This window comes from Lucilia sericata, unplaced genomic scaffold (genome assembly GCF_015586225.1).
Source record: "Lucilia sericata isolate MDLA Ls3-8-SP2 unplaced genomic scaffold, ASM1558622v1 Contig000058F_arrow, whole genome shotgun sequence".
Lineage (NCBI taxonomy): Eukaryota > Metazoa > Arthropoda > Insecta > Diptera > Calliphoridae > Lucilia > Lucilia sericata.
Window position 1 is genome coordinate 204,218 of NW_023994094.1, and position 135,783 is coordinate 340,000.

The window sequence follows — 135,783 nt, forward strand, 5'->3', positions numbered from 1 at the left end:
TCTGTAAATTTATATATATTTGTGTTTTTGTTGTTGTTATTCTTTGTTATAGTCAGTTAGTTGGCTAAAGTGATTTTTCAGTTTTTAGTGCCCTCGTACTTCAAAACAAAGTATTCACAATTTTCGTATATTTTGGAGTAAAATGGGATATTTTTTTGATGAAGAATTTCCGCGAGAGTCAACTTGGTTAGTTTTGATAAATTTTTATAGCCATCATCCTTTGTAACACTAGAAAACATTATTCGTAGACTCCGTTAATTCCAGTTTTTTTGAGAATATGAGTCACTTTATTCTAACCGAAAACCTTCCATCTAATGTGGGTTTAGTTGAAAAGGAATATGAAAAACTTCATCGGATCCGAAGAAATATGTAACCCTAGACCGATATCGGCATTTTTGTGCGCTCCGTTAAATGGAAATGCTGGAGAAGAAACTTATCCTTAGAATTTTCCAGTCAGTGTTCTGAGAGTTATGATATCTGAAATAACTTCGCAACCAAGATTTTTAAATCTAATTTGAACGAAGGCCTGACAATGACAGAGAACAAGTTCCACACTCATCTGAATTTGTTAGTCCGTTTTGTATAGTGGTGTCCATAATCTTATATGCCCATTCATACTAACCTCGGACTTACCCATAGGATTAATAGTCGAATGGAAGAATTATCTTGCCAATGATTGGCTAACGTCAGATTTACTTATGGGATCTTTAGGACCCACCGTTCCAAATAATCGCATGGGATTCTCTTGCAAATGATTTGCGCCGAAATATTTTGGATTACCCGACTGGAAGAGTGGAGGAACAAAGTCAAATATGATTTAACCTAATCAGCCAATATCAGCTTTCGGCTTCCGGAAACATATTACTTCTGTTGCCACTATGTTCTATCCAAACATTTCGTTATGGTGCGAACTTCCACCTGGAAGCTAGTGTTGTGATAAGTTAGACAACAGCTTCTGGATTTTCAATGTAGATTCCCAAAACTATTCCCTTGTAAACATTATTGGAGTACATGATCTGTTTAGTAGTCCTATGTAATGCAAGAATGAATCATGTTTATTTATTTCAGAACAATATGGTCCATAGCCTGCATAACGTACGGCGATGTCTCGGGTTATATACTCCCATAATGATAGCATCGAAGTGGTTTTGGGATTACTCAAATGTAATGCATGATTAGATTACCTGGTACCTAGGACATAGCAAAGCACTCTTTACACGGGTGTACTTAGTAATCTAAATTATTGCAGGGTATGATCATCTATCTGGAAAGAGTGTTTCATAATTTCCGACAATTTCCGCAACAGGTATTCGATCAGTTCCCACCGTTATTGGCTTTCAGGATTCAGGCCAAGACTCTGAATTCTTATCTACCTAGTCTTGGTGAATATTAAACGAACACGCGATCGATCCTTGGGTGAAATTCAAAATGTTCAGAAGAACTTTCGTTTCCTCGTGTATTCTCGTATCTTAATTTTATCTATGCTCTAAGTATACATTGATTTACGATTATAGTCCTTTTAATCATTTAAATCGATAATGTGCCCATTCGTATTGATATGATATCGAGATCTTAACAACTGAATTTGTATCTATTATTTACTATTTTGATATTACTAACACGTGGTCTAAGTGACCAGAGACAATCGCATCGATTACAGTCTCAATTTCATAAAGTTGAACTTTCAAAGCCATTTTTCTTGAAACTACTTTTTTTTACAAACAGCCGATATTTCGACAGTGTCGCATTATCCCTGGACACCTTAAAATGGAAATTGGAATATTTGTTAGGTTTGCAAAAAGATACACTCTTTTCCGTGACAGAATCGTTCTTAACTTTGGCGTATTCCCTTAATAATGTATTCTGTATTGCGGTCCTTCGATCAGGCACAGGGCTCTCAAATTCTGTGGAATTTCGAAAATCGTCTTCTAGAAATTATGTTTTTTCCTTATATTGGAGCTATTTGTAACCCATGGACTTTATGTTACTATTCTGGACATTGTTAAGCTCATTGGGGTCTTAATGTCTATGTACACTTTGATACTTTTTTAGCTGTCTTAATGTCCATGACACTGCTCATTTAAACGCGTCTCCGATAAAAGTCACATTCAAAAACATCCATGGACTATGATCTAAAACTTAAGCTGTTGGCAATACTATTTGGCCCCAACGAATAATGTTGTTGTATTCGTTAGTGTTTGAGTACAACAATCAATTTGTGTGTTTTTTTGACTTGTACATCATCCACAAATACACAGTTACATACACATTCATACATACATAGGTACGTATGTATATAAAAACAGAGGGAGACAAATATGTACAGTATATAAATGAATTTGTAAGTATATTTGCTAGTATATACTCTCTACCCCCTCTACCCAAAACTGTTACTACTCACAACAACAACAACAAAATAATAAATACAAGTAGAAAGTAGTTGTATAGAGTAGATAAAATAGAAGAAAAAAAACTAGAAAGAGATGAAAAAAAGCACTAGATATTGAAGTGTAGTTATAGTATTTGTATTAAAATTGCTAATAATCCGATAGTGGAGTGTTTGGATCCCTCTTCATACCCCATTGTGCAAATAAAGAAAATAACATTTTCATTTTGTGTATTTTGCGTATTTGGATTTTCTCAAAATGACACAATTGTAAAACGGATATGAAACAATGTAAACAAATTACAAACACACATACTTATAGGATTTACATACATACATATGTATGTATATAGTACGAGTGTATGTTTTATTGCAAATAAGAGAGTGGGTGTATAGAAATATGTACATATTATATATTTATTTGTTTAAATGTATGAATCCATGTAAATATGTATACAAGTAAACAACACAAATACACACAAGTACTTTTGGAATGCCAACATTAAATAAAGTTTGTATAATTTACAGCAACATTTTAATAATAATAAACAAAATTCTTGTGATCTTTTACGTAGTGAAGCAAACGAATGTTTAAAATAAATTCAATGATTCCATTGAATAAAAAATAAAACTGAAAAGAAATGAAAAGCTGTAACATTTAAAGTATTTGCTGTCACTGAATGAATGCATGAATACATAAGTTACCCAAAAATATGTTTTTATAAGTTAAGTTTAGAAATGTTAGATGTAAATATTGTTCTATTAGATTTTCTGCTTTGAAAATTTCTATATAATTTCTGTGAAATGAAATCCTTGACGAGTAGCATTGGGGATAATTTGGGATAATTTTAGCAGAGTTCTAAAAGTTTTGTAAGGCATATAGAAATGGGTTAAATATGTACCGATATTCGGACCGATCCTCACACGTTTTATCAAATAAATAAGTAAGAGCACGCATTGCGAGTACTGGAGCTATCTAATCTCTGATCAAAGCTACGCATCTTTGCGCAACTTGCGAAATGCTTTAGAAATATTGTTAACGTTTAAAACCACGCAGATGAAATGGCCTGTGTTGATTTGGCAACAGTACCTAGAGAAGTAAAGTAAGCCAAAGACGCTGTACTGTTCGAAAGTATTCCTAGATGCAGACCTTACTTTCGGCATAAAGATCCAATATGTAAGAGAAAACGTCTGCTACCTTCAGGTGGACATAAATTAGCGAAGTCTTACCTTTCAAACCGTCTGCGAGACTCCAGCTATGGATCATGTTGTTTTCAATAAAATAAACATGATCCATGCCTACATTATAAAGGACTTCTTAATGGATCATGTACTTCGGCAATTTTTACAGGGGAGTAGTTTTGGGATGTTCCTTCCCTGCATAAATTCAGACTACTCGTCACACGCGTGTAAAGAGTACTCCTTAAAAGACTAGGACTGGTCCAAAACTAATCCAAAAATATATTGTGTGGAAAATAATACTCCATTTAACATTGTAATGCCCAAAGTGTGAACCACGTAATATGTCCATACATTGAATCAGAATCAGAGTAGTCGCAAAACTACTCCCTTGCTAAAATTATGGGAGTACATTACTCGCAACAAGATCCCATATAATACAGGCTATGGACCATGATGTTTTCAATAAAATAAACATGATCCATATCTACATTACAGAGGACTTCTTAACGGATCATGTATTAGAATAATTTTTGTAGGGGAGCAGTTTTGGGATTACCTAATTACCTTGGTTCCGAAATATTTAAGCAAAACATAATTTTCTATGGGGGCTAAGAACCGATACGTCTAAAATTTGTAGAATGGATGTATTTTAACATAAAATTTCATTGCGGTACCGGTGGCTCATTGTTTAAAAAGCCAAAATTCGGCATGATCATCATGACTTGTAACTTAATTGTGCCCATATAGGTATTTATGGGGCCTAGTTCCTGATTCAAAAGCAGAGACGGTCATTCCAAGTCGATTCGTATACTCTAAGAGCGAGTTTCATACTACTCAGTTAAACTAGGCTTAACTTGCTGTTAGATTAAACTCGGAACAAATTTATATCTTAGGTTTAATTGGCCTATAACATTACCAATATTTTTGTGCGTTACAAACATCAGCACAAACCCAACATAGCCTAAAGTGGTGTAGGGTATAACTAATTATAATATAATGTTAAAAACTGAAGAAATTTTGAATCTATTCGATTTAAAATTTGAGCCAGAGATTTTCCCTTCCAGTTAATGACCGGTTATTAACATTAATAGAAACAAATATGTATATAAGATTTTAGAATATATGTATATGTATGTAGTTATATTCGTATGTACATATTTATTATTTCTAAACAATTTACACAAAACAAGGAAATGATATAAATGGGCACAAGGTAGACTTATTCAAAATAAAAATGAAAGTTTTCCTCATCACGTATGTATATTATGACGTATTTAAAATTTTAACAAAAGCAAAAAAAACTGTAAAAATTTATGCAATGGAAATAATAAAACACAAACTAAGAAAATATTTCTAAATCCATCTACATACAGCTAGACAAACGAATGTTTTATCTAACTATAGTTTAAGTAGTATAGGGTTTTAAGATTTCCGGAACATTTTCAAAAAATTTATTTTAATCTTCTCAGTTTCCTGGACGTAATTTCTAAGAATTTTCCCATCAGTGTTAGTCAGGAATATGTTATTTCCGGATTAACATCACTTCCAAGATACTTGGATCTAACTTCGACCAATGCCTGACAGTGGCAAAGAAAGTGCTCCAGAATTTCACAGATCTCTCCACATGCTCTACATTCGTCTGAAACGGCGCCGGCCAATTTTGTATAGATGTGCTCGTAATCCTGTGTGTCCTTATAGGATTCTCTCGCCCATCTTTTTAATTCAGTTTTTGTTGCGTCGAAAGGTTTGCTCTTCGCTCTTTCTTTAATGTTGGAGAAAGATTCTAAATGCGGTTACACGAGAACTCAAGTAATATGATCTGTCAAAATTTTGTGTAGAAGAATACGGATGGGATCGTGTAAACGATATGGATGCAAAATTTAACAGTCTCTCTTGATTTTTTGAAATGATTCAAAAAACAAGCAAGTCGCATTAGATCAGGGATGTATTTTTATATAAACACATAAAAAAAGTGAAACAGCTGTTTTCATCTTACTTTGTTATTGTTTTTAGGGTTCTATAAATCTTCTTTGAATAATCGAACAATCGACTTTTTGTCGAAAAAAGTCAAATAAAGTCGAAAAGTCGTAAAAAGTCGAAAAGTCGGAAAAAGTCGAAAAGTCGGAAAAAGTCGAAAACTCGAAAATAGTAGAAAAAAGTTAAAAATAGTCGAAAATTTTAAAAAAGTGGAAAAAAGTCAAAAACTCTAAAATAGTCGGAAAAACTCGAAAAAGGTCAAAAAATAGTCGAAAAAAGTCGAAAAAGTAAAAAAAAATCGAAAAGTCGGAAAAAGTCGAAAGAAGTCGGAAAAAGTCGAAAAGTCGACTATTTATAAAATACTTAAAGTCAAAAAGTCTAAAGCCGACTTTTATTTAAATGAAAAAAGTCGAAAAATCGACTTTTCATAAAATGCAAAAAGTCGAAAAATCTACTTTTAACTAAATGAAAAAGTCGACTTTTCGTTTCAACTATAGAACCCTAATTGTTTTATACCAATCGTGTTAACACAAAAAATATAAATCATACGACCAGTGTGCACTCATAAGGTGAAGTCTCTAAATGGTGTACTTTGACAGTTGTGTCTACCTCAAATAAAAAAAATGAGTGATCAGCTGTTGACTTCACCTTATGAGTACAGCCTACACTAGGGTTCTATAAATCGACTTTCGAATAATCGAACAATCGACTTTTTGTCGAAAAAAGTCGAAGTCGACTATTTTGTTCCAAAAAAGTCGATAACTCGACTATCGTCTATGAAAAAAGTCGAAAAGTCGACTTTGTAAATAAAAGTCGAAAAGTCGGAAAGTCGAAAAAAGTCGAAAAGTCGAAAAAAGTCGAAAAGTCGAAAAAAGTCGATAAGTCGAAAAAAGTCGAAAAGTCGGAAAAAGTCGAAAAGTCGACCATTTATAAAATACCAAAAGTCGAAAAGTCTAAAAGTCGACTTTTAAATAAATGAAAAAGGTCGAAAAGTCGAAAAATCGACTTTTAAATAAATGAAAAAGGTCGAAAAGTCGAAAAATCGACTTTTCATAAAATGGAAAAAGTCGAAAGGTCGAAAAGTCGACTTTTAACTAAATGCAAAAAGTCGAAAAGTCGACTTTTCGTTTCAACTATAGAACCCTAGCCTACACACGACTTTTATTTTCTTTTTTGTCATACGGATGGAATATCATTTTACTTTTTCATTAGACTTTACGTATGTAAAGTGTGATCGTGTAAAGGATCCATTAGCGGTAACTGACTGAACTTTAGAACTACGACACCATCTATCGGAAAAAAAAAACTTTACACTTCACACGAACCCATAGTTTTGCCCTATTAAGTGCAGTAATTTTTGAGTTTATCGATTATGAACGAAATATTACTCTTTGATTAAGTTTTTTTTTTATATCTTTTCGGAAACCCTTATATGTTTATTACCCACCAACATATGTAATATGTGTTATTTTCTCTAAACATTGGAACATGTTTTTAAAATAGTATTCTTACAAAAATCTAATGATTTGAAGGCACTTTTAAGGTTTCCTATTGAGGTATATTGACATGGGTCTCTTATTTCTTTCTTTTTTTTTTTTTTTTTTTGTACATTGAGTTTTTTGCTCGTTTTTTAAAGCATTTTTAACGAATACGTCTCGTCAATTGTAAAAACCAAAATAAATAAATAACAATTTAAGCAAAAGGTACAATTTAACCTTAATGGTGGGGGAACCATTTGGTTAGTTCTTAAACGCTGAAATTTACCCAATTATTTGGACAAACAAAGTTCGCCTTCTGTAGCCTATAGTTTAAGAAAATTTTGATTTCGTAAGTTAATTAAAAACGTTTGTTGTTCGTCTCAGTCTCTGCTATTTTAACAAACATTTTCCCATTATAGAATTGTTTTTTTTTTTTTTTTTGTTCTTTTAGAAAACAATAATCAATAGACTGACCACCACCACGGGAAACTAGAATAAAAGAAAATGCTCACTAAGTCAGTTAGTTAGTCAATGATTGCATATCACTAATTTTAATTTCAGTTTCGAATAGTACTTGACTGCGGTCGCTCGAAATCGGTTAAAGTTTTTCGCAAACATTCTTCTCTCTTAAATGTATTTTAATTACCAACCAACTAAATAAACTTAATTAATTCCTATTAAATATTAAAATACAAAAAAAAATTATACAAACTTTTTGTTAATATAGTTTTTATATTTAATGCCTTAAAAATTCCCATATAATTTAATTAAAAATGGTGCAAATTAATGCGTCTAGTGGTGAGTTTGAATGTGAATTTTTCTAATTACGAAACGGCTGTCAAAGTATTTTGTGTGTTTTAAAAAAGTGCTTATGTAATTATTTCATAATTTAACAATTACTTAATCAAAACTGTATTTAAATGGATTAAAATTTTCATCAAAAATCAACTGTTAATGTAGGTATACAGATTTCCATGTTGGTTACCTTGTAAAGTTCATGAATATTTGCTAAAAACCTTGTATTCATTTAAAGGTGAAAAAGTGTTATAATATAATCATTGTATTTCAAAAAAACAACCCACAAATATACTCGTAAATAGCTTAAATCTTATTTAAGCAATTACATGTGGTATTAAACATATTTGTTTCGCCATGTTTTTTTTACGTTTAAACGATTTTTAACAACAATTTCCTTCCTCAAACTTTTACCTTCAATTTTTCAAATCAAAGCTTTTTACGTCGTTCAAAATGTTAAGCTATTCGTCATAGTAGTCTCAACACTAGGAGATATTTTCAGATTAAATTTTTTACGATTTTGGCTTGCGATTGGATGGGGTGCCATCCGACTTCACAGATTTTTAATTTTTGGGAAGCGCTCGGCCTAGGGTCTATTACGTACTAAGAAAAATCGATAAAAATAGATCCAAACTTTTGAAATTTTGAAGGATAAAAAAACTATCAAAAGACAAAGGCAATTCTCAAAAATTGTAGTAAAACAAGTAAGAAATTATAGTCGGGCGAGGCCGACCATATAATACCCTACACCTTTGACAAAAATATAATGTGATTTAGTTGCCATAATAAAGCATTTAAGTTGAATTGTACCTTGCCTTAGATATACATACTTAAGTTGAATAAAATTGTGGACATTTAAGTGAAATTTTGATGGAGGCTTTTCATAGGGGCTAGGGTCATATGAGAACCTAATGTTATGGAATACGTGAGGGTCATCAAATCTTGTATACAACTTGGTTTTTGCAGCTTTTGTCGAGATCTGAGTATATTAAACATAATTATGAACTTAAAAGTCCTATTCGGCAGGTTCAGTTGTATGGGGGCTAGGTGAAATAATGAACCGATGTAAACCATTTTCAACAGGCTTCGTCTACGGTACCATAAAAGATCATGTGCCAAATTTCATTGAATTATCTCCAAAATTGCGACCTGTAGTTTGGTTACGAGGTTTAAAAGCCCCATTCGGGGGTTCAGTTGTATGGGGGCTAGGTGAAATAATGCACCGATGTTAACCATTTTCAATAGGCTTCGTCTACGGTACCATAAAAGATCATGTGCCAAATTTTATTGAATTATCTCCAAAATTGTGACCTGTAGTTTGATTACAAGGTTTAAAAGCCCCATTCGGGGGTTCAGTTGTATGGGGGCTAGGTGATATAATGGACCGATCTTAACCATTTTCAATAGGCTTCGTCCCTGGGACAATAGAAGATCATGTGCCAAATTTCATTAAATTATCTTCAAAATTGCGACCTGTAGTTCGATTACAAGGTTTACATGGACGGACGGACATAGCTAAATCGACTCAGAAAATGATTCTGAGCCGATTAGTATACTTTAAGGTGGGTATAGGACCAATATTATTGTGCGTTACAAACATCAGCACAAACCCAATATACCCTCCCCACTAAAGTGGTGTAGGGTAGAAATACCAAAAAAAGATTTTTTGTACAATTTCTACATTTCTCTCGGAGCTGAGACAATAGTGTTTCTCGTAACCCAAAAATTTTGATAAAAAATAGTTGAAATTCGGAAGAACACAGGAGCGATAAAATTTTTCTAACAAAGTTTTCTCCGTAAATATTTGTTTCAGAAACATTTTTAATAAAATAAAGAGTCAAATTTTTAATTTTAATAAAAAATAGTTGAAATTCGGACTAACACAGGAGCAACATAATGTTTATACCAAAGTTTTACCGTAAATATTCCTTTCAGAAATTTTTTTAATAAAAAAGTTTCAAAACACCTTTTCGCCAAAAAAACGCAACAATCTACCTTTTTTATTGTTAAATTGAACATCGTTTATTTTAGAATCCATAAATCTGAAATTTTATATATATACATACATATATGTATATTATTTGTAATTTCGTTTAAAGATCTCTAAACTATCTATCTTTTGCCATACATATTACCAGTCTACAAAACTTGCCATCCATTATACATCAAACAATATAGGAAAAATCATGATATATTCAGAATTTTGAAAAGAAAATATCGCGAAAGTATGTCTGTCTAGAATGGCGTACAATTTGGATCCTGGAATTATCGATATTACTCATCAAATTAACTGAAGAGCACCTTATTTGAGAGGTAGGGTGAATTATTGACCGTTTTTCATATAAATTTTCATAAAATTTTTTAGACCGATCATCGCTGTACTCGCATTTTTATGCCAGTAATTAGCATTAAAGTAATTTTCTGAAGGAAGGCTTATATAAACGGGTAGGGTGAGTTATTGACACTTTCCGCATGAAATTCGGTAGGAAGATTTAAGTTCCTTTAAAAGTTTCTTATATCAAATTTCATAACGATCGTTAAAGTAATTTTCTGAAGGGGACCCTATATGCGGGTAGGGTCAATTATGGACCGCTTTACTCGTATTTTTAAGCCAGTAAGGGCTTTAAAGTAATTTTCTGAAAGCGAGCTTGTATGGGGGTCAATCATTTACTGATTCTCATAAAAGTCAGTAGAGAGGTTTTGGCTAGTGTGGCCAATTATGGACAGATCCACATAAAATTTGGTTAAGAGATTTTAGTTCACAAGGAACTTACTTGAGGGGACCTTATATGGGGGAAGGGTCAATTATGGACCGACCCATATAAAATTTGGTAGAGACGTTTTGTCTTGTAAGAGACTTACTTATGTCGAATTTTATCGCTATACTCGTATTTTGAAGCCAGTAATGAGCGTTAAAATCATTTTCTGAAGGGGACCTTATATGGAGGATAGGGTCAATTATGGACCGACCCATATAAAATTTGGTAGAGAGATTTTGGCTCGTATTTTTAAGCCAGTAATGAGCGTTAAAGTGATTTTCTGAAGGCGGCCTCATATGGGGAGTAGGGTCAACTATGGAACAATCCACATAAAACTTCGTAGATTGATTTTGGCTAGCATGAAACTTACTTATGTCGAATTTCGAACCTACTCGTATTTTCAAAACAGATATGACCATTGAAGCTGTTTTTTTGGGGATCCACTTGTATGGGGGTTATCCGAAAATATGAACCGATATTGCCCATTTTCAGTTCCAAACAAACCTTACCCATAGAGAATATTTGTTGTGTTGACAACACAACGTTGTCAACGTTGCAACAATTCGTTGTCGCAATATAAATTTTATACTCATCCGTTGACTAAAAGTTAACAAACGTGGTAAGCTCACTGTTGACAATGGATTGTGAGCTTTCATCGATACCAAATGCCGCTTAGATAAGATATTCTAAAGTTAATATTGTCATTCTTATTTTCTTTAAACATCCTCTGATAATTGAACAGGCCTCTATCGGGCCTGTTGTGGGTTTCTTAATCAGTGGGAATCGAACCTACTACCTGCGGTCTACCAGACTAGAACACTAACCACTAACCAATTTTCAAAGCTTTGAAATTAACGTAATAAAAACATTTGCTTAATTAGTTTTATAGGGTTACCATACCGCATATAGCAATATTGCCACCTTGATAATATAATTGTAAAAAAGCAAAGCTGGAAACATTTAGGTTTAAAAATCAACAGAAATTGATGAAATTTTAAAATAAAAATGTTGTAAAACTAATTGTAACGAAAAGTAATTTGTGTGTAGATCATATAAGAGACCTAGTAGTCGTTTAAACATATTAAAAGAGTAGATTTCATATAAAATTTTAAATATTAAGGGTATTCATGAAACACGTGTGCAAACTTGCACATTTGCACAAATGGCTATCTGCATTATTTAGAAGAAAACAATTAGTTTAAAATGATCAGTTCAAATATGCGATCAAATGTATCAGTGTTGTGGAAGTAAAATCCCACACAATTTGTGACAAATTTAATGTAAAATTGAAAATGCACAGATTGCACAGTTTGCGAGGCTTTTGAACGTTTATATGAAAACCCCTATTGTTTTATTATCTTCTTTTTGAATATGGGCCCACCAAACATCTACGGGCCTATATATAAAATATGTTAATCGTATGATTCTAAAATGATCACAAAGTTGGAAATAAAACATGTTTGTATTTTGTATGTTAAAAATCAAATCAAAATTCGGTAAACATTTTATCTTTCGAATTGAATTTAATAATATTTTGGAAACCTTTAATAAACCTGTATTTAATGAAAATTATTAAAAAAATTTTCAAAATTTTAATTATAAAAACAAAGTATTTTCTTTTTGGTTAGTTCCATAATAACATAAAAATTTGGCAGTCGTTTCCAAAAACTACAAGTTTTAACAATTACTTTTAATAAATAACTTTTAAATTCAATAAAATTTAGGTCAGGTACAATCCGTAACTTTAGATAAAACAGGAAAGAAATCCTTTGGTCTAAGTATAGTACGAGGAGAGGTAAGTAAAATATCACAACATTAGGAGCAAGATTTCCAAATTTCCTTAAGGGAAGACGGTTTTGAATATTTCAAAGTTTCAATACTAAAGTATAATATCTGCCGGTCCACACTAGGAAACTTTTTTTGGGAAACTTTTAATTTTGCGTGAGAGAGAAAGAGAAAGAATATCTTTCATCTCTCTCGCGGTACGGAGTTTCTTGTACTCGGAAACTTGTTTTGTTTTGTTATTCTTCTCATTCGTACAACAACAAATCAATGCAATTAATACGTAGTTTCTGAAACAAAAGTTTCTATGTGTGGACCAGGTCTATCTTCCCTTAGGGAGAACTGTAAAACCCAAGCTAAATTGAATATAATAAACTTTATTTTTGTATAAAAACAGACCAAAGATGGAACAAACTCAAAAGGCATATTTATTAAGGGCATAGTACCCGATAGTCCGGGTCATTTATGTGGAAAAATTAAGGTGGGTGATCGTTTGCTAACACTAAATGGCAAAGATGTACGCGATGCCACAGAACCGGAAGTAATTAATTTGATTAAACAGGCGGGCAATCGAATTGATTTAGAAATACAAAGCTATGGAGGGGTAAATTTGAAGAAATTAAAACTATTTTATTTAAGTTATTAAATCATATCTTTTAAAGGAACAACACAACAAAGATGGTAATGAAATTAAGGAAAATGGTTTTTCACAAAATCGCAATATGTTTAATCAGGGTAAAGACATGTTTAAAAACTTAATTGAACTTCTTTAAAAGACTTGAAACTTTTATAGCTTCCATTAAACAAGCCCCCATGAAACAAACGCCCTTGAAACCACAACAATCTATTAAACAGGCTCCTGGAAGGCCGCCCAATGTTAATGCCATGCTGAAAAATTCAAACATAACTTCTAATCTCAGCAGTAAAATGGATATGGGCGATGATGATGACGAAGATACACGCGATATGACCGGTCGCATAAGAACTGCAGCTGGTATTGAGGTAAGAGAACAACTTTAACTGTAATTAATATAAGGGAACTGAAATATCAAATTTTCTCTAGATTGATCGTGCTTCCGCCGGTAACTGTAAATTAAACAAAATGGAAAAAGATCGAGATAAAGAAACCGAAGATGAGTTTGGCTATACCAAAGGTAAATGTTTTTACTTATAATGGATTAAAGATAAACTCTATAGGAAGTAACTCTGCTATTTTTGGAGTTTAATCTTTAAAGTGATGTAAATACTTTTATTACTACAAATATTTATCTTTTAGCTAAAATCAATAAGCGATACAATACCATGAGGGACTTGCGTAAATTGGAAATTACTCGACCCACAAATACCGCCTTGGGCTTGGCCTTGGCAGGTCATAGTGATCGTCAAAAGATGGGTTGTTTTGTGGCCGGTGTTAATGCGAATGGACCTTTAGCCAATGTAGATATAAAACCGGGCGATGAGATTTTAGAAGTGAACGGTACTGTTTTGAAAAATCGTTGCCATTTAAACGCTTCGGTAATATTTAAAAATATCGATGGCGAGCGTTTGGTTCTGATAACATCTCGCCGAAAACCAGGCGATGAGGGCATGAGTGTAAAAACGATTAAGAAATTCCCACCAGAAATTGATGATGTAAGTTCGAATTGCTTGAAATAGTTATTTTATCTAAAAAATACTTATTTCCTAGACCAAATTCCTATTCGAGCAATTCCCCAAAGCCAGATCAGTGCAGGTGAAAAAGGAAGGTTTTCTGGGTATAATGATAATCTATGGTAAACATGTGGAGGTGGGCAATGGAATTTTCATATCAGATTTGCGCGAGGATTCAAATGCTATGATAGTAAGTTAAATGTTGACCCTAATAGCAAGTTATCCGTTATCATATATTCATATTTTTCAAAGGCGGGTTTAAAAGTCGGCGACATGCTGCTGGCCGTTAACAAAGATGTCTGTTTGGAATCCAACTATGACGAGGTAAGATCGTACTTCTGCTTTATTTACCAATAGACAATTTCTTACATTTTATTTCGGTTTTTGTCTATAGGCTGTGGCGTTGTTGAAACGTTGCGAGGGCATAGTTAATTTGGTCGTTTTAACCTTAAAATCTGATGAGCAACTTAAGAAAGAGAAAGAAGAGGAGGAAAAGAAAAAGAAGAAGGAAGAGGAAGCCACCAAAGAACCAGAAAAACCCGCTGATCCAGCAACGGTACAAGTCGAACCGGGTCGTAAATTTGTCCTAGAGATAAAAACTGACAAGAAACCTTTGGGTGTAATTGTAGTGGGTGGCAAAAACAATTATGTCAAGGTAGGCTAAATTGTATTACTATTGTATTTATTCCTTTAAAACTAAGTATTACTCCTTAGACGGGCTGTGTTATAACCCACATTTATCCGGAGGGCATGATTGCTGCCGATAATCGTTTGAAAATTTACGATCATATAATTCAAGTAAATGGCAAAGAACTCCAATGTGAAGCTATGACCACTTTGAAAGTTCATCAATTGTTCTATACACTGTATGAGAAAATTGTCACTATACAAGTATTCCGCGCCGATCCACCGGAAGTGGAGACATTTAAGGTGGAGTTTACTAAGAAAGCTGGCAAGGATTTGGGTCTTTCGTTGGCACCCAATGAAAAAGGTTGCACAATTTCAGAAATTGTAAGTTAATATTCTTATTTGAATTATATACAACCCGAACTGACGTATTAGTGATCGAACAAAAACCATTTTTTTTAATCGAAATACCAATTTCTAAACGAGAGTATTATAGAAAATTTCCTTTTTAGACTTCTGCTGGTTATGCTGATATCGATAATAAACTACAGCGCGGTGACATTATAACTAAATTCAATGGTGACTCATTGGAGGGAACAACCTTTGAAGTTTGCTATGCCTTATTTAGAGGAGCCACTGGTAAAATATCTCTGGAAATAACTAGACCCAAGCCCACTGTACGTACAGAACCACCAAAATAAATCCACCAAGATTAGAGGGAAACCTTAAGCGGGAAATTGCGATAAAATTTGCTATTGTTTTAAAATTTAATTTTTAAGCTATTTTCAAAAGAAATCCTCCAGCTAAAAATAAAACGTTCGGTAAATTGTTTTAAACTAAATAATTGATTAAATAAAGAAAATAAAAAAAATTAACAGATTATTTTTTGTGGTCACTTTCTTTTGTTTATTTTGTTTTTGTAAAATAAAAAAATTTAAGCAATAGAACTGGCGTTGGAGGCAATACGGGGCCACAAGTCAGCGCATTCCTTGGCGACGGGACCAGTAATGGCGGAACCTTTCATTTCACCCTTATTATTTACTATCACCCCCGCATTGTCCTCAAAGTATATAAACACGCCATCCCTCCTTCTGAAAGGTTTTCTCTGGCGAATAACCACAGCGGGCATTACCTGTAATAAACGACAAAAAAAGAGAAGAAAACAAAATAAGTATAAAGAAATGTAAATCAAAAGAATATAAAAGAAAACGCTAACACAAGATAATGTTTTACACATGATTTATTTTGGACAACAGAGTTTTAGCAACAAATATAATGATGTTAAGAGGAGATTGTACAATATTGTGTGGTTGTTATAGAAATAGTTTATTTTTATGGAATTTAACAGTCGATTGATTTTCACTTGCAATTTCTTAAGACTCAAATTAATTGAAAATGGAAGGTAATAAATTTAGGTAGTAATTACCATGGATCGTAAGAATATTAGTCTTGTTCATCATGCCCGAAATTTTGTTTATAGAAAACCAATTTTCTTTCATTTCTACCCAAATTGATAATGTCAGATAGTAATTGTACTAGTCCGCTTAGGATCACTGTCCGATTCCATATTACAATGTTAATATGTCCATAAAATTTCGACATTTTAATCCATTGAAATATTACAAATTAGTTCAATATCGATTTGCCTTAATATCCTAAAGGCCAAAATGTTAAAAACAACATGAGTGAACTATTTCTGATTTCTAGAAAAGAAATTATCCAATTTAAAAATCCATAGTTGGTTTAACTCCTCATAGGGATCCTATTCCTTATGCTCATAAATCTCACATACCTATCGATATTTTTTGATCAAAATCGATACATAAAATTCACAATAGAATAAATTATTCAAAATCTTTTAGGATTGGTTTATAAGTTTACACTTTCACATTATATCTTCCGAAATTTAATTTCAGACACAAATATACTATTTCAAAAGTTAAAGTTGTATTGAATCGGGTCATAATGACTAAAATCTATTTAAATTCCTATATCGTTATCTACTATAGGGTACCATAAAGCCGGACAAGTTTAACAAACTTTCTTGTTTTTAGTTGATAAGAATTTTTACTTCAATAGAACTAACATAAACTAACGTTTACATAGATCGGTATAATCAATTTTGAACCCTGCATTAAATTGAAGGCCGGCTTTAATTAGGAAGTTCACTTCAAGTCAAACGCCGGCCCGGCTAAAAAAACATGAACGGGTAGAGAAGAATACTAAGGCCGGACAATGTCAAACACTGACTTTAGTTAGTAACTAGGAATATTAGATCTTTATACTGTGATAAAAGATAAATGCAAACATTAAATAACCAAACGTTATAGGACTTCAATTTAGGTATTAAGTGCAGACGCCAAACCAAAGATATAAAACAATATTTGCGATAAAGTATTTCACTCTTTTAGGCTACAAAACTGTACCAAATCATAACAATTGGCTAATAAAGCCACTTAATACCCAAAAACACTGATCACATTTTCTTTTGTATATTCCTACAACAACAACTAACACACTATGTATAAACCACACCATCTATTGTTGCTCCTCTTAACATCACTTCAACTTTCAATACACTTACCTTCTTTCTCAATTCTGGTTTACCCTTCTTAACGGTGGCAACAAACATATCACCAACACCAGCAGCTGGCAAACGGTTCAAACGACCACGGATACCATGGACAGCGATGACAAACAAGTTCTTGGCACCTGGATTTGCAAAAAGAAAACACAAAATTTCAATAACACTTTCATTGATAATCAAACTCAAAATTTGGCATATTCCAAACACAAAACTCACCTGTGTTGTCAGCACAGTTCATGACAGCGCCAACAGGCAAACCAAGGGAGATGCGGAATTTTCCTCCCGCGGTACCACCACGTCCTATTTTTCACATGTTAAAGAAAAAAAACACAAAAATAATTCATTTAGTTTATTGTCCATAATATTTAACACGTTTTCTTTTTAGTAATTAATAACTTTAATTTACACATTTTTTCGATTTTAAAAGATTAAATTAGAAAAAATTTTCACCTCTCTTAGACATATTACGGCTGGTTCACAATCAAAAGGAAGTCAAAAGAAAGAAAAAAGAGAAAAACAATTGACAAGTACAATTTGCGGCCAACTTCGGGTGGGTGTTGCCAACCATTTTGCCTATTTATGCAAGGTTGTATTTGAAGTGTAGTATGTCAGTATTGTTTAAGTAGAGTTGTATTTTAGGAATATTTTATTACTGTAATTTTATCTTTATAATAGTTGTGTTTTGTTGCTAACGTTCAAAGGCAATTTCATATAAATTTAAAATTTATAAACGTTAGGAGTTAACGTGTAAAATTATACAAGTTAATTTTAACGTCGATAAAAGTGCTACCAATTCAAAAATAAAAATACAAATATTAATGTGTTTATGTCAAACAATAAAAAAATATTTTAAAATAAAATTTAAATCAAAAAAAATATCAAATAAAAAAACCTTTTTTAAGAAAATGTAAATAATTTCAAGATTTAGCAGATTTCTTCTGTGGAGTGATGCCAAGTCAGGTAATGTTCGTTTTGTTGCTAACTTTAAGCGTTAACACTCATTGATAGCAACAAAACACAACTATTAATTAAATAAACAATTATATTATATATATATTTGTTTTATTTATTATTAAATTTATTTTTTTCATTTTATTTAAATTTAAATATATAAGAATACGGAAGTTATACCCATATTAATTTTTTTGTCGAATAAATAGGAAGGTTGGATGGTGAGGGCCCACCATACAACAAAATAAATGCATGCAAAATGGGGAGGTGTGTAACTAATGGCGTGGATGATGTTAAAACATCCCAACTGAAATAAGATGAAAATATCCAGAATTTTTTAAATTTTTGGTGTAATGAAAAAAGTATGTAAGTGGAGAATTAAAAAATCGTAGAGTATAAAAATTTGTGACCACACATTATTCAGTTATGTAATATTGAAATCTACCATCCTAATATGTAATAAAAGTACACTGTAATTTTTAACTTAAAATACTCTGAATACAAAAATAATTAAACTCCCATATTATTACAGTGGTTTTCGGTTTAAAGAAATATAGGTATAATGTCAAGTTATTAAAAATAGTGTTTATATCTATATTTGACAATATTTCACCTATATGTCTAAAAAATTACTGAAAAAGTAGATCGTTTTATCCGAGGAATCGATTATTAACTTTTGTTCGTTATAACAGATGTTTTTATATGCAAATAGTTACCAAAATATCGGGACTTATATTGTTCGTAATAACTGAGAAGTCGTTATAAGCGAGTTTGACTGTATATTCTCTTTGACAAACTGTAAATTGACTTGGGTACGTTATGGAATTGAATTTATGAACCCCACACCATGGCGCATCCAATAAGGTGAATTCATTTCAACAGCTGATTATTTTAAAATAAAATGAAGTAAAATGTATTTTTATCCGTATTGCAAAAAAGAGATGGCTCTCAAGTGCTGGTACCTTGTTAAGTATATCATGTCCCTGATCTAATGCGACTTGCCTGTTTTTTGAATCATTTCAAATAATGAAGAGAGCCATCTCAATATGTGATGGTTTCATTACATATTGCGTTCAGACAATCCTATCCGTACTTTTCTACACACAATTTTAACAGATCATATTACTTGTGTTCTCGTGTAAAGGGGACTTTAAACTACATATAAAAACAATTCTCTCTCAAAACCGACGTTGGCAAAGTTCACATATAAGAAATATCATGAATTCACACCAATATGAAATAACTTTACCCTATAATCGATATGCCTTCCATATATATACTTTTTTGGATTATCATAAAAATAGCAAGGTAAAGTAGTAAATAACATTATTTCAACAGCTGTTACATAGTTTATTTATGTCAAAAACCTTATAAAAAATGTTTTCTTTTAATTTAAAAACTGTGCCACTAAGTTCTCCTTTTATATATTCTTAAAGTGAGAAACTGTAAAATGTCATGGGTACGTTATGGAATTGAAACATGTGTGAAGAATTTACACAAACAAATACCGCGAAATATCAATTGTAGTTGCCAATAAGAAAACAAAAAAAGAGTTTAATGAAAATTTGTTTTATCTTTTGTTCAATTGTGCGTTTTAATAAATTTTATTATTTATTTAGTGTTAACGAATAAAACTATGTAATAAAATGGAAAAATCTGCATTAAATGAAGTAAAAGCCATACTCAAGTCTCTAGTACTTTCAAGTCCTGAGAAGATTACCATTGAAAAGTTGAACCGTGATTATCGTGATGTCGAAGGACAATTTATACCGTTTCGCCGGCTAGGATATGGCAATTTGGAAGAATTTCTACGTTCCATACCAGATACATTAAGGGTGAGTATTAACTATTGTTTAAAGAAAATTTTAAATATAATTAAACAAATAAAACAGGTGTTTGGTAGTGGTCCCACAGCTATGGTGTGTTTTGTGGCCAATGAAAAATCCGATCATATACATGATATGATAATGAAACAAAAAAAACCTAAATCAAAGGGCGCAAGAACAAGAGCTAGAAATGCTACACGCCCCCGAAGCAATCCGCCCCAAAGAAGTAACAGATTTACGGGCAATATTAAACAACCGGCTAGACGTGTAGGACAACAATTATCACCCTTTCAAAGTGTTAATCGCAATCATTTTACTAAGACCGTTCAAGTGAGAGATATACCCCAATTGGTGAAAAAAGCTAATTATGTACCACCAGTTTTAGCCGATCAAATGTTGTACGCTTTACCACAACCAAGTGGTATAGTTTTGAATACACAACAGAATATAAACTTACAATATGGCATATTTAAAGCCATAGACGACCAGGCCCGAAAGTATGAAGAACAGGTCAGACAGTTAAATAGTTTGTTGAAAAAACAATGCAGTGTAACAGCACCGCCGCCAAAAACTCTTTCTACCGCGCCGCCACCACCTCTTTCCCGACAACAAACAAGAACTGTTAAATTTTCTTCCGATATTAATTCCTTCGACCAAAAAGTACCAGAAACTAAAAAAGAATCTCTTGAAAAAACGCCAATCGTTAATAAACATGAATGTATTGATTTAAATCCTCCTAAAGATGTTAAACAAATGCCTATTAAATTATCGGAAGAAGTAGAAAATCTACTCGACATGCCTAAACTTTACAAACCTACTAATCCCATAAAGGAGTCAAGCTCAGTGCATGATAGCAGTGAAGAATTACAAAAAGCAGAAATGCCTCCGCTTAATAAGCCGGAAGTAACTACAGAAATTAAAGAGAATAAGAGATTTTTTGATGATAGTGCTGATAAAGTTGAAGATCCAGATGAAGCTGTACCCTCATTTGCTGCTGTAAGTTTACATTTCGAGGGTGAATGGTTGACAACAGACAGTAAATGGTGTCAGACCTTCACCTTCGTTTCGAGTTTAGATCTTAATAATTCATAATAATTTTTTTATTTGTAGAAAAACAATGTCTTCCGTTTAGATTTTCCTGAACACACTGTGCCTTATGGCCTTAAAATTGCACCTTATAAACTTTCTGATGATGTTACCGTTGGATCGTGTATAAAAATCTTTATATCAGAGGTTCGAATTCATTTTTTACTATAATTATTTAGCTTTTTATATTTTTACGTTTTTTTTTCTAGATACACAATCCATTTAAATTTTGGTTTCATATTCATAAAGACAATCATGAATTGGATCAGCTGATGTATCAAATTGAGTAAGCATGTTTTTTTATTTAATATTTTGTTTTCTTAAAATTATTACCATTTCATTTGTTTCTTTGTATTTATAGACGTTATTATTCCCCACTGGAGGCTGAGGACCTGCGAATTCCTATGATGTGTTTAACACCGGGACAAGTATGTGCTGCTTGTTATAATGGTTTATGGCATCGTGCTGAAATTGTAGCTCCTCCTGTTAATACTACCATTAAAGTAAGAATTTTCATACAATGTGCTTTTTAAATTTGTTTTATACTTTTACGTTTTCATAGGTTTCCTTCATGGATTATGGTACGGTAACGGAAGTAGGAATAGAAAATATAAAATTTTTAGCCTCTTATTTTGCTCAATTACCAGCTCAAGCGCTGAGAGGTTGTCTGTCTCATATTAAACCACGTGCTCTTCACTGGAGTCATGAGGCAACAACATATTTTCTAACATTAGTGGCTGAAATGATGTTGTATGCAAAAATTGTTGAAATCGATAGAGAGGTAAGTTCTATAATCTGAGAAACTAGAACTGAACTAGAACTGAACTAGAACTGAACTAGAACTGAACTAGAACTGAACTAGAATTGAACTAGAACTGAACTAGAACTGAACTAGACTTGGAAGATTTATTTTTAACTCTGATTCCTTTATATAAACATTTGTATCCTTCACTTTAGCAAAATATTTTATATATGGTATTATGCAACACCAATGGCGAGGATGTGGTGCAAATTAATAAATCATTAGTGGAAAAACGTTATGCCCTATATAATGAGGATTGGAAAGCCCAAAAAATTAGTCAAGTAAGTTAATTCAAATCAAAAAAAGGAATAATAATAAAGATTTGTTAACAATTGACCCGTTTTTACAGAATAATGGAAAACGTATACATCATCCACGAGAAGATTTTCCTACGTGAGCTTTAGTTTTCATTTATCGTTATAAAAGTAGTAATTGTCCTTGCATTTCTTATATGATTTTTTATTTAATATATTTAATTTATTTCATTATTTCTGTTTATTTCTTTTTATTGCCCCATTGTAGATTTTCCATGATAGAATCAGGTGAATATCCTAGTTTCATCGAACTGGTTAATTTACAGCAACGCGGTATCGATTATGAATCAATCTATGATCTTATTATCTATAATCAATCGACTATTTTAAATAAACACGAAAATGCTCCTGAACGTATAAGGAATTTACCATATTTCCTAACGACTTCAAATCCCTTCCGTTCTGATATTTTATTGGAATTATATACCACAACATCGACTGCTTTATAATGCGTATTGGACGAGAAAATGTATGGGGTATGTTTAAAGACTTTTATTATTATTATTATATTAGTATTTTATTCATTTAAAGTGCTGAAGTTTAAAATGGGACTATGTAATGATATTTCTTGTATTTAAGTTGAACTGTTTTTCTTTTATTTTTGTTATATTAACGATCTTTTGTGTTAAAGATCTAAGAAGTATTAACTTTTTTGTTGTTTATTACTGAAAATTTAAGTGTTTATCTTTTTTTTACTATATAAATGGACGTATGAAAAAAAATTTAACAAAAATATTTTTGCATTTTTTTAAGGGGTTTCGATACACCTCACTGAAGTTGGTTTTACTCCGTGTTCTAATAGGGCCCTTAAAAGTGTGGTTATTCTCTTTTAGCTAAAACTTTGTTCTAAAAGGTCCCTTAAAAGTATGGTTATTCTCTTGTACTTAAAACAGTAGAATCAGAACGTTTAGATAGATAGATAGATAGATAGATAGATAGATAGATAGATAGATAGATAGATAGATAGATAGATAGATAGATATATAGATAGATAGATAGATAGATAGATAGATAGATAGATAGATAGATAGATAGATAGATAGATAGATAGATAGATAGATAGATAGATAGATAGATAGATAGATAGATAGATAGATAGATAGATAGATAGATAGATAGATAGATAGATAGATAGATAGATAGATAGATAGATAGATAGATAGATAGATAGATAGATAGATAGATAGATAGATAGATAGATAGATAGATAGATAGATAGATAGATAGATAGATAGATAGATAGATAGATAGATAGATAGATAGATAGATAGATAGATAGATAGATAGATAAATAGATAAATAGATAAATATATAGATAGATAGATAGATAGATAGATAGATAGATAGATAGATAGATAGATAGATAGATAGATAGATAGATAGATAGATAGATAGATAGATAGATAGATAGATAGATAGATAGATAGATAGATAGATAATAGATATATAGATATATAGATGTATAGATATATAGATGGACTGACGGATAAATGGATGGATGGATAGATGGTTACATGGATGAATGGATATATGGTTAGATGGATACATGAATAGATGGTTAGATAGATAGATGGTTGGATGGATTGATGAATAGATGGTTAGATGGATGAATGGATAGATGATTAGATGGATACATGAATGGATGGATAGATGGATTGATGAATAGCTGGTTAGATGGATTGGTGGATAGATAGATTACGAACAATTTCGTAGTTAAAAGTTACATTTTGAAAAAAATTGGCTCTCCTTTATAATATTTACATGTTCTCTTTTGATCAACAGTTTAACTGATCTATAACTTATCTTTGTTTCAAAATCAATCTATAAAACTTTCTTCTCGTGCCGATCAATATAATATGCAGATTTTAAAAAGGAAATTAAAACCTGATCTATTATACACCAAAATAAAAATACTTTGATAGTTTTATTTTTTTTATTTTATAAGGCAAACGCTGTCCTTCTGGTTTTTTTTTTTATTAGTTTACGTGTAATAAAATACAAGATATTCTTTACATTTGTTTGGTTTTTTGGTTGTTGTTATTTGTTGTTTTTGTTGCTTACAATTCGAACAAATACAACTTGCAGTTTGTTTTTATATATATATTTTTTATTACTTGTTTCAATTTTTTTTTCTTCATTTTTGTTTTATTTGTAATAAAAAGAGTTTTTGCTTAGCTAAAAAAACTAATTTAAATTAATGATTATACATAATCATAATAAAAAATAAACAAATACATATTTTAAATATAATAATAATAATATTATTAAATAATTAATATAGTGATATTAATTAATGATTTAACTAATAATCATAAAAGTTTCTTTTACAATGGTCGGTACAGAGAATATATAAGTGAGTAGTTGAAACAAAAATAAGAGAAATTTAAAAGCAAAATTAATTAATTATAAAATTATACTACAATTATTTAGCTAAAGTTTAACAATAAATACAAACTACAACTAAAGGTAAATAAAAATAAAAAGAAAAAATAATAATTTTTAACAAAAAGAAAAGTATTCTACTATATTGTATAAAGATAATGAAAGTTTGACACCAAATAATTTTTGTTTCTAACACTAGAGAAGTGTATTGTTTTGTTTTCAATATCTTGTGTAAGTTAGTTGGTTGTTAAGTTTTCATTATCTTTACACTTTTTTTTAATTAATGTTTAATGTAGTTATGTATAAAAAGTTATATTAAATATTTTTAAAAATATAAATAGTTTTTAAAGTTAATTATAAGGTAAAATACACAGTTGTTATGAAAATTTTATAATTTTTTTTTTTTTTTTTAAATTTATGCAAAATTTAACATTTGAAATTAGTTTTCTTAATGAGAATTTTGTTAGAATAGTTAGTTTTGAAAAATTTCAAAAGATAAGTTCGTTTTTTATTAAGTATTTTCAAAAATTTTGGAAAAATATTGTATATGTCCCACTATTTCAAGGAGTTCTTTCCTGGGGGCTCATTGACCGATTAGGGTCATTCATAATAGTTTCAATTTGAAGCCTTTAAGTTTCTTTTGGCAATATTCTCTACTTCTTTTCAAAACAACTGTATATTTTTTACCCTATAATTATGGAAATATATCTTTTAAATTATATAAAAAAATTGTACACCAGATGAAATTCTTATTTTGTTTTAACTATAATATAGTTTTAATTTATTTATCTTTTGTTGTAAGTTTTATTATTATTATTTGTATTAATTTTATTTTAATACAATTTTCTTAATAATTGTGTGATTTTTTTCCTAAGTTTTTTTTTTAATTTTTTTAAATAACATTTTTTAAGTTGCCGCTTTTTTTCTACAATGTGTACTAAAAACAAATGTGTCATGCTTTTTTTTGTAATGTATAATTTTTTTTGTATTATTTTTTTATTGGTATTTTTATTTGCAGTTTATAACAATGATTAGTTTTTATATAATAATTTTTTCTATAATCATAATATTGTTTTTTTAACATTTTGTTTTTTGTTTAGTTTGTTATATTGGTTAATGATTTTAATATTATTTTTTAATTTATTTACTTCACTAAATGTTTTTTTGTTTAGGTATTTATGTAGTTTTGTTTTATTTAGTTTTTCTTTTTTTATTATTTAGTATGTAGTGTATATGTTCATTTAATGAAAATACATTTTTAATTCTTTGTTTTTTTTTTGTAGGAAATTTTTGTTTTTTTGTAAAATGTTTTAATAGGAGGGCTAGTTGTTTTTGTTTTAAATATATTTATTATTAAATTGTTTGTTTTATTTATGGTTAGGGTTTGTTTAGAAGGAGCAGGTTTAGGAGTATTAGGTTATATGAGAATGGCAGACAGAGGGATAGAGATAGAGAGAGTGAGAGTTAGACAGAGTTTTGTAATGTTTTTATCTGTAGGAAGGCTTAACTAATGCTTTTTTGTTTGTTTTTGTTATTTAATATTTAATCATTGACTATTTATTCTAATATTCTACTATTCCTATTGCAAAAATTATGTTTGGTTTTACTACTTTAATAATAATAATAATAATTTATAAAGTCAACTTAAAACATCAGGTGGTTTCAGTTTAATGTTTAAATGAAATTAAGGAAAAATAATCTACAAAACAATAAGTTATTTAATTTATTTTATTTTGTTTTTAGATCATAACTACATTAGTTATAATTTTGTTTAGGGGAAATTAAGATTTTTATTACGATTTTGAAGTAATAAATTCGTATTTTTTTTGTAATTTTTGGATACTGGGAGAGTTCAATTTAAATATAAAAGTCCTTGGAACATGGTCTATACAAAGCTCAATTTAAAAGCAGATAATCTGAAAATTTTTTTAGTGAAAAATCGGATTATTATTCGAAACGTACTGATTTATTAACTAGTCTATGAATAGTCTTTAAAATATTCGATTGACTAGTCTTTGGATTATTCTATTGACTAGTTTTTACTTGAAACGGACTGGTCGATTAACTAGTCTATGAGTAGTCTTCAAACTATTCTATTTACTAGTTTTTAGAATATTCTATTGACTAGTCCATGGACTGGTCTATTGAATGGTCTAAGGACTATTCTATAGACTGGTCTATTAACTGGTCCACGATCTAGTATATGAACTATTATATAAACTGGTCTACTTGACTGTTTTTTCGGCTTGACTGTTGACCAGTTTATAAACTGGTCTACTGACTCGTCTACGGACTGTTCTAGGGCCTAGTTATAGACTAGTCTATGGACTATGCTATTGACTACTTTATTAACTAGTTTCTGTACTAGTCTATGAACTGGTCTACTGACTAGTTTATAAACTGATCTAATGACAAGTCTAAGTACTGGACTATAGACTATTCTATTGCTTACTCTATGGACTAGTCTATTAACTAGTCCTCGGATTAGTCAATGAACTAGTCTACTGAATAGTCTATGGATTGGTCTAATACTAGTCTATGGACTGGTATATAGTCTATGAACTATTCTATTAATAGGTATGTTAACTAGTCCGCGGACTAGTCTATGTGTAGTATTTAAACTATTCTATTGACTTGTCTATGGACTGGTCTATTGTATAGTCAAAGGACTACTCTATTAACTGGTCCACCGTCTAGTTTATGAACTATTATATAAACTGGTAAACTGGTTATAAACTGGCTAGTCTGGGAATGTACTATATCCTAGTCTGTGGACTGTTCTTTCGACTAGTCTTTTAACTAGTTTATAAACTGGTCTACTATTTATTCAGTAGGCTACTATGGACTGGCTTGTTGACTAGTCTATGGACTATTCTATGGACCGGTCTAATGACTTGTCTATGGAATAGTCTACTGACTAGTCTGTGGACTGTTCTATGAACTATTCTATTGACTGGTCTATTAACTTATCCCTGGACTAGTCTATGAACTGATCTACTGACTAGCCTATGGACTGGTCTATTGACTAATCTATAAACTTAGTCTATGAACTATTCTATTGATTGGTATATTAGTTAGTTCACAGACTAGTCTAGATAGTCTATGTGTAGTATTTAAACTATTCTATTGACTTGTCTATGGACTGGTCTCTTGAATGCTATGTACTAGTTTATTGATTAGTCTATGGACTATTCTATGGACTGGTCTAATGACTTGTCTATGGAATAGTCTAAGGACTAGTCTATTGATTGGTATATTAACTAGTCCGCGGACTAATCTATTGACTAATCCGTAGACTGGTCTATAGTCTATGAACTATTCTATTGATTGGTATATTAGCTAGTCCGCGGACTAATCTATTGACTAATCCGTAGACTGGTCTATTTCATAGCCTATTGACTAGTCTATAATCTGAAACTAAAGTATAAACAAGTTTCGCTTCAAATAACCATTGAATTACTTTTAAGTTTTGTCGCGAAAATATTTTTATATTTAAATTGAAAAACTGAAAAATTGATTAAAATTTAAAAAAATTAAATAAATTCTAATTCCCTTAAGCAAAATAGCCACTAATGTAGTTTAATTTTAATTGAGTTTTACTTTTTTGGGTTTTTCATAATATTCATTAACTCTCATTTTGTTTTAAGTTTCTTTTAGGGTTTTTTTGTTTCTTTCTTTTTTTAGTTTAAATCATTTTCATTATATTTTCTTGAATAATTTTGTTGTTGTTCGTTTTAATTATGGGGTTTTTATTATTATTTTGTTTTAATTAATGTCGTTTTTTCTTATACTTAAGTCATCACAGTTTGCGGAGCTGAAAAAATTTGTTATTATTTTTATTTTTATTTGTTTTGTTTAAATTATTGAGGACTTTTATGTTTTGTTTCTTTTTTTTAAATTATTATTAATTGCAGTTTATCTCCTTGTATGTAAGTAATGTATTGTTGATGTATGTAATAGGTTTGGTTGTAATTTTGTTGTTATTGTTTGTTGTAATTGAGTTAATATGACCCAGCAAAAAAAGACGTGCAAAAAAAGTAGTAAATGCATGGGTTGAACTGATAATGAACTGGTTCATATTTAGGGGAAACATGCATGATTTTAACATAAGCGTGTCATTGGCATGCATGGGTTCGTATTTGCAAAAATAGTTCGTCATTTAAATGAGTTCTTATAACCAATGAATATTCGATGATTCTCAAGCGAATTTTCATTGGTGCACTATATTTATTTAAAAATGCATTAATGGTATTTCGATTTAATTATCAATATTCAAATAATTTTTTTGAGTGATATTGACAAAAATAGAATAAGATAAAACATAACTAACTGATTTTGATTGGATTTAAATTCATGCAGAGGAAAAATACCCATTGTGTTTTAAAATCCGTTAAGCAGTCTTGGTTTTTTCCTTCTCTTATTAATGGACTTAATATTACTAATTTTAACAAAAATCTAAAAAAAATTGATGTCATTTTTAATCTTTATTGTATGAAATGCACGTTTTCGTTAAATCTCCTAAGAGAATACCAAATTACAGTAAAATATTACAATTCCTATAGTGGAGTTACATGAGTGAATTTGGGTGCATTTTTCATGCCTTCACTGATGACAAATTTATTAGAATTTAGGCATGTATTTAAAACGCATTAAATAGAATACTTACTAAAGAAATCATGAAAATATCCCTTCTTCTTTAACAACTTCAAAATTTTTTTGCTGGGGAGTATAATAATAGTGTAAAAACTTAAACATTTCTTCTTTTTTTCTTCTTGTTAATTAAATTCTCTATTAGTTTTATTGTTTAATTAATTCGTTAATAGTTTTGTCGGTCTGTCTATCGTTTTATTTATTTTTTTGATTGTGTTTAATTTAGTTTAGTTTAACTGTTGTTGTTGTAATTTTAAATGATATTTTAACTTAAAATGGACTTTAAAGCAACCGCTAGAATAATTTGGTGTTAAAGCATGATATATATTATATATAGTATTTTTGTTTTAATATATTTTTTTTTTTGAGGAAAAACTTAATAGAAAAATATCTTAGAACTTTAAACAATTGACAGTTAAATGTTAAGAAATTCTTATAGAGTAAAGTTATTATAGTAAAAGTAAATATAAATGATTAAAAGGAACTGTCATATGTTAATCTATTTCAAAGTATTTTTCCATTAAGTTTTAAGTATTTTCTTTAGGTAATTTTTTTTTATAAAAAGGCTGCTTGAAATAGCAATATATGAGGCTTGAATATAAATAACAATTTACTGCGTTTTACTAATGCTTCTGCTGCTGCGGCTGATGATAACTATGTTGTAGTTTTTCTTCTTTTACTTCTTGTTGCTGTAGTTGTTGTTATTGATGATAAAGATTGATGTTGTTGTTGTTACTAATTCACAGTGTTGCTCTTCTAACACCACAAACACTAAATGCCAACAAATGCTTATGATAATAGTGCAATTGTAGTGTCGGTGTCGATGCCGTTGATAATAATTTTTCTCAGTGTCATGGAGTATTGCCCTCAAATAATGCACGAAATTCACCACTTCTAGGACGGGGTAAACCTTCACGTATTGTTTGTATGGGCTCTGCTATACTTGACATCGAACCATGTAATAGATTTTCTTTGGGATCAATCTCACTGCTGTTGAAATTTCAATTAAAATTAAATTTTATATGAAACTTCTCAAACAGTTTTTCTTAAACACTTACTCATCTTTACATTCCTCCGCTTCAGCGGCTAAAGCATTGACTACCGCTGTTATTGTATTTGATTCTGGATTGCTTAATTGTTCATCTTTTTGTTGCATTATATTCGGATTCTTGCCAATCTTATTAAGACGTTCGGCGGCTACAGTTTCCATTGTTTTTCTCATTAGAGGATATTGGTCCAGCACACAATTGAAATGATCGACACTTAGGGAAAATAGATTACAATACGTTTCAGCTCTTACACTGGCCACACGTCTGGCATTTGTTAGCAAACAAATTTCACCGAAATATGAACCATCCGATAAAGATGTTGCCACCTAAAGTTTGAAATGTGACATAAGAGTTAGTTGCCGGGTATTAGTAGTCTATAGGCTAATATGTGAACTATAAACTAGTCTTTTTTTAGTTTATAGATTAGTATAGTGATTAGTCTATTGACTGTTTCATTGGCTAGACTAAGCGCTATTCTATGGAGTAATCTTTGGACTAATCTATGATCTAATCAAGTCTATGAAATGATCTACTGACAAGCCTATGAACTAATTTAATGACTAGTCTATGTTCAGCTATATTATCTATATTATCGACCAGTCTTTGCACTAGTCTATTGATTAATCTTTGGACTAGTCTATTGACTAGATTTGGAGTAGGCCATTGACTAGTTTTTAAACTAGTCTATTGACTAGACTTTGGACTAGTCTTTAAACTGGTATATTGACAAGTCTTTGGATTAGTCTTTAAACTAGATTATTGACTAGTCCTTGAAGTAGTATTTATTTATTGACTGATATTTATTGGCTAGTCTATCGACTAGTCTGTCGACTAAATTGTTGATTAGTCTATCGACTAGTATGTTGCTAATCCATCGATTAGTATTTTAGACTTGTCAAGGGACTAGTCGATATTTCAGTCTGTTGACTAGCCTATTATCGACTAGTCAGTTGACTAGTCTGTCTAGTCTATCGACAAGTCTATTGACTAGTCTATCGACTAGTCAGTTGAATAGTATATCGACTAGTTTTTTGATTAGTCTATCGGCTAGTTAATTGATTAGTCCATCTACTAGTCTGTTGACTAGTCTATCGATTAGTAAGTATTTTAGACTTGTCAAGGAACTAGTCGATATTCCAGTCTGTTGACTAGTGTACTATCGACTAGTCAGTTGGCTAGTCTATCGACTAATCTGATGACTAGTCTATCGACAAGTCCATCAACTAGTATATCGACAAATCTTTGGGCTAGTCTATTGGCTAGTCTTTGTACTAATCTATTGACTAGACTTTGGACTAGTCTATTGACTAGTTTATCAACTAGTCTATTGATAAGTCTATCGATTAGTCTGTTGACTAGTATATCGACTAGCCTATAGTATAATCTAATGACTTGTCTTCGACTAGTTTATTAACTGGTCTATCTATTACTCTGTTGACTAGTCTATTGACTTGCCTATTGACTAGTCTATCAACTAGTCTATTGACCAGTCTATTAACTAATCTGTTTTCTAGTATATAAACTAGTTTACTGAAGAGTTTTTTGACTGGCCTGGTTTATTGATTAGACTAAGTGTGATCTATAGATTAGACTACTGTTTAGACTCAGAACTAATTTGTGGACTAGTTCATGGATTATTTTAGCAACCAGTCGATTCAAAAGTTTATAATATAGAAAAGTACTTAATATGTCATAGGGATACTTTTCGATGACAAAAGTTGTTCGATTTTCCGTTTAAAACATATATAAATTACCTCTCCATTGGCCATAACAATATCGACCACACCTTCTTGTATAAAATACATTTTGGTACCAATAGTACCTTCTTTTATAATAATATCACCTAGAATTGAAATTAAAACAATTAATTAAATAACAATTAAAAAATTAAAGCTGTGACGAAACTAACCTGGTTGAAATACTTCGTATTTAAGTTTTGTAACAACATCAGAAACGAAATTGGAGTCAGCATTTGCAAAAAAAGGCACTGACGCAACGAGAGATCTGTAAATAGTTAGCAAATTAATGCAAATTCAATTCAAATGTTTGATTTTTAACAATACTTACCTACAATTATAATTGATAACATCCTCTCTTAATTTTTCGCTCAATTCTCCTAATATACATTCTTCATCGAAGAATTTACCTTGATAACGATGCTCGAAATATTCGGTTATACGTTGACGCATATCGCGCGGTAATTTACGATACGCCATATACTCTTCAACCTGTTTGACCTTTTCGCGATATTGACGCCTACTCGAATCTAAACTTTGAATTAAATTTGTAGCATGACCCAGGAACAAAGCATAACATGTAGCACCCGATATCATGGATAACATTGTCAACCACATATCGGTTAAGGATTGGGGCGGAAATCTTGAATAGAAATTTTTGAATTATTATTTCAAAAGAAAACAATTAAATGCAATATAAAAACCCACCTGCCATAACCTATGCATAGCATATGTGACATTGCTTTAAATAAAGCCCATGAATATTGTTCCAGCCAATATGACTCCTAATTTTTAGTTTGGCAATTTTTTTTTGTTTTTTTTTTTATAATTTAAGAAAAATATACATTTTTGGTTTTTTTGCTTGTTTAAATTAGTTGAGTTTATTTGTGAAAAACCTACCTGCAATTCATTGATTGATACCCATGAGTTTGAGGGAAAACCTTGTAACATTGGCACTAAAAACTGTAAACAACCACTCCAATGACCAATTAGCAACATCATACATATCAGATTGAAAATTCTCATAAACACCGATGCCATATTTAGAAACTGAAAACATATTGTTTTGGGTTTTTTATATTTTTTATCTTTTGCATTAAATTACACCAATCACCATTTGAGAAATTTTGTGGAAAATTACATACAAAAAAATATATATATATATAACATACACAAATAATTTGATTTCGGTTTGTAGGCCAGGGAATAGTTAGGAAATAAGTACTAATTCCAAAGAACTTAAAATTTGGATTTTCAATAAATAAACTATGTATTAAGTTTTAAAGCAGATACATTTTAATCTAACTTACAAAAGAGCAGCATTGCTGACAATGTCAGCCTGACATTATACACCCTTCAACAATTCACGTTATTATTTAAAAGCCTACTTTTAGGCCTTCATAATAAATTAAAAATCTTGCATATTTTTAAAGTTAACATTTATATTATAATTTTTTTTTACTTTTCCCTGGCCCCAACATCAAATTAAGCGTTTCGTGTGTGAGTGTGTCAGGAAAAAACCACAAAAAATTTTAACATAAAATTTTGTAATAAAAAAAATTAAGAACACTACACAAAGAAATTGTTTTTCGTAAAGAACAAAACAAATTCGTTAACGAACGAAATAAAAAAATTTAACATAATTGTTTTAAACAAAAATAAATAAATAAACAAACATTAACAAAACAACAACAATAAAATAAAGTAAAAGGACACAAACAAATTGATTAAATGCAGCACATTTTTATTTAAAAGGTTTTAAATAAGGGATAACAATTACAACAATTTGTCCTATTTGTGGGGCTTTGGGGTTTCTAAACTATTTTTTGAAGATTCTTATATTCATCAGGGGCTATATTCAGTCTATTTCTACCAAGTCCAGATTACTTTAAAACTTTGTAGGAGTCTTTTTAAACACTGCGTTTGTTACAAATAGTCCAGTTAAGTCCAGATATTAAAAATAAACAATTTTTTCTTTAAAAAAATTTAAAATTTTATTGGTTCTAGCAATAATTCTAAAAACCATGTAACATTCCTTTTACAGGGCAATTCTGGAACCAGTTCTTTTATCAATGGCTCTTCTTTATAGTTATCAGTTTCATATCTGATTCTGTAGAAGCGTTATACTTTCACCCTTTCTTCTACAACATAATTTCTGATCAAAATTGTCACCATCGGAAATGGTTTTTTATTAAAAAGTTCTACAGAACGGTTGTGAAACAAGTTTCAGGTTCTGTGGAAGGCATTTCTTCTACATATCTTTTCTTAAACTACCTCAGTTTCATATTTGATTCTGTGGAAGTCTTACACTTTCACCATTTCTTCTACAGCCTCACATTCAACAATGATTTCTGATCGAAATTATCACCTTCAGAACTGGGGTTTGGTTAAAAAGTCTTCTACAGTACGGTTGTGAAACCAGTTTTTCATCAATGGTTTTTGTATTTGTTACCTTTATATCAGGTTCTGGAACCAGCTTTTTCATCAATAGATTTTATCTGGTTCTGTGGAAGGCATTTCATCAACAGATCTTTTCTTAAACTACCTCAGTTACATATCTGATTCTTTCCTCTACAGATTCCGATTCAACAATGATTTCTGATCAAAATTGTCATCTTCAGAACTGGTTTTTGGTTAAAAAGTCTTCTACAGTACCGTTGTGAAACCAGTTTTTTTATCAATGGTTTTTGTATTTGTTACTTTAATATCAGGTTCTGGAACCAGCTTTTTCATTAATAAATTTTATCTGGTTTTGTGGAAGGCATTTCTTCTACAGATCTTTTCTTACACTACCTTTTTCATTAATGATTTTTGTTCGAAATTGTGACCTTGGCAACTTCTTTTTCATAGTGTTGATATCTCTTTCACCAAAGGATTCATTCTGCTATGATTTTTGTTCGATATAATCTCCTTCTAACCCGATCCGTTGGAAATGTACTTCTAGAGGACAATTCTGGAACCAGTTCTTTCATCAATGACTTTTGTTTGATATTGCTTACTTCGGAAGTGGTTATATGGAAGATTTCTTCTACAGAACAGTTGTTTGTTAACAATTATCGATCCAAATAGTTACCTTCGCAACTTGTTCTTGGGAAAGTTGTTCTATAAAACTGCTTTGGAACCATTATTTCAGTCAATGAGTTTTTTTAACAATCACCTTTTAAACTGTTTTTTTTTTTGGATGCGTTTGGAGTCGACATGTTGTTCTATAGAAAGGGTTTTTATCAAGGATTCTTTTAAAAATCGTCAGCTTTGGACTGGTTTTTTTTTTGGAAGGTTTATAAAGTAGACTTTCCTTTTACAGCTGTGTTCACAATTGTCCTCTTTATTGTCAGTTTTGGAACTAGTTTTTTGCCTTTATAAACTTGAAATTCCTTCTACAGAATACTTCTATCGTTTTGGAACTGGTTCTTTAGAATCGTTATAGAGTCAACAGAATGGTTCCAAAGTTGTTTTATAGATCTGTTATTTCACAAATGATTTTAGTTTTTAATGCTTATTATCGGAAGGTGTTTTATGGATCCGCTATAGAAACTGTTCTTTTATCAATGATTTTTGTGAAAATTGGTCATATTCAGAACTGAATAACCTTCAGAAAGAACTTAGAATTCTTTGGCAGGTTTATAGAGTCGATAAGTTCCATGGAATAGTTCAGGTACGAGTTTTTTCATTAATGCTATTTGATTGAAATTTCACACTCTTTAGAAAAGAATCAGAATACTTTAATTGGTTTATAGAGTATAGTTCTTGAACGAGTTTTTTTTTATTAATAATGTTTGGTGGCAATTGCCACTATCGCAACTACGTAGTTCTATGGACAATTTAGAGAACAAGTTTAGAGCTAATTAGTTGTTTTTTTTTATTGCTTTAAACCAAGGTTGTTAAAGAATCCAATCGATTTCAGAATTTCAGATTTGAAAACATTAAAAAACATGCTCTAATTTAATGAAATTCAATATTAATTGTTTTTATTCGATCTAGAATCATTATCTCTGACAACCCAGAATTTTTCGAAATCGGATATTAAAACTTGTTTCAGAACTGGTGTATGACTCTATTGTAGAACCATTATATAACTATGTACAGGCAAAAAACTGGTTCCTACAAAACTCTTTAGTATAACAATAATGTTTTAGAAAAGTAGTTATAGAAGTAATGGCAACGTCACTAGTCACATACTAAAATTATATTAAAAATTGTCCAAATGCTATACGGTTACGTTTCCATAAAAGAAAAAACGGAATCGTAAGAAAATGAAGAAGCATTCCATTTCGTTTTAATGCATAACGATTGCATTAAGCTACGTTTTTAAATAGTTATTTTAGTGTCGGTGTGTCGAAATGAAATGCAGAATAGGGCTGCTATCGCTAACGCTTATATTGTGTTCACATTCGAAATGGTGCATGTTGTGTTATGTATAAAATAATCCCTTTAAAACCATAGATAACATTTTAACAAATTATAATGTGCTGCATTTAATATATAATAAAAACAAAGCAAACAATTAATTGCATGTTGACCAATCCATAACAAAAATAAACAAAAGATTGTTTTTTTTATTAAAAACAATAAAGTAAAACTGATTTTAAACTATTACAGCTGCTGCTATACATTTAAAAATTGATTTGTTTCATAAAATTATTTGTTTCAATAATTTTTTTTTTTTTAAATTTGTAAAAGTTTTAGTAAAAAAAACACAACTAATTTTAAAATTTATATTTTAAATACACCTAAGTTATTAACTCAAGCGTTTTTAGTAGATTTTTTTTATTTATTTAAAGGGAACAATTAAAATTTAATACAAAATAATTTTGGTTTTTATTTAGTTTTTTTGCATTAAAATAAAGTTTCAAGATCTAAGCAAACTGTTAGAGTTTGTAAGATCTTTGTGCTTTTTTTAAAAGAATACACTGCGACAAATAATATGAAATAAGAAGAAGATGACAACATACATTCATACATTTTAAATACATACATACAGTTTTAATAACATTTCAAAAAGAAACATAATAAATTAAATAAAAATATAGTCTTTTTTTTTGGAAATTAGTTTTAAAATAAAAGTAAGAAAAGTAGTAAACTTAAGAAATTCAAGAGAAATACCACTACAATAAAAACTACTTTTTTTAAAATTAAAATCAACTACTCGTACCATCACTACTGCTATAGAAAACATTACAATTTGGTTTTATTTTAAGGTCCTTTTTATAGCTAAATAAGGACCTTTTTTTCTAAATTGTATACTAAATATTGCTAAAGAGAGTTTATTAGTTATTAATTACTATTTAATTAATTCATCGATTCTGCACAATCTAGTTGTTATTAGTAGTAAGTAATTGTTTTTTTTAATATATTTTTTTTTAATCAAAGTGATATTTCTTAAGGAGAGTTGTGTTTACGTTGGGTTTATTTTTAACTCTTCAAATTGCAACAACATTACACAGGGTTTCAATTTAACAGATTTGAAATACAACAATTTCTATATCACAAAAAATAACGGTGCTATGCTTTATTAGTCATAAACCCGCGCTTGAAAAGTGTTATATTTTTAGCAAAGCTAATATATTTACAAAGTTTTTTTTTGTTAAAATTTAATAAATTACGCTTAAATAATATAAAAATTGCTATAGTCACCATCATTAATATATAATTTATAAAATTTATAAAATTTCTTTAATTTTTTTTTTTTAAATTTTTTCTTTTCAAATCTTGTCTTTTGCTCGATTATTTTGTATTAATTTGAATTTGTTCCAGGGAGGGGGTGCAAAAACCAAAATCATAAAAAAGCCATTTTTTATTTATTACACAAAAAAAAAAGAAATTATTAGGAAATTACCACAAGTATAAAACTAAATAATTTATTAACTTTAATTTTAAAATAAAATATCAACAAAGTTTCTGAAATTTTTGTTAATATTTTGTTTTTACCATAAATCTAAAAATAATATAATTTTGTCTTGTTTTCGTTCTGCTGCTACTTATTAAGATTACATACTGTTTTCTATATTATTTTTTTTTTTTTGTACAAAACAAAAACTCATAATGTTTTTAAATAAAAAAAAAATATTAACATTTTTATAACTGCTTTTGTAAAACTCTAATAGCCTTTATAACTGTTTTATAAAGTATTTAATTTAATTTAAATAAATCCTGCTTTAACTACAAAATTTTCTTATATTCTAGAACTATTTTATATCGAAATTCTTAGTATTTTCTTTCTATTCTATTCTATTCTAGTTTAGCTTTAAGCTTTTTGTTTAAAAGCAATAGAAATATAAAATATCAAACACTAAGACCTAGTTTTGCAGCATTAATAGGGTCTTAAGTTATTAGCTGCTACTGGTTTAGTTTGAAGATTTCTGTTCGAGTATGTCATTTTTTGAACCAATTCTATAGATTATGGAAACTTATTAAAAGAACTGCAACTGGTACTGCAGAAGCGTTGTAAAGTCCACATACATTCTATAGAACGGTTTTGTAATCAGTTCTTCCATTATTATATCCTACACCATTATAGTGGGAAGGGTATTATGCATTTGTGCTGATGTTTATAACACCCAAAAATATTGCATCTATATCAACTTTTAAGTAAACCAATCGGCTTTTATATATGTAAGTCTAAATGACTGACCCATATAAAGTTTCTTTCAGAAAATGCTTTATTACTAAAATTGCACCCTGAAATGGATGTCTGACATTCTTATTTATTTTTATTTGAACTTATACACCTTTCGAATTGATTCTTTGAAAACATTATAAAGTTGTTCCTTAGAATGGTTCGGGAAATATTTTTTTAAAACCGGCATTATAGAGTCGTTTCACGGATCAGTACTGTAATAAGTTTTTTCATCAAAAATGCTTTTTTTTCGTTCTGTGAGGGATCTTGAAGAAGTTTTTTCTGGTTTTATGATTCGTTCCAAAGAAGGTTCTAAAACTAAATTTTTCATAAATGGTTTTAGTTGGAAGTTATGAGCTTCGGAACTACATCTATAGAATTGTTATGGGAGAGTTTCTTCAGTGATTTATGTTCCAAATTTTCATCTTTGGAACAGGTGTTATAGAGTTATAGTTATAGTCGTCCCAAAAAACGGTTCTAAAAACAATTGTTTTATCAAAAACTTTTGTTTGAAATCATTAGATTAAGAACTGATTTTGTGAAGTCATCTGGTACCTATGAATCATCTATAAAATGGTGCTGGAAGTATCATTTAATATTGTTCAGTTCTTGTTCAAAACTGTTACCATTAATTTTATAAGCTTCGGAACTGATTCGGCAAAGACCACGTTCCATGTTTTAGTTAAATAATATAGTTATTTTTTTAGAAGTAGTCTATAAACGAGTCTGTGAACTAGACTGTGGACAAGTCTGTTGACCACTCTATGAACTAGTCTATGGACTAGACTATGAACTAGTCAATAAACTAGTTTATAGACTAAGAACTAGCCTATGAATTAGTCTGTGGTCCAGTCTATGGACTGGTCTATGGACTAGTCTATGAACTAGTCAATGAACTAGTTTATAGACTATGAATTAGTCTATGAATTAGACTGTCTAGTCTATGGACTGGTCTATTGACTAGTCTATGAACTAGTCAATGAACTAGCCAATAGACTAGAACTAGTCTATGAACTAGTCAATGAACTAGACAATGAACTAGTCTATGGACTAGTCAATGAACTAGTCAATAAACTAGTCTGTGGACTAGTCTATGAAATAGTCTATGGACTAGTCTATGAAATAGTCTATAATGTAGTCTACGGGCTAGTCAATCAACTAGTCTATGGAATAGTATATAGACTAGTCTATGAATTAGCCAATGAATTAGTCAATGAACTAGTCAATGAACTGGTCTATGAACTAGTCAATGAACTGATCTATGAACTAATCAATAAACTAGTCTATGAACTAGTCTATGAACTGGTCTATAAACTAGTCTATGGACTAGTCTATGGACTAGTCTATGGACTAGTCTATGAACTAGTCTATGGACTAGTCTATGGACTAGTCTATGGACTAGTCTATGGACTAGTCTATGGACTAGTCTATGGACTAGTCTATGGACTAGTCTATGGACTAGTCTATGAACTAGTCTATGGACTAGTCTATGAACTAGTCTATGGACTAGTCTATGGACTAGTCTATGGACTAGTCTATGGACTAGTCTATGGACTAGTCTATGGACTAGTCTATGAACTAGTCTATGGACTAGTCTATGAACTAGTCTATGGACTAGTCTATGGACTAGTCTATGAACTAGTCTATGGACTAGTCTATGAACTAGTCTATGAACTAGTCTATGGACTAGTCTATGAACTACTCTATGGACTAGTCTATGAACTAGTCTATGGACTAGTCTATGAACTAGTTTATGGACTAATCTATGAACTAGTCTATGAACTAGTCTATGAACTAGTTTATGAACTAGTCGATGAACTATTCTATGAACTAGTCGATGAACTAGTCTATGAACTAATATATGATCTAGTCTATGAACTAGTTTATGAACTTTTTCACGATATCATTGCCCTATGTCAAATGTTTAATTTGTCTTAATTTTGGGTATTTTGGGAAAAATTAAGGGTAATTTTTGTCGAAAGTCAAAATTTTTAATTAAAGTCGTTATATAAGGGATAAAGCGATTTTATTAGCACTATATAATAGCGGTGTTCATGAAATCTTACAATTTTCCATTTTACGATGGGGTTATTAGGTGACGATTATATAATATAGACTGCTTATATAATGATTCTTTAAAAATTACTTTTAAATAGAAAAGTAGTTTTATTTACTATTTGTAAAAACAAAGAAATTTACATTTAAAATTTTCCAAAATTTCCTCGTTATTTAAATAGAAGACCCATTATGACCTATGCCAAACCACAATAACTTGCTATAGAGCATTTAATGAAAATGTGGACTGACCTACTTATGCTTACACTATAATAATAATAAAATCTAATTTTTTAAAGCTAAAAGCACTTGAAAAATTTCATGAATTACCACTAATGAAAAAAACGTATGACCTTAACTTCTTTGTAAAACTAAAATTATTAATTTTGTTTTTGTAAATATTAAATTTTCCAAACTATTATTAAAAACTTCTTAAATAAAATTAATGCATGCTATATACAAATAAAAGTTGTAAATTTTTTTGTTGTTGTTGGTAAATTTAAATATACATTATTTGTTGTAAAGAAAAAAAAAAAAACAATTTTCCAAAATTAAAAACTAATGGAAAATCATTATTAATTTTAATCTTTGTTAATCTCAAAAATTGACAACCATTTGTTTTATTCTTACCATAATAAAGTTTGGATTTCATTTGTGTTGCAAAATATGCGAATTATGTGACGCGTTCAGAATGTCATTGAACTTACCGAGTGGAACTAGGAAAAACAATAAAATGGAAAATCAAATGATTCAATGAAAATTAACCATCATTATTTTGTGTTAAAATATCTTTTTATATATTTTTTTTTAAATATCAAAAAATATATATTATTGATCTTATTAGATGTTGGATGTAAAAGAAAACAGATCAAACACGCAAAATAAAATACACAAACATTTATTTACTATATTTATTTCTATCTACTTTGAACTTTGAAAGATTGTTTTTTGTTAGTTGTTTTTTTTTTTTTTTTGGTTTCATTAAAACATTTTAATTATTTAAAAAAACACTTTTTTTATTAAATATTACAAAATTTCTCATTCAGACACAGACAACATCGCAGCTGTTGAGCAATAATACCTACCTATACCTATCTCTTTCCCTAAGTATTTTCTGATATGTTATATCTTCTTGAAAGTTTGCTAATCTTTTAAATCTTGTAGCAGTTTTTAAATAAAATATTTATTACACTCATTATCGTAAAAATAGGTTTACTCAATTAATTACCGAAATAGGTTTAAATGTATATATAGAGCAATGTTTTATCTGAAGTAGGTATCTTTATTGGGTCCCGAACACTAAAAACTTGATAAAACAATCTAATTTTTAGAACAACATAATTACGTCAAATTGAATCAGGGGAATTGAGGTCAATTATAGACCATTCATATCCTAAAATGGAACTTTAAAAGATATTCCGAAAAAGGTTAATATGGACCGAACTCTTCCTCTAAAGAAACCTGATAAGGTGATGTTTACAAAACTTAGAAGAGGACTTAAGTTAAAGTTATTTTCTGGAATAGAATTTTATGGGCCACTAGAGTCAGATATTTATTGAACTACTATTATTTTTTATTAAACAAAAGGGCGTTTGTAAGCTGAAGTAATGAAAGTCTGCACGAGGGTCGATTGAATAGCATTAAATTAGATTTTTCATTAAAAATTTGATTTTCACTTAAAATAAGATCTTTCGGTGAAAATTTTGATTTTCACTAAAATTTTGGTTTTTTATCAAAAAAAAAAAAAAAAAAAAATTTTCATTAAAAATTCGACTTTCACCAAAAATTAGATTTTTCACCAATAATTCGCTTTTTCACCAAAAATTCGACTTTTCACCAAAAACTCGATTTTTCATTAAAAATTCGAATTTTCACCAAAAAATCGATTTTTCACTAAAAATTCCAATTTTCATCAAAAGCTCGATTTTCCACTTTTTCACTAAAATTCGAATTTTCACTAAAAATTCGATTTTCCATTAAAATTTAGATTTTTTACAAAAAAAAAATCCATTTCTTAATAAAAATTTAATTTTTACTTAAAATTCGACTCGAGATTCTAGATTCATTTTCGAGAAAATAGTTAATGGATTTGAATGGAAAATCTACTAAGTAGTTATTAGAAATATAGGGAAGGCTTGACCCTTTGGCAAAACTTATGTCAACTTAAAATTTGTAAGCTACCAACTCTCAAGTAGATTCGTAAGCACTCCGTTTTAGTATGGATCCAAATAATACACCACGGTGGGATATAATGCATTTGCCAAGGAATATATTCCTCTTAACAGCTAGGGGCAGTGGATTCGCATTCGTTAAAGGGGAGCCCAAGTACAATACTTACATATATCTGACTAACACTCAATGTCTAGTTCTTACTCACAACAACATCGATACGTCCAGACTATTTCTGATTATACTTAAGTTGTCTAGTAATTTTCTCACTGAATAAAGATAATATTAATTTGATCCCTGATCAATAGCTGATCTATATAAATTCTGGGGTCATATTCGTTCAGTGAGTTAATCATACATCTCTCATTTCATTCATGACTTAGACTCTCGAGCAAAGTCCGTTTGTTGTGTACTGCAGTCGAATGGTTGATTCAACACTTCAGGGCAATAAGTCTTCGCTTGTCTATTCTTGGTTAACAAAATACGGATACCTTAAGCCTAGCTACGCTGTTGTCCATTATAGGAAGGTCGATAGGAATAAAGTTCATTGTTTCTGAAGGACAAGTTCTTAAAGCATCTTTTATTACAATACATTCTGTTGGCTGATCTTTCCGACATCTTGGTGTGATTGTAATCCGGGGGAAAAGACCAGTGCTACCAGAACCTCACTCTGGTGGTGTCAAATGTATTCCTCGACCTTTCTTTGAAATTATTTGACATGGGGTCGAACCAGAGAGCCATATGATCTGATACCACGGGAACCAGTAGCCCGCAGTGCAGAGTTTCGGACTTTGTTTTGTCTCGGTTGTATTCAGGGGGCTTCAGTGCAAACCCTAACTCACGGGAAGAAATTGTTGCTTAATAGACAAATGCACGGATTTTTGGATAAGTTCGGTACTGTTCCCGAGATTACAGAAACCCCGCAGAGGAGTGACTATGGGACTAAGGCCTCACCAACCCGCCTCACCAACCCGTATACCTAGACTAAGGGTGTCGGATGTTTTTCTCCCTGAATGTGTAGAATAAATGAGAAATGTGCTGGGTGGAATGCGGATAGATAAGATTTACCTTCCTTGGTAATGTTCAGGTTTTACTCTGTTCATGCCAGAATACAACCTACCGATTACGTCTCTAGGTGCGGTTGCAGAATCAATCGATGAACGTGTAGGAACCCTCTCACCACCGCACAAAGGGACAGTAGTGAGAGGTCTAACAGCTCAACCGTGAAATAAGGCCAACACGGCAGGTGTTCACTTAAAGCTCTTTGACATATCTGAACTTTGTAAATGTATGTAGTAATTGAAGTTCACCATGTCATAGAACCCATAAGTGAACATACTTAAGGGCCCTTCACACGATCACACTTTATTTGCGTAAAGTCTAATGAAAAAGTGAAATGAGATTTCATCCGTAGGACAAAAAAGAGAATAAAGGTCATATGATTTATATTTTTTGTGTTTATACGATTGTATAAAACAATAACAAAGTAAGATGGAAACAGCTGTTTCACTTTCTTTGTATGTGTCAAATTTCCATCCGTATTTTCTTTCAATATGTGATGGTTTCATTACATATTGCGTTTAGACAATCCCATCTTTTCTATACAACATTTTGACAGATCATATTACATGTGTAATACCCTACGACAGATGTCGTGTTTCCAACACATTCCGTTTCCAGATAGGTTTAGAGTTTAAGGAAATTAATAGCAGTTATATAACAGCGGTAGTTCAAAATTTTGAATCTTATACGACTAGACAATGGATTTTTTAAGAATGCATTTACTAATATACCTTTGTAAACCTATTATTAGGATCATGAGTGTAAACCACAAAGTAAAAGTACTTATATTTTCAACACACAAAGTGTCGTTAAAACTGACATCTCATTAACAAACTGCCAGATGGCCTAATATTTCTGACTACGACTGTTTGAACAAAAACAAAAACGTTTGTCGCCTATTATTTAATGATTTTAAGAATTCTATAGAAAACAGTATGTTTTTAATATTCACATTCGATTGTACAGGATAATAATAATAATAATAATAAATTGATTTATTAAATTAGTTTTGTTATAAGTTAATATAATAAAAATAAATAAACCTAAATTTGTTTTAAATACTCAATTACAATATTACGCGAATTACTTTCAAATTTTTTTGTTAGTAAATTAATATAAATTAAAAAAAATATATATATAGTAGTAGTAGTAAGTAGTAGATACAAATCATATATATATTTACAATCCTTCACCAGTATAGTCAAATCAAATGCATTTTGGTGATTTTACAAATCAAAAAGCAATTCACAAAAGAAACAAACAATTCGTGTAACAAAAGCATTAAAACCAAATATTTTTTTGTTGTTTTTTTTCATTTCATTTTTTTTTTTTTTTGGTGGAAAAAACTAAATTAAATTAATTTCTTGCGTAGAGAGTCAATTTCAAATGAAACATTTAACAAAAACAAAAATAAAAAATTTAAAGAACAGTATTAGTTTTTATAATTTAATACGTCAAAAAAAGCGTAAGCAACTACACAATATAGAAACAAGGGGGCGGGGCAGGAGGGATTAAAAACAAAACATTGATTTGAAATTGACTCTTGATAGTTTTTTTATGATTTATGGGGTTTTTGTTAATTAAACAAAAACAAATTTCAAGTATTTTTTGTTATTTAGAAAAAATTAAAGTTTTTTTTTTTTTAATTAAAGTGACAATTGAAAATAATTAAACAATTAATTGTAAGAATAATAAAATTAATTGCGTTTTGTTCAGTTTGTTTGTCGTTAAAAGCATCAAAAATGAATGCATTTCAAAATCAAGAACTTCTAGAGAAAAAAAATGCAGTCAAAAAAATTACAATTAAATTTAAATTAAAGCAAAAATATCAATTAATAAATAATTAAGTTATAGATTAAAAAAACAAAGCACATTAAACAAATTTAAATAAAAATAATTATTTCAAAAAAATTTAAATAAAAATCATTTAGAATTTGTCACATTCCTGGTACACGAATCAATCAACCAATTAAAATAATTATTATTAATTAACAATTGTTTATAAAAAAACAAAAAGTATAATTAAAAAAAATACAAGAAATTGTTGTTTTTTGTTTTTTTCATAATTTTTTTTTTAATGAAGAAGTTTTGAATTGAATTTGATTTAGTTTTTTTTTAGATTTTTATTTTTGTGGTTACCTTTAAAATTAGGTTGCTTTTTGTTAAGCCTTCTTTGTCTTTTCTGTGCATTCTCCCTCTTCGATCAGCACTTTTTTTCTGTAGATTCTGCAGAATCTAGAACCATAATGATTTGATTTTGTTTATATAAAGCCCTGATCAACTAAATTATTTATTTAAATTGTTTTTTTTTTTTTTTGTTTTTTTTTAATAAATATTTTTTTTTTTGTTTTAACATATTTTTTTTAAGTTTAAAAATGTTTTACACACATTCATTAAATATAACATTAGTATAAAAAAAAAAAACTTAAAAAGAACTCTCACAAAAACACAGTTTTAAATACAGTTTTACGTTTAAAAAACACAAACCAAAAAAATAAAATTCTATGCTTTTTAAATTATTTATTAGTAATAAAACCAAGAATTATTAAAACATTAAAAAAATAATTATTTAATACTTGTGTTGTTTAAAATTAATTTGTTAATGTTTTATTATTAATTTTTCATATTTTTGGTATTTGATTTTGTAATCTAACTGCAATTAAGTGTTTGAGTATGTTGTTATTGTTTTTATTGTTTGTAATGTTGTTTTTGGAATTTGTTTAATCAAACAATAAATAAATTAAAAACAAATTATATTCAATAAATCATATCAAAATAAAAGAAATTATTTTGAGTTTATGTCTTTTGTAGTGAATTGTTATAATAAATGATGATTGTATGAAATCATATTTATTTTCGAATTATTTATGATCAAAAATATTCCTTTAAATATTTTAAATAAAAACAACTATTATGTTTATTTAAAAAAATAATAATTAGCCACCTACTGCTTAAGATTAAGGCTAAACAATTAAATATCTCTGTTTAAAACCAAAAAATATCGAAAAATTCAAAATCCAAATGTGAAATAGTTGGCATCACTGTTTTACCTTAAACTCTTTTGAAACGAGCAACATTTTTCCAGCCACTGCATTTTTATATTTTCAACTTACAAGATCATTGATGTACACATTAACTCCATAAGTAAGCTTTAGGAATGGTTGATACCTTGTTTTCATAATCCACTTTAAAAAATTTTCAATATAACCAATTAAAACCATTTTTTAACAAAAAATAGCGATAATCCACCACACCCGACTATGTGTTAAACGGTCCTATAGAATTTAATTAACTGATTTAATCCTGTTCAGTTCTAGTTCAGTTCTAGTTCAATTCTAGTTCAATTCTAGTTCAGTTCTAGTTCAGTTCTAGTTCAGTTCTAGTTCAGTTCTAGTTCAGTTCTAGTTCAGTTCTAGTTCAGTTCTAGTTCAGTTCTAGTTCAGTTCTAGTTCAGTTCTAGTTCAGTTCTAGTTCAGTTCTAGTTCAGTTCTAGTTCAGTTCTAGTTCAGTTCTAGTTCAGTTCTAGTTCAGTTCTAGTTCAGTTCTAGTTCAGTTCTAGTTCAGTTCTAGTTCAGTTCTAGTTCAGTTCTAGTTCAGTTCTAGTTCAGTTCTAGTTCAGTTCTAGTTCAGTCTAGTTCAGTTCTAGTTCAGTTCTAGTTCAGTTCTAGTTCAGTTCTAGTTCAGTTCTAGTTCAGTTCTAGTTCAGTTCTAGTTCAGTTCTATTTCAGTTCTAGTTCAGTCTAGTTCAGTTAGTTCTAGTTCAGTTCTAGTTCAGTTCTAGTTCAGTTCTAGTTCAGTTCTAGTTCAGTTCTAGTTCAGTTCTAGTTCAGTTCTAGTTCAGTTCTAGTTCAGTTCTAGTTCAGTTCTAGTTCAGTTCTAGTTCAGTTCTAGTTCAGTTCTAGTTCAGTTCTAGTTCAGTTCTAGTTCAGTTCTAGTTCAGTTCTAGTTCAGTTCTAGTTCAGTTCTAGTTCAGTTCTAGTTCAGTTCTAGTTCAGTTCTAGTTCAGTTCTAGTTCAGTTCTAGTTCAGTTCTAGTTCAGTTCTAGTTCAGTTCTAGTTCAGTTCTAGTTCAGTTCTAGTTCAGTTCTAGTTCAGTTCTAGTTCAGTTCTAGTTCAGTTCAGTTCTAGTTCAGTTCTAGTTCAGTTCTAGTTCAGTTCTAGTTCAGTTCTAGTTCAGTTTAGTTCAGTTCTAGTTCAGTTCTAGTTCAGTTCTAGTTCAGTTCTAGTTCAGTTCTAGTTCAGTTCTAGTTCAGTTCTAGTTCAGTTCTAGTTCAGTTCTAGTTCAGTTCTAGTTCATTTCTAGTTCAGTTCTAGTTCAGTTCTAGTTCAGTTCTAGTTCAGTTCTAGTTCAGTTCTAGTTCAGTTCTAGTTCAGTTCTAGTTCAGTTCTAGTTCAGTTCTAGTTCAGTTCTAGTTCAGTTCTAGTTCAGTTCTAGTTCAGTTCTAGTTCAGTTCTAGTTCAGTTCTAGTTCAGTTCTAGTTCAGTTCTAGTTCAGTTCTAGTTCAGTTCTAGTTCAGTTCTAGTTCAGTTCTAGTTCAGTTCTAGTTCAGTTCTAGTTCAGTTCTAGTTCAGTTCTAGTTCAGTTCTAGTTCAGTTCTAGTTCAGTTCTAGTTCAGTTCTAGTTCAGTTCTAGTTCATTCTAGTTCAGTTCTAGTTCAGTTCTAGTTCAGTTCTAGTTCAGTTCTAGTTCAGTTCTAGTTCAGTTCAGTTCTAGTTCAGTTCTAGTTCAGTTCTAGTCTAGTTCAGTTCTAGTTCAGTTCTAGTTCAGTTCTAGTTCAGTTCTAGTTCAGTTCTAGTTCAGTTCTAGTTCAGTTCCAGTTCAGTTCCAGTTCAGTTCTAGTTCAGTTCTAGTTTAGATCCCTTAATATTTCGTAGATTTTATATATAACTTGTTTACGTCCAGTTCGAATGTCTTGAATTACAACAATTAAACATTATGAAGACTATTTCATATACATGCTAAAGCCAAACTTTCGATAGTGAAATCTGTGGGAAGTAAAATCTATTACGACTACAATCACACTATACGGTCGGACAAAGATCAGTGGATCTAGGGAGGACTTAGCTACAGACCCTTTATATCGATAGCTAAACTGCAGTTATAAAGGGACTGTAAAAGTACTCTTCTAACTTTATATAGTTCTATCTTTATTAAAACTGTATGAAGCTATATAGTGCAGAGCAGAACATTGTTACAGGGTTCGGGAGGAAGAAGTGTCAGGGGAATTAAAACTTCAATTTGTCATAATTATAGGGCGACTTAGTAATGGTCACGTGTTAAAGATATTTTTTCAATTAAAATTTTAAAACTTTCATCATGTTACACTTCAACGACTGTCACAATTTTGTTGCTATAAAAATTATTATGTACAAATTAGCCGCTAATAAGTACCAGAGTGTGTCTCTCAGCTATAATTTCATGTTAAGTTGTTTTAATTAATTGAAATCACAACTGATTAACAACATTGTTTTAGAATTTTTAAATAATTTTACAAAAAGAAAACATGTTACTGTGGGCGTTTTTATTATATATATTTTTTTGTAAATCATCTTTAAGTGACTGAGAAATACAGAATAAATTAGTATTAATGTTAATTGCTGTCAAATATTATAAAAAAAATCTTCAACATCATGTCAGGCTATTGAAACTGAAATTGAATTTGTTTGTTTGTTTTTTTTTTAAGACAGTTTCTATTTTAAAGGGAATAATTTTAAAATTAAACAAATAAATTGAAATAGAAACCGAATGAATTTATAATGACGTGATTTCATTTAAACTACTTGATAAATCGTTTTTAATTAATGCCTTAATTAAAACAATATCATATTCGCAAGAAAACAACAATAAGAAAAAAAAAAGAATGAAATATTTAAACAAAATTATGAAAGAAGGAAAAAAAAAAATTTCAACAAATAAATTAATAAATAAATAGCTTGAGATAAATAAATAAATATTAGACATTCATTGTAAGAAAACAATAGAAGAATTTAATTAGAAATGTATACGTCTATTACAGAGTTTGAGGCTGATAGTTAGAAAGACTAAAGGCTAGAGGCCATTTTTGTTTTCTAGATGATTAAGTCCAGCATGAAATGGCGCAGGTTTGCAAGGTTTATAAATAAGTGAAAAATTAAAATTAAATCAAGTGATTTTTTATATTAAGTATTATCATGTAGTAGTAGTAGTTGTAGTTGTAGAGAGTATAGATAGTAATTATTATAAATTTATACAAAATTATTATAATTTATGTAAATGTTTGTGTGGAAGATTTTCCAAGTATTTAGAGGTATTTAAATATAAAATAAATCCAGGAAAAACACAATAGATAACTTGTAATAATTGAATTAAACATTAACATTTAGGAAAACAACATTTATACCAACACTAAACAACAAATTAAATAAAAATTACAAAATGAAGGACAAATATTGAAATGAAAACTCCTAACGTTAATATTTTCACAAATAAATGAGGGGTAAAAGAGCGAAAGAGAGAAAGTTGTTGGGTAGGATTTGAGGAAAAAGAGAAACAAACATGACAGTTGACATTAATACAATAATCACCTTCTAGTCTTTTTGGTTAAAAAAAACATAAAAAACACTTAATATAAAAACTAAAAAAAAGAAAATTTATAAAAAAAAGTATAGATTTTTCGTCATTTGGTTTTTGATTTCTTTTTTAAATTCTTATTTTTTGGTTTTAGTAAGAGAGAGAAAATTGTTTGACGAAAGTAAGAAACGCAAGGAAATATTAAAACTGAGGTTTGTTTATAATTCAAAACAAAATTAGGATAGTAGAACACAAAATATAACAAAAAAAGAAAAGAACGCATAATTATAGGCCAAGGCCAAGGCAAAGGCAAAGGCATCAATCAGGCAACAACTAGAGATTGAAGAAAAATAATGGCCATTTTAATACTTACATATACTTCCTCCCATTGTGATACGTAGCGCACCAGCCTGGACAAGCGCAACAATCGGACCAATGATAAGAGTTTAGCTAAGCGTAATATTCGTAGGGCACGACCGGCATGTAAAATTTGAAAGGAATCGGAGAAGTCCTGCAATTTCATAATCTGAATTAACGACGATGCGATCTGTTTTAGCGCACCTACTTACTTGATTAAAAATCAAAAATATATAATCCAATGGTATCGATGAAATTAAATCAAGAAAAAACCATGTTCTTAAATAGTGTTTGGCTATAAGCTTGGGATCCAAAATAACTTGTTCAGCGTTGTCTTGTTGCATAATTCCTAAAAAGGGAATAGGAAATTGTAAGTTTTTTTAAGAAAATATATCTGCAATAAGGTAAAAATTAAACAAAATCTTTAGGAACAATTTTAGAATCTAGTCCTAGAACTTATTCTGAATAGCAACTTTGAAACTAGTCAATTCAGTTCTAGTTTACTTCTATTTTAGTTCAAGTTTATTTCTAGTTCAGTTCTAGTTCAGTTCTAGTTCAGTTCTAGTTCAGTTCTAGTTCAGTTCTAGTTCAGTTCTAGTTCAGTTCTAGTTCAGTTCTAGTTCAGTTCTAGTTCAGTTCTAGTTCAGTTCTAGTTCAGTTCTAGTTCAGTTCTAGTTCAGTTCTAGTTCAGTTCTAGTTCAGTTCTAGTTCAGTTCTAGTTCAGTTCTAGTTCAGTTCTAGTTCAGTTCTAGTTCAGTTCTAGTTCAGTTCTAGTTCAGTTCTAGTTCAGTTCTAGTTCAGTTCTAGTTCAGTTCTAGTTCAGTTCTAGTTCAGTTCTAGTTCAGTTCTAGTTCAGTTCTAGTTCAGTTCTAGTTCAGTTCTAGTTCAGTTCTAGTTCAGTTCTAGTTCAGTTCTAGTTCAGTTCTAGTTCAGTTCTAGTTCAGTTCTAGTTCTAGTTCTAGTTCAGTTCTAGTTCAGTTCTAGTTCAGTTCTAGTTCAGTTCTAGTTCAGTTCTAGTTCAGTTCTAGTTCAGTTCTAGTTCAGTTCTAGTTCAGTTCTAGTTCAGTTCTAGTTCAGTTCTAGTTCAGTTCTAGTTCAGTTCTAGTTCAGTTCTAGTTCAGTTCTAGTTCAGTTCTAGTTCAGTTCTAGTTCAGTTCTAGTTCAGTTCTAGTTCAGTTCTAGTTCAGTTCTAGTTCAGTTCTAGTTCAGTTCTAGTTCAGTTCTAGTTCAGTTCTAGTTCAGTTCTAGTTCAGTTCTAGTTCAGTTCTAGTTCAGTTCTAGTTCAGTTCTAGTTCAGTTCTAGTTCAGTTCTAGTTCAGTTCTAGTTCAGTTCTAGTTCAGTTCTAGTTCAGTTCTAGTTCAGTTCTAGTTCAGTTCTAGTTCAGTTCTAGTTCAGTTCTAGTTCAGTTCTAGTTCAGTTCTAGTTCAGTTCTAGTTCAGTTCTAGTTCAGTTCTAGTTCAGTTCTAGTTCAGTTCTAGTTCAGTTCTAGTTCAGTTCTAGTTCAGTTCTAGTTCAGTTCTAGTTCAGTTCTAGTTCAGTTCTAGTTCAGTTCTAGTTCAGTTCTAGTTCAGTTCTAGTTCAGTTCTAGTTCAGTTCTAGTTCAGTTCTAGTTCAGTTCTAGACTAGACTTCTATGTCAGATTAGTATCAGTTCTAAACCAATTCAAGTTCAGTTCTAGACCAATTCCAATTCTAGTTCAGTGCTATATCACAAACAAAATCGGACAAACCGAACAATAACTAGAACAAAACATGCTTTCGGAATTAATTTTTGTAAAATCCTATGAGTTCCAAATTTTTATTTAATTTTCACATTAAATAATGGTAAAAAATGTAACTTCAAAAAAAAAAAAAAAAAATTACCTGTTCTAAAATTGACTACAATATCTATTAAAAAAATAGTATCACTTAGGCAGTTAAAGGCAATCCATCGTGTGCTTAGATCATCGTTGAAGAATGATATTGCGACTGGCAGGATAATAAGATTTGCTACTAATAATAAAAGCATACAAAGGTCCCAATAAAACCTGCAACAAAAAATTCAAATTATACACAATTTCTAAAAATTAATCAAAATTTTTATAGCAATAAATTACCTGAATGAACTGCATGGGTGAATAACCCAATGTCCGGAAGTCTTCTGACGTATTCTTTCTTTGACTAAAGCCTTGCGGCTGCCAAATAGTTTCATGGCCAACCGATTGTCGGTTGGTTGAAACCATGATTGCAATTGACTTTTTAAGAAATTCGCTGAAACTTTTTCCGAAACAATGGGGATGGAAGGCATTGGCTCCTCTTTCGGAGTCCCGTACAACGATACGTCATCAAAGTGAACCTACAAATGTGATTTTTTAATATGAAATCAGCAAATAGTTTACGCTAAATGCCACCTTTAAGTGACACATGTAAATTATTACTCTTCTATTTCTTTTTTTGCAAAATTATTTAACAAAAAAATTATAACAAAAGAATTTCAATAAAAAAAGCCAAGTTCGTGAGCTGTATGCCCCGTAGTTGCTACTAGAGTAATATGAATATGAATGTGAATGCGAATATGTGTGTATGAATGGAATGTGAATGTAAATTGTCTGACTGAAATGTGATTTTAAATTGACATAAACTAAACGAAAAAATTAACTAAATTAAAATAAACTAAATGAATTGTTATAAAAATATACAAACATTTATATTTTATTTTCACTAAATACTACAAACTACATACATATGTATACAAACGTATGTGTTCTATAAATAAATAAAATTGAAATATTTTAACAATTTCTAAACAAATAGTTACAAATCAAAATATTTACAAAAAAACACAAATTACACACGTTTGCACTCATTTGTATAACGAGTGCGATTGATTTGTTTTTGCAATAAAAGTTGAATTTAATTAAACATTTGCTTTATAATTTAATCAATTATGATGATGATAATGTTGAGATAATAATGATTATGACGATATGAAACCAAATAGGCTTTCAATGATGAGTGAATGAGTGATTGTGATGATTGTAGAATGCATTGATGTTGTTGAGTGGTTTGTGTTGGTGGTGTGGTGGGCGTTCGATGGATTGGGTGTCACCTAATCTTTCTATGTGTATAAAAATAAACCTTTGTGCTTGCCATTTCGTTTCCTTGGTCGCATATTAGTAAAGCCTCATCATCAAAAGCTGTTACCAATGAATCGGTGCAGGTATTCTCAAATGATCTCCTTAAATCGTTCTCGTTGACATTTAGTACTGAACAGTACGAGCATCGAACAGAGGAGTCTTCACTATCACGACGTAGTAGTCTGAAAAGAATGGAGAAATAAGAAATTTATTTTAAATATTCAAATAAAAGAGTTCAAAACTAACACTTGCTTTTAGTATTGTCTATTTTGCAAGTATTTTTACGGTTCAGTAACTTTTTCTTAAGCCCCCTTTAGCATAAATAATAAAGTAAAAAAGATTAAATCTGCATGATCGGTCTGTGAATCAAACGTGATCAGTAAACTGAACATGAAAGATTGGAAACTACAAACTCGGAATATTTGGCTCGCTTTAGTCATCAGTAGTAGTTCTTTAGTTAGTAAGTTAGTTAGTTAGTTAGTTAGTTAGGTAGTTAGTTAGTTAGTTAGTTAGTTAGTTAGTTAGTTAGTTAGTTAGTTAGTTAGTTAGTTAGTTAGTTAGTTAGTTAGTTAGTTAGTTAGTTAGTTAGTTAGTTAGTTAGTTAGTTAGTTAGTTAGTTAGTTAGTTAGTTAGTTAGTTAGTTAGTTAGTTAGTTAGTTAGTTAGTTAGTTTAGTTAGTTAGTTAGTTAGTTAGTTAGTTAGTTAGTAAGTTAGTCACTTTGAAAGGAGATTGTATGTTACATGAACTACGTACAAATACACCAAGACTTCCGTCGGTTCTTTTGTGCGCTCCTTTACTAGTATCTCTAATGGGAATAAAACCCACAACCTCCAGTCTTACAGATTAGAACACTAACCACTAACCCACCGGAGGCACATAATTTTCTTTTTAAATAAATACCAACAAACTTTAGAAAAAAAAAGAATTAAACTTTACCCAAAAAGTTTTTGTACTTTTCCAAAAATTTTACCAGGAAATTGAAAAGAAAAACAAAAAAAAAAAAAAACGCTAAATAAATATGACGTTGCCATGTGACAACAACAGTTATTATTTGTTCCCAAAACAAATATGTACACATTCAGTCACTCTCACATTCACTCACTTATTCAGTAACTCATTCACTCTCACTATAATAAAATGAATTAAACTGGAAACTGTAAACAAATAATAACAACAACAACAGCAATATAAAGAATAACAAAACAAACAACAAAGTTTTGTTTATCCCCAATAGTGATTGTTATACATTTATAGTTTTTGAAGGATGACAATACTTGGGGCAAAAACTCAAAAACACACACAAACACACACAAATGAACACATAAAACTATTATATTTATAACAAAACAACAATATACATATGTTTGTGCTGTTCAAACTACAACATCATCATCATACTCGAGATTGGAAAAAAAACTAAAACTTTTTGTATAGTAAAGCAGAGCTTTGATTATCCGAAAGTTTCAAGGCAATATAAATATGTACGTTACAAGTATTTGAGTACTCACTCTATAAATATAAATAATACAATTAATTTTTATCATAATTGTGCATTTGATAGTGAAAAAAGTGTGTGTGTGTTTTTTTTGTTGGTTCATTGTTGTTCTCTATCTGATCTATAGAAATGTTATATTTTTTGGCCGATATAGAAATATGTAAAAGTTAGTTTTTTTCTGTTTTATTTTAAAATTGCTAATTTTAAACAATATTTGCCCGTCAACAAACACATGTTAACCGCAAATTAACCAAACAACCACACAATCTCCACTACTAGTGGCTATGCAAACAATAACAGGGGTTCTTAAGTTGTTATATACTTAATAGTCGATATACTATACAAGGGTGTATGAGGCAGGTGTAGAAATATAAAATTTTGAAATTCATAGTATTAACTTATAAAGAAAATAGTACTTTTTAGGTTTCAAAGTACTAAACTAATTTCTAGACTGTGGACTGATTATAAACTAGACAATATAGACTGAATATAGACTAGACTATAAGATAGACAAGAATGTGGACTAGACTATATACTATACTGTAGGCTGTACTATAGACTAGACTATAGACTAGACTGTAGACTAGACTATAGACAAGACTATAGACTATAGGCAAGACTATAGACTAGACTATAGACTAGACTATAGACAAGACTATAGACTAGACTATAGACTAGACTATAGACTAGACTATAGACTAGACTATAGGCTAGACTATAGACTAGACTATAGACTAGACTATAGACGACATAGACTAGCGATAGACTAGACTATAGACTAGACTAGGCTAGACTAGACTAGACTAGACTATAGACTAGACTGTAGACTAGACTATAGACTAGACTATAGACTAGACTATAGACTAGACTATAGACTAGACTATAGACTAAACTAACTAACTAACTAACTAACTAACTAACTAACTAACTAACGAACTAACTAACGAACGAACTAACTAACGAACGAACGAACTAACTAACTAACTAAACGAACTAACGAACGAACGAAACGAACGAACGAACGAACGAACGAACGAACGAAAACGAACGAACGAACGAACGAAGAACGAAACGAACGAACGAACGAACGAACGAACGAACGAACGAAACGAAACGAACGAACGAACGAACGAACGAACGAACGAACGAACGAACGAACGAAAACGAACGAAACGAAGAAAACTAACGAACTAACTAACTAACTAACTAACTAACTAACTAACTAACTAACTAACTAACTACTAACTAACTAACTAACTAACTAACTAACTAACTAACTAACTAACTAACTAACTAACTAACTAACTAACTAACTAACTAACTAACTAACTAACTAACTAACTAACTAACTAACTAACTAACTAACTAACTAACTAACTAACTAACTAACTAACTAACTAACTAACTAACTAACTAACTAACTAACTAACTAACTAACCAACTAACCAACTAACTAACTAACTAACTAACTAACTAACTAACTAACTAACTAACTAACTAACTAACTAACTAACTAACTAACTAACTAACTAACTAACTAACTAACTAACTAACGAATGAACTAACGAATCTATAACAATAATATTGATTATCCATTTCGCCTTAAGAAAAGATCAATTAAAATAAAAAAATAAAAGATGTACTGATTCGATTCGAAGATTACTGATCGGATGATGAATTTCGATTTCAAAAAATATTACTCATACCACCCGTAATCTCATAATATATAATTACATCTGTACATATCGCTCATTTACAAAAATGCAACCATAATCCAAAAAACTTTATGAGAAAAATGGCTATGGACCAATGACGCTTTGGGTTCATAGAACTTTATTCTTTATAACAATTTCGATCCTACATTATCCACTATCCGATCCTACAAACAAATTGTTTGTGAAACTCTGAAATTACAGTTCTTTTCTTCTCTACTCTTAATTAAAACACACAATTTCTGTTTAGTTTCTGAATTGTTTGTTACTGTTTTTTTTTTCTCTGCTTCTCCCTCATTTCTTGTTTCCAATTTTCTTTATGATTTTGTTGTTAAAATGTTTTTGTTATTATAATTATAATGAAAGTGTTGTTAGCATTTTATTTTGTTTTGTTTGTGCGCAAACTCTACAAACAAAATAATTATACCAACAAAAAAAAAAAAAAAAAAAACTATATAAATATAATAATGACAATAATAACGGTAAACTAACAACTAAACGTTTATATGAATATATAAAAGATTTGCAAAACGAGGACGAAAATCAACTGTACTTGACACTGTCATTTTGTGGAAATAATCTACTTTTCTCAGTTGAACGATCGATTGACCGAAAACTCTTACACTCGAGAGCAATTGATCGGCCACATGAAGTCAATTGAAAAAGTTTTTAATTAAGTTTTTTTTTTGCAATTTGTTTGTTGTTTTACAGCTAAAGGCAAAAAAAGGAAAGAAACAAAATTACTCTGTATATTTAGGTGCTACCTGTTTTGCGGCTAAATATGTTTATTATTATTTTAATTTAATATTCATGTCACACATGTTTTGTTTATAAATAATTTACTACTTTGGGTCTATAAAAATTTAACTAAAATACAAACACAGTCGAAATGCTCACAACAACAAAATAAAAACGTGGAAGCAATCACGATATATTGATATAGTTTTGTAAATATTTTAATAGTGTTTGCCTATTAGCTTTGGAATTACAATTATTTGTAAAAAATAATAATAAAATGTTAATATTCGCGCATTGTTTAAATATTTTTTCATATAACAAAATTCTTGTGATACTTAAAGTTAAATGATAAAGTTTGGGCCCAAAATTTTGCATTTTTTTGAATTGTCATCCTCAGACATTGCAGTTGGAGTAAGAATTTTATGAATATTTGTGTTTTCTTGAAATTTATTTTATCTTTTCTTACGAAAATGATACATATCATAAATAAATATTAATTTTTCAGTATTTACTTTAAGAAGTACATTTATCTTAAAAAAACAAAAAACTTCTGAAAACGGTAGCCGAAATCCGATACTCGTCCGATTTTGGTAAAGCTCAAATCAGAGTTTCCCAACCCAAGTTATTGTAGATTCTCAATGAGACCCATATAAAGAGACAAGTACTATGATAGTGGACTTTGCCTATAGACTAGGCTACATACTAAATTATAGAAAAGACTATAGATTAGACTATAAACTAGACTATAGACTAGACTATAGACTAGACTATAGACTAGACTATAGACTAGACTATAGACTAGACTATAGACTAGACTATAGACTAGACTAGACTAGACTATAGACTAGACTATAGACTAGACTATAGACTAGACTATAGACTAGACTATAGACTAGACTATAGACTAGACTATAGACTAGACTATAGACTAGACTATAGACTAGACTATAGACTAGACTATAGACTAGACTATAGACTAGACTATAGACTAGACTATAGACTAGACTATAGACTAGACTATAGACTAGACTATAGACTAGACTATAGACTAGACTATAGACTAGACTATAGACTAGACTATAGACTAGACTATAGACTACTATAGACTAGACTATAGACTAGACTATAGACTAGACTATAGACTAGACTATAGACTAGACTATAGACTAGACTATAGACTAGACTATAGACTAGACTATAGACTAGACTATAGACTAGACTATAGACTAGACTATAGACTAGACTATAGACTAGACTATAGACTAGATAGACTAGACTATAGACTAGACTATAGACTAGACTATAGACTAGACTATAGACTAGACTATAGACTAGACTATAGACTAGACTATAGACTAGACTATAGACTAGACTATAGACTAGACTATAGACTAGACTATAGACTAGACTATAGACTAGACTATAGACTAGACTATAGACTAGACTATAGACTAGACTATAGACTAGACTATAGACTAGACTATAGACTAGACTATAGACTAGACTATAGACTAGACTATAGACTAGACTATAGACTAGACTATAGACTAGACTATAGACTAGACTATAGACTAGACTATAGACTAGACTATAGACTAGACTATAGACTAGACTATAGACTAGACTATAGACTAGACTATAGACTAGACTATAGACTAGACTATAGACTAGACTATAGACTAGACTATAGACTAGACTATAGACTAGACTATAGACTAGACTATAGACTATAGACTAGACTATAGACTAGACTATAGACTAGACTATAGACTAGACTATAGACTAGACTATAGACTAGACTATAGACTAGACTATAGACTAGACTATAGACTAGACTATAGACTAGACTATAGACTAGACTATAGACTAGACTATAGACTAGACTATAGACTAGACTATAGACTAGACTATAGACTAGACTATAGGACTAGACTATAGACTAGACTATAGACTAGACTATAGACTAGACTATAGACTAGACTATAGACTAGACTATAGACTAGACTATAGACTAGACTATAGTACTAGACTATAGACTAACGATAGACTAGACTATAGACTAGACTATAGACTAGACTATAGACTAGACTATAGACTAGACTATAGACTAGACTATAGACTAGACTATAGACTAGACTATAGACTAGACTATAGACTAGACTATAGACCTAGACTATAGACTAGACTATAGACTATAGAACTAGACTAGACTAGACTATAGACTAGACTATATACTATAGACTATATGACTAGACTATAGACTAGACTATAGACTAGACTATAGACTAGACTATAGACTAGACTATAGACTAGACTAGACTAGACTAGACTATAGACTAGACTATAAACTAGACGGTGATAGACGAAACTTCAAAGTGAGTTTATGACGACATGAGACAAATTTATAGACGATTTTGTATAAGATACTATAGAGGAAATTGTCCAAAATAGAAAAGATAAAAAAGTTTAAAAGCGATACTATAGACGAGTTTAAGAACGGGCTTGTCGGCAAGAACATAGTCGAGTTAATGGACTAGGCTATAGAAAAGTTTTTGGACGAGTTTAAAGGCGAGTTTTTTAGACGAGACTACAAAAGATATTATAGGGAAGACTATAGACGTTTAAAGTTGATGGACTAGTCTACAACTGAGATATACATATACGTCGAGTAAATAAACATAAACTCTCTAGACAAGTTTATGAACGATATGGTAGACTTTTCAAAGGTGATATGTTAGTCTATATCCCAGATTATAGATTAATGAATTGTTAGATTCTTTCCATAAAAAGCTGCTTATGAAATTAACTTTGAAACATTTTTCTTATAAATTAAAATAATTTAAATAATTTTTATAATACATTTTCGTTTCTTACTTAATAACACGCCGAGCATAAATGACCGATAGGAATTTTAAAAATTAACTCTAAAAAACTTTTCTACATATTTCAAAATATAAATTAATTTTAAATAATTACTAACATTATTTATATGAAAACTTTAGAAAAATCTTTATTTTTGGAAATTGTTTATATATTGTCCAAAAGGAAAAAAAAAAAAAAATGAGAAAGAACAAGACGAAAATAATCAATTTCAAAAACACACCACAGTCTGGTTTTTATTTATTTGTTTATCTTTACTTTTCAATAAATGAAATTTTTTGTTTTATTTTGAATTAGAATTTGAAATTGAATTTTTGCACAATGGTCAAATGTGTCTGTCTGTCTGTCTAAAGTATTTTTGTTTGTTTCCGTGTTTCCCTGCTACAGTTTATGGAACTAGATATTTTTTATGATTATTATTATTATTTAGTTGCTTAGAAAAAAATTACTTCTTCTTAAATAAAAATAAAATAAAAAATATACATTCCAAAGTGTGCTGCTACTGTTTTTTGTGGAATTTATTTGCTTTAGTCAAGCCGGCCTAACATTTCCATTCTATTCCTAAACAGCCAGCCAACAAGATCATCGTCTTTATTAAGATGATAATGATGATAACCTGTTTGGCACTTGAGTATTTTTTTTTTCTTCTTATTTTTATTATTACTAGTATTTATTTGTTTTTTTTTTTCTTTCTTTTCTGTTGATGTTATTGTACGTTACGTATGCATAATGTTTAATAAATTAAATAGAATTTTTAATAAATTTTTTGTTATTTTTTAAATTAATTTATACACCACTTTAGCCAGTCAGAGATTAATAAATTGGAAAAAAAGAAAACAAACAAAATAATAATAAATTAAGAATTATTATACAATATGATGAAGATACATTAATAAACATAAGTTTAGAGAGAGAAAAAAATAAAACAAGAAATATGTACTTTGATTGGATTCAGTCAATCAGTCAGTCATTGAGTCAGTAGTATAATTAATATGAACTAATAAAAATAAACATTTCAAATTTTGCAAAAAAAAATTATATTTTTATAAAACGATTAGTAATAAAAACAATAATAAATTTAGTTTTTTGTTAAGATTATTAAAAAAATATATAAATTATTGTTTTTTTGTAAACAAATTATTCTTAAGAATATAATTACGGGTTTTTTTGGGGAAAGAATGATTTAAAAAAAAATTAATCTTTAATAAGAAAATATATTTTATTAATTTATGATTTCCGGATTATGGCCAATCAAATCGGTTCAAAATGTTCGCACATTTTTAATATTTTCTTTTAAGATAGGGATTTGTCATACATACCTATCTCTCTCAAGATATAAACGGGTATTACTTAATCGCACGATCTTAGACGACTACAGACAGATAGAAAACACTATAGATTAGATGAGTTGATAGACGATACTACAGTTAAATTTAAGACGAGTTTATAAACAAATTTAAAAGCGAGTTATTAGACGAGTTTATGGACAATATTATGGAAAACTTTAAAACAAGTATTTAGACGAGATTATAGACAAGAATATCGACAATATTATAGACGACTGTAGACGAGTTTATAGACAAATTTATTGACGAGACAAGTTTCTAGAAGAAAAAATAGACTAGCTTATTAGGGAAATGAATTTAAAGTCGATACACAAGATTAAGAACTACATTAGACTATGGACAAGTTTATAGACAAGCTTTCGTCGCGTTTAAAGGTGTTTAACGAGATTATAGACAAGATTTATAGACACGATAGACGACATTATAGACGAGTTTAACAACCATAATGTAAGCCAAACTATAGACTATAGTTTATAGACCAGCTGGCAGACGGAGAGCTGACAAAATTATAGACAATACTTTAGACAAGACTATAGAATAGGTTATGGATATTACCATAGAAGAGTTTCTAGACAAATTTATTGAAACACCTCTATATAAGAGAAAATAGAAGAGTTTATTAGAGAAATGAATTTAAAGACGATAAACGTGATTACAGGTAAATTTTTAGATGAGTTTGAAAACGATACTGTAGGCAATACTATAGACGAGTTTATAGACAATCTTATAGATACGATTAAAAGAGATAGTTAGAGATTAAAGAGAAATTTATAAACGAGACTAAAGATTAGTTGATGGACGAGGCTATAGACAAGACCATAAACGAATTTGAAGACTAGACTATAGACCAGACAAGTTTATAGACGAGAATATAGACAAAATTAAGGACGAATTTTAAAACGTGCAATATTGACAAGCATGCAGACGGAGAGCCGACAAAATTATAGAGAATACTTTAGACAATATTAAGGACACGACAATAGACAAGTTTTTCGACAAATTTATTGACGTGAAAAGTTTCTAGGAGAGAAATTAGACGAGTTTATTAGGGAAATGAATTTAAAAGCAATAGATTATAGACAAATTTATAGACGAGTTTGAAAACGAGATAGACAAGCTTACAGATGCATTAAAATTAGATAGATAGAGATTATAGATAACATTAGTTGCTAGACGAAGTAATAGACATAAACGAGTTTGAAGACAACACTATAGGCCAGATAAGAGAGACGAGTCAAGACTATAGGCGAGTTTATAAAGGTGAAAGACGAGATTATAGACAAGTTTTCAGGCGAGTTTAACAGCGATACAAATTTATTGCCCAAACTATAGATGAGAACGAGGCTGTAGACCAGTCAAGTTTTTATACGAGACTATAGATCAGTTCATAAGCGAGACTTTAGACAAGTTTCAGAGGGAAAAGGAAATATACACGCCTGGTACCAAATTGACACCAAAGAATTTATAATTTTTCAATAACATTCGTTGTCGAAGTATATACATACGTACGACAACACTATGTAATGTTGACAACATTGCAAAAATTCGTTGTCGAAATCTACATTTTATACACATCCGTTGTCTAAATGTTAACAAACGTAGTAAGCTCACTTGATATTGATATTGAAAAATTATAAACAGTTTGGTGTCAATTTGGTACCATGCGTGTATGTTTCTTTTTTCCTCTGTGTAGATGAAACATTATCGCGTGTTTAAAAACAAGGCTACAGACATGTTTGTAGACGGGAATATATGTATATAGACGAGTTAATGGACCACATTATTGTTAAATTTATAGGCGAGATTATAAGCAAGTTTATAGACAAAACTATAGACGAGTTTCTAGTAGGGTGATCGATTATTCGACATTTTCCAAAAACCGGTTTTCGAATAGTTCGAATAGTTGACATTTAAAAAAAACCGGTTGATATTTTTCAAATTCAGAAAAAACCGGTTAACCGGTTTTTCATTATAAATAAAAAAAAAATATTTTAATTTGAAAAACTTAATGTTTATGTTTAAATTTGATTAATAAAACATGGCCTGAAATGATTTTTAACAGTTTAAAAGATTATAACTATAGATCTAGTCGTCTGATTTACATTATTTCATTAATATAAAAAAATTAGGAAAAAAGTGGGACACTTCTGTTAAACATAAGGTACTATGTAATCCTAGCTTATTTCAAAAGCCCTGTTTAGAACACTTCCATAAAATTTCAGCCGTAAATTAATTATTGTAAATTGAATATAATCTTAAGATTGATAAATTTTTATCAAACAGTTATCAATTTTACAAATAAATTTTTTTAATTAATTAGGAAAATCAAAAAAGTTTAACCAAAGGAGTTTTAGAAAAATATACGCTAGTTCCTCGACTCAAATAATTTTAAAATTTAGATGTATTATTATTTACTTAAAAATTTCATTTAAATAATCTTTGAATACAAAGCAAATAAAAGTATTCGAAACCGGTTTTTAAAAAGTGAAAAAACCGGGTTATTCGATATTCGAAAAATCTACATTAAGAAAAAACCGACACTGGTAAAGCAGAAAAAACCGGTTTTAAAACCGGTTGAAAAATCGAGTCGATCACCCTAGTTTCTAGACAAGTTTAAACAAGAGACTATAGAGGAGTTATTAGTTACATTTTTAGTCGATATTATAGACGAGTTTTGAGCGATACTATAGATGAGTTTATAGACAAGACCATGGTCAAGACTATAGAAGAGCTTATAGGCGGCATTATTAGCGAGATTTAAAACTAGGATACAGATAAATTTGTAGACTGGAAGATCAGACTATACCAGACTCTAGACGAGATTATGGAACACACTATAGACTGATTTATAGACGAGAATATAGGCTAGTCTATAGACAAAAACTATGGGCGAGTTTATGGACAAGTTTAAAGGCGAGTTTACAAACGAGTCTATGGAGAAGTCGACACTATAGTTTAGCTTATGGAATTTATAGAAGAGACTATTAACGAGGCTATAGAAGATTTTTAGACGAGTCCAGTTAATATAGGTGAGACTATAGACAAGACTTTATACTAATTAATAGACAGATTTATAACTGACTTCATTAAAATAAGAACGTTCCTCGATTTTGACTGAATACGCCATTATATTCACCAGGATATAATCGTCTTATAAAGTGTGAGTTTGATAAGTTTTGTTATGATTTTAAAATAATTTTAGACTAAATTGTCGAGAGTTAAGAACTATTGAAGTTTCTAAAAAATTTAAAAAGAAATATGGATCCTTTTATACTCAAGTACTCATCAACATCTTGATTATCTTAACAAACAATTACAAAATCAATTAACTTCCCACCACAACTTATTGATGCTGACTATAAGTATTATATTTTTATACAAATAGTACGCATATTAAACAACAACACTGAACACATGGTTTTGAGATTTTTTTAATTTATTTCTTTTTTTTGTACTTGTTATAGGTAGCAGTACTTGTTTTTTTGTAATTGTTATTGTTATTGCTCTTGTTGTTGTTGTTATATTTGTTTTAAGTATAAAATAATATAAATGTTTCATATATTAATTAAAATTTCCTACATTTTCTTTACAATATAGAAATCTACATATTAAACAGTTTTCACACACACATACACACATAGAAACTTAAAAAAAAACCTAACAAATGAAGAACACAAATCAAACTCATAGATAAATATTACGCGGAATGTTGTTGAAATTGTTGTAGATCAATGTCAAGAATCTCTCTTTCATTTCTTTTGCTGTTTTTATTTGATTACGATTTTAATTTAGAATGATGGGCATGAAAATAATAATAATAACAATAATTTTTGTTATGAAAATTATTCATATCTTTCATTGTTTAAAATACAGTATTTTACTTAAAATTGATTGATTTTGTTACAAGATTTGGGAAAATTTATTTTTGAAATGTTTAAGTTTTAAAAAATTTAAAAAAAATAACAAACAATTTTGCTAACACTGCGGGCATTTCAAAAAACAAATGTATTGATAATAGTTTGTGATTTGTTTAAGTCTTCCACTTCAAGGTTGCCCATTGCTGTGTCAGCAGTTTTACGAACATGTTGTATTACAATAATTGTTGGGTGCTCATAAACATTTTTATTTAATGTTTTAGTTTTTTTTTAAATTATTTTTTATGAGTTTATTTTGAATTCCAATCGATTATTGTAGGTTAACACGAATTGTGAGTACCCTTCAATGGTAGAAGAGATCTTAAAAAAAGTTAGGTTAGATTGAAGCGATTTTTGTTAGACGACTGTTTGTTAATTACTTGTTCTTCATTACTTGTTCTTTACACATCCAACTATAATTTAATTGTCGGAATTTGTTTTCGATATGATCGATTCAATAACGAAAGCTTAGAGCTAATAAGGAGCTGTTGGATTTGAATATACTGTTACTTAGTTTGAAGAAACTAAATTAATTGGTACAGTATTCGAAGTCGAAGCAATATAACAGTGAACATTGACAGAGCACTAAAAGTTATCCTCTGGAAATAAGATAAAATCTTTAAGTTCTTAGTAGAAGGTCAAAGTTCAATTAGAAAAATACAAAATTTTCGATGAAAAACCTATGATCGGACTACCAAATTCCCGATCGTGTAAAAGCGATCGTGACATTCCTTTCATTACATGATAAACGCTGCCGATATTTGTTTCCAACGTCATCGATCATTCGATCACAAATGTGGTTATTCGGCTAGATATGATCGATCAGATATACGCGCTTTGTCAGAAGAGAGTTGAACTCTCGATCAATCGATCGGGTTAAAGTGATCGTTACTTTCCTTTTTCTTTATTTTCACTCTAGAAATTTGTTTTCATGATCGATTATACGATCACAAATTCGATTCCCTTTCTTCACATTTTAACGATATGATCGTGTTTGTTTTGATGTGGTTTTATGATCTATATAGATCGTTTATTACACTTAAATGTAATATCATTGATCATACGATTTCGAATGCGATGATTTGGTTTCATTCATCAGAATATTTTTTTTAGAAATTGTGTTTGAAATGAACGATCATTCGATGAAGAATACTCGTTTTTTAGATTAGTGAGAGATTAATTTATTTTTTATATGGGTCTATGATCTATTATAGATAGATTCTTGCAAAAGTTGTTGCGATTCAAATAAATAAATTTTCAGCGATATAATCGATCAGGATCAGCATTTCTCTGATTAATTTAGTATTTGATATGATCGATCATCGATCACAAATACAAATTAAGATAATTATCTTGATTGATCATCGATCATATTAAATACTAAATTAAACAGAGAAATGCTGATCCTGATCGATTATATTTTTAAATATGGATCAATTGTAGATCAAATAAAGCTAAATTTATGGAATATTTCTATTAATCTGCTTGCAAACTCTTTCACAAACTTAACATATTTCTCTAAGCTTTAAAGCCCCCTAAATTTAAATACAAATTAAACTTTTTTTTATGACTACAATAAAAACATGTTTCCATACAAATCCAATTAAGATTTGTAGAGAAAATAAAAACACAATTGCCAACCAATAGAGAAAACCCTGAAGTTCCAAATTATCAGTTGAAACTTAAAAAAATAACGCTATTAATAAATTAGCAAAAGTTTGCGCGCGATTTAATGTCTGTCGGTGATCGTAATTACATAAAAAGTGTGCCTCATATTAGTTTAAACAAAAGTGCGTACAACTTGCAATTTATGAGACAGTAGCGTAGTGTATAGAGAGGGCTTTGATCTTTGATAATCGGAAAAAAAGATTATTTTATTTATTATTTTTGAGTTATTTAATGATGATCATTTAAATAACAAAAGCATATTGGACTCTGAACTGTTGTTTGGAAATAAAAGTCAGACTTTGCAGAATGATTTGAATATTTCAAATCTGATTATTGTTTATTTGGATTGTTTATCGGATTGGTGTTTGAGGTCAACTGTAGTTTTTTAAGCAAAAGAAATATTTGTTATAGATTATTCAAAATAATGGCTCTAAACAAATACGTATTAGTCATCAGATTTGAGTTATTCAAGTCTCGGACTCATAGAAAGTTTAGTCTCGTGATTAGGCGATCAATATCTTTTGTTTGACTGTCCCGCTCTACAAAAGCTCACACTAAGGTTAATTGGTAGTGTTGAGCGCTTCAGTTCGAAGATCGTCGTATCGATTCCCACCAGAGACTCTGGTAGAGGAGCTCACAACAGGCCCGATAGTGGCCTAGGTGCTTTAGATTCTTTCAAACTAACTAACTATCCAAGGATAGGGAGTAAAGACTAGAAGTCTAACCGTTTTAAATCGGAAGGTCAAAATTCTTAAACTCTCCTACGATAATATAATAACTACGACCCTGATTTAATGCATGTTTTATCGAATTATACTGCTTCCAAGTAAATACATACAAACATGTTAATGTATGTATGACTACATACATAAATTGATATCATCATCTCTCTGTGATACATACCTTTCATTTAATTTCGTATTTTTCTGACGTTTAATGTGGCGTCTATTGAAACTGTTCGTACACGAGTTCGATGTTGGTTTCGTTAATACTGTTGCTGAGTGATGTTGTGGAAGGTGCTGTTGACTGTGTTGATAGTGATGTTGCTGCTGCTGTAGTAGTTGTTGTTGATGATGGGGATGTTGGTGTTGATGCAGCTGTTGTTGCTGCTGCTGATGATGATGTTGATGATGCTGATGATAATGGGGCTGATAGTGTGTGGTATGTGGTGTCTGTTGGGTTTGTGGATTTTGCTGTTGTTGCTGCTGCTGTTGATTGGGTAACGAGTGCTGTTGCAAGTAGGCTGGTGTTTTAACGCCAGCACTGGCAACGGTCGATGTTGATTCGCCGCCAACGACCTCGTTGGTGGATTGATGTGAACCGTTACTCGATGAATGATGGGTGTAATCAGTCGGTGCACTAAGCTGTCGATTGAATTCGGTTTTGCGACGACTTATATCGGTCAGACAATACTTATTGAGGTGTCCGTTACTCGATAAAGAACTTTTCGGTGATATTGCATGGGGTGAGCCGGCATGTAGGCGATTGCACGAATTAGTGCTAACACTAAGTTTGTTGCCGTTGTTGACCAGATTGCAGCCTTTGTTATTAATTTTGGCTGTTTTATATTGCTGCTGGTGCGTCTGCTGCTGTTTGCTGGAGGTTGGGTTGGAGGATAAATAATTGACACTACTACTTTTGCCGCCGAATATCTGTTGCTGTTGCTGCAAATACGAATTGCTACTGTTGGCGGATGCGGCTGCTGCGGCGGCTGCTGCTAAGACGGCACTTACGGCTGTTTCACTTTTAATTGAGGAACGATATGTGGGATATGAGGACTTGACAGCACCGTTCACTATGTAAGGAGTACTGTGTCGCGACACTTGGTGTCCGGAAGCCACTGATGGTGAAGTTGAAGTCGACTGTTGTTGCTGCTGCTGTTGTTGCTGTTTCTTCTCCACCAGGTAGAGATTAAGATACTTGTCTCCCGGATGCAGAGAATTATCGGACACCGCGTTTGACTTGGCTAGTATTTGACTTTTTTTCTTGCCCGTAGGATGAGTTTTCAGCGACAGATTTCTCAGTTTACGCGACTGTTCTTTGATTTTATTGGTCTTCAAGAAAGACGGACTATTCCCGATGCACTTGAAGATATAGGCTTTATTTACCAACTGCTGCTTGTCCGGTTGCTGTGATTGCGAATCTAATTCGTTCTTGGCATAAATATTACAATCGCTGTAGTGTGTCTTTAGCAGTGGACAATTGTTGGCGTCTTCTAGTTGATGATGACTATAACTGCTGGTTTGGCTTAACGGATCCGAGCTGCTTAGATTATGAACGACTAGATGTTTGAAATCTCCCTGTGTTTGCTGTGAATCCTGATAATCATCGGCTATGGCCAAGCTACTACTTTTGCTGTTGGGACTGTACGAGAGACGACTGGTTGGGCTGTGTTGCTGCTGATGATAACGCTGATTGGCGTCCGCAAGGGTCAACAGCTGCGGTGAACCACTATCGTAAGAGTTTTGTTTCGAAACGCTACTAAAGCGTAAGCCTGCTGATGATGTCTCGTACTGCAGTGAGTGATGATCATCACCTGTTGAACTTCGGGGGCAGGTGGTGGTGGCGTTGCCGCCTAGCCTGCTAGGCTTGCCGAAATCACTACCTTTCTCCTCGCGGTGTGGTTTAACTTCGCTGTCAAGTAAGAATTCGTTGTCGTTGTCGGTGCTGAGACCGTAATAGTTGCGTGACGCACCTTTAGCACTAGTGGTGTGTGTGGTGGTGTTGGTGGTGGATGTTGCAGCCGGTAACGTATCACTAACAACTAATGCACATTTAAGAGACTCACAACTGCACGATATCGATTTGTGCAGCTGATTACGCGTAGAGGACGAAACGTGATCACTGTTTTTACGCGACGTATTACGCGACCGATAACTAACGCTACTACTGGTTTGATCACCAGCCGTTTGCTGCTGTAAATGATGGTGTTGTTGTTCTTGATCTTGATCGGAGGTGGTTGCTCCTTCGTGTGTTGTTACGGCACTACAATAACTGTTATTATCCGAATGACTACTGTATAGAGGAGCAGTCTGAGTCTGTGTGTTCTGAGCGCTTGTAAGGTTGATCAGAGACTGGCGCAGCAAATGTTGATGCGAATGGTGTTGCGGTTGTTGGCGCTGTTGTTGCTTTAATTGTTGTTGTTGTTGTTTAAATTGATGATTTTGTTGTTGTTGTTGTTGATCGCTACTATACAAGTTTTCTCTGCTAGCACTGTAAATATATTCAAACAATAAACAAAACAAAAACAAATATAAATACACCGTTACAAATAATAATAACGCTCGCACAAAACTCTACTCTCTACAAGGTATATTAGAAGAGATACGAGTTCCTCTCTTCTAATACCACCATTTTTACTCAAACAAAAACTTATTAGAAAAGAAAGAAAGAAAAAACTGTTATACACACAGTTCTAATTGTTAGAATTAATCTAAGGAATATTTAGAGTAGATGGTTATTTATGCCAATTTTAATCAAAATAAAATAGTGCCGTTCTCAGTACTATATATGAGTGGGTGAGCCTGAGTTTTTTTTTTGCGGAGCCATAGAGCAAGAAAGAGAGAGTAGAAATTATAATAATAATAGCAATATGTAGTAATAATGATAATAATAAATAAATAAGTAAAATACATTTAAATAATACCATGCTTTGCATACAATAATACAATTCAATACAATAAAATCAAATCAAATGAAATGCCAACCAAACAAACAATACCCCAACCAATCAATTTGGAGTAAATTTAAAACTGGAAAAAAAGAAGAATCTAATTGAGTATCGTATCGCTTTCATTATATTGAAATGTACATATTTCTGTGTAAGTTAGAGAAAGAGAGTGAGTGCTGTTTAGTATATAGAGTAATAGAAATTTTTATATATTTTCTATTGTTTATTATTATTATTTTTTCGTACAATAAAAGTCGTGCAAAAGTGAGCAAATCTGAAAATTGTTTGGAAAATATTTCGCTATATAAAAGTAATAAAGATTTTTGACAGAGTTTTTAAAGAGTTTATTCGTTTGTTGAAATTTAATTAAGTGGAAATGAAAACTAATTTGAAATTAATCGAAAATTTGAAAAAAGATTATGAAAGTACCAAAATGGTGGGAGAAATACACTTTATTAGTAAAACAAATTAGTTCTAGTTCAGGTTTAAATCAGTTCCAGTTCAGTTCTAGTACAGTTCTAGTTTAGTTCAGTTTAGTCAGTTCTAGTTAAGTTCTAGTTCAGTCTAGTTCAGTTCTAGTTCAGTTCTAGTTCAGTTCTAGTTCAGTTCTAGTTCAGTTCTAGTTCAGTTCTAGTTCAGTTCTAGTTCAGTCTAGTTCAGTTTCTAGTTCGTTCTAGTTCAGTTCTAGTTCAGTTCAGTCAGTTCTAGTTCAGTAGTTCTAGTTCTAGTTCTAGTTATAGTTCTAGTTCGTTCTAGTTCAGTTCTAGTTCAGTTCTAGTTCAGTTCTAGTTCAGTTCTAGTCAGTCTAGTCAGTTCTAGTTCAGTTCTAGTTCAGTTCTAGTTCAGTTCTAGTTCAGTCTAGTTCAGTTCTAGTTCAGTTCTAGTTCAGTTCTAGTTCAGTTATAGTTCAGTTCTAGTTCAGTTCTAGTTCAGTTCTAGTTCAGTTCTAGTTCAGTTCTAGTTCAGTTCTAGTTCAGTTCTAGTTCAGTTCTAGTTCAGTTCTAGTTCAGTTCTAGTTCAGTTCTAGTTCAGTTCTAGTTCAGTTCTAGTTCAGTTCTAGTTCAGTTCTAGTTCAGTTCTAGTTCAGTTCTAGTTCAGTTCTAGTTCAGTTCTAGTTCAGTTCTAGTTCAGTTCTAGTTCAGTTCTAGTTCAGTTCTAGTTCAGTTCTAGTTCAGTTCTAGTTCAGTTCTAGTTCAGTTCTAGTTCAGTTCTAGTTCAGTTCTAGTTCAGTTCTAGTTCAGTTCTAGTTCAGTTCTAGTTCAGTTCTAGTTCAGTTCTAGTTCAGTTCTAGTTCAGTTCTAGTTCAGTTCTAGTTCAGTTCTAGTTCAGTTCTAGTTCAGTTCTAGTTCAGTTCTAGTTCAGTTCTAGTTCTAGTTCAGTTCTAGTTTCAGTTCTTAGGTTCAGTCTAGTTCAGTTCTAGTTCAGTTCTAGTTCAGTTCTAGTTCAGTTTCTAGTTCAGTATCAGTTCAGTTTCTAGTTCAGTTCTAGTTCAGAGTTCTAGTTCATTCTAGTTCAGTTCTAGTTTCAGTTCTAGTTCAGTTCTAGTTCAGTTCTAGTTCAGTTCTAGTTCAGTTTCTAGTTCAGTCTAGTTCAGTTCTAGTTCAGTTCTAGTTCCGTTCTAGTTCAGTTCTAGTTCAGTTCTAGTTCAGTTTCTAGTTCAGTTCCTAGTTCAGTTCTAGTTCAGTTCTAGTCAGTTCTAGTTCAGTTCTAGTTCAGTTCCTAGTTCAGTTCTAGTTCAGTTCTAGTTCAGTTCTAGTTCAGTTCTAGTTCCGTTCTAGTTCAGTTCTAGTTCAGTTCTAGTCAGTTCTAGTTCAGTTCTAGTTCAGTTCTAGTTCAGTTCTAGTTCAGTTCTAGTTCAGTTCTAGTTCAGTTCTAGTTCAGTTCTAGTTCAGTTCTAGTCAGTTCTAGTTCAGTTCTAGTTCAGTTCTAGTTCAGTTCTAGTTCAGTTCTAGTTCAGTTCTAGTCAGTTCTAGTTCAGTTCTAGTTCAGTTCTAGTTCAGTTCTAGTTCAGTTCTAGTTCAGTTCTAGTTCAGTTCTAGTTCAGTTCTAGTTCAGTTCTAGTTCAGTTCTAGTTCAGTTCTAGTTCAGTTCTAGTTCAGTTCTAGTTCAGTTCTAGTTCAGTTCTAGTTCAGTTCTAGTTCTAGTTCTAGTTCCGTTCATAGTTCAGTTCTAGTTCAGTTCTAGTTCAGTTCTAGTCAGTTCAGTCATTTCTAGTTCAGTTCTAGTTCAGTTCTAGTTCAGTTCTACGTTCAGTTCTAGTCAGTTCTAGTTCAGTTCTAGTTCAGTTCTAGTTCAGTTCTAGTTCTAGTTCTAGTTCAGTTCTAGTTCAGTTCTAGTCAGTTCTAGTTCAGTTCTAGTTCAGTTCTAGTTCAGTGTTCTAGTTCAGTTCTAGTTCAGTTCTAGTTCAGTTCTAGTTCAGTTCTAGTCAGTTCTAGTTCAGTTCTAGTTCAGTTCTAGTTCAGTTCTAGTTCAGTTCTAGTTCAGTTCTAGTTCAGTTCTAGTTCAGTTCTAGTTCAGTTCTAGTTCAGTTCTAGTTCAGTTCTAGTTCAGTTCTAGTTCAGTTCTAGTTCAGTTCTAGTTCAGTTCTAGTTCAGTTCTAGTTCAGTTCTAGTTCAGTTCTAGTTCAGTTCTAGTTTAGTTCTAGTTCAGTTCTAGTTCTAGTTCAGTTTCTATTTCAGTTCTATTTCAGTTCTAGTTCAGTTCTAGTTCAGTTCTAGTTCAGTTCTAGTTCAGTTCTTGTTCAGTTCTAGTTCAGTTCTAGTTCAGTTCTAGTTCAGTTCTAGTTCAGTTCTAGTTCAGTTCTAGTTCAGTTCTAGTTCAGTTCTAGTTCAGTTCTAGTTCAGTTCTAGTTCAGTTCTAGTTCAGTTCTAGTTCAGTTCCAGTTCAGTTCTAGTTCAGTTCTAGTTCAGTTCTACTTCAGTTCTAGTTCAGTTCTAGTTCAGTTCTAGTTCTAGTTCAGTTCTAGTTCTAGTTCAGTTCTAGTTCTAGTTCAGTTCTAGTTCAGTTCTAGTTCAGTTCTAGTTCAGTTCTAGTTCAGTTCTAGTTCAGTTCTAGTTCAGTTCTTGTTTAGTTCTAGTTCAGTTCTAGTTCAGTTCTAGTTCAGTTCTAGTTCAGTTCTAGTTCAGTTCTAGTTCAGTTTTAGTAAAGTTTTAGTAAAGTTCTAGTTCAGTTCTAGTTCAGTTCTAGTTCAGTTCTAGTTCAGTTCTAGTTCAGTTTTAGTTCAGTTCTAGTTCAGTTCTAGTTCGGTTCTAGTTCAGTACTAGTTCAGTTCTAGTTCAGTTCTAGTTCAGTTCTAGTTCAGTTCTAGTTCAGTTCTAGTTCAGTACTAGTTCAGTACTAGTTCAGTACTAGTTCAGTTCTAGTTCAGTTCTAGTTCAGTTCTAGTTCAGTTCTAGTTCAGTTCTAGTTCAGTTCTAGTTCAGTTCTAGTTCAGTTCTAGTTCAGTTCTAGTTCAGTACTAGTTCAGTTCTAGTTCGTTCTAGTTCAGTTCTAGTTCAGTTCTAGTTCAGTTCTAGTTCAGTTCTAGTCAGTTACTAGTTCAGTTTCTCGTTCGTTCTAGTTCAGTTCTAGTTCAGTTCTAGTCAGTTCTAGTTCAGTTCTAGTCAGTTCTAGTTCAGTTTCTAGTTCGAGTTCGTAGTTCAGTTCTTGTTCAGTTCTAGTTCAGTTCTAGTTCGGTTCTAGTTCAGTTCTAGTTTCAGTTCTAGTTCAGTTCTAGTTTCGTTCTAGTTCAGTTCTAGTTCAGTTCTAGTTCAGTTCTAGTTTAGTTCTAGTTCAGTTCTAGTTCAGTTCTAGTTCAGTTCTAGTCAGTTCTAGTTCAGTTCTAGTTCAGTTCTAGTTTCAGTTCAGTAGTTCAGTTCTAGTTCAGTTCTAGTTCAGTTCTAGTTCAGTTCTAGTTCAGTTCTAGTTCAGTTCTAGTTCAGTTCTAGTTCAGTTCTAGTTAGTTCTAGTTCAGTTCTAGTTCAGTTCTAGTTCAGTTCTAGTTCAGTTCTAGTTCAGTTCTAGTTCAGTTCTAGTTCAGTTCTAGTTCAGTTCTAGTTCAGTTCTAGTTCAGTTCTAGTTCAGTACTAGTTCAGTCTTAGTTCGTTCTAGTTCAGTTCTAGTTTAGTTTTAGTTCAGTTCTTGTTCAGTTCTAGTTAAGTTCAGTTCTAGTTCAGTTCTAGTTTAGTTCTAGTTCATTTCTAGTTCAGTTCTAGTTCAGTTCTAGTACAGTTCTAGTTCAGTTCTAGTTCAGTTCTAGTTAAGTTCTGTTCTAGTTTGAGTTCTGATAAAAAAGTTCCTACCCGAAGTTTGAGCTTTTCCAAATCTTTTCAAACTAGGTATTTAAAAACTGTTCGTGAAAATTCCCCGAGTTTGAAACAAAATTCAAAATTGAATTTATTATATGAAAACCTGATTTTTTTCTCATTTGTTATTGGGAGAATTTATTCTCTTTAATCAATTATTGATCAAAGAAATTGAAAATTATTCAATTGTTGCCAGATTTCCCACTCAGAGAATATGAATTTTTAAAAGCATCCTTTCTGAGGGTAAGTCCTTAATTAGATTTTTAAAAGAGTTTGTGGACAGATAAACTTTTGTTAATCAAATTAAAAATTAAGCCTCCAAAAAGCCAACCTCAGGGCATCATAATATGGAATACTACATTACCCCTGTTTTTATAAGCATATCCCAATAAAAGCAGACCTTTGCACTATGATAACACTAAGGTAATTTTGGCGATTTGTAAATAAAAGATTAAGAATCACTGAAAATTGAGCAGCACTAAATAATTTGATTTAAATAAATATTTAGAGTGTAAACACAAGGGAGATAGTAAATAAAATTGGAAGCTGTAAATAAATAATGAGAATTTGGGGGAATGCCTTGTGTTTTTTTTTTTGTTAAATACTAATCATTTATTTATTTAAAATTGTTCTATATTTACTTTTTAATTAATTAATGAAAATATTTGCCGGAAATAAGAAGTTTTATCTGTTAAAATTTTAAAACATGCTTAAAAGTTTTTCTTTACAGTATAAAAAGGTGCAAGTTCAAAATTTATATTAAAACTCAATGCCAAAGATTTTTTTCAGTTATTAAAAAATACAACTGCAATTTCTTTTTGTTCAATATGCCACCAAGTAAATAGTTTATTCGGTGTATATATTTTTTTTCAATTTATTATAAAAAAATTACGTGATCGCCAAATTTATGGCGAAATAAACAATACAACAACTGCATGTTTTATATTCCAAGTACTTTTATTGGATCTTCTCCAAAAGCACAAAAAAAATTATAAAAACTAAACAAAAAACACAAAAATTGACTCGGAAAAATAATTGTTAATGGTGCATAAATATATATGAAAAAAATTGTACTTGTAATTAAACTAAACATCTGGTTGTAAATTGTTACAATAAGATTAATTATTCTATTTATAAAGAATTTAGAAAAAAACTACAATTTCTCCTTGTTGCAATAACTACACGTGTCAAAACAGCTGACGCCGCCTTGCCACTTGTTTTACATTTTCCTTATATAACCTTAAAATTTGATAATTAATTAATTTTACACAGAAAAGAAAAATACAAAATAATAACAAGTACTGTAAGTACAACGTTCTCATAAAAAATATATATTACATGGATGTGTATGTATATTTTGACATTTTAAGCTAAATCCGGTTTGCTTCTTAGTATCGGGGGATTTTTAAGAAAAACCTTAAAGGAAATAAACACTTTTATTGGGGTTTACAAATTGTAATTTATAAAAATTCCATGAATTAAGAAAACTTGTATTTTTAAATATTTAGTTATTTTAAAAATAGAAATTTAACAATAAATATTAAATGTTTCAGAATAAACTGATTCAAAGATGTTGGTAAACAAGTTAGACTCAGCGACAGCTGTATTAATCGAAAGCTTTATCCCCAGGAAAGAACAAATTGGACTTTCAGATTTTATAAATAAAGTTGTCGTCGAGTTGTTATAGCATATTAAACATGGCCACAAAGGGATTTTTCCAACTTCATAGCACGATATCTGGAAAACGTTATGTGACGGATAAATCCTAAGGCCAAAGTAGCACTCAGTGCTGCTCAATACTTTAGAACATTTAGTATAATTTGGTCTCTGGGTTAAAAATTTGTTGGTTTGTGTTATTGTCTTTACCATAATGCAGTAGTCGATAGAACATTTTGGAATATTTAAAAAAAAACGGAAAATTATATGAAATTATTTGTGATTTGATAATTTGATTGGACTTTCAAATGCCATAACAAATTTTTGGCCCAAATTGGCCAAAAAGAGTTTTTTTTAACATCATGACACGATATCTGGAAAATGTTGGTGTGAAGGACAAATTCAAAGGAACGATTCGGACTCAGCGCTTCTCAATCCTTTAGAATACTTTGGTCTCTGGTTTAAACATTTTTTGGTCTGTGTTATTGTCTTTATTATAATGCAGTATCGCCACGCCCAAATTGGCCAAAAAGAGGTTTTTTTCAAAATTCATGACACGATATCTGGAAAATGTGGTGTGATGGATAAATTCAAAGGAACGATTCGGACATAGCGCTGCTTAATCTTTTAGAAAAGTATATCCTAGATCTCTAAGTTAAAAATTTCTTGGTTTGCGTTATTGTCTTTATGATAATGCAGTAGTCGGTAGTACAAATTTTGGAAATATATTAAATAAAAACTGAAAATTTAATGAAATCATCTGTTGAGTTGGTTATTTGATTGGACTTTTATACAAAAGGTGTCTCCGCGCTGTTTTATCTCAACATGGCCATAAAGGGGGTTTCTAACTTCACGATATCTGGAAAATGTGAAGTGTTGGATAAATTCTGAGACTCAACACTGCTTAATCGTTAGAAATACTTAGTGTTCTCTGGTCTCTGGCTTAAAAATTGGTTGGCCTGTGTTAATGTGTTTATGATAATGCAGTATTTGGTAATGCAGTTTTCGAAAATATATTAAAAACTGCAAATTTAATGAAATTATTATTAAATTTGAAGCAATTTTTTAGACTCATTGAAAACCGTAAATTAAACATTTTATATATCAAACTGTAGGAAATTGTGTTTATTTTCCAATAATGTAAAAATCTCCTAATAAATCAGAAACTTGTGGATGAATTTTTTGTAAATGTCTGAATCTAAAAAAATATTTATATTTTGGATGCAACTGGTCACTTTGGTAATACAAATTTAAATTTTTTTCATTTGAAACGTTTGTTGTGTATTGAGCTTTTCGAAAAGTATAAGTACTTTAAGTATTTTCCTGGAAAACTCTTAGATATTTTAAAAGAATGAAAGTAATTTTTGGAAAAAAGTAGAAATATTGCTATTTTTGAACTTGAAAAGTCTATAACTTTTTCAGAGGTTTTTCCGAACTCTGGACCCATCTCCGGAGAGATTCAAAATGCCAACATCTCCTCTCTAGGTACTTATATCATTAACGGATTAACTTTTTAGAAATTGCAATTTTGTGATTATCATTAATTAATATCCAAAGAACTAGAAACCAGTTTATTTTTATTTTAGAGATCTGACATCTAATGCTTAAAAGATGTCAATCGATCCAATCCCCCTAGCAGCAGTATTAATCAATCCCTTCTCTTTAAAGGAATTCTCTGTCTGATACGAAAATATATTACAATTTTATTATGGTTTGGAAAAGTCTCAATACCGTATGCACCCACTTATTCAAAGTATCGATTATAATATAAATTAATAAAATGTGTCCACTATTTTTTTTATCAATTCCATTGATCAGTTAATGAAATTGTTTGTGTATCAAGAGGAAAAAAAAGTTTATAGGTCAATTCTTTATTCTATAAACAAAATCCACAAAAAAAAACATTAATAACAGACACGAGTACATTGAGGTATATATATATTTGCAACCAAACATATCGAGGTGTACCCGGCGATAAGCTACAAGACTAAGACAAATACAATTCAACTTTACAGCAACAACTAGTAAAAAAAGAACAAAATTCGAAAATTTGTTATTTAAATACAAATAAGTTCCTTTACATATATATGTATATCGTGAGATTATAAAAGTTTCCACTGTAGATTTCTTTATGGAATGTTTCTGTATGCAAAATATTTTAACCTGATAGTCGGAGTCAGCCATACAATAATACCAGTCTATAGAGAGAGCAAGATCGCCAACTTGTATATCTACAAGTGCATGTGATTTAAGAAATTGTGACGTAATATTATTTGTGACTGATCAACCACCAGCCATCCAACTCGACTGAACTGAACTGAACCGGCCTGCAAGTATTTTGTCTAAAGTTAAACAAATTCATTAAATGTTTATGTTTGAAAATACAAACAAAAAGCCAAAGAAATAAATAAAATAAAATACAATTCACTTTTTATATGAACAATTCTTTTTTTTTTATTTCTTCCTTTTGTCGTGGACCAATTAATTGATATTGTTTTTGCTGTTGTTGTTGTTGTTGCTACTGTGAATTAATAAAGCAAAATTCTTAATAGAGATGTGTAGAGTAGAGTATAGACGGGAAATGATCAGTAAAATAGTAGTGTTTTTTATTGTTTGTTTTTTTTTAGTCATACTTTGTATATCTTCATCTAAGATCTATCCCAACAAATTGGTTGTTGATATTGTACGGATGAAGAGCTACTTACTTACTTGCTACATACTTTCAAATACTAATGAACTGATCTTGAAAATATTTTGCTGCTGTAGTTGTATTCGTTAGTTTTATATAGATTTGGTTCAATTAAAATATGTGTTCTGTTTTTTTTTTTATTCATTTATTGTTATACAAGTGTATAAATATACAAAAAAAGAATATATATTCTTTATAATCATTGTCGTTGTATATACGGTTAAATAAATCGGTATTAGCAAGTCAAGGTCAATATCTCTTAATCAAGTATATGATCAATGACAATGACCGATTACTTTGAATTGAAAATGATGTGAAATATACGAGTGTTTATTTTTCTTAATATTTTTTTAATTCTACCCCGTACTTGATGTTGGGCAGTTTTTTATATTAATATATAAGTTATAATCAATTGCAATTACAATAACAGGTTCATTATTAAAACGATATAAAAAGAGTCGTATACTTTTTGTGGTTTAGTAGTTAAAAACGACTTAAGAATTGCTCTATAATGATAATGTTTTGAGAGAAGATTGTCTCGCTAGAGTAATACAAATGGATCCCTTGTTGTTTAAGGGACTTTACAATGTAAGGTTTGCTTTAATATAGGGATTTAGTGGGTTTATGGGGTCTAGTGGAAATCGTGGACCGATGTTACTCATTTTCAATATAAAACAAACTTTAAAATAATTGTCAAAAATTTCAACACCCAATCTTCTTCTTTTGGGGTCCTATCTTGAATTGAACAGACGGATAGACAGCAGATCATCCTAGAATTGTAAAAGGATCTATAATATAACATAAGATATACATATAGAAGTAAGCAAGATAGTCTTAGAATCGTAAAAGAATCCAGAATATAACATAAGAGAGACATACAGATATAATATCGTCTTAGAATCTTCGGGATATAAGACAAACAGATGGTCATCTTGAAATCGTATATATCCAACAAAAAGAAGATCGCCTTAGAATCTTATAAGGATTCACTATATGACATTAGACAGATATACAGGCGGACAAAAGATCATTTTAAAATCTTATAAGTATCTAGAAAATAACATAAGACAGACATCTAAGAATCTTAATAGGATCCAATGTGTAACATAAGACAAGCAGAAAATCGTTTAAAGATCTAGAATATAATATAAAACAGGCAGAATATCGGTTTTAAATCTAAATATGGATAAAGAATATAAAATAGAAAGAATATCGTTTTGGAATCGTATAAGGATCCAGAATTAAACAGAAAGACAGATCTAGAATATAACATAAAAATCTTATAAGGATCTAGAATATCCAGAATCCAGAAAATAACATAAAACAGACAGAAGATCGTCTTAGAATCTTATAAGGATCTAGAATATAACATTAGGCAGACAGGCAGAAAATCGTCTTAGATTCGTATATAGATTTAGAATATAACATAAGACTGACAGAAAATCGTCTTAGAATCGTTTAAAGTGCTAGAATATATGTATCATAAGACAGAAAGAAGACAGTCTTAAAATTTTACATGGATCCAGAATATAACATAAGGCAGATAGACGGAAGATCGCCTTAGAATCGTATAAGGGTCCAGAATATAACAGACAGACACATAGAAGACCGTCTTAAATCTAAAATATAACATTAAAAAGATTATGGTCTTGGAATCTTATAAGGATCTGGAATATAACATGAGAGACAGATGAGCGTCTTCGAATCTTATAAGGATCCAGAATATATCATAAGACAGACAGAAGATCGTCTTAGAATATAACATCGTCGTAGAATCATATATAGAGTTAGAATCGTATAGGGATCTAGAATATAACATAAGACAGACCGAAAGTCCTATAGGATTAATAAAATAATATAAGACAGTCAGAAGACCGTCTTAAAATCTCACATGGATCTAGAATATAACATAAGGCAGACAGACGAAAGATCTCCTTAAATAAAGATCCAGAATATAATAGAAATGACTAAATCGTCTGAGAAACATATAACGATCGAGAAATAAACGTTTATGGGTCTGCGTTGCTTTGATCTGGATTTCTAAATCTGTTCATAATAAAAGGATTCAGAATATAGCATACAACAGACAAAAGTATGCAATCAGACACACGGACATGACTAGATCGTCTTAGAAATTTATAACGACCCGGAAATAAACGTTTGTGAGCCTGAATGCCCGGATTTCTAAGTCTGTTCATGATAAAAGGATCCAGAATATAACATAAGACAGATAGAAGAATACAATCAGATACACGGACATGACTTGATCGTCTTAGAAACTTATAACGACCCAGTAATAAACGTTTATGGGTCTGCGTGTTTTTGATTCGGGTCTTTTAGTCTGTTTATGATAAATGCTTGAAAATATTTTGATTTTGTATCCAGTATTTTAATATCGGAGATAGGAACAACTTTGTTGAGATCATATCAGACCCCTGAAACAGAATGATAACGACACCGATTAAAACGTTTGTGTGTCTAAGTGTCTGTGATCGGTGTCTGTTACACTGCCCATGATCAAAGTTTAAAACCATTTTAATTATGAACTTAGTATTTGAATATCGGAAATCGAAATAACTATGTGTAGATTAGCTCAGACCCCTGAAACAGAATGATGAAAATTGGTTAATTTTGATTTCTGGTTTAAGTTAAACATGAGGGAAGTTAACTGACACAAATCTAGTCTGGGTACTGATTCTTTTGGGGTGTAGAAATCGATTTTGGTTTAAACATTATATGATGGGGATCTAACAGTTTAACATAGTGATAACTGAAGAAGCCTACCTAAACTCCCTACTGTAACGTGCATACTATATCCATAAAAACGCAATTAAAATAATTACAATTATGTCAAATAAAAAACCAAATTATGCACTTTTAAATTTATTTTATTATTATTTAAAAACGTATCATGCTTCATATTTTATTAAAAAAACTTCAACCTTTTAATTGTTAATTATGTGGTTTTCATAAAAATTAAAAAAATCTACAACAAATCAACTACCGTAAAATAAAACCCCGCCACAGCAGCAGTAAACCAGACATCAATATCATTTTCAGATTTTTTTAATAGCCACTAACATACAAAAGAGTTTATATGGTAGAATGGTAGTTGGTCGTTCGGTCGCTCGCTCCGTCATTCATTTCATTATTTAAATTTAGCAATTTAAACTATTTTGTTATTTAGCTTTAATAACAAAATTTGTTTTAATTATAAACAGTTTTAAATAATTTTCCAATTTGTTGGTTTGCAATTACTAATATTCTTTTGGTTTTTTTTTTCAATTTGGTTCAGCTTGGTAAAATTTTCATAAAAGAAAGTGCCTGAAAGCTGCGTGTTGCAAAAATAAATAAATAATAAAACAGTTTGCCACAAATTACATACATATTGCCATTAAGTTGCCAAATACATTCATATAATATTCATATACATAGTTATTATTATAATATTTGTTTAAATTTTTAAGCTAAAATGTAAAAGATTTATTTTTACTACAAAAAATAAAGGTAAAATTAAACAATAATCTAATTTTCTACAAACATGCTAAAAATAAAAATTGTTAATTATTAATTAGTATGAATTTATTATTATGAAAAAATTATATAAAAAAATCCTTCAACTGTTTTTAGCAGAAATGTTTAAATATTAGCTTTAAAATTTCAATTGCTATAATTTATTTAAAAAAAATGTTAATGACACTTTCCGTTTAAATTGTCATAATATCCCAGTATTGCACAATTTATTTTTAAATTTCAACTCGTTTTGTTAAAATATTAATTTGTTCCTGTTATTTTATCTTATGATTAAATGATAACCGCAGAGTGAGATTTATTATTCCAATTATGGATCGAACTTTCCAGTGTTAATACCCTACACCACTTTATTGGGTTTGTGCTGATGTTTGTAATACACAAAAATATTCTTCCTATACCTTTAAGTATACCAATCGGCTTAGAATCGTTTTCTTTTTGGACGAAACCTATTGAAAATAGTTAAAATCGGTTCATTATTTCACCCAGTCCCCCATATAATACAACCTCCGAAAAGGGCTTTTGAGCTCATAATTATGTTAAATATACCTGTATATCGATAAAAAGCGGCACAACTAAGTTTTATTCAGGCTTGATGTCTGGCTTAGCCTAACTTCCATACAAAGTCCCCTTCAGAAAATGACTTGAATATCCAAAATTCACTTATAAACACTATAATCGCAATGAATTTCAGCGCAAATAAATATTATATAAATCTCACAAAATTTTGTCGGGATCGGTCCATATTTACCGCTAGCTTCCATATAAAGCCTCTTTTAGAAAATATGTTTTTCGTCCATAAGTTGCTTAGATACATCGGAAACAAGGTAATATTGAATATAAATGATAAAAAGAAATCATTTTGCCTTTGTTATAGTCCATAGTGGACCGATCTATGTAAAATATTATATAGATTTTGATTCTTATGACATTTGTATCATTCGAATGTCATCGCATTACCGGTATTTTTAAGTCAGTTATGAACATTAACGTCATTTTCTGACGGGTCCTTATATATACTCTAAGTTCATGAGATTTTAACCCGTATTCTGGAGGGCACTTGATTTGCAGCTTACTGAAATCTTTTTTGGAACCCAATTCAATTGGAATGTGATTAAATCGGTCGAGTAGAAGGCCAAAAATATACGATAATGTCCAAATGAAAGGAAATACATTTTACCTAAAATATATCATTTAAACGTCCCGACTATGTGGTCAATGAATGGTAGAAATATGTTGGACCGATAAAAATTTTCGAATTAAAATATATAGAAAACGTTCTGCCGAATACCGGAAGGAATGATTTAAGGAATTGATCGCAAAATGGTTCAAACCGTTTTGATATGAACTTATTAGGAAAAGATATCAAAAGTTAAGTAGGTAGACTATTATACATGAGGTTTAAAACCCCAAAAAGATTTGTGGATAGACTACTTCTAGTCGGAGGTTTAAAATGGAAAATAATCTTCTGCACTTTGAATATCATAGAACAGATTACAACTCAGGCTTTATGGTCTCTTTTCAGCCTCCATAATGAAGCTTGCAAATCTGGAATTCGCCTACCGAGAATTGACAGTTTTTAAACTGGTGACCTGGAAGGTCAGATCATTTATAAATGGCTAATATATTCAAGTAGATGTCTGTGGGTCACCAACTTTTGCTTTGAGGTCATTATACCTAACAGAGATCTGTTCAGTTTTGAAATAAATGGTGAAACTGACTTGGGCATTTGTGGTCCTAATTTCTAGACTTCCATTCCCAACCTTTCTTTGGTATTTCACAAGGTTAAGGTAGGGAAAGGTGTTACTCGTGGGTTAAATCCAAACATGTTCACCACTGGATAGCCATAACAGACAAACAGAACGTTTTATAATGTTATCAAAGGGAAAATCGCTAAACGTGACCTGCGACATATACTGCGTAATTGGGTCTCGCAGAACAAAATCTTTGGGCGCGGCCTTACAAAGAACATCACGAACCTCTCACCTATTAAGTCTGCTATTTTCATGAATTTCTTGTTGTTCGGTTGCTACAGCTGTCGCTAAGTTGACAATCTTTGGCCGAGTAAGACTCGGGTCGTTCCGGAGCGAAGATACAAATGTCGTAGAAACAATGCGTGACCTTAACCCGTTATGGTGACCTAACTGGCTGCATAAAAGATCGGGTTGCAATCTTTGCTACAATTCTAATCTAAATTCTCGCATTCCTTTACGATTTATCATGTGATAACATTATCGGAATTCAAAACACATTTGATATTGAAATTTGATTCCGATTGTAAAACTCATGCGATAAGATTTTAAACAAATCGGTCTTGAAGTGAATATCAACTAATGAGGCAAAGAATGGCAACAGTTTTCTCCCATATAATGTGTCAATAATTGACTTAATTCAATCAGTTTAGAGAAACATATTAGTTACGTTATGTCAGCTTTTGTTTAACGTTTTATTAACCCATTAAAGCATTCGATATAGGGATTAATATAGAGACTGCTGCTGCAAATATGGATTAAATTATATATTTACAAAATTAAGAGGGTTAAAATTCAAATTTAACCCTCTTCAGACTTTAGGAGACACAATTTAAGTTTTCTATATAATTTGCAAAAGTTTTTAATTATTTTTGAACAAAAATTTAATAACAATTTACGACACAAACAGTTGAAGAACTTTTAATAAAAATAGAAAACTTTTAAATTTTTAAATAAAACTAAAAAAAAGTTTTTAAAAAGTTTAATTGAAATAGTAATAAATATTTAGTTTAGTTTTTTTAGGTGGTGTAGCAAAACAATAACATATTTATTTGTTGGTTTTGAATACTTTTTTTATTTAGTTCAATTAAATTTAATAATTGTTGTTAAAATTGTTGTAATAGATTTGAGAGATTAATTACTTTAATTAAATAGTTGTAGTTAAGTTGTTTATAGATTTAGAGAGAAGTAAAAGTTAGAAAATACAATTTGTAAATAAAAGAAAAAGAAATTAATTAATAAAATTAAATATAAATAATTAATGATAAGTTTAAAAATGGATAGAAGAAGCATACACAGGTGTTGCAGTTAAAAAAAAGTTTTTTACTAATGACCTTACATTAATTTAAGTATTTTGTTTGTTTATTTAAGTTATTTAGTTTAAAAAAGGGGGGAATTTGTTAAAGGGAGGAGGGTTTTAATTTTAATTAATTGCATTTTTTTTGTTAATTTATTATAAAATATTAAAAAAATGGTAGAAGAGTAGGATAAAAATCAAAGTTAAAGTACAACTATTTTAGCGTTAGTACCTTCGCTGTTGAGGTCAATAACTTCAGTTCCATCATTTACAAAAATGCACGCTTTTTGAGTTGCACAATCAATCATTCAATCAATCAACACAATCAACTATTTCTTTTTTATTTTTTTGGTTTTTCTTTAAATTATTTATATTTTTTTTCTTTGCTCTTTTTTTATATTATTTTGGATTTTGTTTTTGCATTTGCTTGTTCAAGTGTGTTTTTGCTTGTCTTTTTTATTTTATTTATATTTTTGTCTCTTTTATTTTTATTCTGTAAAACAAATTAAATTATTTTTTATAAAATATTTTGTGAAAATAATAAATATTTGAAATTTAAATTATTAAATGGGAAAAACAAGTAATCAAAAAAGTAGACAGTGAAACATAAAATAATAATAAAAAAATTGAATAAAAAATGGCCTAAAATTTGACAGCTTTAGCAGGAAAATGTTTGAGACAAATTAGTTAGAGAGAGAGAAAGAGAGAGGGTTGGTGATTATAAGGGATTTAAGATAATTTGCTGTTTGACAATTTGCTTTAAAATCAATAACAATTTATGGCTAAAGTGAGTAACACAGCGATAGCGCCACACAGCTAAGGACTAGGAAGGAACATTTATGAAAATTGACTGTTAGGTTTATAGCAACAAATATTTAATAGCAGCAAATAATTAATTATAACTAAAATGCTATATTTTCCATATATTATTCTTTAGGTTGTGTGGATTTTCTTAACTAATTTTCTTAAGCCAAATTAAAAAGAACTTAAAACAAAAAATAATAAAATAAATAAAAAATACGTATACTAATAATAAAAATCAAGGGATTAGTGGTGTTGTATAGTCTAACGAGATACCATTTACATTCAAACAATTGTTTGAATGCCTAGCACATACACACACACAAGTAATTAATACCTTGTTTGTAGTTATGGAGTTGTTTTAGCCAATTAATATTTGATTTTTTTTTTTTGGACTATTGGTCTTGTTAGAAGGACATAATTTATTTATTTTCATCATATCAACTTTCAATAATATATGTATTTGTAACTAATTAGCTATTAAAACTACATATTTATTAATAGTTATTTTGGTAAATTAGTTCCTATAGATTATCAGCTAATAGTTATGAAATACCTAATATTAATACATATAAATATAAATTACTAGAATATATCTAAATCGAAATTTTTTTATTACACAACTTTTTAGAAAACACTTTTTTGCAAAATATTAGTAATATTCTAATCAAAATCTGTAAAGATAAAGTCTAGTCAATCCTCTACTCTATAGTCTAGTCTATACTCTAGTCTATATTCTAGTCTATAGTCTAGTCTATAGTCTAGTCTATCGTCTAGTCTATAGTCTAGTCTATAGTCTAGTCTATAGTCTAGTCTATCGTCTAGTCTATAGTCTAGTCTATAGTCTAGTCTATAGTCTAGTCTATAGTCTAGTCTATAGTCTAGTCTATAGTCTAGTCTATAGTCTAGTCTATAGTCTAGTCTATAGTCTAGTCTATAGTCTAGTCTATAGCCTAGTCTATAGCCTAGTCTATAGTAGTCTATAGTCTAGTCTATAGTCTAGTCTATAGTCTAGTCTATAGTCTAGTCTATAGTCTAGTCTATAGCCTAGTCTATAGTCTAGTCTATAGTCTAGTCTATAATCTAGTCTATAGTCTAGTCTATAGTCTAGTCTATAGTCTAGTCTATAGTCTAGTCTATAGTCTAGTCTATAGTCTAGTCTATAGTCTAGTCTATAGTCTAGTCTATAGTCTAGTCTATAGTCTAGTCTATAGTCTAGTCTATAGTCTAGTCTATAGTCTAGTCTATAGTCTAGTCTATAGTCTAGTCTATAGTCTAGTCTATAGCCTAGTCTATAGCCTAGTCTATAGTCTAGTCTATAGTCTAGTCTATAGTCTAGTCTATAGTCTAGTCTATAGTCTAGTCTATAGTCCTAGTCTATAGTCTAGTCTATAGTCTAGTCTATAGTCTAGTCTATAGTCTAGTCTATAGTCTAGTCTATAGTCTAGTCTATAGTCTAGTCTATAGTCTAGTCTATAGTCTAGTCTATAGTCTAGTCTATAGTCTAGTCTATAGTCTAGTCTATAGTCTAGTCTATAGTCTAGTCTATAGTCTAGTCTATAGTCTAGTCTATAGTCTAGTCTATAGTCTAGTCTATAGTCTAGTCTATAGTCTAGTCTATAGTCTAGTCTATAGTCTAGTCTATAGTCTAGTCTATAGTCTAGTCTATAGTCTAGTCTATAGTCTAGTCTATAGTCTAGTCTATAGTCTAGTCTATAGTCTAGTCTATAGTCTAGTCTATAGTCTAGTCTATAGTCTAGTCTATAGTCTAGTCTATAGTCTAGTCTATAGTCTAGTCTATAGTCTAGTCTATAGTCTAGTCTATAGTCTAGTCTATAGTCTAGTCTAGTCTATAGTCTAGTCTATAGTCTAGTCTATAGTCTAGTCTATAGTCTAGTCTATAGTCTAGTCTATAGTCTAGTCTATAGTCTAGTCTATAGTCTAGTCTATAGTCTAGTCTATAGTCTAGTCTATAGTCTAGTCTATAGTCTAGTCTATAGTCTAGTCTATAGTCTAGTCTATAGTCTATAGTCTAGTCTATAGTCTAGTCTATAGTCTAGTCTAGTCTAGTCTAGTCTAGTCTATAGTCTAGTCTATAGTCTAGTCTATAGTCTAGTCTATAGTCTAGTCTATAGTCTAGTCTATAGTCTAGTCTATAGTCTAGTCTATAGTCTAGTCTATAGTCTAGTCTATAGTCTAGTCTATAGTCTAGTCTATAGTCTAGTCTATAGTCTAGTCTATAGTCTAGTCTATAGTCTAGTCTATAGTCTAGTCTATAGTCTAGTCTATAGTCTAGTCTATAGTCTAGTCTATAGTCTAGTCTATAGTCTAGTCTATAGTCTAGTCTATAGTCTAGTCTATAGTCTAGTCTATAGTCTAGTCTATAGTCTAGTCTATAGTCTAGTCTAGTCTAGTCTATAGTCTAGTCTATAGTCTAGTCTATAGTCTAGTCTATAGTCTAGTCTATAGTCTAGTCTATAGTCTAGTCTATAGTCTAGTCTAGTCTAGTCTATAGTCTAGTCTATAGTCTAGTCTATAGTCTAGTCTATAGTCTAGTCTATAGTCTAGTCTATAGTCTAGTCTATAGTCTAGTCTATAGTCTAGTCTATAGTCTAGTCTATAGTCTAGTCTATAGTCTAGTCTAGTCTAGTCTATAGTCTAGTCTATAGACTAAGTCTAGTCTATAGTCTAGTCTATAGTCTAGTCTATAGCCTAGTCTATAGTCTAGTCTATAGTCTAGTCTATAGTCTAGTCTATAGACTAAGTCTAGTCTATAGTCTAGTCTATAGTCTAGTCTATAGTCTAGTCTATAGTCTAGTCTATAGTCTAGTCTATAGTCTAGTCTATAGTCTAGTCTATAGTCTAGTCTATAGTCTAGTCTATAGTCTAGTCTATAGTCTAGTCTATAGTCTAGTCTATAGTCTAGTCTATAGTCTAGTCTATAGTCTAGTCTATAGTCTAGTCTATAGTCTAGTCTATAGTCTAGTCTATAGTCTAGTCTATAGTCTAGTCTATAGTCTAGTCTATAGTCTAGTCTATAGTCTAGTCTATAGTCTAGTCTATAGTCTAGTCTATAGTCTAGTCTATAGTCTAGTCTATAGTCTAGTCTATAGTCTAGTCTATAGTCTAGTCTATAGTCTAGTCTATAGTCTAGTCTATAGTCTAGTCTATAGTCTAGTCTATAGTCTAGTCTATAGTCTAGTCTATAGTCTAGTCTATAGTCTAGTCTATAGTCTAGTCTATAGTCTAGTCTATAGTCTTCTAGTCTAGTCTATAGTCTAGTCTAGTCTATAGTCTAGTCTATAGTCTAGTCTAGTCTAGTCTATAGTCTAGTCTATAGTCTAGTCTATAGTCTAGTCTATAGTCTAGTCTATAGTCTAGTCTATAGTCTAGTCTATAGTCTAGTCTATAGTCTAGTCTATAGTCTAGTCTATAGTCTAGTCTATAGTCTAGTCTATAGTCTAGTCTATAGTCTAGTCTATAGTCTAGTCTATAGTCTAGTCTATAGTCTAGTCTAGTATAGTCTAGTCTAGTCTATAGTCTAGTCTATAGTCTAGTCTATAGTCTAGTCTATAGTCTAGTCTATAGTCTAGTCTATAGTCTAGTCTATAGTCTAGTCTATAGTCTAGTCTATAGTCTAGTCTATAGTCTAGTCTATAGTCTAGTCTATAGTCTAGTCTATAGTCTAGTCTATTAGTCTAGTCTCTAGTCTAGTCTATAGTCTAGTCTATAGGTCTAGTCTAATTTTTTTAGTCTAGTCCTATAGTCTCGGGTCTATAGTTATAGTCTATAGTCTGGTCTATAGTATAGTCTATAGTCTAGTCTATAGTTAGACTAGTCTGAATTCGATTATATAGTCCAGTCCAGTCCTGTCTGTAGTTCCATTCTACATCTATTCAAGTCTGTAGTCTGTTGCCAACTCAAAGAAAGTTTTAAACATTTTGCATTTTTTTCATACACATATTTTTTAAAACCGTACTACCGAGTACCGCCTTAGCGTTATGTGGACAATAATCAACAAAGTTGTGATATTGATACGTAGAAAGGAAATATTGAACATTTTATATCTCTATATCTAGTATAGGAAATTATGTGTACTTTTCAAAAGTGTAAAAATCTCTTAATAAATAAACTCGTGGAGACTTGTGGATATAATAGTTTTCTAAATTAAATAAAAATAATTCCCTTTTAATTTTTCATCTAAAACTATAAAACATTCTTTTTGTAATTGTATTTTTTCTATAAAATCTATTACATTTAAATAATAACAGGTGTTGGAGTAAAAAATACTTAAATAAATATAAATATGTATTTTGTATGTCTAACATTATTAAATATTAAAAAACTAACTAACTCCATTACACAACTTATGGCTAAAAATACATTTCCTGTGATATATTTATATTAAATATTTTAAAAACACAAAAATGTGTTAAATAAAATATTTGTGTAAAGCTCCCTGAGGGTTAATAAATACTATATGTAAAGGGAGGTGGAGGGTTTAGTAAGGCACTGAGGCCATTTAACATTTGTAGTAGTTGGAATTGGCTAAAACAACTCGGTAGTTACTGTTTCCTTTTCATTTTCTTTTTTCTACGACATTTTGACATAATAACATTTTTTTAATCAATTGTTTTTTGTAGATCTTTTACAACATGTGTTACAATTTTCTTTTTATTAGTTTTAATTTAGTTTTTTCTTCTTTTTTTACGTTTTTATAATTTTATTAAATTACCACCTAAAATATACTAATTCAACTATAACAAGTAATGTTTTTTAAACAAATAAAGTAAAAAATAAAATTATTATTTATTAAAAAAAATAACTATTAAGGTATTGAGTTAAACAACAACAATATAACATTTATTTAATTTTTTTTGTATTTATTATTTTGTTTTTTTTTTTTTTTTTTTTTTTGTTTGTTTTATAACAATTAAACAACCTTACAACAACATAAATCCATCAAAAACTTAATAAGAAAATTAAAAAGAACAAGAAATTTTTAAAAAAGTAGCAACATAAAATTTATAAAGGGGGATTTTATTGCGTTTAAATTAAAACAAAACAAATAATAATTATGTTAATTTGTAGTTAATTAAAAAAACACCAAACACCAGTCTGTAGTCTAGTATATAGTCTAGTCTATAGTTTAATCTATAGTCTAATCTATAGTCTAGTCTATAGTCTAATTTATAGTCTAGTCTCTAGACTAGTCTATAGTCTAGTCTATAGTCTAGTCTATAGTCTAGTCTATAATCTAGTCTATAGTCTAGTCTATAGTCTAGTCTATAGTCTAGTCTATAGTCTAGTCTATAGTATAGTCTATAGTCTAGTCTATAGTCTAGTCTATAGTCTAGTCTATAGTCTAGTCTATAGTCTAGTCTATAGTCTAGTCTATAGTCTAGTCTATAGTCTAGTCTATAGTCTATAGACTAGACTATAGTCTAGTCTATAGTCTAGTCTATAGCCTAGTCTAGTCTAGTATATAGTCTAGTCTATAGTCTAGTCTATAGTCTAGTCTATGGTGTAGTTTATAGCGTAGTCTATAGTGTAGTCTATAGTCTAGTCTATAGTCTAGTCTATACTCTAGTCTGTAGTCTAGTATATAGTCTAGTCCATAGTATGGTCCATAGTCTAGTCCATAGTCTAGTCCATAGTCTAGTCCATAGTTTAGTATATAGTCTAGTGTTATGTGCTCTATAGTCTAGTTCAATAGTCTAGTTTTAATCTAGTCTATAGTCTAGTCTATCGTCTAGTCTATAGTCTAGTCTATAGTCTAGTCTTAGTCTAGTCTATAGTCTAGTCTATGTCTAGTCTATAGTCTAGTCTATAGTCTAGTCTATAGTCTAGTCTATAGTCTAGTCTATAGTCTAGTCTATAGTCTAGTCTATAGTCTAGTCTATAGTTCTCGTCTATAGTCTAGTCTATAGTCTAGTCTATCGTCTAGTCTATAGTCTAGTCTATTAGTCTAGTCTATAGTCTAGTCTATAGTCTAGTCTATAGTCTAGTCTATAGTCTAGTCTATAGTCTAGTCTATAGTCTAGTCTATAGTCTAGTCTATAGTCTAGTCTATAGTCTAGTTATAGTCTAGTCTATAGTCTAGTCTATAGTCTAGTCTATATTCTAGTCTATAGTCTAGTCTATAGTCTAGTCTATATTCTAGTCTATAGTCTAGTCTATAGTCTAGTCTATAGTCTAGTCTATAGTCTAGTCTATAGTCTAGTCTATAGTCTAGTCTATAGTCTAGTCTATAGTCTAGTCTATAGTCTAGTCTATAGTCTAGTCTATAGTCTAGTCTATAGTCTAGTCTATAGTCTAGTCTATAGTCTAGTCTATAGTCTAGTCTATAGTCTAGTCTATAGTCTAGTCTATAGTCTAGTCTATAGTCTAGTCTATAGTCTAGTCTATAGTCTAGTCTATAGTCTAGTCTATAGTCTAGTCTATAGTCTAGTCTATAGTCTAGTCTATAGTCTAGTCTATAGTCTAGTCTATAGTCTAGTCTATAGTCTAGTCTATAGTCTAGTCTATAGTCTAGTCTATAGTCTAGTCTATAGTCTAGTCTATAGTCTAGTCTATAGTCTAGTATAGTCTAGTCTATAGTCTAGTCTATAGTCTAGTCTATAGTCTAGTCTATAGTCTAGTCTATAGTCTAGTCTATAGTCTAGTCTATAGTCTAGTCTATAGTCTAGTCTATAGTCTAGTCTATAGTCTAGTCTATAGTCTAGTCTATAGTCTAGTCTATAGTCTAGTCTAGTCTAGTCTATAGTCTAGTCTATAGTCTAGTCTATAGTCTAGTCTATAGTCTAGTCTATAGTCTAGTCTATAGTCTAGTCTATAGTCTAGTCTATAGTCTAGTCTATAGTCTAGTCTATAGTCTAGTCTATAGTCTAGTGTCTATAGTCTAGTCTATAGTCTAGTCTATAGTCTAGTCTATAGTCTAGTCTATAGTCTAGTCTATAGTCTAGTCTATAGTCTAGTCTATAGTCTAGTCTATAGTCTAGTCTATAGTCTAGTCTATAGTCTAGTCTATAGTCTAGTCTATAGTCTAGTCTATAGTCTAGTCTATAGTCTAGTCTATAGTCTAGTCTATAGTCTAGTCTATAGTCTAGTCTATAGTCTAGTCTGTAGTCTAGTCTATAGTCTAGTCTATAGTCTAGACTATAGTTTAGTCTATAGTTTAGTCTATTGTTTAGTCTATAGTCTAGTCTATAGTCTAGTCTATAGTCTAGTCTATAGTCTAGTCTATAGCCTAGTCTATGGTCTACTCTGTAGTCTAGTCTATAGTCTAGTCTATAGCCTAGTCTATGGTCTACTCTATAGTCTAGTCTATAGTCTAGTCTATAGCCTAGTCTATAGTCTAGTCTATAGTCTAGTCTATAGTCTAGTCTGTATTCTAGTCTATAGTCTAGTCTATAGTCTGTAGTCTATAGTTTATAGTCTATAGTCTACAGTGTATAGTCTAGTCTATAGTCTTGTCTAGTCTATAGTCTTGTCTAATCTATAGTCTTGTCTAGTCTATAGTCCAGTCTATAGTCTATTCTGTTCTATAGTTAAGTCTGGTCTATAGTCTAAAGTCTAGCCTATGATCTGGTTCATAGTCTGGTATATTGTCTGTTTTTGAAAGTATGAAATACAGAAATCAAATATTTCTTCAGACCTTTCTGATTAATTCGAATTAAAACTTTTTGTACTTTTATCCCAGATCATGTTATAATAATTTGAAAGAGTTGTTGGTGTTTTTTTTTTACAAAAATGAATAAATTAAAAAAAAAAACAAATTAATAATATAAATATATGCTTAAGTTTTTATATGTATAAAAAACAACATTTAAATGTAACAATGTTAATAATAATGTTTTTATTATGTTCGAAATGTTCTTCTACATACCATTGGTCGGTGTATGTTCCAAATGCTCCAGGTCCACTTACTCTTCGTTGGGTGGTTGGTTTAACGTGCATTTTACTCTGACGTTAAATTTAAAAAACATTTACGCTCCTTCCGCTATGACAGCACAATGTTTTTCATATAATTATTATTAATAATATTATTATAATTATTGTTGTTGTAATAAATAAACATATTTATTATATTTCTTTTGTTTAAATTTTTTCAAAAAGCGAAAAATGTTTTGTTTAGTCCACACAAAAAAAAAACACAAAGAAAATCAGAACAAACGTAGAAGTAACAAAAAAACGCAACTTTTTTGTTTAAAAATCAATTAACATTTAAGTATTTTTTCATTTTAAATTTTTTTAAAATATTATTATTTATGAACGTTTTTAACGAGTAATTAAATTTAACAGCATTTTTTTCAAGCTTTTGAAAATCATTAAGTAATTAAATTATTTGTTTTTATATTTATTTAATTTTTTTCCTGTTAAGTTTTGAAAATATTTTATTGATATTGTTTTAAATTATATTGCTTTCGATTATTTTGTGTTGTGTTCTTTTGTTTAGCTGTTTTTCTTATTTAAATTCAGTTTTTTGGTATTTATTTTTTAAAGTTCATTTTTATTTTTAGGTGGGCACAAGATGGGATTTTAACTAAATTATTATAATTTTCAATATTGTTTTTGTATTGTTGTTTGTATGTGTTTATGTTTGTATATATGAAAAATTATGTAACATATTTTTTAATAGCAAAGCACTGAATGATTCAATTTTAAGATTTTATATATTTTTTCAAAGATAAACTGTTGAATAGGTAGATGTTTATTTTGTTTATTAGTCCATAGTCTAGTCTAGAGGCTAGCCTATAGTCTAGCGTTTAGTCTAGCCTATAGTCTAGTCTATAGTCTAGTCTATAGTCTAGTCTATAGTCTAGTCTATAGTCTAGTCTATAGTCTAGTCTATAGTCTAGTCTATAGTCTAGTCTATAGTCTAGTCTATAGTCTAGTCTATATTCTGGTCTATAGTCTAGTCTCTAGTCTAGTCTCTAGTCTAGTCTATAGTCTAGTCTATAGTCTAGTCTATTAGTCTAGTCTATAGTCTGGTATAGTCTATTCTATAGTCTAGTCTATAGTATAGTCTACAGTCTAGTCTATAGTCTAGTCTATAGTCTAGTCTATAGTCTAGTCTATAGTCTAGTCTATAGTCTAGACTATAGTCTAGTCTATAGTCTAGGCTATAGTCTGGTCTATAGTCTAGTCTCTAGTCTAGTTTATAGTCTAGACTATAGTCTGGTCTATAGTCTAGTCTCTAGTCTAGTCTATAGTCTAGTCTATAGTCTAGTCTATAGTCTAGTCTATAGTCTAGTCTATAGTCTAGTCTATAGTCTAGTCTATAGTCTAGTCTATAGTCTAGTCTATAGTCTAGTCTATAGTCTAGTCTATAGTCTAGTCTATAGTCTAGTCTATAGTCTAGTCTATAGTCTAGTCTATAGTCTAGTCTATAGTCTAGTCTATAGTCTAGTCTATAGTCTAGTCTATAGTCTAGTCTATAGTCTAGTCTATAGTCTAGTCTATAGTCTAGTCTATAGTCTAGTCTATAGTCTAGTCTATAGTCTAGTCTATAGTCTAGTCTATAGTCTAGTCTATAGTCTAGTCTATAGTCTAGTCTATAGTCTAGTCTATAGTCTAGTCTATAGTCTAGTCTATAGTCTAGTCTATAGTCTAGTCTATAGTCTAGTCTATAGTCTAGTCTATAGTCTAGTCTATAGTCTAGTCTATAGTCTAGTCTATAGTCTAGTCTATAGTCTAGTCTATAGTCTAGTCTATAGTCTAGTCTATAGTCTAGTCTATAGTCTAGTCTATAGTCTAGTCTATAGTCTAGTCTATAGTCTAGTCTATAGTCTAGTCTATAGTCTAGTCTATAGTCTAGTCTATAGTCTAGTCTATAGTCTAGTCTATAGTCTAGTCTATAGTCTAGTCTATAGTCTAGTCTATAGTCTAGTCTATAGTCTAGTCTATAGTCTAGTCTATAGTCTAGTCTATAGTCTAGTCTATAGTCTAGTCTATAGTCTAGTCTATAGTCTAGTCTATAGTCTAGTCTATAGTCTAGTCTATAGTCTAGTCTATAGTCTAGTCTATAGTCTAGTCTATAGTCTAGTCTATAGTCTAGTCTATAGTCTAGTCTCTAGTCTAGTCTATAGTCTAGTCTATAGTCTAGTCTATAGTCTAGTCTATAGTCTAGTCTATAGTCTAGTCTATAGTCTAGTCTAGTCTAGTCTCTAGTCTAGTCTATAGTCTAGTCTATAGTCTAGTCTATAGTCTAGTCTATAGTCTAGTCTATAGTCTAGTCTATAGTCTAGTCTATAGTCTAGTCTATAGTCTAGTCTATAGTCTAGTCTATAGTCTAGTCTATAGTCTAGTCTATAGTCTAGTCTATAGTCTAGTCTATAGTCTAGTCTATAGTCTAGTCTATAGTCTAGTCTATAGTCTAGTCTATAGTCTAGTCTATAGTCTAGTCTATAGTCTAGTCTATAGTCTAGTCTATAGTCTAGTCTATAGTCTAGTCTATAGTCTAGTCTATAGTCTAGTCTATAGTCTAGTCTATAGTCTAGTCTATAGTCTAGTCTATAGTCTAGTCTATAGTCTAGTCTATAGTCTAGTCTATAGTCTAGTCTATAGTCTAGTCTATAGTCTAGTCTATAGTCTAGTCTATAGTCTAGTCTATAGTCTAGTCTATAGTCTAGTCTCTAGTCTAGTCTATAGTCTAGTCTATAGTCTAGTCTATAGTCTAGTCTATAGTCTAGTCTATAGTCTAGTCTATAGTCTAGTCTATAGTCTAGTCTATAGTCTAGTCTATAGTCTAGTCTATAGTCTAGTCTATAGTCTAGTCTATAGTCTAGTCTATAGTTTATAGTCTAGTCTATAGTCTAGTCTATAGTCTAGTCTATAGTCTAGTCTATTGTCTAGTCTATAGTCTAGTCTATAGTCTAGTCTATAGTCTAGTCTATAGTGTAGTCTATAGTCTAGTCTATAGTCTAGTCTATAGTCTGGTCTATAGTCTAGTCTATTGTCTAGTCTATAGTCTAGTCTATAGTCTAGTCTATAGTCTAGTCTATAGTCTAGTCTATAGTCTAGTCTATAGTCTAGTCTATAGTCTAGTCTATAGTCTAGTCTATAGTCTAGTCTATAGTCTAGTCTATAGTCTAGTCTATAGTCTAGTCTATAGTCTAGTCTATAGTCTAGTCTATAGTCTAGTCTATAGTCTAGTCTATAGTCTAGTCTATAGTCTAGTCTATAGTCTAGTCTATAGTGTAGTCTATAGTCTAGTCTATAGTGTAGTCTATAGTCTAGTCTATAGTCTAGTCTATAGTCTGGTCTATAGTCTACTCTATAGTCTATAGTCTACTCTATAGTTAGTCTATGGTCTAGTCTGTAGTTTAGTCTATGGTCTAGTCTTTACTTTTGTCCATACTCTAGTCTTTAGTCTTAATTTCGGTTTAAGTAGCGAATTACCCAGGGTGCACTAGCATTTTATATATTGACTCTACTAATTATGATTGTTTGTTTTTTATTTGTTGTTTTTTTTGGTTGATTTGTTTGCATTGAATATTTCTTCTTTGGTGTGTATGTAAACAAATGTTACTGCTACATATTTAAATTTAGTATATAAATAATATTTGTTAGTATGTACATATGTGTCAGGTACATTTGTAAATATGTAGGTTTTCTTTTTTGTTAGTTTAATCTTAATTTATAATTTGTTTGTCATTGCCTAAGGTAAAGGATAACAGGATTTACAGCATTACCAACAAACAAAAGCTAGAGAAAGCTTTTAATGAAACATACGCACATACACACACATACATACATACATTCATCACATCCACACAAACATACATTTCAAGTGTTTATGCTAAAAAAGAGAGCAAGAGTGAGTAAATTGTAAATGCTAGTGAATGAGTTCTGGTTAAATATTGAAATGTGTGCAAGTGTAAGTATGTTTTTTCATGTGTTTTCTTATTTTACCAAGAGCAAGTATTATGTATACAAGAGAAGACAAGAAGAGCCTGGCAAAATGTTGAAAAAATCAGGAAACAAAGTTTTAGAACAAATCAAATAGAACTACGAACACGTTTGTTTGTTTGTTTGATTTGTTTATAACTCATGCCTAACGGTGAGTAGTGAGAGCGAATGTGGGTGGTTTTCTTCTTTAATTTGATGTTTATAAGTGTTTGCGTGTGTGTGTTTTAGCTTTTGCTCATTGTTATTCCTTTATATATATTTTCACTTACATATTAGTGTAAAAGTAATGTATATTTAGTGATTTTTTTATGTGCATACATATATGAATATTTTTAATGCTATTTGACGTAAGTTTTATTTTAAAATTCCACCTAAAATGTAAATTTATGAACAATTTATAAACCCTCCCCCCTTAACGTATACGTAATTTTTTAACACTCATACGCCTGTTGGCAATTTGCATAAGTAATTTAATTAAATTTTTTGGTTTAGCTCATAAATTTAAAACGCATAATGTATACGTTAGAGGAGTTGGAGGTTTCTTTATTAAAACTGAAAGTGTAATCTGGTTTGTCAAGCTTTTAAAATGAAGTTTATATTTGCTCGTATGAGCAATCAGTTACTCCGTTAGAGGTGTTTAAAGAAACTAATTCTGTTTTATTGAAGCATATTATATAATTGTATAGTTAGTTGTCTTTTCGCATCTCTTTATTAAGATTTTTACAGTTTTTTGTTAATGGTGTTCGCACCTTAGTTCCAATATACTATTAATCTATCAAATATTAATCCTTAAGTCTTTAGGTTTTCAATGGTATAAAATGTTTATATTTTCTCATCAGTAGATCTCCAAACCTTGCTGCTTTTTAATATTTTTAACGCTTTTTGGATGATTTACCAGCAAAATTTGTTTATTAGGCCGTTCCATAAAAGATAATATTATCTTAGATGAGTCTAATTTTGTTTCTAAGGATCTAAGGTTTACGATTGGAAATTTTTAAGGCGATTAAAAAATTAAAATTCGAGACAGAAATCGATTAATTATTGCACTTTTCACATTTTTATTAAGCATTTACCAAGCAGTAATAGCCACTTAAGTGCTGGAGTTGGATATGTATTTGATATAAAATAGAAAATCCTGTTTAAATAAACTCCTGTTTCAATAATACATTCTTAAATATTTGTTTAACAAATTTTCAAATTTAAAAGTTTTTTCACAAAAGAACGCATGTTTTTTATAAAATAAACTAATATTGACTTTAGTCGAAAAAAAAAAATCTGGTCCAGCACACACACACAAATGCAAAAATAAGGATGTAACACTACTACAGACATATGTACAGAGAGAATAAAAGGTGCTAAAAGGACAAAGTACAAGTGAGTATACAAGTACAAGTGTTTGTATGTATAAAAACTTATACATATTTATGTACATACATATGTATGTACTTATGTAGAGATACAAGAACATTGGCATACATCCATAATATTTTATATGTAAGAGTAAAACACAAAGCTATACACGCAAACATACATACATATGAAATGAAAGTATATAAAATATACTGAATGACTTTCGTTTTTCCATTTTTTTTCTGTCATGGTATATAAATTTGTATATAAGATTTTTTTTTACATAAATGTTATAAAATATATTATAAGCATAAATGTTTATTAGACTGCTGCCTAATAGAGTGGGAAACTTTTTAAAAATTTAACTTTTATCTTAATTTATAAAAATTCTGTCTTTATTTTATTTAAGTGAAAAAGCTATTAAGTTTTAACAAATATTAACAACATTCTCTATATCCTTATTATTAAATAATTAAAGTTTGAAATAACATTTTTAACTTATTTTTTGGCAGTAGTCTAACTCTAACTTTATGTTCATGTTCAAATACTTTATTAAAAAAAGTAAATAAACCATGATCATAATTTTATTTTACACTCAAAATGTTGTAAAACTTTCGCTTAATAAATTTTTCCCTTAATTTGTTGGTATAATTTAACATAAAAGAACATTTAAATATCTTAGAATACAACCACACAATACAGTGGTTTAAAAACGTTTTAATTTGGTAATATTCTCATGACTTATAAAGCCCACTTCACAGGATCACATTTAATGTACTTAAAGTCTAATGAAAATGTAAAATGAAATTTCATTCGTATGACAAAAAACAGCTGTTTTCCTTTTTTCTATTTGTTGACATAAAAATACATCTCTGAACTAATGCGTTAAGCTTGTTATGGTTAGACGAAACCATTCATACTCTTCTACAGTTCCCTCCCCCCCCCCCCCAGGGCATGTTTCCTTGATGAAAGACCTTCATCTTGGTGTATTGCAATCCCGGGTTAAAGAGGTGCTACCAGTACCTCTAGTCTAACGCGACTATATACTGGTGATGTCAATTCACTTCTCATGGCCAGTTGCCTGCAGGACTTGTCTTGGGTGGTCAGTTGGTTGAGGGATCCACGTAGTGGCTGTGGCTTAAACCCAAATTCGCGGGAAGAGTGAGTTGCGGTTAAAAGACTAATGCATTATGAAATCTTTATTTCGGTATAAGTTCGGTGCTGTTGCCGAATGGCAATGAGATAACCCAAAGAGGAGTGACGGTGGGACAAAGCGTTGGAAGTGTGTCGGATAAATGAGAAGTATGCAGGGTTGAATGGTGCTGGATGAAAGGTATCTTATACAAGTGATACCATTAAATTTTCCTTCCTTGCCCAGGTATGTTCAGATTAAACTATGTTCATACCAGTTTTACCACAGTGTGTCCCTGTGATTAAGAACAAAGTCTCGGCTTGTTTGATGGATTCATACTTCGATCTACCTGTTACTTCTGTAGGTACTGTTACCGATGCCATCCCATCTGCGTTATTGTAAACGGAAGTGATGTTTTTACATCTCGGAAGTTAAGCAACGGGTCATAGATTAGACAACTGAAGTACTTGAGCAAAGTGCACGTATACTGGACTGGTAATTTCATATACCTAAATTGCCACCTGCGTGCAAGAAGCACAATGGGGCAGTGGCGAGTCGTCGCAGAAGCTCACCCAATGGTTGAAAAAGACCACCGTGAAATAGGCCAACACGACAAGTGTTCACGTAAAGCACTCGTCATTAGTGCTCTTCTACATACAATTTTGACAAATCGTGTAAACCGACTTTAATATATATCGTAGCGAAAAATACACACCTCGAGTTAATATCATCAAAAAAAGTTCAGTCTGGCCGATCTTTTTATGGATCGGAAAAATATTTTTTTAAACGTTAGTTTTATTTGTTTTATTCCAAATAAAGAACTTATAACAATTATTTGGTGTCTAAAAAGTCAATCGACTTTAGAACAATTGACGTTTTGCCGAAAAAGTTGACGAAGTCGACCACTTTTTTTTTAATTTTTAAAATAAAAAGTTTTTGAACCGCTGTGTATAAGTATACAGTATTGTACGAAATATAAGTAACTTTTTCGCATAATGTAATAAAAATCGAATAAAAGTTTTGTCCAAATTCTGGACTTTAGAAACTAGAACAGGATTTCCTTCGGAAATACAAGTCTAGCGATTGTGCTGGAGGAGTTAATACCACAATGTCGATAAATCAATTTAAATATATTATGTGTATACCTCCGATGAGTGTATATATTCGTAGTATATTCTTTATATATACAAAAACAAACTCGGTTTAACGGATTCAAAGGAGTATAGGACATTTAGGAAACACTGGAACACTTCCCTATCATTGCCAGACTTTGGTCGAAATTATATCCAAATTGGGTGTGATATTATTCCAGATCCCTTTGAAATACAGATACAGCAAATTCCAGGAACTGCGACCTGAAAACTGAGTTTTTGAACACTGAACGTTAACTGCTTTCATACATTTTCCTTGCAAAGGAGCGCACAACAGGACAGATAAGGGACTAGTAACCTACATACGTTCAAACCTAAGTTTATGCATAACTTATTAAGATGCTTAAGTTTTGAACACTACTGTATATAGGCATAAACAATTTAGAAATAAGCAAAAAGGAACAAAACATTTAAAATGAATGAAGACTAAAACTTACACACACACATGTCCCACTCAAACTCGTGTTAAAATCTGAATGTTATATACTAATTCATATTCATACATATACCAACATACATACATATATACATAACCATAAGTATTTATTTGTATGTACAATATATAAATGTTGTTATTGTTTTATATTCTCTGCATTGTTTATATACATTGTTAATGATTTGCATGTGCTCGTTACTGTAGACAAGCGGTATGGGGCGGGGGAGTAGGGTCAGCAGTGCAAAAAGAAAAGAAATAGACAGCAATAAAAATTATAATTAAATTTAATGATGCGTGAGTGTGTTGTGTTGTGTTCATAAGTGTATGAATGTATTAAAAAAACACATGAAAGCACAAAAAAAGTGTATAATGCCAGGGACAAAAATTTAAATACTTTTTAGTACTATTTTCTTAAAACATAATTGAAGGCGAGAAGAAACATTTAAAAAGGAATTTAATTTCATAAAGTTTAAACTATTAGATAAAAGAAAAAACAACATACAAATTTGTATCACTTTGATCTTTTAAATATCAATAAAACTAGGTTAACTGTTTCATAAGTAAGTTTGTGAAAATTCTAACAGTTGTTCTAATAAGAAGCCAATATAACGAACATTAATCGGATTTTCACACAACACGAAGAAATGTACAACAACAACTTTTAGTTACTAGATAATTTACACCAATATAATGTCGCTTAATTTTAAACTCGAAATTAACTAAAATTTAATAATTTTTAATAAAATTATATGATCAAGTCCAAAATCAAAACATACTTGTAAGATATTTAACCGATTTTTTCTATATAAATTACTATTGGCAGACATTTATAACACTGCCTATGATCTAAAATTAACGCTCCAAATACTAAAATTCCAAAAAAAAATTATTTTATTTTTAGAACACGTTTTGAAAGGATGTTAATTTCCTTTATTGTTGACACAAGTGTGTTAACCATTTAAAATCTATTATTTCCTTATTTCTGGTCACAACATGCCAATAAACAATTAGCGATAAAAATAGTTTTATAAAAAGTTTGTATTAATTGTTAAATAACATGTTTATTTCAAATAGCCGCGTTATTGATTTACAAACAAAATACAATTTCTAAATACCAGAGTTTTTTAAGGTGGCTTTTTTGCAAGTAATTTTCAGATTTAATCAAAAATGGACATAATACTTAACAGGGATGGAAAATTAAGTGTAGTTGCACTTTTTTGTAATGAAATTTGTACTAAGTTGTTTATATACTAGTCAATAGATTTACTAACAGGCAAGTCTAATGACTAACCAATCGATTAGCAAATAGACTACAAAAAAATCGGCTCCAAAGATTACTTCAAACATTGGTCCAAAGACTAATCATAGAGCAATCGGTAGACCAGAGTAGACTATACACTAGTTAGTAAACTATTACATAGACTAGTCAAAAAACTAAATCATAGATTAGTGAATAGACTAGTCATTAAACTAGTCCATAGATTAGTCAATAAAATAGTCAATAGACTTCTCAACGGACAAGTTAATAAACTGATCTATAGACTATCGAATAGACTAGTTCACATACTAGTCCATAGGCTAGTTAAAAAACTAGTCAATAAACTAGTCCACAGACTATTCAATAGACTGGTCCATAGAGTTATCAATAGAATAGTCCATTGACTAGTCAATGGAATAGTCAATAAACTTGTCAATAGAGTAGTTAATAAACAGGTCTATGGAATAGTCTGTACATTAGTACATAGTCTATAGCATAGTCAATAAAATAGTATATAGACTAGTGAATTGACTAGTCTATGTACTAGTCAATAGACTAGTTCATATGCTAATCTATAGAACAGTTAATCGACTTCTCAACGGACTAGTTAATAAACTTATATATAGACTATCGAATAGACTAGTCCATAGGCTACTTAATAATCTAGTCCTTAGACTAGTCAATAAACTAGCCCACAGAGTATTCAATATACTAATCCATAGACTTATCAATAGAATAGTCCATTGACTAGTCAATGGAATAGTCAATAAACTTGTCAACAGACTAGTTAATAAACAGGTCAATAGACTAGTCTATACATTAGTACATAGTCTATATAATAGTCAATAAACTAGTGAATTGACTAGTCCAGATGCTAGTCAATAGACTTTTCAATAGAATAGTTCATAGACTATTAAATAGTCTAGTCCATAGACCAGTAAACATACTGAATGATATATTGACTAGTCAATAAACTTGTCAACAGACTAGTTAATAAACAAGTCTACAGACTAGTCTGTACATTAGTACATAGTATATAGAATAGTCAATAAATTAGTCTATAGACTAGTGAATTGACTAGTCCATATGCTAGTCAATGGAATAGTTCATAGACTAGTGAATAGTCTAGTTTACAGATCAGTCGACATACTGGTCGATATATTAATCAATCGATTATTACATAGACAATAGAATAGTCCATAGGCTAGTCAATAGTCTAGTCGACTTCTATTCATGGGAAGATTTATTCAAATCTACAGTAGACTCAATTTCCTATACTTTGATAAAAAAATGTTTAATTTTTCTCTTGTAAATATCAAATTTTATGGTGTAGTTTCGTATGATAATACAGTAGTCGGTAATACAGTTTTGGGGAAAAAAATATTCAAAATCTGCAAAATAATGAAATTTTCTGAGAGTTGATAATTTTGAAGCCATTTATTTGACACATAGAAAACATAAAGTAAACATTTTATATATTAAAGTGTAGGAAATTGTGTCTTCTTTTCGAAAATACATAAATCTATTAATATATAAGAAACCCAAGGAAGACATTTTAGAAAAACAAAAGAGAAATGTTTTAGATCATTTCTAAATTTTCTAAGGTGGTACTACTTTGGTGACCTAGCGGCTCTACTAAAGTGGGTCTAATAAGTCCAAGTTTAAAATTTAGGTTCCACAACACCTTATTGAAATCAAACACAACACCTTATTGAAATCAAACTAAGCGTTAAGAAGTTTCTTATGTATTTCCCTGTCGGGAAGAAATAAGACAAAAACGTTTTAAGTCATTTTAGGTGTTTTACTTTGCAGAACTTCTACTCCCCCTACGATGGGTCTAAGAGGTCCAAGCTTAAAATTTAAGCTCTACAACACTTACTCTTGGAAATTCAATTGAAATCAGAAGTTCATTTACATCCTTGTCGGAAAAAAATTACAGAAAATTAAGTTGTTTTCAACTTCTAAAAACAAATAGGTTTGGTCAAGGTGAAGTCGGACAAAGTCATAATATTTTGTTTATATAAACTTTGTATAGTTCCGCTATACATTTTTCAGTATTAAAAAACAATCAGCTGTTTATTTCGCTTCACCTTGGAATCGTGATTACTTAATAGTTTTACAAAATTTAAACACAGATTACGCATTTTTTATAACATTTTCAGTTACTAAAAATAGTAGGCGTTTTTTAAGTAATTTATCTTGAATATTTCGCAAACTGACAATTAGTTCGATTAATGACAAGAGGGCGTTTTTGTTTCTTTGTTTTTTGCAAATATGTAGTTCTAGTAGTAGAAAGTGCAAAAGTGAATGTAACTACTTCAAAACTTATCATTCATACATGACATACTATCTCTGACATGTAACGATGGTATTTGGTGAGCGGGTGTAAGAAGATATAGAGTGCGAGAAAGAGAATGTGGGTGAATAAAGAGAATGTGAAAAAAGATATGAATGATATTTTGACAATGTGAGTGTGTATGTATGTAATTTTGTAGATTATTTAAAACATTCACTAGTTTTTTTTTTTTTTCTTTTATTTCTTAGTTGTTGTTTTTATAATTGTTGTTGTAGTTTGAATTTAATTGTTAAATATCTTTCATGTGCTAGAGTGCATACATGTGTGTGTGTATGTTTTATATAATTAATATATTTTTATTGTACCTAAACTTACATACACACACACACACACTTGTATATACTAGTTGTTGTTATATATAGAAAAGTTTTTTTTTTTTCATTTAGTGATAATTTTAGTTAAACTTTCTCTCTCTCTTTACAAAAATTTTTTTTCCATCTTTAGTCCTTTCAGTTTTTTGTTGTTTTACTTTGATGTCATTTTTATTATTGTTGTTGTGGTTGTTGTTCCTGTTTTCTTTTTTATTTGCGAATCGATTACTTACTTCATGCTTTAATATTTTTCATTTGCTTTTTGTTTTTGCTGTTGTTTTTTTTTTCGTGTAAGAATTTCTTTAAAGAGTACGTAAATGTTGTAGTTTGATTATGTAATTTATTCTCTTTTATTATTATTGTTGTTATTGTTGTTTTTCTTTCTTACTGTTTTTATTGAATGTGGCCGATACAAAATTTGATTGAGTTCGTCATCGTTTTTATATATTTTATCACAGCAACAAAAAAAAAGAAATTAAACTAAATAAAGAATATTGTATATAAACTGAACTAAATAGCAATATGACGAATACAAAAAGGACACAACACACCTTTTGTTATTAAAGGACAAACAAAATTGTTTATTTTTTTATTTTTATAGAAACATTTTTTTTTTTTTGTTACACACTTATGTAAAAGGTTAAACCTTTGTTTAAACAAAAACCTACAAATATAATAACAAAAAAATAACAAAATCAAGGATATTTTTTTTTACTCTAGTATTAGCAGTAGCTGTAGTAACCTCTAGATATTTTACCAATATCTAAAGTAGTTTTCTTAACTTGTTTATTTCGTTTTTTTTTTTTTTCAAAATTATTTAAAACACTTTCAAGGTGCCTTTTTTCATCGTCATCATCATCATCACCAACATCATCATTGAAAAAAACTCACTTTTCATTTAACGATTTTTCACCCTCAAGAAAAAAAAGAAACACACGAACAAAAAAATGTAACTTTTCATTTCATTTTTCACACACACACACACAAACCTACACCCGTAGTTACACTCACTTTTACACTTGCTGCTGTATTTTTTTATAAATTTTTGAATTAAAATTATCTAAAATTTTACTCTCATTTTTCCCCAAAATTAAAGTTATAAATAAAGGAAAAATTTTAAAGTTTTAATTCCTTAAATAATTTGCATTTTTTTATTATTTAGCCATACATTTATTAAGCTTTTAGGTTTTTAACTTTTTTTAAACTTTTAATAAATTTTTCCCATTTTTTTTTCTTGTGGCTTAATCAGTTAAACTCTTTTTATTTATTAATTTTTCAATTAAAATTAAATAATTTTTAAATTTTTTTTGAATAAAGTATTTGCTTTTTTTATAATTTTTTTTATAACTTTTCTGTGTTTTATATATTTTTATGTAACTTTTTCATTTAAGGACCTCTATTTTATTGTGTATTATTTAATCGAAAGCGTCGTTATTCCTTTAGTTCCTCTTTGCTTAAACTATACGTTACGGATGGCCCACGAGTAATAAAGCTGACAATTCATTCTCATTGTGTTTCAACTGTTATTCAACTTGTCGTTTTCGCCTTTTTCTGGTTGAAAATCAATAGTAAGGACACACAAGGAAAAAACACATAAAAACGATTACAAAATAACTGTGTGTTTTTTTCATTGAGAGAGCACTAAAGTCCTGTTATTCGAATATAAAGAGCTTTTTTGTTATTTCGCCGTGTGTGTGTCTGTGTAGACAATAAAGCTTTTTTGCACCTGAACACATGCTTCGTCGTATTTTGACAGAAATGGTTATTTGGTGAGGAAATGTTAAACACTAATACACGGTGAGTAATTTTAGTTTATTAAAAGAAAAATAGTTTTGAGACCAAGAGATCATCTCAATATCAACACATGGAACCAAATTTTGAGATCGAAATTAGAATGCAATCATACTATTATATAAGAAAATCGTCAATTGATTCTTTTTAGAAAAGAGGTTTCTTTCTAAAAAGAGCTCAAATTCTGCTTCTCTTTTTATAGAAATGAGTTCCGATTTTGATCCCCTTTTTACAGACAAATCTGGTAATTTTTTTATATAGTAAAGATCATCATTCTATAGAATAAAGATCGAATCTGAATTCTCTTTTCATGTAGAAATGAAAGCAAATTTTAAAACTCAATTCATACAGAAAAGAGATCAAATTGTGAAAAGATAATACATTCTCATTCTCGTTTCTTATAGAAAAGAAACTGATAATCTCTAATCTAATCCTTTTCTTATTAAAAAAGATCATATTCTAATACTTATTGCAAAAAAAAAAATCGTAGGCTGATTAGATTCCAATCATTTTATTGTGAAAAAAGATCGGATAATGATGAACTTTTCATATAGAACAGAGATAGGATTCTGATAGTAAATGATTTGATACTGAGTTTAGATTATGGTCCATTTTTCATATAGGAAGGAGTTCAGATTCTGATACTAGATTCTTATGGAAACAAATATCATACTTATAAAGAAGAGATCAGATTCTGATTCTCATATCGAATTAAAGATCTAATTCCAGTCCTCTTTTCTTGCTGAAAACATTCCTCGTTTCCTACAGAAAAGTATAAGATCCTTAAGAAATCATCTTCCTTAAAGAAATTAAACGATTCTGAAGAAATGAAAGGATCGAATTAAGATCCTCTTTTCGTGTATAGATCGTATTCTGATTCTAGTTTCTTATAGCAATTAATCTGATCCTTTTGTCATATAAAAAAGAGATCAGATCCTGACACTCTTTTCATGTAGAAAGATATTCGATTCTAGTCCTCTTTTCATATTAGAATAAAATCGGATTTCTTATAGAAAGGTATCTGATCCGGGTTCATATAGAAAAATGATCGGATTCTGATCCGATTTTCATATAGATAAGAAATCATATTTTGATCCCTGTTTCCTATAGAAATTAATATGACTTTCATAGAAACCAGATCCGATTAGAATATGGTCCATTTTTTCATATATAGAAAATATATCGAATTCTGATACTCGTTACTTATAGAAAGGAATCTGAACCGTTTTTCATATAAAAAGAAGATCAGATTCTGATACATATTGGTAAGCGATCGGATTCTTTTTTCGTAAAGAAATGTGTTCTGATTCTGTTCCTCTTTTCATAAAGAAATGAATCTGACTCTGATAGAAAAGTATGGGATCTGATCCTGGTTTTTTAAAGAAAATAATCTGATCCATTTGTCATATAAAAAGGACTTCAGATTCTGAATCTCGTTTCACGTAGAAAGACATTATGTTCCATTCCACTTTTCATATAGGAATGAGATCGGATTCTGATCCTTGTATAGAAAAGTGATTAGATTATGATCCGATTTTCATATGGAAAAGAGATCTGATTATGATCTTCGTTTCTTATAGAAATCGATCTGCTACTGCTAGAAAGGAGATCGAATTATGATTATCTTTTCATATAGAAAATATATCGGATTCTGATCCTCTTTAATTATATAAAAGAATTTGATACTTTGTAATAAAAAACGGAAGATATTCTGATACTCTTTTTATGTAAAAAGACATCAGATTACAACCTGCTTTTAGAGGAAGAGAGTTACCAGGTTCTCTTTTCATATAAAAGAGATCAGATTCGTATCCTCTTACTTTAACCTATATAAAACTATTTATCGTGGACTTTAATTCTGTTATCACTCATAGAGTTGTTGAAATATTAACAAATTTAATTTTAAATATAAAACTTTATTAAATTATATACAAAATGAAAGGTACTTAATGGCAGTTACAAAATTTCATTACGAGTATTATTACAAAATGTCCACTAATCTGAACAACATTTATCCACAAACTTACAACAAATACACTTTAAGTGTTAACAATAATATATTCAAAAACACAACCATTTTACTAACATTATTCAACAAACTGGAAGGTTTGGCCGAACTGGAACTTGATGATGAAGTAGAAAAGAAGAAAAATTTACGTTTCTCCTTAATAGCGGGTAATTTTTCACATTGAGCATGGAACCAATTGCCAGTAATACCATTACTATTTTTCGAAATTATACAAATTTCTTTGTCAATTGGTTGAGGAGTCTTAAAGAGCGATGTGGGTATTTCAGCCTTGCGTACATTATAATCAAAATCTTCTTGATACAAAATATTATTATCGGGATCACGTATATAGACTAGAAAATCGGCTACATCACGGGCGGTTACCACAAACCAACGTATGCTAACATTATTGTTTTTGCTGTAAAAAGATAATATGATCAAAATTTCAAATATTTTATAGGAATTTTATCAAACTTACACTATAATATCTCTAAACAGCACATCGGATAGTTTTTCATATTCCAATCCGGTATACATTTCTCTTTCTTCATCCGTAGTACATTGTAAAGTCTCATCCTCTACATATTGTAAATAAAGATCCCTATTAAATACCGGTGTATCACAGGCTATATCACGAAAATCTTCCTTCAAGGTGGCCAATTGCATGAGATAATGTTTTAATGGTCTGGCCGCACAATTACAATGCAAAGGATTACCGGCAAATTTAACCTCAGTGCCATTTTTAACATTCCACACTAATGACAAAGGAAACTCGGTTAAACTATTATTTCTCAGATCAATAGTTTCAAATCTGGGTTCCTTTAGGAATTTGGTGAAATTTAATTTATAAATATGATTATTATTTAATAAAATGGTGGTTAAATTTTGTGGCAAATCAAACGTATGATCTTCAGACTGTAAATTGCTCAATTCATTATTGGAAAGATCTATATATTGCAAACGTGTAAAATTGCCCAAGACCCCACGTCTCAATTCATTAATGCTGTTATAGGATAAATTCAATTTCAACAGCTTCTTAGTGCCAAATGTAATGTCATAAGTTAAGACAGGCATTTGGTTATAACTCAAATCTAAATATTTCAGATTATAGGGTATATATTGATTTTCGGGGAATGTCTTTTTGGTAACAAAACTTATTTTGTTGTAACTTAAATTGAGCTGTAAAGGAGAAAGAAATTTTGTTAAAAAGTTTATAATATTACAGTTTTAACTTTGATACTAACATCTTCCAAACTTAATAAATCATCGAGAACACCATGGGTTTTATTATCCAGTTTTGTTATGAAATTATGAGATAAATCCAATTTACGCAAAGAGGGCAAACCTATGAACGCTTCAGTGGGTATGTTGTGTAAAACATTGGATGACAAATTCAAATTTAGCAGCTGCAAGAGACCCTCAAATGATCGTTTGCTAAAGAAATAGAATTAAAGATATTTTAGATCACTACAAACTGCAAAATGTTAACTAAAACTTACTTGATTTCTTTTACACCATTTCCATGCAAATTTAACTCAAATAATACCGGCAATTTGCCAAAAGCATTCTTCTCCAACACTGTAATGTTGTTGTTCTAAAAAGTAATAAACAAATTATTATTTCAGAATAGTCCAGTCAAAATTATATATCAAAAGAATATCTGATTCTGATCCTCATTTTATATAGAAAAGATATGAGATTATGATCCACCCTTCATATAGAAAAGATATCAGATTTTGATCATCTTAAACATAGAGATTCTGAACCTCTTTTAATATAGAAAAAAGACCAGATTCTGAACTCTTTTTCATTGAAATCTATGTAGTTCTGATCCTCTTTTTATATAGAAAAGTGAACAAATTCTGATCCACATTCAATATAGAAACATATCAGATTCTGATCTGAAGAAATCACATTCTGAAAATCTTTTTATATAAAAAAGAGATCATATTCTTATACTCGTTCCATATAGAAAAGAGATCTTCATTTAATCTTCATTGTATATAGAGAAGAGATCACATTTTGATCCCCATTTTACATCTCGGGAAAAGATCTGTTTATACAGAAAAGAGATAAGATTCCGATCCTTCTTTTACATAGAGAAGAGCTTAAATTCTTTCTCGTTTTCGGATTAGATTTCAAACTTATATTTATATAGAATAGAGAGGTTATGTTATGACCCTATTTTTATATAGAAATTATATAAGTTTCTGATACACTTTGTGGTACGGATTCTCTTTTTAGAGGTCAGATTATGATTCTCTTTTTATATAGAAAATGTGTTATTTTTATATTTAAAATATCCTTATATATAGAATACACATTCGAATTTAATGCCGAAAAGAGATCAAATCTGTTGTGATTATATAAAACAGATTCTGATCATCTTTTCTATATATTAAAGAGATGAAATTCAGATCTTTTTATCTTTTAAAGAGATACCAATCCACTTTATATAAAAACGAGATCAGATAATGATTCTCTTTCTATTAAAAGTATATCATTTTCTGAATCCTCAAATGAAACATATGGAAGGGAGTATTTCTAATCTTCTTTTATATAAAAATACGATCAAATTCTGATCTCCAACAATATCTGTGTATTTCTCTAGTGAATAATTTACCTGCAAATACAAATACTGCAATGTCGACATGCTCGCCAAACACTCCAATGGCGGTCGGGTAATACCATTTTCTTGCAACAATAATTTCTGCAATACCAATAAGCCCTTAAAACTTTGCTGTTCCAGAGAATCGCCCAAACGATTTTTACTTAAATCCAAATAAATCAAAGAATTCATCACCGGCCAAGTATTCGGAGGTATAGATTCAATTCTATTATCACTCATATACAATTCATTTAAAGATATAGGAATTTGAAAGATTTTCGTTAAGAAATTATGATTTAAGTTCAAAAATCTTAAACTAGTCAATTTGGCTAAGGCGCCACGTATAATATTATTTAATTTATTATGACTTAAATTCAAAGTCAAAAGTGTAGGCAGAGTACCAAACATGGAGGATTTTATTTCCTCTAGACTATTATAGGAAAGATCAATGGAACGTAAGGAAAATAAGTTTTGAAAGACGGCATTAAATATAGTGGATATATTATTGTGACTGACATCGATAGTGTGCAGTTCATAAAGTTTGGGAAAGGAATTTTTGGGTATTTGGGTGATATTATTATGCGAGGCATTTAACACCTTTAAACCAGTCATGTTTTGTAAAGGAATCTAAAAAATTTAAAATAAATTATTAATTTACTTTTAATAGAATTTTCATAATACTAACCTGAGCCAAACTGGTGAGCAAATTATGACTCAGTTGGAAATTAGTGGCAAAAGTGGTCTCATCGAAAACATTTTTCGAAAAGTTTTTCAATTTATTAAACGATAAATCCAAAGTCGTAATATTAACACAATTTTCAAAAGCTTTAGGTTGTATGGTCTCCAAACCATTATGTGATATATTTATAAGGGCCTGATAAATATCCTTAAAGGAGTTTTTCTCTATAAGGGTTATATTATTCTCCGCCAAATCCAAAATCTAAGGATATTACAAAAGTATAATTAAAAGTATTGTAGATATAAATTTAAGGTTTACTTACTTCAATATAGTTCAATTGAGAAAACATTTGAAATTCAATTTTCTTTAAGGCATTACGAGCCAAATCAATAGTACCAATACGAGCCACTGAACCAAATGTACCACGACCCACATCTGATATACGATTGTCGCTCATATAAAGGCGTCTGAAATTAAGAAATTATACATTATTGTAACAATTTAAATAAATTTTTGATTTACTAACCTTAAAAATCTCATGCCTCTAAAACTATTGGCATCTAGACGTTGTATCTTATTGTGTGATAGATTCAAAACTTTTAATACAGCGTTACGGGCAAAAGTACCACGTGATAATTCCGTCAAAGCATTATGCGATACATTACACCAGCCCATTTTAGTTAGATCCGCAATATGTTGAGCTTCTAGTTTTTTGATTTTATTAAAACTTATATCCAAAACTTCCAATTCACGTAGATTTTTAAATTGATTACGTTTCAAGTTTTCTATAGCATTGCCATGTAGATCCAAAGTTTTCAATTTACGCAAAGGCTTCAATAAAGATTTTAAATAAAAATTTTATTAAATATATAAAAAATACAAAATTTTTCACACACCTGAAAAACTTCTATGGGTACATCATTTAAAGGCCCGTTTGTTATGCGCATCACCTCAACACGACCCGAGATGTATTGTTCCACAAATAGATTTTTGTCTAAGTTGGTGAAATTGTGTCCATCAATTTGTAAATTAACTAAATTGCCCAGTATCTGAAAGTTTAAAAACAATTTTAGTAAAAACTCTTAAATTTTTGCAATATTTTGAAATTCAGATTTTCCAGTATTGGAATATGCCAAAAATGTATCCGAAATGTCTATCCAACATATCGGAAAAATCGTTTACTTACACCAAATGATAACGGTGTTATTTGCGACAAATTTGTATGTATCAATTCCAATTGTTCCAATGTTTTATTCACACCAAAGAATACATAATCCTCTAGAGTCATTAGTGGTGTATCCAATATTGTTAAATAACGTATTTTAACCTTTGAAAATATGGGACCATAAATGCGTTCTGAAAGTGTTTTTATTTATTATTGGCTTTGGCAAAAAATTTAATTCTAAAACTTACCAAAATTTCCCTTATTAATGGTTAAATGTTCCACAGGCAACTGTAGGGCAGCTAAATTTAGCATAGCCACCGATAAAGTGGCCAAATTGGTGTTATCACATGTTACATAGATGCCTATGTCGGAACCTTTAAGGCACTGACAGGGATAGATTAGTTTGGGTCTGGAAAAAGTAAAAAAAATAAAATAAATTTTAAAAAATTAAAAAATTTTCAGTCCTTTATTATCGAAAAGCATTAGTTTAGGAGCAAATTTTAATTCTTACAATAATAATTATACAAAACTTCGCATAACCGAGACTAGACTATAGACTAGACTACAGACTAGACTATAGACTAGACTATAGACTAGACTATAGACTAGACTATAGACTAGACTATAGACTAGACTATAGACTAGACTTTAGACTAGACTAGACTAGACTTAGACTAGACTATAGACTAGACTATAGACTAGACTATAGACTAGACTATAGACTAGACTAGACTATAGACTAGACTTTAGACTAGACTATAGACTAGACTATAGACTAGACTATAGACTAGACTATAGACTAGACTATAGACTAGACTATAGACTAGACTATAGACTAGACTATAGGACTCAGACTATTAGACTAGACTATCGCCTAGACTATAGACTAGACTATAGACTAGACTATAGCCTAGACCTATAGACTAGACTATAGACTAGACTATAGGAAAAAAATAAAATAAATTTTAAAAATTAAAAAATTTTCAGGTCCTTTATTATCGAAAAGCATTAGTTTAGGGAGCAAATTTTAATTCTTACAATAATCATCATACAAAACTTCGCATAACCGAGACTAACTTAGACTAGACGACTACTAGTACATAGACCTATAGACTACTATAGACTAGACTATAGACTAGACTTTAGACTAGACTATAGACTAGACTATAGACTAGACTATAGACTAGACTATAGACTAGACTATAGACTAGACTAGACTATAGACTAGACTTTAGACTAGACTATAGACTAGACTATAGACTAGACTATAGACTAGACTATAGACTAGACTATAGACTAGACTATAGACTAGACTATAGACTAGACTATAGACTAGACTATAGACTAGACTATAGACTAGACTATAGACTAGACTATAGACTAGACTATAGACTAGACTATAGACTAGACTATAGACTAGACTATAGACTAGACTATAGACTAGACTATAGACTAGACTATAGACTAGACTATAGACTAGACTATAGACTAGACTATAGACTAGAATAGACTATAGACTAGACTATAGACTAGACTATAGACTAGACTATAGACTAGACTATAGACTAGACTATAGACTAGACTTTAGACTAGACTATAGACTAGACTTTAGACTAGACTATAGACTAGACTATAGACTAGAACTATAGACTAGACTAATAGACTAGACTATAGACTAGACTAAATAGACTAGACTATAGACTAGACTATAGACTAGACTTAGACTAGACTAGAGACTAGACTAATAGACTAGACTATAGACTAGACTAGACTAGACTATAGACTAGACTATAGACTAGACTAAAGACTAGACTATAGACTAGACTATAAACTAGACTCTAGACTAGAACATAGACTAGACTATAGACTAGACTATAGACTAGACTATAGACTAGACTAGCTAGACTATAGATAGACTATAGATAGACTATACGACTAGACTATAGACTAGACTCAGATGATATAGACAGAAGACTAGACTAAGACTAGACTATAGACTAGACTATAGACTAGACTATAGACTAGACTAGACTAAGACTAGACTATAGATGACTAGACTATATGACTAGACTATAGACTAGAATATATAGACATAGACTAGATAACTAGACTAGACATATAGACAGACTAGATAGACATAGACTAGACTATAGACTAGACTATAGACTAGAATATAGATAGACTATAGATAGACTATAGACTAGACATGGACTAGACTGACTAGACTAGAGACTATAGACTAGACATAGACTAGACTAGACTGAAAGACTAGACTATAGACTAGACTATAGACTAGATATAGACTAGACTATATAGACTATAGATAGACTATAGACTAGACTATAGACAGACTATAGACTAGACTATAGACTAGACTATAGACTAGACTATAGACTAGACTATAGACTAGACTATAGACTAGACTATAGACTAGACTATAGACTAGACTATAGACTAGACTATAGACTAGACTATAGACTAGACTATAGACTAGACTATAGACTAGACTATAGACTAGACTATAGACTAGACTATAGACTAGACTATAGACTAGACTATAGACTAGACTATAGACTAGACTAAGACTAGACTATAGACTATAGACTAGACTATAGACTAGACTATAGACTAGACTAGACTATAGACCAGACTAGTGGTTAGTGATTACAGGGCCTTAAAGGGTTAATTCAACAATTATCTTCTAAAAAAATTTTATTTTACAAAATTTTAATTTAAGAAATTTTAAATTTAGCGCAAAAAATCAAAATTTTACAAAAATACTTAAAAAAAAAGAAATCTTTTAAAAAGCCTATAAGAAAAAAATAAAACAAAACTCACTTGGCTGGACATTTATATTTTGGTTCACCATAAACATAAACTGCTTCCGTGAACGTTGTAAATGATAATATAAATAACAACAAAGATCTCAAGGTTACGGAATTGGTAATTTCTGCAGACATTGTTGACGAATACAGGGCAGCAGCAACAGTAGTCTTATTAGAAACTTATCGTATACAGTTAACAAAATAAAACACCTTAAATGGCTAATGATGTCGAGCAGCGGTGGTGGTTCTTCAAAAAAAATTATTGAGTCATTTTATCTTATTAGCAACAGGTTTGTTGCTTGAATCTTTTGTTTTCGAAAAAAAATCTACGAATAAACAAAACAACAAAATTGTAATTAAATTGCAACAAAACTTGTAATTTATATTAAAAATAAAACTGCCACAACAACAAAAAATTAATAATATGCCAATAATTTCACTTTCACAATAATATACAAAACAAAATAACAATAAAAATTAAAATAAACAAATTCTTATTGTTTTAACAACAACTATATTATTTAAACACTCAAAACAAAGAATTAAATTAGAAATAATGTTATTACTTTAAACACACAATACAAAATTATATAAAACAACTTTGCTACCAAACACTTAATTATGTTAATAAAGTCTTTATTATTAATTTCTTGTTTTCTTGAGCAACAACATTCATTTTATACCAATTCCCTGTTATTGTGATTTATCTGCAGCTATTGTGATTTAACAATACTATTGTGCTTGATTATTTTATAGTTATAAATACAACCCTGCGCTTTGGGTAATGAACACCACCCGTTGTGTACGTATAGTGTAAAAAACAAGCGGGAGAAATATTCTTTGCTCCCGTTTCGTGCCGCCATTGCTTAAACAACCAATCAGCGAGCTCGCTTCGCACACTGTGACAATTGTTGAAGAAAAATTCGTATACATGTACGGATTTGTGGCATGGTGTTAGTGCAAAGGGAGAACGCGATTTTATTTGCCTTACTACAAGAAATTTGTTCAATACGGCCGCCATAACTAATTTGAGTTTTGTACAAAATAGTTGCAAACTGTTAGAAAAATTACCAACTTCTAATTCAAATTATTTTATCAGACAGAGAAAAAATTAATTAACTAATAATTACAATAAAAAACAAAGAACAATTGAAAAAGTGCAAAACTAATATAGTGTGTGTTTCAATAAAAAAACGAGGAAAAAAAGTACAATCGAACAATGAGTTACTCTGCCGATGTATTGAATTCTGCTCATCTTGAACTTCAAGGTGGCAATGGTGCTGAATTACGTCGTCCCTTTGACCCCACGGCTCATGATTTGGAGTCTACATTCCGTTTGACAAGGTTTGCCGACCTCAAGGGTCGCGGCTGCAAAGTTCCCCAGGAGGTATTGGGTAAATTGGTCTCAGCCTTACAGCAAGATTATTCATTGCAAGACCAAGATGCTCAATTTATGAATATGGCAATACCACGCATTGGTATTGGTCTAGATTGTTCTGTGATACCTTTGCGCCATGGTGGCCTGTGTTTAGTACAAACCACTGACTTTTTCTATCCCATTGTCGATGACCCTTACATGATGGGCAAAATAGCGTGTGCTAACGTTTTGAGTGATTTATATGCCATGGGTGTTACGGATTGTGATAATATGTTAATGTTGTTGGCGGTCAGCACCAAAATGACCGAAAAGGAACGTGATGTGGTTATACCTCTAATTATGCGTGGCTTTAAGGACTCTGCTCTCGAGGCTGGCACTACAGTGACTGGTGGCCAAAGTGTGGTCAACCCCTGGTGTACCATTGGTGGAGTGGCCTCTACCATTTGCCAACCCAATGAATACATAGTACCCGACAATGCTGTGGTGGGTGATGTTTTGGTCTTGACCAAACCCTTGGGTACTCAGGTGGCTGTCAACGCCCATCAGTGGCTGGATCAGCCAGAACGTTGGAATCGCATTAAGCTGGTTGTTTCCGAAGAAGATGTACGCAAAGCCTATCATCGTGCCATGAACTCTATGGCTCGTCTTAATCGTGTTGCTGCTCGTCTTATGCATAAATACAATGCTCATGGTGCTACTGACATCACTGGCTTTGGTCTGTTGGGTCATGCTCAAACCTTGGCCTCGCATCAAAAGAAGGATGTCTCCTTTGTCATTCACAATCTTCCTGTCATTTCAAAAATGGCTGCTGTGGCCAAAGCCTGTGGTAACATGTTCCAACTTTTACAAGGTCATTCAGCCGAAACCTCTGGAGGTCTCCTTATCTGCTTACCACGTGAACAAGCTGCAGCCTACTGCAAAGACATCGAAAAACAAGAGGGCTACCAAGCCTGGATCATCGGTATTGTTGAGAAGGGCAACAAGACTGCCCGTATTATTGACAAACCCCGTGTCATTGAAGTGCCCGCCAAGGATTAAGTCGTCATTCTGGAGTGCTTCTAGAGTGCAGCTTATTCATTTTATGTAAATCTTTATTATCACTTATTATTCGGTTTAATTTTATTCCTCAGTGGGGACTTTTTGTTTTTTCAAATGTAACAGAAATTTTGACAAAATTGATTTTAAACAACATTTGTTGTTGCATTGGGATTAAACACAAAAGTTCGTGTTACTTCATCCTTCATAATTTATGTTTTCTTTCCTTTTTATTTTTATTACATTCTTTTTAAAAAAATTAATGTAAATTCGTAAATATCATTTTATGAAGCTGTTAATTAATAAGATTTTTTATTAAGTTCTACTTTTAATTTTTGCCTAAAATTATCACCTTTTTTTTTTCTCTGTTTGATGTAACATAATATCTCGTATAACTAATAATTAGCTATAATAATTTTAATTGGCCAAATTGTGTACTTCCTTAACGCATTTTACACTTAGTTTATCACACCCCCTTTAATAATTTTGTCTTAAACAAATATTTTACCACAGACGCACAACAAAGAATCAGAAATTAATTTTGCACTTTATACATTTAAATTTTCCTTCTTCTTTTTTTGATTAGTTTAAAATTTAACTTGTATTCTTAATCGTACGTATCGTATGCATTTTATTCAATTAAATATAAATAAAGATATTTTATAAATAAATAATAAAAAAAACTTGATGCAGCACAACACAGGTGGCTGTGTGGTGTCAGTAAAAAACAAAAGATGTTGTGTTTGTTATTTATGTTAGGGTTAGAAATTTTAGTTACATGAACTATGAACTTTGTTGTTTACATTGTGTTTTTAATGTTTAAAAGCAAGAACTTTGCAATTTAAAACCCTTTAAATCAAGAGGAAGTAGTGTTACTGATGTATAACCTTAGATGTCTTCCCAAAATCTTCTAAGCTTGAATAAATCTAAAAAAAATTGTTATCAAATCAATTTATAATTAAGTTCAACTTTAAGTTTAATAAGGAAATTTATTAATTAATGGCTTCATTTTATAAAATAAAATATTTATTACTTGCTAAAACGATTTTTTAGAATGAGCATCTCCGTATGACAAGTGTCCTGAGCCTGTAGGATGAAACAACAAATTTTTAAACTAAAGTATCCATTTATAAAGGATTGAGCGTCGCTAGATCCGAATCCGGCATCAGAATTTCTCCATCTCATCAGGTTTTTTATGATATCGTCCTAAAAACTGAAAGAAGACCATTATATCAACGCAAAGACATCTTTGCTGATGAAATCTTGCGAATATGTATGTCATCATATGAAGTTTTTGGCGTAAAATAAAGGCAATAGGTATATTTTTTATGATTAGTTGTTATGTTAAGATATCTCGAAGAAGGATGAAGATATTACAAAGGATATAACTTTATTTTAACCAGTTTAATGATTTTTGTTCGAATTTGTTATCATTGGAACTAGTTCTAAGAAATCTCTGCACAACATATACACTTTCTACAGAATAGTTCTGGAACTAAGTCTTTTTTCAATGATTTTTGCTTGATATTATTTTAAGTGGCACAAATTGTTTAGGAACTTATAAGTGTTCCACTTAACTAGTGTAGAATCAATATAGAAACTGAGTGTCATAGAACTAGTTCATTTAAAACTCTTCAGAAGTACTTTAGAATCACAACAATGTTCTTGATCTTAATGCGTTCTAGATTATTACTAAGTCTAATGTTGCTAAGGTTTTTTACATATATGTAAATTTTGAAACTTACTAACAGAGGCAGATCAATAACAGCTTCTAAAAAGTGTTTAATATGAACTCAATTAAGCTTTTTCGAGCGGTATGCTGTCATAGATTACAATTTTAAAAAGGCGAGCTTAAAATTCATATCAAAACTTTTTAATTTTTTCGTAGCTAAACTGTCTCTTTTAAAATTAACTATTTTGTTTAATACAATTTAAGTTATTTTCATTAAAATATGTATTTACATCTTTAAAATTAATATTTCGTTTTAAAAACTAGTGTAATTTTGATTCAATACTAAATTGTGAGTCACTTTCAAAACTTAAACCTTTTAAATTAAAACATTCCATATACATACACAAATTTATTTGACTACTGCATTTAAATTGCAATAGAATTTTTCTAGTTAAAATCAGTTAATCAGCCATTGCCTCATAACCACCCACGTATAAAAATTTTGCATCTGCATTGAAATCAATACGTTTTTGTTTTATCTTGCTTTCAAACATTTTATTATTACAGTTTCATGCTGTAATAAAAATCATAAAATTCAAATGCAAAGTGGTTTTTTCCAAAGAGTTTCTTCGTTAATAAGAGATTAATACTAACAGATCTATAAAATATCAATTGTTTTCAAAGAGAACCTAAGCAAAAAGCTTTTTTTTATTAAACAAAAGCTATTTTGTTTTCTTGTCTGTACATTTTCCTATGAGATGAAATACAAAAACAAGCTGGCATCCATAATGTAAATACAACAAGTGTTAAAACAACAGAAGAGTCATTAGATACATTTTTTTTGTAGTATTTCATCGTATGTATCTTATGGATTGAATATGTTCTCTGTAAACAAAAGAGCTATATATGACTTTTTTTGTTTATTTTATACTTAATGTGTGTGTTTGTATTTTTGCTAATCGTGTGTGTATATAGTGTGTGTTAAAAAAGTCAACCAACTGGCCTGTCTTTTTTTTTAGCAGGGATGTGAAATTTATGATTTTTTTCTAAAATTCAATATTGAACGATTTTCTATGAAACGTTTTAAAAAAATTTACGAATGCCAGATAAAATTTCAATATCAAGCTATTTTCTATAGTAAACTCTCTATAAATAATATTTTTTTTAGAAAGCTTTCCATATCGATCAGTTTTCTATAGAAAGCTTTTGATGTGGAATAATTTTCTATAGAAAACATTTGATATTTAATAGTTTTACATATAAAGCTTATGATATCGAACTATTTTTTACAGAAAAATGGAATTATTGAATAGGTTTCTATAGAAAATTAGTGTTTTCGAAAAGTTTTCTATAAAAGCTTTTAATATGGAATAATTTTCTACATAATGCTTTTGATGTCGAATAGTTTGCTATAAAAAGTATTTGATATCGAAAATTATATAAAGCTCATATTTTTATATCAAACTTTCGATGTTGAAAATGTTTATAGAATAGTTTTCTATAGAAAGCTTTTGAGGTTGAAAAGTTTTCTATATAAAGCTTCTGATGCCGAAATAACTAACTAACTAACTAACTAACTAACTAACTAACTAACTAACTAACTAACTAACTAACTAACTAACTAACTAACTAACTAACTAACTAACTAACTAACTAACTAACTAACTAACTAACTAACTAACTAACTAACTAACTAACTAACTAACTAACTAACTAACTAACTAACTAACTAACTAACTAACTAACTAAGTAACTAACTAACTAACTAACTAACTAACTAACTAACTAACTAACTAACTAACTAACTAACTAACTAACTAATTAACTAACTAACTAACTAACTAACTAAACTTACTAACTAACTAACTATCTATCTATCTATCTATCTATCTATCTATCTATCTATCTATCTATCTATCTATCTATCTATCTATCTATCTATCTATCTATCTATTCTATCATCTATCTATCTATCTATCTATCTATCTATCTATCTATCTATCTATCTATCTATCTATCTATCTATCTATCTATCTATCTATCTATCTATCTATCTATCTATCTATCTATCTATCTATCTATCTATCTACATACCTACCTATCTATCTATCTATCTATCTATCTATCTATCTATCTATCTATCTATCTATCTATCTATCTATCTATCTATCTATCTATCTATCTATCTATCTATCTATCTATCTATCTATCTATCTAACTAGCTAACTAAAAAAATAACTAACTACACATTCCACCTGATCGCTATAACACAATTTGCACGATCGCAAACTCATTTTCACATCCCTGCTATTTCGAATGAATATCTCTTAGCTAGCTGTCTGCGTAGCTAGATTTTTGTCTGTCTGTCTAATTGGCAGATTGCTGGTGGCAGGCGCCTTAGCTTTAACAACTTTAAGAGACGACAACAATTGTTAGTATAGATCTGACTTTTGGAGCGTTATAGTGCTCGCGAACACGCATAGAAAACTAAATTTTTCTAAAACGAATATAAACGAAATAAAAGCTTTTTTGGTATATAATTTTTAAAATTTTTTTCGCTAGTGAGCTACATTTAAATAGCCAAAACGAATTTGTTTATAGAGTAAAACAAAAACAACAAAATACAAAAATAAAAAAATTAAAAAAAAAACTATAGCAAGAAGCAACAACAAACACATTTGGTTAAAAAACAAAAAAGTATGTAAAAATAAATTTTGACAAAATGTTAATAAAGAAGCGAATAAATTTATAACAAAAAAAATTTAAATTAATTGAAATGAAATAGTAAAAAAAAGATAAAATTAATAATAAAAATAACAAAAATTGGCACATTTGTTTCTTTTTTTTTTAATAAAGAAAAGAGAAAGACGGCTTATGGTGCGAGTACCTTTGTAAAGAGTCGTTGCCGTTGTATTGAATGTTAAACTTAACAAAACTATTTGCCGTTTGAAATTTGAAATAGAAACTGAAATAATAGAAGCAAATATTAAAAAAAAAAATAAAACGTGTTTGCCATACTAACTAAACATCATCACTGTAAGCGTCATTATTACCTTCACACAGAGCATGATCATGATCATATTTAACTCATCCAGTGTATATTATAAAACTTTTTATAAATATTTTGTAAAAAAAAAACTATAAAACAACAAGTACCTAGTGCGTAATTATATAGAAAATTTTAAAGAAATACAAAATATGTACAAACATACATATGTACATCATACATCGGTCGAAAACTTTAAAAAAGTAATTGATAGTGTCTGTATGTAATAGTTTAAAGAGACTATAAAAACAAATGACAAACGTGTCTGAAAAAACTATTAGAAAACTGTAGGTTTAACCCGACAAACTTTTTTTTATTTTGGGTGTAAATAATTAAAAAAAAAAAAAATAACAAAAAACTAAATATGCGTAGTCCGCATGAATCATGATTCTATTCTAATTTAATTTAAACAAGAAAAAACATAAAAAATTAACAGGAAAATAAAATAATATACATACATACATATGTATGTATGTACAGATGTCTGTATAAAATAACAAGAAGCAAAATCTCTTGCTACAAGTGGCAGTGAACTAATTTTAAACTTTGCCAAAAAAGAAACTGAAAAAAAAAAATTAACAAAAATAAAATTGTATATAAATTAATGAAAAAAAGACAAACACTCACTCATACTATTTTACAAAGAAAAATATTTATACTTATAAATATATGTATGTATGTACGTTTATAAATGTAGAATAATTAAATTTTTTTTAATATTCCTGACTTTTTAATGTATTTAAATACTATACAAAGTGTTTTTTCACATTTTTGTTTTATTACTTTTGCTCTACAATTATTATTTATTTTTATTATTTTTTCTTTTTTTTTTTTGCTCATTAACGTGTTTTTTTTTTTTTTTTGTCTATAACATTATCGAAATAAACAACAGCGAAATTTTTACAGTGTATGACATCATTATTTGGACAATACATTAGAATATATGTACATATACTCAGCAAACATTTCGCATTTCCTCTAAACAACATCCAGCAAGTTTAATAAACAAAAAATTGTTAATGCAAAAAAAAAAATACTTTTTAACTTTTAAATACATACACATTCAATGAAATAAAACCTGTCTTTCTTTATCAATTTTATCTAAACAAAAAAAAAAAAAAAAAAAACACAGTCCAGTCCGCAAAACCCAACAATCTTCTAATGCTGCAAAAAATGTTGTTTATAAAACAGACAGAAAAAGAAAAATAAATAAGCAGCAAAATCATAATTTTAGAAAAAATATCTAACAGCAGTAATCTATAACATTATGGAATTTCGAAAAAAAATCGAATTAACCCCTTAGGGTAGCATAATTAATTGTATGTTATTTTCAAAAACAAATATCACGCCAATTTCGTTTACATCAAAATGCCAATATTAATAATACTTAATATTTGTTTATAAATTTTGTTTAATCTTATGGAAATATCACCTCCATTAAAATTATAATTATTGTTATTTTTTTATCGGATTTCGTGTTTCTCCAGACAACTTTAATTTCCTTCAACCAAATCGAAAAGCAATATGAAATTTTAACCAAAACATAGTTATATATTGTATGAATATTAGATATTTAAAACAGGAGTTCCCTGAATGGCAAATCTCCTGAAATTCTGCCGAACTTTGAATCCCAAAATCTGGGGAAACTGTTCAGAAATTCCCGCTTTCACTCACCTTCTTCACCATTTGCTCTACTTCATCCTTTTTGGAATTTGGTATAATGGTAGTGTTACTATCATCTGAGAATTCTTAGTCGGAACCCTCAACTATATTTTAGAGGTAGCTAAGTGCACTCTCTGAGTAAATTCTTCTCTTTTACCCCTACATCATGCCAATGGCATCTGATAATACCATTTGCTAGTTGTGAACACATGCAGCTAAAATCTATTGTTTTTGAAACCGCCGAATATGTCTTTTAGAATAGAACAAGCGGCTATATGCACTACGATTCGATTTTGGATTATTTGTACAGCTCTTTACTTCGTCAAAGACGTCACTCGACGTTCTGCCAAGTTTTATACGATTTTTCAATATGAAGATATTTCTAATATGAAGCCAAAGCAAAGTCCAACAGAAATCTTTAGAAGAGACTTCAATTCGATTGTTTTGAAATTACTATTATTCGTGAGATCATTTCGTTTCAACGTTTATTTCTTCTCAAGTTTACAGGGGTTATGAAGGGGCCTCACAGACCCCGATTTTTATGATATCTATATATAGACTAAGTCAAAAAATTGTGCTACTACTAAAGACAAAGTCCAAATTATCTTTCGGAAAGTCTTTAATTCGATGGCTTTTAAATTAATATGATTCCTGCGATGTTCAAGTTATGATGGGGAAACTGTTGTTACTTCTCAAGGTTTCTCCTCATGGTTGTAAGGAATCGTTACAACTTATGGCACATAAAATACGTCCGGAAATCGGTAGAGGAAAATTGGAATTTTCATCTCGGATCTACATATCCCTTCTGAGCTTTTAGCAGACTTTCAAGTAGCGAATTCAATAGCTATGTATGGATCTGAAGTAAAGAGTGATAGTATTGTTAAGCTAGCGTTTCGGCTAGGTTGTACCCTGTTCAATTTTCCGTACTGATTTCTGCAAGAGTTTACATTTAGTAAAGTGTTTTCAAGTATTGCTTGCCGTATGCCACAAATAACAGGAACAAATCATCAATTTTTGGTGTTTTATCAACATAAACCAATGACTTCACATAGGCCCGAAAGAAAATAATCAAGAGGTATCAAACCGCGAAATCATTACCCAACCCAATCAAACTTATTTTCTTTTAACAATCTTGATATTCGTCAAAATGAGGCAATAAAACATCGTTGTCCAAACGTCAATCTATTTATGTACAAGAAGCTACAAGATTTTGGCTTACGGAGGGGTAGGTGTTGCTAAAATGAATAATTTAGCGTACTGAAATCAGATTTTATAACGAACGAAATCTTTGTATAAAATCGAATCCGATTTTGATCGAAATCGATACAGTAGTTCACATTTTTGAGAATATTTTAGTCTCAATTCTGAAAACCTTACAAAATTAACTACATACATACACAGAGGGAAAAAGAAATACGCCTGGTATCAAATTGACACCAATCTGTTTATAATTTTTCAGTACCATCCGTTGTACGTACGACAACACTGACAAACAATCCGTTGCCAATAGTGAGCTTACCACGTTTGTTAACATTTAGACAACGGATGTGTATAAAATTTAGATTTAGACAACGTTGCGTTGTCAACATTACATAGTGTTGTTGTACGTATGTATATACTTTGATAACGGATGTTATTGAAAAATTATAAACTCTTTGACGTCAATTTGGTACCAGGGGTGTATATGTCCTTTTCCCTCTGTATACATATATGTATGTATATTTTCATTTAATGCTCAAAAAAGTGTTCATGACAAAATCCACTTAAAAATTTTATTTGTGACAAACAAATTTAACTGCAGTTAAAGTTTTCAATCTTTTAGTTATTTATAAAATTAACAATAATTTAAAATTGTCATCTTAAATTTATTAAAAATAAATTGACATCATAGCTTTTGATATATTTCTCACTTGTGTCCTTGAAATTTTGTTTCTTTTTAATTTCGCTTTAAAAAAAGTATGACGTATTAAAATAAGCACAAAAAATCCAATAAATGAAATCATATTTAATATGATTAATTATAGACATTGTTTAAATTAAAAGGAAATAAATATAAATTCTAACAAAAGTGTAAAAACAAATTTACATTTTAAATGATTATCATTCCTATAAAATGTTGGCCCACTGTAAAAACAAAGATCATTGAACACTTTTTTTCTAATTCGTAGAAAATCAAACAAATTTCTATTTACAAATGCTACTAAAGCAAAATGATACAATATTAATGCACCATAAATTAAAAATAAAAAAACTAGTAATAACTATTTAAAAAAACATACATACATAAATAAGTTTTTGAAAAAAAGCAAATCAACAAAAAAACTGGTTTAACATATTTCATACATTTTTGTATATTTTGGCACCCACTGAAACCCACATTTTTCTATATATTTGCCTTAACGAAAAAAACTTTACAAAAAAGAGAAATAATAAAGCTAAATAAACATGTTTATCATGACGAGATATTTTCGCCTACAAACAATTACCTAAATCCGATTTAAATCACACAAAAAAAAAAAAGATGCTAGAACGGTTTAGCTAATATTTTCAAATATAAAAAAACACGTAAATAAACATTAAATTTTAAATTTGCTAAAAACACCTTCACATGAGTTTTATTGTTTTTGCTTTTGCCTTAATTTAAGGCAAAGTGTCTATGACTCTATAAATATTTAACAAAATGTTTGTTTTTTCTATCTATTTACATAAATTCATATTCTGTTTTTTTTTTGTCCAGTGTCAATATAGTTCATTTCTATATTGTTTTGATTTGGAAAATAAGAAACTTTGAAAATTTATTTTAACTTACACACATGTGTTTTTCTTTATCGAAATTTATGATAATTTTTTACTTAGTAGCAAGAACTTTAAAATAGTTAATTCGTGAGATCAATTACATGATATAAACCTTTAAAAATTATCTTGAAAAAAGCAAAAAAACGGCTGTTCTTAACGAAGCACACTCTAAACGTCAATTTTTGGTCCATTTTTTAAATCATTTTCGGCCGCATGTCACGAATAATACGAACAACTAAACTAGTGACTTCACATTAACCACAAGAAACCATTGAGAGGTATCAAATCGCATGACCTTGTAGGCCAATTGACAGAACCATTTCTCGAAATCAAGTTGTCGTTAAACTTGGATTTTAATAAGTTTATGTTTGCGATTGCAGTAGGGCTCCAGTTGAAACCCGTTAAGCCCAATATGATCATTATAGCTGATCTTTTTTCAAAGTAAATTTGGATAATTTGGTAGCGTTATTGAGGTGTCAATCTATTCATGTTGATATACCAGAGTATAATACAGTTCATTTGACAGTTAACCATTTTGTATGTACTATCGGTCTTAAGAAAACACCCATTACATCAAATAACTATTTATTTCGGAAGGGAACTATTACGAAACTAGTCTCTTTACTGGTCTTCTAGAAGAAGTTTCACTAGAAAATTAAAATTTATTGTACAGATTCCAAATTTTATTAGAAATTTTTATTGGGATTCAAGAATTCATTAGAAATTGGAATACTCATCAAAATTTTTTTTAAAAAACTAAAACTTTTGATAAAAATTTTACATTTCATTACAAGTTCAAAATTCCGATAGGAATTCGAAATTTCAACCGAAATACAAAATTTCAGCAAAAAATCAAATTTATCACAAAATTCGAAATTTCAACGGAAATTCGAAATTTTACTAGAAATTCGAAATTTTACTAGAAATTCGAAATTTTACTAGAAATTTGAAATTTCACTAGAAATTTGAAATTTCACTAGAAATTTGAAACTTCACAAGAAATTCGAAATTTAACTCGAAATTCTAAATTTCTTTGACATTTCATAAAAGTTTAAAAATTTCGTTAAAAATTTTACTAGGAATTGTTATTAGAAATTCGAAATTTCACTAGAAATTCGTAATTTCACTAAAAATTCTAATATTCGCTTATATTTTGTAAAAATCCAAAAACTTATTCGAATTTTGAAACTACAGAAAATTTAAATTTCTTCGACATTTGATTAGAGTTTCAAAATTTCGTAAAAAGTTTTAAATTTCATTAAAAAATTCGTTAGAACTTCGAAATTTCACTAGAAATACGAAATTTAAAAAAAAAACTTTATCAAAAAGTACGAAATTTCATCAGAACTTCGAAAGTTTATTTTAAATTTCATAATAAATTAAAAATTTCACTTGAAACTCGAAAGTCCATTTTTAGAAATCTCAAGTTCGAATATTAAAATTTCATCAGATATTCGAAATTTCATCAAAAACTTATCTGAAGTTTAACCGAAATTTTAATAGATAATTCGAAATTTCATAAGAATTTAAATATTTCACTTCGAAACTTTGTTTAAATTAAATTTTTTTAGAAATCTGTAGTCAGAAGATTAAAATTTCACCAGATATTCGAAATTTTATTCAAAATTTATCTGAAATTTTAATCCATAATTTTAAATTTCACTCAAAACTCGAAGTTTCATTAAAAATTTCACTAGAAATTTGAAATTTTATTCGAAACTTTATTTAAATTTAAAATTTTATAGAAGTCTGAAGTTCGAACATTAAAATTTAATCACATATTCCGAATTTTCTTCAATTGTAGAAGTTTTCAGAATCTTTACCGAAATTTTAATTCATAATTCAAAATTTCACCCAAACCCCGAATTTTCATTGAAAATTTCATAATAAATTAAAATTTCACTAGAAATTTGAAATTTTATTCGAAACTTTCTTTCATTTTAGAAGTGTTTAGAATCTGAAGTTCGTAGATTAAAATTTAAACACATATTCTGAATCATTTTCCAAAATTTGAAGTTTCAATCAAATTTTTATTCATAATTCGAAATTTCACTTCTAATTCGAAATTTTATATATATAAATACACAACCGTGATTTCAGTAAAAGTTCGTAATTTTATTAAAAATTTAAGTTTTTTTAAATTAAATATATTTCACTAATCACTTCCTTCTTTTAAGCTTCTGAACACCAAGAATGTTTATTTTTATTGGGGCTTTTTTCATCTTATATTTGCTAAATGCGATTTTTTTTTTATTTTGGAAGAATCAACATTTGTTTTCTTCGAAACATCAGAAACATCTCTGAAAAAAAATCTCACTTGTTTTGTTGTTGGTTTTAGCTGTGGACGATGGGCTGGCTACTGGCGTTTATTATGATGACGATGAGATCATTTCATTTGACTTTGGGTATGCAAAAAAATATAAAAAAACATTAAAAAAGCGAAATTTTATATACAACAACAATGAAACACATTCAAAGTCTCGCCCGCTCTCACAAACGAAAAAAAAATTGAAATAAAATCAAACTAAACAGTATTGAAATTTGTGTTTGTATTTGGCTGTATTTCGAGGTGTTTTTCGGTAGAGGCAAATAAAAATTTGTTATTTTCTTACAGTACGTTCACAATACTTGTCTAGCTAGTTGTAGTAGCATCATCATCATCAGCGCCAACAAACTCCATTCAATCCAGTTTTTAAAATTATTATTATTTTGTTTTTCACTTCTTACACCCCACATTCCAAATTCGCACGTGAGTGGGATATACAAACACACAAATATTTATATATTTGAGAAGAGAAAAAGATACTAAGAATGAAGTAGAATAAAAAAACAAATATTTGTGATCATCTAAATAAATTTATTTAAATCAACAAAAATAAATAAAGAAAAATGATTTCATTAGTTTAACTGAATTAAAAACTTAAAAATAACTTATTAAATAAATATTAATAATAAAAGAATGTTAATGTTAACTACGCCATAACAATACACTCCATTAACTGAAAATTTAAAAAAATTTGTGCGATATAGTAGGCGTTTAGTGATCTAATTTTTATTTAAACTTAAACTTTTGATTAGTTTAATTTTTTACAAAAGTGTCTTAATTACATAAAAATTGTATTTTCATTTAGTTAAAAACTGCAAAATGTTGAAAGTGTTTAAACGTGTTCCACAGATGTTGCCTAAATTCGTATTTTCCATAAAACTATAATCTGTTTATATTTGGAAATTATGACATATTCTAAAATACATAACAAGTTTCCCAAAAAAAAAAAAAAAAAAGAAAAAATTATATAAAGTTTAACACATTTTTTTGGGAAAATCAAAAAGTTATAGTGAGAATTAATTGATTTGATCCATTAAAAAAAATATATGTTTATATCATGAGAAATTCTACTCGACATAAAGTTGTGCATATTTTTGAATATTATGGACCCAAAAAAACATACAAATACGCCATGCTTTCTCATCTTTACATGAGAACAATATTGATCTATTGAACTATGAAAATGATTCATATGTATTTGATCAAAATAGAGACTTCAATGCAAATATTTCTATTTGCATTTATTGGGAACGTGCGAAATTTGTTCAATTTTCTTATTTAGTGATATCAATATATTGAGAGCATTCCATACAATTAACCTCTTATTAATTCGGTAAAGTTTTCTGACCTCTCGCGGGAAAAGAAAATGTTAAAGAAGTTCTCAAGAAATATTTTAAATACTGTTTCCGAAAGCAAAACGTAATCAAATCTATTTGTTAAAGGTCTTCAGTATTTACAAACACTGGAAATAACTGTACATTTTTTGATCCCTCAATTGACTCATATAAGATTATATCGAGATCTCTCCTAAAATTGCTATCCCGCTTTTTAACCAACAACAGCTTCTGCCTATATTTGCTTAAAAGCCTAAATAATCTTCTTATTAGTAAATCAATAACATTTATTAGAATCAGAGAATATTCTCATATCCTAGAACCGACCTTTATAAAGTAACTAGAGCTGACTATAGTTTTCTTGTTTCTATGATAATTTCTATATATTCTAAAAAGTTTTGAGTTAATATAAAATCATAGTCGAAAATTTTACCGATATTTTAGATGAACTTGGATTTTTAAAGTAGTTATTAATAATTGCCATTTTCTCAATATTTTCTTCAAAATCCCGTTTTTATAAACAATCAGGAAATGTTACGTATACGTAACACTATCCAGTAGTTAGTTAACCGTTATGTTGTATGTGTGTTAGCTGGTTAGTAGTTAGTTAGTTGGTTGGTTAGTAGTTAGTTAGTTAGTTAGTTAGTTAGTAGTTAGTTAGTTAGTAGTTAGTTAGTAGTTAGTTAGTTAGTTAGTTAGTTAGTTAGTTAGTTAGTTAGTTAGTTAGTTAGTTAGTAGTTAGTAGTTAGTTAGTTAGTTAGTAGTTAGTTAGTTAGTTAGTTAGTTAGTTAGTTAGTTGTAGTTAGTTAGTTAGTTAGTTAGTTAGTTAGTAGTTAGTTAGTTAGTTAGTTAGTTAGTTAGTTAGTTAGTTAGTTAGTAAGGTTGTTAGTTAGTTAGTTAGTTAGTTAGTTAGTCAGTTAGTTAGTAGTTAGTTAGTTAGTTAGTTAGTTAGTAGTTAGTAGTTAGTTAGTTAGTGTAGTTAGTTAGTAGTTAGTTAGTTAGTAGTTAGTTAGTTAGTTAGTTAGTTAGTTAGTTAGTTAGTTAGTTAGTAGTTAGTTAGTTAGTTAGTTAGTTAGGTAGTTAGTTAGTTAGTTAGTTAGTTAGTTAGTTAGTTAGTTAGTTAGTTAGTTAGTAAGGTGTTAGTTAGTTAGTTAGTTAGTTAGTAGTTAGTTAGTTAGTTAGTTAGTTAGTTAGTTAGTTAGTTAGTAAGGTTGTTAGTTAGTTAGTTAGTTAGTTAGTTAGTTAGTAGTTAGTTAGTTAGTTAGTTAGTTAGTAGTTAGTTAGTAGTTAGTAGTTAGTTTAGTTAGTTAGTTAGTTAGTTAGTTAGTTAGTTAGTTAGTTAGTTAGTTAGTTAGTTAGTTAGTTAGTTAGTTAGTTAGTTAGTTAGTTAGTTAGTTAGTTAGTTAGTTAGTTAGTTAGTTAGTTAGTTAGTTAGTTAGTTAGTTAGTTAGTAGTTAGTTAGTAGTTAGTTAGTTAGTTAGTTAGTTAGTTAGTTAGTTAGTTAGTAGTTAGTTAGTTAGTTAGTTAGTTAGTTAGTTAGTTAGTTAGTTAGTTAGTTAGTTAGTTAGTTAGTTAGTTAGTTAGTAGTTAGTTAGTTAGTTAGTTAGTTAGTAGTTAGTTAGTTAGTTAGTTAGTTAGTTAGTTAGTTAGTTAGTTAGTTAGTTAGTTAGTAGTTAGTTAGTTAGTTAGTTAGTTAGTTAGTTAGTTAGTTAGTTAGTTAGTTAGTTAGTTAGTTAGTTAGTTAGTTAGTAGTTAGTTAGTAAGGTTGTTAGTTAGTTAGTTAGTTAGTTAGTTAGTTAGTAGTTAGTTAGTTTAGTTAGTTAGTTAGTTAGTTACTTAGTTAGTTAGTTAGTTAGTACTTAGTTAGTTAGTTAGTTAGTTAGTTAGTTAGTTAGTTAGTAGTAGTTAGTAGTTAGTTAGTTAGTTAGTTAGTTAGTTAGTTAGTTAGTAGTTAGTTAGTAGTTAGTTAGTTAGTTAGTTAGTTAGTTAGTTAGTTAGTTAGTTAGTTAGTTAGTAGTTAGTTAGTTAGTAAGGTTGTTAGTTAGTAGTTAGTTAGTAGTTAGTTAGTTAGTTAGTAGTTAGTTAGTTAGTTAGTTAGTAGTTAGTTAGTAGTTAGTAGTTAGTTAGTTAGTTAGTTAGTAGTTAGTTAGTAGTTAGTTAGTTAGTTAGTTAGTTA

At 30.0% G+C, this 135,783-nt stretch overlaps 7 protein-coding genes across 19 annotated transcripts in view; 4 read left to right on the forward strand and 3 right to left on the reverse strand.

Annotated features, from left to right (window-relative positions):
- The first annotated feature begins 7,542 nt into the window (after window positions 1–7,542).
- On the forward strand, window positions 7,543–15,511 carry LOC119616124 (inactivation-no-after-potential D protein). Its single transcript, XM_037972337.1, has 12 exons — window positions 7,543–7,821; window positions 12,302–12,372; window positions 12,757–12,963; window positions 13,022–13,094; window positions 13,153–13,361; window positions 13,423–13,513; window positions 13,636–13,991; window positions 14,047–14,199; window positions 14,262–14,333; window positions 14,404–14,664; window positions 14,724–15,020; window positions 15,149–15,511. Exons 1-12 carry the CDS (start codon window positions 7,797–7,799, stop codon window positions 15,335–15,337), a joined length of 2,004 nt encoding a protein of 667 aa, XP_037828265.1. The 5' UTR covers window positions 7,543–7,796; the 3' UTR covers window positions 15,338–15,511.
- Window positions 15,512–15,515: 4 nt separating this feature from the next.
- LOC119616125 (60S ribosomal protein L23) lies at window positions 15,516–17,810 on the reverse strand. Its single transcript, XM_037972338.1, has 4 exons — window positions 17,674–17,810; window positions 17,440–17,523; window positions 17,221–17,348; window positions 15,516–15,768 (listed from the first exon to the last, which is right to left on the reverse strand). Exons 1-4 carry the CDS (start codon window positions 17,684–17,686, stop codon window positions 15,571–15,573), a joined length of 423 nt encoding a protein of 140 aa, XP_037828266.1. The 5' UTR covers window positions 17,687–17,810; the 3' UTR covers window positions 15,516–15,570.
- A 1,849-nt stretch (window positions 17,811–19,659) lies between these two features.
- Window positions 19,660–22,929, forward strand: LOC119616140 (tudor domain-containing protein 5). Of its 3 annotated transcripts, none has more exons than XM_037972388.1 (9): window positions 19,660–20,009; window positions 20,067–20,996; window positions 21,111–21,233; window positions 21,296–21,372; window positions 21,448–21,589; window positions 21,649–21,867; window positions 22,044–22,169; window positions 22,238–22,281; window positions 22,411–22,929. In XM_037972388.1, exons 1-9 carry the CDS (start codon window positions 19,821–19,823, stop codon window positions 22,649–22,651), a joined length of 2,091 nt encoding a protein of 696 aa, XP_037828316.1. In that variant the 5' UTR covers window positions 19,660–19,820; the 3' UTR covers window positions 22,652–22,929. The 3 variants fall into 3 exon arrangements, with proteins under 3 accessions (XP_037828316.1, XP_037828317.1, XP_037828318.1); XM_037972389.1 differs by having other exon boundaries at window positions 19,673–20,009; window positions 22,238–22,316; window positions 22,411–22,692; XM_037972390.1 differs by having other exon boundaries at window positions 19,673–20,009; window positions 22,238–22,313; window positions 22,411–22,643.
- Window positions 22,930–29,269: 6,340 nt separating this feature from the next.
- LOC119616127 lies at window positions 29,270–95,527 on the reverse strand. 10 transcript variants are annotated; one of them, XM_037972346.1, is made up of 16 exons: window positions 95,264–95,527; window positions 68,601–70,910; window positions 53,945–54,125; window positions 52,924–53,162; window positions 52,691–52,854; window positions 51,040–51,176; window positions 50,844–50,981; window positions 46,061–46,156; window positions 41,398–41,406; window positions 32,920–33,069; window positions 32,728–32,804; window positions 32,351–32,662; window positions 32,193–32,287; window positions 32,038–32,126; window positions 30,293–30,609; window positions 29,270–30,224 (listed from the first exon to the last, which is right to left on the reverse strand). In XM_037972346.1, the coding sequence occupies exons 1-16, from the start codon at window positions 95,332–95,334 to the stop codon at window positions 30,086–30,088; spliced, it is 4,524 nt and encodes a 1,507-aa protein (XP_037828274.1). In that variant the 5' UTR covers window positions 95,335–95,527; the 3' UTR covers window positions 29,270–30,085. The 10 variants fall into 10 exon arrangements, with proteins under 10 accessions (XP_037828274.1, XP_037828271.1, XP_037828273.1 ...); XM_037972343.1 differs by having other exon boundaries at window positions 50,844–50,996; XM_037972345.1 differs by having other exon boundaries at window positions 50,844–50,996; window positions 53,957–54,125; window positions 95,264–95,525.
- Window positions 95,528–110,955: 15,428 nt separating this feature from the next.
- LOC119616128 (toll-like receptor Tollo) lies at window positions 110,956–119,026 on the reverse strand. 2 transcript variants are annotated; one of them, XM_037972354.1, is made up of 13 exons: window positions 118,925–119,026; window positions 118,372–118,684; window positions 115,782–115,942; window positions 115,555–115,724; window positions 115,265–115,417; window positions 114,895–115,199; window positions 114,691–114,835; window positions 114,375–114,629; window positions 113,705–114,316; window positions 112,581–112,675; window positions 112,326–112,515; window positions 111,560–112,260; window positions 110,956–111,499 (listed from the first exon to the last, which is right to left on the reverse strand). In XM_037972354.1, the coding sequence occupies exons 2-13, from the start codon at window positions 118,491–118,493 to the stop codon at window positions 111,097–111,099; spliced, it is 3,312 nt and encodes a 1,103-aa protein (XP_037828282.1). In that variant the 5' UTR covers window positions 118,494–118,684; window positions 118,925–119,026; the 3' UTR covers window positions 110,956–111,096. The 2 variants fall into 2 exon arrangements, with proteins under 2 accessions (XP_037828282.1, XP_037828283.1); XM_037972355.1 differs by having other exon boundaries at window positions 110,973–111,499; window positions 118,967–119,013.
- Window positions 119,027–119,267: 241 nt separating this feature from the next.
- On the forward strand, window positions 119,268–121,504 carry LOC119616129 (inactive selenide, water dikinase-like protein). The gene has a single exon (XM_037972356.1). It carries the CDS (start codon window positions 119,578–119,580, stop codon window positions 120,772–120,774), a length of 1,197 nt encoding a protein of 398 aa, XP_037828284.1. The 5' UTR covers window positions 119,268–119,577; the 3' UTR covers window positions 120,775–121,504.
- Window positions 121,505–124,862: 3,358 nt separating this feature from the next.
- Window positions 124,863–135,783, forward strand: part of LOC119616130 (ras guanine nucleotide exchange factor E) — a 20,569-nt gene continuing 9,648 nt past the window's right edge. The window contains 1 exon segment of the mRNA XM_037972357.1: window positions 124,863–125,140. The gene's annotated coding sequence lies outside the window, so the exon portion shown is untranslated.

Coding starts and splice junctions, on each gene's coding strand:
- LOC119616124 (XM_037972337.1), top strand. CDS start 7,797: ATGGTGCAAATTAATGCGTCTAGTG. Junction 12,373..12,756: donor TAAGTATAGTACGAGGAGAG/GTAAGTAAAATA, acceptor GTATAAAAACAG/ACCAAAGATGGAACAAACTC. Junction 13,514..13,635: donor TGAGTTTGGCTATACCAAAG/GTAAATGTTTTT, acceptor TTTATCTTTTAG/CTAAAATCAATAAGCGATAC.
- LOC119616125 (XM_037972338.1), bottom strand. Junction 17,349..17,439: donor GAACTGTGCTGACAACACAG/GTGAGTTTTGTG, acceptor TTGCAAATCCAG/GTGCCAAGAACTTGTTTGTC. Junction 15,769..17,220: donor AACCAGAATTGAGAAAGAAG/GTAAGTGTATTG, acceptor CGTTTATTACAG/GTAATGCCCGCTGTGGTTAT.
- LOC119616140 (XM_037972388.1), top strand. CDS start 19,821: ATGGAAAAATCTGCATTAAATGAAGTAAAAGCCATACTCAAGTCTCTA. Junction 21,373..21,447: donor CAGCTGATGTATCAAATTGA/GTAAGCATGTTT, acceptor TTGTATTTATAG/ACGTTATTATTCCCCACTGG. Junction 21,868..22,043: donor TTGTTGAAATCGATAGAGAG/GTAAGTTCTATA, acceptor CCTTCACTTTAG/CAAAATATTTTATATATGGT.
- LOC119616127 (XM_037972343.1), bottom strand. CDS start 95,334: ATGCACGTTAAACCAACCACCCAACGAAGAGTAAGTGGACCTGGAGCA. Junction 53,163..53,944: donor ACGAAATGGCAAGCACAAAG/GTTTATTTTTAT, acceptor TCACATTTGTAG/GTTCACTTTGATGACGTATC. Junction 32,127..32,192: donor ATACGAAGTATTTCAACCAG/GTTAGTTTCGTC, acceptor TTTCAATTCTAG/GTGATATTATTATAAAAGAA.
- LOC119616128 (XM_037972354.1), bottom strand. CDS start 118,493: ATGTCTGCAGAAATTACCAATTCCGTAACCTTGAGATCTTTGTTGTTA. Junction 114,836..114,894: donor AGAGGCATGAGATTTTTAAG/GTTAGTAAATCA, acceptor TCTTAATTTCAG/ACGCCTTTATATGAGCGACA. Junction 112,516..112,580: donor AATGGTGTAAAAGAAATCAA/GTAAGTTTTAGT, acceptor CTATTTCTTTAG/CAAACGATCATTTGAGGGTC.
- LOC119616129 (XM_037972356.1), top strand. CDS start 119,578: ATGAGTTACTCTGCCGATGTATTGAATTCTGCTCATCTTGAACTTCAA.